General features: G+C 44.7%; 1 protein-coding gene across 2 annotated transcripts; it reads right to left on the minus strand.

The window, feature by feature from the left end:
- Positions 1-29,906: 29,906 nt before the first annotated feature.
- On the minus strand, positions 29,907-116,004 carry LILRB2 (leukocyte immunoglobulin like receptor B2). Of its 2 annotated transcripts, none has more exons than XM_040432824.1 (8): positions 115,844-116,004; positions 54,011-54,046; positions 51,456-51,731; positions 40,904-41,170; positions 38,863-39,138; positions 37,737-37,921; positions 30,813-31,008; positions 29,907-29,962 (listed from the first exon to the last, which is right to left on the minus strand). In XM_040432824.1, the coding sequence occupies exons 1-7, from the start codon at positions 115,878-115,880 to the stop codon at positions 30,886-30,888; spliced, it is 1,200 nt and encodes a 399-aa protein (XP_040288758.1). In that variant the 5' UTR covers positions 115,881-116,004; the 3' UTR covers positions 29,907-29,962; positions 30,813-30,885. The 2 variants fall into 2 exon arrangements, with proteins under 2 accessions (XP_040288758.1, XP_040288750.1); XM_040432816.1 differs by having other exon boundaries at positions 30,813-31,011.
- Positions 116,005-129,468: the final 13,464 nt, after the last annotated feature.

The raw sequence follows: 129,468 nt of genomic DNA on the forward strand, positions 1-129,468 counted from the left end.
TCCTCCTGTGCAAACACCTCTCATATGGCTATTTTGTGACTTTTTATTTACTGTATTTATTTATTTGCCTGTAATTTTTTGCACAACTTTATTGTTTTTTACATTTACAGTTGCTAACGTTTATATTCAACTCAACCCCTTTAAAACCTGCGCTGCAATTGTAATAGACATGTCTGATTTAACTCTACATATCCACAAGTATTTTAGCCTCTGTACCTTTCATACTGCAGCCATGGACGCAGTCATACACACACTCTCCACATACATGGACGCAGTCTCCACATACATGGACACAGTCATACACACACTCTCCACATACATGGACGCAGTCTCCACATACATGGACACAGTCATACACACACTCTCCACATACATGGACGCAGTCTCCACATACATGGACGCAGTCATACACACACTCTCCACATACATGGACGCAGTCATACACACACTCTCCACATACATGGACGCAGTCTCCACATACATGGACGCAGTCATACACACACTCTCCACATACATGGACGCAGTCATACACACACTCTCCACATACATGGACGCAGTCATACACACACTCTCCACATACATGGACGCAGTCATACACACACTCTCCACATATATGGACGCACTCTCCACATACATGGACGCAGTCATACACACACTCTCCACATACATGGATGCACTCTCCACATACATGGATGCAATCATACACGCACTCACCATATACATAGATGCGCTCATATACACTGGACGCACTCATACATGCGCTCACCATATACATAGACGCACTCATACACACACTCTCCACAAACATGGACGCACACATATACAATACACATATATAGACAGCCAGCTTTCCTACTGTGCCTCTCCCCCATACTCTAATGCCTCTGCACTTGTGTTATGCAGGATAGCAGGAAAGCTAGATGACATCTCATGATATAATTCACCCAGCTTTCCTACTGTACTGCAGGTCACATGTGCACAGTCTGGGAAAGCTGAATATAACCGCAGTTCCACTGCCACTCACATCACTGGTGCAGTTGTGGCAATGCAACTGATGTTCAGCATGCTGAGCAGGAAAGGTTCAGGCTGCAGGAATCGCGGGTAGGAAAGGGGCGGGGCTATTCTAGCTCCACCCACATCGGACCGTCCTGATGCTGGTCACTGTCCATCATCAGAACTGAGGAGGGGAGAGGTGGAACAATGTCACTGATCTCAGGTCAGAGGTGCAAGTGCAGGACTCTCGACCCGGTGCAGGAGAAGTCAGCTGCTCTGACAGGGGCCCGGGGTGATGAAGTACAGTGACTGCTCCCGGGCCCCTTCTGAGCTAGGGCCCCGAAGCAGCTGCTTCCCGTGCTTCCCTGATAGCTACGCCACTGGCTGTGGCTGAAGGACCCCGGGGTTCATCTACCACCAAGCGGCCCCTGCTCCCATTCATTTCTATGGGGCAGACGGAAATAGTCGAGCCAGCTGGCGGACCCATTGAAATGAATGGAAAGCAGCTGCGCATGCGCAGTGTGCCTTCCGTTCATTTCCCCGCTTCGTTCTCCTTGTAGGTGCGGGTCCCAGAGGTGGTACCCGCATCTATCAGACAATGGGGGCATATCCTAGCGATATGCCCCCATTGTCTGAGATTGCAAAACCCCTTTAAACCTCATCTGCCACTTCTCTGCCCAAGATTCCAATCTAGCCATCTGTAGCAGTATACTGTCCTCTTCCGTGTTAGGCTACTTTCACACTAGCGTTCCGAGCAGATCCGTCTGGGGTCTGCCCAGACGGATCCACTCATATAATGCAGACTTGGGATCCGTTCAGAACGGATCCGTCTGCATTATATTGTAGAAAAATTTCGAAGTGTGAAAGTAGCTTCAGACGGATCCGTCCAGACTTTACATTGAAAGTCAATGGGGGATGGATCCGTTTGAAGATTGAGCCATATTGTGTCATCTTCGAACGGATCCGTCCTCATTGACTTACATTGTAAGTCTGGACGGATCCGCTTGCCTCCGCATGGCCAGGCGGACACCCGAACGCTGCAAGCAGCGTTCAGGTGTCCGCTTGCTAAGCGGAGCGGAGGCTGAACACTGCCAGACTGATGCATTCTGAGCGGATCCGCGTCCACTCAGAATGCATTAGGGCAGTACGGATGCGTTCGGGGCCGCTTGTGAGCCCCTTCAAACGGAGCTCACAAGCAGACACCCAAACGCTAGTGTGAAAGTAGACTAAGGCTACTTTCCCACTTGCGTTAGGAGCGGATCCGTCTGGTGTCTGTACAGACGGATCCGCTCCTATAATGCAAACGCTTGCATCCGTTCAGAACGGATCTGTCTGCATAACTGTTTTTTTCAGATCTGATTTTTCACTTTGTGAAAACTTAGATCCGACAGTATATTCTAACACAGAGGCGTTCCCAGGGTGATGGGGACGCTTCAAGTTAGAATATACTAAAAGAACTGTGTACATGACTGCCCCCTGCAGCCTGGCAGGTGCTGCCAGGCAGCAGGGGGCAGACCCCCCTCTCCCTCCCTCCCCTGTAATTAACTCATTGGTGGCCAGTGCGCGCCCCCCTCCCTCCCCTGTATTTAACTCATTGGTGGCAAGTGCGGCCGCCCCCCCCTCCCTCCCTCCCCTATATTTAACTCATTGGTGGCCAGTGCGGCCGGCCCCCACCTCCCCCCTGTTTTTAACTCATTGGTGGCCAGTGCGGCCTCCCCCCCTCCCCCCCTGTTTTAACTCATTGGTGGCCAGTGCGGCCGGCCCCCCCTTGCCCCCCCCTGTTTTTAACTCATTGGTGGCCAGTGCGGCCGGCCCCCCCTCCACCCCCTGTTTTTAACTCATTGGTGGCCAGTGCGGCCGGCCCTCCCTCCCCCCCTAATTAAAATGACCGACCAGGGTAGGACCAAATGGTAAGTCCTGACAGGTCCAGATTACTTCACAGGTACCCCTGCTGCTTCGGGAATCGTTAGAAGCCCTAGGCTGCTCCTTCCCGCTTGTTTTATGTTCCGGATTGTTCTCATCCGGAGGTGTCTCATTTCCAGGAGCGCATGAGATTAAAGACCCTCCTCCTGTGACATTGCCAGAAGACACGGAGACGACGCATACCTCCCCTTCTGAGCCTTTTTGCCTAGAGCCTTATATATAGCTTCCTCATAGACATCATAGTGATCGTGATTTCTTCAGGCTATGATGCAGGGAAGGGAATACAGGATAAAGCCACCCTTTCATTTGCGGGCATTCCATTACATAATGGTGGGATTACGGAGTAAAGACACCCCCATGTGATGTGGCGAGCTAGCGGCATGACGTAGGTGCGTGCCGCGCTCCTCCTCCTGCCGCCCTCTCTCTCTCTCTCTCCTGCCTCGAGCCGCGATGTGCGCTCTGGAGAACGCCGAGTTTAGCCCTGCCATGTGGAGCTGAGCCTAGCCACCAGCTGCTCTGGAGGAGTGTCTGTCTCGGTGCGGGTTTTCTCTCTGTGACCGGCGCAGATCTGGCCTGTGGTGCAGGCACCCCTGCTGAGACACCGGAGCGGGGTTTTTGCTGCTTTTGCTGCTTTTTCTGCTGGGCCAGAAACGACATGGACACTCACCTCTAGTCCGCGATAGGAGAAGTGGATCCCTCCGTTTGATACCGGCAGATCCAGGGCTCTTCCTCTCTTCATTCTCCGGAGGCACCGGTAGAGGGCGCATGGATACGGTATGATGTATGATGACGTGATACCTTGATGACCTGCTGTGGTGCCTGTATTCTGGATGAATTTGTGCCGAAGCTGTGGAGCCTGCTGTGGAGGTTGGGGGCTGTAGTTAGTCCAGAACTCCGGATTCTGGCTCCACCAGCAGAAAATTAATATGTGGAGGTTGGTGGCTGATGATAATGAGCCTTGAGGCACTGTTCCGTTCTCTGTGGACCCCCAAACTCTGCGACTGCTAGATGCCCTGATATATAGCTTTCCCCGGACTTACCCCCTGCAAAGCACTCGGTGCTAGGGGGGCTGCTATTTAGGACTGCGGACACTGTATTGCTGTGTGAAAAAACTATTATTTGGGGGGTGCCCCCTATGGATGTGTCCTCTTGGCCCTTCTTTGCCAATAAGTTCCCTGCATATGACTGCGGCCGTGCCCGGCTTCGCCTCTGCGATATAATCATTGGCAAGCTGGATCCTCCTTATATTGGAGGGGGGTATATGTATGTAGCGGGTTGCGGCCTCCAGCTGGAGAACTATCAGGTCCTAGGGGGGGTCGCCTGTCTGGAGCCCTGATAAGCTAGTGGGAGCCCTGATATTTGTATTGATGAATTCTTGATTTGCAGGACGGTGTCTCTATCAAAGCGTCTGGATTTCTCAGGACGGAGAAGTTTCTGTTATACATGTTTTCTTTCTGAACAAACTCCTGTCTCAATAAGCTATTTATTGTAATGGAGGGGGGAACATATGTATATGTATGAAGTTGACTAGTTGATATTCGGGTGGCACCCATTATTTATGCACCCTCCCTTTTTGTACTTTTTTTTTTGTTTTTGTTTTTCTTATCTCATATGTATTCTCCTGATTGTTGGGTTCTCTATGTTTAAAAGCAGGGACTAGGGGAGGAGAGAGAAAGGGGAAGGAAAGAGTGAGAATAAGGGCCTTATACTTTAGGGGGTCATTGGCGCATATAGACTAGCAGGGAAATTGCTATTGGACAACGGTCTACTAGCGTCTAATACTAGCAGTGTAGACGAATTTCTATAAAAATGCCACCAAAGTATCGCAAGTCGGGTGGTGTCGCCTCGCCAAAAAGTGGTTCGGGGGGGAGCCCACAGACCAGATTAGAGAAATTTTTGAAGTCTCCACCTCCAAAAACTAGAGGAGGGGTACAGAGAGTTGCCACACAGGTCGAGTCAGCTTCAGATAATACGGACCGTTTAGAACATAGCTCATTAAAGATAAGTCTGCCCCAGAGTGAGGGTCTTGAGACTATAACCAAAAAGCTCGAAGATATATTGGGAGTAGTAAATCTAACCAGCAACTCAGTGGCAGAGTTGACTTCCTCCATGGCAGTAGTACAGGGAGATGTAACGATAATACGAGACGAAATGACAAAGCTGAGATCAAAAGTGAAGGAACTGGAGACGGTAGTCAACTCTGTCCCTCTAGAGAATGCGGCATTAAAAAAGAGACTAGAAGAAGTAGATGAAAATCATGTTTGGTTAAAAAAGAAAGTGGTAGAGATGGAGGATCGGTCCCGTAGATATAATCTGCGCCTGGTGGGGTTCCCGGAGGGGGTAGAACAGGATAACCCTGTAAATTTCATCCAAAAATGGTTCCTTGAAAATTTTGGGCCAGGCTATGAATCATCTACCCTCTGTGTGGAAAGGGCCCACAGAATACCATTTAAAAAACCCCCTCCGGGGGCCCCACCTAGGGCTATTTTGGCAAAGTTCCTCTGTTCAAAGGATCGGGATTGGGTTCTCAGACGTAAAAGAGAAGTGGCAGATATCTACTCTGACGGTAACCCTATATTAATATTCCCGGACTTCTCACGAGAGACCCAACTCAGAAGGAGATCTTTTGTGGATGTGAAAAAGAGATTAATTGCAGCCAAGATCAGTTATTCTATGTTATATCCGGCCAAGCTAAGGGTGGTTTATAGGGACTCCGTTAGGTTTTTCTTCGCACAGGCAGAGGCTGTGCAATGGCTGGACTCGATAGGTTTATGAAATAAGATGGAAAGGCGTCGAGGATGGGATTGATGAGGGGGGAGGGTGGGGGGGAGGTTTGGAGGAAGGAAAGAGGTTGATGGGGATTGCGGAATGCACTATCAACCAAGTAGGAGGGCTTTTTTGGGGTGGGAGTAAGGGAGGGATTGGCTGCCGTCGTTTGCTTCGTAGTTGTGCGTGCCTCTCTGTTAAAGATGGGGGAGTCGGAATTACCTCTATTCATAGGATATGCCGTGTAATATTTTGTTCTGGAATGTGAGGGGCCTGGGAGACAGAGTGAAGAGGACGGTTGTGTTTGATCTTGTGGTCCGTCATCTTCCTGCGATTGTGGTATTATTGGAGACCCACGCAACTTTAGATAGGATCTATACACTGAAAAGGAAATGGGCTTCTTTTGAGTACCACGCTTGCTACTCCTCTTATGCAAGAGGCGTCAGTGTATATATCCATCGGGGGATGCAGTTTCAACCATTAGATAGTTTGATCGATAAAGAAGGGAGATATGTATTCCTTTACGGGTATTGGAAAGGGCAGGAGGTGATATTGGCCTTTATTTATATCCCCCCACCATTTAAATCAATGGTCCTTTCACAGTTAGCTAAATATATATCCACAAAAAATCAATGTGCGTTATTATTGGCAGGTGACTTCAATGCAGTCCCTGACCCGGAGCTGGATCGGTTCTCTTCGCTTTCTGGACGCGGGCGTACTGGGTCCCCTCTAACTGCTGTGTGCCAGGAGCTGGCGCTGGTTGATATCTGGCGCCTCCTCTATGGCAACAAAAAAACCTTTTCATGTTTTAGTCAGGCACACAGGTCAATGTCCCGTATTGATCTGGCTTTTGCAAGCCGGGATTTGTGCAGCCGCGTCCTGAGAATGAAATATGAACCCCATGGAATTTCAGATCATTCCCCAGTACTGATCGCGTTCGTTGAGGCTCCAACTGTAGGAAGGATCTTCAAACTGAATTCTCACTGGTTTGAGGTGATAGGGGAGCAATCCCGCTTAGACCAGGATATACAGGAATTTTGGGACATTAATGTAGGCTCAACTTATATTCATTTTGTGTGGGACGCTCTGAAGGCCCATATAAGAGGCTTATATTTTAATAAAATTAATAGGTTTAGAAAAGAATCGCGTCGCAGGGAAGAAGATCTGACAGACTTAATAAGGAGACTACGCGCTGCATTAATTGAATCCCATAAGGAGCAATACATTAGTCAGTTAAAGGAGGCTAATTCACAGCTTAAGACACTTTTGTATAATAAAGCCCAACATAAGCTCCTATTTCAAGGCCATAATCGCTTTTGTGAATCCGGTAAAACGGGCAGGTTTTTGGCTCGCTTGGTGGCCAACCAGAGAGAGGTTACTAGTATAATAGAAATTAGGAATTCTCAGGGGGTTGGGTTAAGATCCGCAGAGGAGATTAGGGAAGAATTTGTTAAATATTATTCCACCCTCTATAAATCTGAGTCTATGTTTAGCCGTATTGACATGGACCAATATCTTCAACAATTGGAGCTCCCCAAGCTATCTTTACAAGATAGAGAGAAGTTGGATTCCCCCATTTCTCTGGAGGAACTTCAAGCGACTCTTCCATCCTTAAAATATAATTCATCTCCAGGCCCAGATGGATTGCCGTTTGAATTGTATAGGTACCATGCCAAATCACTTCTGCCGATCCTACTTCTAGTTTTGAATGAATCCTGTGCATGTGGCTCTCTACCTCCATCATTTAGAGAGGCAGTTATTACCGTGGTTTTAAAAAAGGAGAAGGATCCATGTGATATGGGGTCATATAGACCTATATCGATCTTAAATACAGACTATAAGATCTTTGCAAAAATTTTGGCTAATCGCCTGAAGAGGGTTATAGCCTCTCTGGTACATTCCAATCAGACGGGGTTTATCCCGGGCCGCCAAATCCAGATGAGTCTTTATAGGGTCTACCTGAATTTGTCTCTTGGGGGTAATATAGACCACTCCATCCTGTCTCTGGACGCCGCAAAAGCGTTTGACAGGATGGAGTGGCCCTTTCTGTGGGCCACTATGTCCCACTTTGGCCTCGGGAATATATTTTTGGAAATGACCCAAATGCTATACGAACAGCCGGTCGCACGCATCAATATCAATGGTGTGAGTTCTCCACCAGTTATGATGCGGAGGGGGATGAGGCAGGGTTGCCCCCTGTCTCCGCTCCTCTTCGCCCTTTTTATCGAACCATTGGCTTGTCGGATTCGATCAGATAATTGTATAGAAGGCTTTGGGGTGGAGGGAGTGAATGACAAAATAAGCCTATATGCTGATGATGTGATTCTGTTCTTGGACCAGGGTTGGAAAATTCTCCCATATGTGATGGAGGTAATAGAGCACTATGGTAAATTATCAGGCTATATGATCAACTGGTCAAAGTCATCGCTTCTCCCACTGAACCGGAAAGCTGTAGATGAGGGGAAGCGAGTACGGGTATTGACCCCCAATGACACCTTGGATTATTTGGGGGTTAAAATAGGGCTCCCTATAAATAGATTTTACGAGCTTAATTTGGCCCCGGTTCTGAATAAAGTTAAGGCTAAAATAAGCGCTTGGCGGAAATTGATACTGGCACAGACAGATCGAATAGCATTGATTAAAATGATTATATTACCTATAGTTTTATTCCCGATGTGTGTTTCCCCCATTTGGATCGATGACATTTTCTTTCATAGACTGGAGTCCCTGATTAACGATTTAATTTGGGGAAGGAAGAGGGTGCGGATAAAGCAGAGATACTTATGGTTGTCAGAGGCAGATGGTGGGCTGTCACTTCCTTTTTTTCAAGGTTATTTTTTATGTTCACAGATTCAGCGTTGTTGTTATTGGAAAGGGAATTTACTGTCACCCTATTTGATTAAAGTAATAGATAAACCAATAGAGAATATCTTTTCATGTTTGGAGACGGGATACATGGCAACAAGGAAGTCCTTACTGATCCCTTACTCACTACAGAGGGTGTGGAACAAGCTGAAGGAGATTCTCAAAGTCTCGGATCCGTTTGTCTTCACCCCCCTGTGGGAGAATGGGGGCCTAGAGGAATTCTTTAAAATTACTGACTTTGGTTACTGGGCACGTAAGGGTATTAATAGGGTCTCTCACCTTTTTTATTTGGGCCATTTTAAGTCATTTTCAGAATTTGGTTCTATAGATAGTTCACCACTAGACTTATTTATGTATACACGATTAAAACACATATTTGAAGCCGCTAGGAATAGGGGCCGTATTCATCCACGAGAGAATATATTTTTTGACTACTGTGACGCCCAGAAGTACGAGAAAGTGAAGCTATCTAGATTATATGCTAAACTCCGAACAGCATTGGCAACTGTAACACCTTTTAAAAGCCCAAGTAAGTGGGAGCAAGAGCTAAATTGTTCTCCACTGCAATGGTCCACTATTTATAGGAATGTGAGAAAGGCGACCGTTTCTAGTGCTCATAGATTAATCCAATTCAAGATCCTTCATCGACTGTACTATACCCCTAAAATTCAAGGAAAATTTCCCCAAAATAGGGGCCGGGAGTGTTGCTGCCCTAAATGTGGTTATGTTAATGCGGACTATGTCCATCTGATTTGGAGCTGCAGCAAAATAAAAAAAAATATTGGGATGAGGTTTTCTGTACCTTACAAAAGGAGTCTTTAACGAACCATAATCCGGGGATTATGACAGTGATTTTGGGATATGACTCACCTGAAATTGAAGTCTCACGCCAGGTTAGACAGCTCTGGATGAGGGGATTGATGGTGGCTAGGGCTATATTGGTTAAGTATTGGGGCTCTGTCTCCCCACCCTCGATTAGGGAATGGGTTTCATCCCTTCAACAAATTAGAATTTTTGAGGATATTGAAAGAAAGCGGAGAGGTACACGCATAACTACGTAGCGATATGTATGACATTCAAATTTTAATACGGCATGGTCGACAGCCAATGGGGAGGGTGGGGTGGGATATATATTCAGATTTTCTATTATCTTAGATGCGAACTTAAGTTGACGTACATAATTCGTTCATAATGATGTTTTGTAATTGATACATTATTTTATGCTATTGTGTTTAATACTGATTTGTGTACTAATATCTTGATTTAAGATAAAAAAAATAAAAAAAAGACACCCCCATGCTTTCTTTGATGTTTAAAGGATCCAGAACATACAAAGTCAGTCAGTAAAGGTTTTGCTTTGTGCAGTTATAGGTTACCTGGTTATACCAAGATAAGGAAACTGTGTGTTGGACAGCTTATGCTAGCAGGCAGGAACCTCGAGGAAACCGTTATATGTTTTGTCTTTGTATGTCATTATATGTAATTCATGCAGCACTTTGTATTAATTGGGTACCCAGAGCTATTCCTCACTGCCTAATATACGCCGAGGACGGCTTCACTTAAAGTAAGCGGGTATGTAACATCCCAGAGTATGTCACTAAAACTCTGTCACCCAGCTTCATGATGTTAAAGTGTAGATGTGTTGTCATCTTGTGTAATCTGGCCTTGCATTTATATTGTATGCCATTTCTATGTCTGTATTGAATGTATTTGCTGTATTTCCAAATGTACACCAGCAGGTGGCAGCAATATGTAGACAGAATAAAGCCAGTTAGTACACCTAGACTGGAATATACCATTCCAGGCTAGCTTCCCCCTATCTGAGGAGGAGTGGAATGTTCCCACATCCTACTTCAAAGGGAGGACAGAAAGTTCTAGGCAGTGTACCAGCCACCCCCTGTTGGGGAAGGCTGTGTGAATAGGAGCTCCCAGAAAACAGGGATCCCAACCAAGGATTCAGGCCTTTGCTGAGGCCCAAAGCAACCTTCCCAGCCTGAGTTCCTTACCTCAGCTGGATGACAAAAAAAGCAGCCAACTTCAGAACTACTAGATCTCCAGGAAGAAACCACCATTCCCTGCGAGCAGTCCTGTAAGTACAGATTCCAAATACAAGGAGAAGATAAGTACCTCCATAGCTAGTCAGGCCCAAACAAAGAAGAAGATAGACAGAGCAGAAGACAGATACCTGCCAGATTCTTAAAGGTGTATGTACTAGATGCAGATTCCTGCCACATATTGCCAATACCTGCTGGGACCCTAGACTATTGCTGTAACATTGTATGGATCTAGAGCTGCATAAGATAACCTCAAGTAAAGACAAGTTGGACCCTATTCTCTGTGTGGAATTCCATCATTCCTCCATTACTCCTATTTACAACACTCAATTTGTTGCATGTGAGCCAGGATACAGGAGTCCGGCCGTACTAAGGTAGGAGACACCGTTGACACAATACAGAGACAATATCCCCCTCTGGCATTCCTAACCTGGTACGTGTGCTCATACCATCTTAAAGGGCCCTTCTACAGTACCTGCGCAAGCTGCAACTGGCGTCACGAACTCTTATACACCTAAATCTGACCCACTGCATAGCAGCCCCAATGACCCAGTGTCCTGCTCATTGCAACCCCCCATCATTGGTGGCAGCGAAGAGTTCCGATCGGAGTCCCAGTTTAATCGCTGGGACTCCGATCGGTAACCATGGCAACCAGGACGCTACTGCATTCCTGGCTGCCATGGTTACTTAGCAATTTTAGAGGCATTATACTTACCTGCGATGTCTGTGACCTGCCGGGCGCTCCTCCTACTGGTAAGTGAAAGGTCTGTGCTATAAGCAATGCGCCGCACAGACCTTTGACTTACCAGTAGGAGGAGCGCCCGGCCGGTCACAGACATCGCAGGTAAGTATAATGCTTCTAAAATTGCTAAGTAACCATGGCAGCCAGGACTGCAGTAGCGTCTTGGCTGCCATGGTAACCGATCGGAGCCCCAGCGATTAAACTGGGACTCCGATCGGAACTCTCCACTGCCACCAATGATGGGGGGTCCGTCATTTTAATTAGGGGGGGAGGGGAAAGGGGGGCCGGCCGCACTGGCCACCAATGAGTTAAAAACAGGGGGGAGGGAGGGGGGTCCGGCCGCACTGGCCACCAATGAGTTAAATATAGGGGAGGGAGGGGGGGCCGTCTGCACTGGCCACCAATGAGTTAAAAACAGGGGGGAGGGGGGGGCCGGCCGCACTGGCCACCAATGAGTTAAATATAGGGGAGGAAGGGGGGGGGGCAGTCAATGGGGAGGGCAGTCATGTACACAGTTATTTTAGTATATTCTAACTTGAAGCGTCCCCACCACCATGGGAACACCTCTGTGTTAGAATATACTGTCGGATCTGAGTTTCACGATCTAACTCAAATCCGATGGTATATTCTAACATAGAGGCGTTCCCATGGTGATGGGGACGCTTCAAGTTAAAATATATCATCGGATTGGAGAAAACTCCGATCTGATGGTATATTAATAGGGACTCCTGACTTTACATTAAAAGTCAATGGGGGACGGATCCGTTTGCAATTGCACCATATTGTGTCAACGTCAAACGGATCCGTCCCCATTGACTTGCATTGTAAGTCTGGACGGATCCGTTTGGCTCCGTCCGGCCAGGCGGACACGAAAACGCTGCAATCTGCGTTCGGGTGTCCGTCTGCTGAGCGGAACGGAGGCCAAACGGTGCCAAACTGATGCATTCTGAGCGGATCCGCATCCACTCAGAATGCATTGGGGCTGTACGGATCCGTTCGGGGCCGCTTGTGAGAGCCTTCAAACGGAACTCACAAGCGGAACCCCGAACGCAAGTGTGAAAGTAGGCTTAATTACACAGTTTAGTGTCATCTGCAAAAATGGACTCAAAAGGACTCCTGTATAATGGAAACCAGGATGGATCCGTTATGCTCCCATAGACTTCTATTATGAAGGAATTATGTTATTTTCCAATATAACCATGTTATAACGGAAAATAATAAAGTGAAGTTTGGGTTCCTATTGACTTCGAGTTTGGGTCAAGTTCGGGTGCCGAACCAAAACTTTGACCTGAAGTTCGGCTGAACCCGGCGAACCCGAACTTCCACGGGCTTGCTCGGCACTATTTATGACGCCTTTACTCCAGAATTCTGGCTTCAAAAAGTCACAAAATAGGGCTTTTGCGACTTTTTTGATATATAGGTGGGAAAGTGGGTGTGGTCAGCTATGTTAAAGAGTTTCATTACAGATTTATCATTGAGACTTTTTTTTAAAAAGTCACAAAAAAATTGCTATCTCACTCCAGTAGGGGGATTGAGTAGGAAAACTGGAGTAGCTTTTCTGGACAAAAGTGTTAAGCCTCATTTATACGTCAGTGTTTTAGTCAGTGATTTCCATCCGTGATGATGAGCCAAAACCAGGATTGGAGCCTCCACAGACATAAGTTATTATGGAGCTGCACCTGTTCTGTGTTTAGAGTCTCACCTGGTTTTGGCTCAAAATCACTGATGGAAATCACTCACCAAAACACTGTGGGCCAGATTTATCATTAGCTCAAGTCAGAATAATGGAGTGAAAAAGTCGCAAATTTTTGCGCAATCACTAAAACTGCGCAAAAATTTGCGACTTTTTTCTGCTCTGCACTATGCTCGCCAGTTTTCTGAAAGTGGGCGTATCTCTAGACAGATTTACTATTACGACTTTTTTAAAGGTCGCAAAAAAGTCGCAAAAAAATGCTCTAGTGAGGACCATACTTATCTTATGAGACTTTTTAATAGAACATGCGACTTTTTCATTAAGATGTGCGACTTTTGTAAAGCTGCTTACTGACGGATAAACTTCTACCGTCAAACCACATTTATTACAGTCTTAAAGGGCCGATCATAAATCTGACTTAGCTAAAACTGACTTTAGCCATATGTGAAAGTGGAGTGAGCTGTCAGAGTCATGATAAATCTGGCCCTGTGTGAATAAGTCATTAGGTTTAAGGATAAGACAAATTTACCAAACAACATTAGACATTTGATAAATGTGGCAAAACTGACTTTAAATATTCCCCTTATGATAAATTCCTCCCATTCTTTCTTTTGGCCTTCTTGCCAACAACTCACTAGCCAGGGGAAAGTGGAGCTAGCCCACCACCTGGCAACTGTTACTAAGGAATGCCAGTTAACTATTTCCTATCCATATACAGCCTTTTGGAGTTCAACTGGTGAAATGGAATTAGTAATGTCTAAGAAGGACTATGACATACAGTACCTCGTAGTGGGAATAACTGTGACATGGCTGGATGATAGCTATGACTGTGAGGTTAATTTACAGGATTATAGTCTGTTAAGAAATGATCATAAAAAAACAATAAGGGGGAAGGGGGAGGGGGGTCCTGCCTAAATCCCACACTCCAGGAGGATGTAAGTGAGGGTAGTGAACATGTGGAGTCACTATGGGTAAAAATACATGATGAGAAAACCAATAATAAAATACTGATAGGGTTTTGTTATAAGCCAACTAATATTAGAGTCCACAGAAAATCCACTACTAAGGGAAATAGCAAAATGTAGAATGCCACCCCCTTCAATTAATGACTGTTAACGGGGCGTATAGTAATTGCAGCTGGTGGTGCTTTCTGTCACTAAGGTTTTTTTTCACACATAGGTTTTTCTGTAGTTTTATTTATTGGTCACACTTAGAGCATGCTGTGTTTGAAAAAAAAATATGCAACTGACCCAAATATGAACCAAAAGTAAAGAAATGTGCCTTGAATATGCCATGTTTCTAGTGCATTCTATCTTTCCTTACTGATTAGCTGATCGTGATCCCTTGTTCATCTAATGGGGTCCACTATTTACTTCATGTCCATTTACTAGCAGGGACATTGATTGCTCTTTATCTTAGACCATTAGTCTCCTTCTGGGCACCATACTTCTCCTGATGAGTCCCCAAATACGGGTTGAAACATGGCGTGTTGGGAGTGGTGTGATGGACTAGTTTAGGGACTTGGCCGTTACAGTGTCCGGTTACTGACGGGGTCGCCCCTATTGGGGTGGGTGCTCTATATTTGCTAGGCAGGGATGAGATAGGCCCCTTCCCTGGTTCATCTGCTAGGGTGTCATAGGGTTAGTAATTCCATATTCATCTGCCTTAGGGTCCATTCACACGTCCGTATGAATGGTCCAAATCTGCATAATGCGGAACGGGTGCGGACCCATTCATTTTCAATGAAGCCGGAACGGATGCGCACAGCACACTATTTCCGGATCCGCTATTCAGTTCCCGAAAAAAATGGAACATGTCCTATTCTTGTCCGCAACTGTGGACAAGAAAAGGTATTTTCTATTTTAGTGCCAGCGATGTGCGGTGTGCGAAATGTGGAACGCAAATTGCCAGTGTCCGTGTTTCTCAGATCCACAATTTGCGGACCGCAAAACACCTACCGACATGTGAATGGACTTTTATAGTATCACCCGCCACAGTCTGCTGCCAAGGACCCTGTCTACAATTCCTACAGGAGCTACTATACCAGATCTGGGTTCTCCAGTCTCCACCGCACACAAGTAATACTGAGACGATAGGACTGGTAAGACCTATCCGTGTTATTGTATTCTGGTTTGTGAGTCCAAGCGACCTTTTTGTTTGTTCTGTGGAGGGTACTAGGTAACAGTACTCTTCCCCCTCCCCTCCTCCTTTTCTTTATTGTTGTTATGGGTCTATTTGCACGTTTGCACCAGCAATTTTAATCTGACCATATTAAAAGTTACTCTATAAGGGTAATAGGTCCCACCCGTCGTAGCTACTTGGATACTTATTTTTTTCTGGTGTAGGGGTAACACACCATCATGCACTTTGAAGCTGTTCCTTTTTGATTCATCTCTATTGTGGATCCCTTTGTATTTTGGGCGGGAATAAATAGTTAGTGTTTGCAATCGCTGAGCAGATAACCTGGGATGGCAACGCTATGCTGATTGGTGTTGACATCACTTGAGCAGAATTTGGACAAGGGTGGCAACAAGGGAATGATTTGTCTCTGAGTTTGACCAATAAGATTCTGAGGTCTGGGGAAGTTTTCTCCCCCGGCAACAGAATCTTATTGGCTATGAGTAGAGCAATGTGGGGTATAAATGTGCAGGATCTGTCTTACCTCATCATCCGAATTTAAGATTCTTCATCACCCTCCCCTACTTTTTATTCTCCTTGCCAAGGTCTTTTATGTTAACCTGGTGGGAATCGCCTTTATATAAGCTCAAGCTTATGTTTATTGTGATTATTATTATCGCTTTCATCATCATATTACGCTAAGTATACATTTTTGGGTTTATTGGTTATAAGTTATGAAGTTATTGGTTGTTAAATTTTAACAGTACAGGTTAACAAATAAAGGCAGTGGCCAATTTATTTCCACCAAAATTTTTGACTTGTCGGGTTCTGGAATCGGCGCTACTCTGAAAACAGTTATCCAGACCTCTGCCAGTCAGATATTGATGGCCTGTTAATATTACAATCCACATGGACAATCCCTTTAAAGTGGTTAATGTCACTTTTTCAGTATGTTAGGTTTTTTATGTCTACATAGATCCAACATTCAGTACTGATTATTTATCTCAGTCTTTTGCTTCCTCTAGGGGACACTCACTGCATGAGGATTTATAAAGATCCCATTAAAGTCAATTAGAGCTCATGTGTGAACCTTCACCCCCCCACCCCCACCCCCAGCCCTTAGTGGCTGCTGATGGCAGATAATATATTGGTATTCAGAAAACAAGGATATTCAGGTAACAAGAAATTATCCCTATCCGCTGGAAAGGTGAAAACTGTAAAATTAGTGGGAGTCTGACCTCAAGGAGGAGCCATGCCCCCCATTTGAATTAGGCAATTGTAGTTTACTGTATTATTGTTGACTGTGATTAGATCTAAACACTAACGGATATTTATTTAGTCATATATAAGTACAGCTATTGCCCACGATAATAAACAAAGTCATTTTGATCAGTTTAGGTGCCTGGTACATGTCATTAGTCCATACAACAAGTTTCTCACAGCTGCCAATTTTGATATCTTCTGAACGTGGACATTTTGGTATAGGGATTATTTTATTGTATTTTTATTAGACATGCAGCCAGCCAGTAGCGCAGGGGCAACACGTGAGGTGGACGGTGGACCGATGAGAGGCCAAGTAATAACACACAGTTCATCAGTTTACTCACGGTTAGCAGAAAGCCTCCCTGTTGAGGTGGACAGCACGAAATCCTCTGGGGCACGCTCTGTGGTAGGGAAGCATCAGCCAAGATGGTGGTTGAGGTGCCCTTGATGTTAGGGGTGCTTAGGGTGCTTGTTGCGGCTGAGTCCCTTGATGGTTTTTGTCGTGACGCCAGTACCGTTAATGGTGGTACAACCAATGGTGGTAATAATTAGGTAGACAGTGGTAAGATGCAACTCACAACTTTTACTGTTGATAACTTTGGTTGCAGCAGTACAAGATACACTCTCTGGTTGGTATTAGAGTTAATTCTGCAAGTCCACTGTTTCCAGGCTTTCTTAGGCTTGATTTGAGCTGTGGTTGGGGAGTACCTTATTCCTGTTGATGTGCTCAGTCCTATACCTTGTCCTTTCCCTCCAAGCTGAATATTGGGACAGGTAGCTACCCTGTTTCCCAGAAGTATGGTGTGGCTGCCGGAAGCTATAAGTCCTCCACCATGTGCAAAGGTGTCTGTAACCCTCAATAAGTTATCACCGATGAATCGTTAGGAAGCTTGTTTCTATTCCAGGGAGGCAAACTCTCTCCTACTGGTCAGGGATGCAAGTGTATAGTCCGGCCACAGAAGGAAAACGCTCTTCTGCGCCTCACACCTTGGTACTACCTCATAGCGAAGTTGTCTCCACTCTGCATTCTCTCCCACTAATCTAATCTGATCTGATCTACTCAGATCTGCTCTAGACTCTGATCCATTCTCAACCCTGAACTCCACTGACTAACTAGGCCTGACCTAGGTATATATAAGACCTAAGTTTTATCCCCATCTAGTGGTGGGATGTATAAATTACACCTAATCTGCCTGGTAACAGGGATTTTGCAGGTAAATTAGTACAAAGTCATATAATACAGCATAATACAGTTTTTAGAGCAAAAAGTGTTTTTAAGCAGTGCCCACACACGTGTAGTGGGACGCTGCATACACCTTTTTCTTTTTATGGTTTTATATGTTTTTATTTATGTATTAAATATATTGGGGGAGATTTGTAATGCCAGTCTTGATATAGTTTAATATGGTGTGAGATGTGCCAAAATTACGGTGCACCTCCACAGACCAGCGCGACAAAGGGGGAAATTTATCAAACTGGTGTAAAGTTGAACTGGCTTAGTTGCCCATAGAAACCAATCAGATTTCACATTTCATTTCACCTTTGGAAAATGAAAGGTGGAATCTGATTGGCTGCTATGGGCAGCTAAGCCAGTTCTACTTTATACCAATTTGATAAATGTCCCCCAAAATCTATAGTCTACATCAGCTAGGAGCTGGCATAGGATTCAGACATTACCTAAACAAGAAAACTACTGCAAATAATGGTAAATGTTTTAGTCAGTTTAGGTGTGGGGTGGGTGTGGGGGTGGGGGTGAAGGTTCACACATGAGCTCTAATTGACTTTAATGGGATCTTTATAAATCCTCATGCAGTGAGTGTCCCCTAGAGGAAGCAGAATATTATCATTCACTGTGTAAAGACTGAGATAAATAATCAGTTCAAAAAGCTGCAAACTTTTGCTCAAAAGCGTGCACAAGCATTTGCCACCTTTTGACATCACAATTCGGACACATGGGTCTTGATAAATCTTGTCCATTGCGCTTATATACGGTAATTCAACATTTATTGCATTACACTGTTAATGCTGCACCCCGAAAAGAAGAAATAATCGTTGTAGCAATTTTTCAGAAATGCAGTCAGAGAAACCACAGGTCTTGTGATGTCCATTTCCTTCTGCTTAAGAAAGGCGGAAGACCTTTGGTCTGATGTTACCAGCAGATGTCCTTTTATCCTAGTTATAGTTAATGTTAGAACATCCCCAATGAAAGATGAAAGCAAGATTTGCTGTAGTCATTATAACATATTCAAATATTGAGCCAGCTATTTATGGTTTTGTTCACCTTGGTTCACAGCCTCCATATTTACGGGATCCATGGCAGATATTAGGGATCCATATTGATCCATTTCTTTTAGATCCATAAAGTACCAAGAAAAAGAGATCTAATCACAAATAGCCTTTTATACCTAGACCTGTAACCATTACAAGAGGACATCCTCTGCAGTTTCATCATCCACATGGATGGGTTTCTTTACTGTAAGAGCAGAGAGATTATGGAGCTCTTTGTCATAGGAGACTGTGATGGTTGACGTATTGTACAGGTTCAAGAAGGGTCTTCTTTAATGTAATAGTATCACAAATTATGGGTACTAGATTTCTGGAGATCGAAAGTGGCTCTAGGGATGTATTCTGGTTATCATTTTTGGAGGTGGGAAGGCTTTTTTTGCCAAATATTGAGCAACTAGCATGTCTCACGGGGGTTTTGTCATCCTCTGGATCTACACAGTAAAATTATAGGTTGGACTTGATGGACCTTTTCTTTTTTCAGTCTTATCACCTATGTATCTGTCATGACTAGGTCAGGGTTTGCTTAAGTATCAAATATTTCACAACACAGAATATAGTGTATGTGGAATATACAAATCGTACAAATCTATATGGTTATACTTTGGATGTAATAATAAATTACCTTAATTCCAAAAGAATAACCTGAGTGCCGCAATTTCATACTACTGATTACTGACTACAAGGTCCTTGCTGGCACCAGTTTTATATAGTGTGCGGTGCTTCATTCTTTATACTATGGTTATACTTTTGGCACTTACGGTAAATGTCGATGTACACCAATCTGTGTAATGTGTATGAGACATAATAATGAGAAGATGCATTGCAATTTTTGTTGACTCACTGTATTAAGAAAAAAATGTAATACAGATCACAATGGCTGCCATACATCCCTGCATCCTTGTCATCACCAGAAGGATTAACAAACTTCATTTGTTGCTATATGGCAGAGATCAGCAACCTTCGGCACTCCAGGTGTGGTGAAACTACGACTCCCAGCATGAACACTTGCTTGGCTGTTCTTACAACTAGCATAGAAGTGAATGGAGCATGCTGGGAGCGCCGAAGGGTGCTGAGTCCTGCTACATGGGATAAAGATGATATGGTTTTAACTTCTGAGTGCTGGACAATCGATTTTTATTTGTTTTGTTTTTTTTACATTTTTTAATACTTTCCACATTTAAAAAAAACTTCATAGGATTATAATCTTTTACAATAATGAAGGAATCCTATATCCTACATAAAAGGTCCCGAAATGAAAGGCACAAGACAGGTGATTGTGCTGCCAGGACTTCAATGATCAGTTGATTTTGAAAGGCCTTCTGCTCATGACTGTCTCCATTTTGCAGTCTGCAAATCGCGGATCCTCAAAATGCGGATGTGGTTCGTGTGAATCCTGCAATTTTCGGGTAAGAATACGACAGGTTCTGAAATTTCGACCCGACCACATGGATGCAGACAGAACATGGATGACATTTGTGTGTTATAAAAATGAATGGGTCCGTGTGGAGCAGCAAAAAATGCGAAGACGGACCAAAAATACGGTTGAGTGCATGACGCCTAATCTTAATTCCCATACAGGAGAAATGTGGTATTCCACAGAGAGTATATAAAAATTGGCCACAAATTAGCTGGGACCTCTTTCCATTCACTGACAAAAAGTAGAGATCAGAGTGGCGTAACTAGAAATGACTGGGCCCCACAGCAAATTTTTGAACCGGCCCCACAGCAAATATTCCCCCCCCCCCAGCAACTACTTTTCAACCCCCTCCTTCTGTGCAACCCCCATTCCTGAGGCTAGTGTCAAGATCACTCTCTCAGACGAGGCCCGGCAGCCATTCCGTCCGTTTCCTACAGTGTCTCTGTATATAATGTCATTTTATAATACTGTTGAGTGGGCCCTGACAATCAAATCTTTTAGTCCTCCTCCTGGGCGGGCCCCTTCTGAGTTCGGACCCCAAAGCAGCCGCTTCCCCTGCTTCCACTATAGCTGCAGTCACTTCCCCTGCTTCCACTATGGCTGCAGTCGCTTCCACTATAGCTGCAGTCGGTTTCCCTGCTTCCACTATAGCTGCAGTCGCTTCCCCTGCTTCCACTATAGCTGCAGTCGCTTTCCCTGCTTCCACTATAGCTACAGTCGCTTTCCCTGCTTCCACTATAGCTGCAGTCGCTTCCCCTGCTTCCACTATAGCTGCAGTCGCTTCCTCTGCTTCCACTATAGCTGCAGTCGCTTCCCCTGTTTCCACTATAGCTGCAGTTTCATCTCCTGCTTCCACTATAGCTGCAGTCGCTTCCCCTGCTTCCACTATAGCTGCAGTCGCTTCCACTATAGCTGCAGTCGCTTCCCCTGCTTCCACTATAGCTGCAGTCGCTTCCCCTGCTTCCTCTATAGCTGCAGTCGCTTCCACTATAGCTGCAGTCGCTTCCCCTGCTTCCACTATAGCTGCAGTCGCTTCCCCTGCTTCCACTATAGCTGCAGTCGCTTCCCCTGCTTCCACTATAGCTGCAGTCGCATCTCCTGCTTCCACTATAGCTGCAGTCGCTTCCCCTGCTTCCACTATAGCTGCAGTCGCTTTCCCTGCTTCCACTATAGCTGCAGTCGCTTTCCCTGCTTCCACTATAGCTGCAGTCGCTTCCCCTGCTTCCACTATAGCAGCAGTCGCTTCCCCTGTTTCCACTATAGCTGCAGTCGCTTTCCCTGCTTCCACTATAGCTGCAGTCGCTTTCCCTGCTTCCACTATAGCTGCAGTCGCTTCCCCTGCTTCCACTATAGCTGCAGTCGCTTCCCCTGCTTCCACTATAGCTGCAGTCGCTTCCCCTGCTTCCACTATAGCTGCAGTCGCTTTCCCTGCTTCCACTATAGCTGCAGTCACTTCCCCTGCTTCCACTATAGCTCTGCAGTCGCATCCCCTGCTTCCACTATAGCTGCAGTCACTTCCCCTGCTTCCACTATAGCTGCGCCCTTGATCTGAACATTGCGATTATATTCATAATATAGCTGCATAATATAGCTGCAGTCACTTCCCCTGCTTCCACTATAGCTGCAGTCGCTTCCCCTGCTTCCACTATAGCTGCAGTCGCTTCCCCTGCTTCCACTATAGCTGCAGTCGCTTCCCCTGCTTCCACTATAGCTGCATATTCATAATATAGCTGCATAATATAGCTGCAGTCACTTCCCCTGCTTCCACTATAGCTCTGCAGTCGCATCCCCTGCTTCCACTATAGCTGCAGTCGCTTCCCCTGCTTCCACTATAGCTGCAGTCGCTTCCCCTGCTTCCACTATAGCTGCAGTCGCTTCCCCTGCTTCCACTATAGCTGCAGTCGCTTCCCCTGCTTCCACTATAGCTGCAGTCGCTTTCCCTGCTTCCACTATAGCTGCAGTCACTTCCCCTGCTTCCACTATAGCTCTGCAGTCGCATCCCCTGCTTCCACTATAGCTGCAGTCGCTTCCCCTGCTTCCACTATAGCTGCAGTCGCTTCCCCTGCTTCCACTATAGCTGCGCCCTTGATCTGAACATTGCGATTATATTCATAACTTGAATCTCCTGGACCCCGGTGAAAAATCTATAACACCCTCCCCCACACCTACCATGTGCAATTTATAATACTGGTGTTATCTTAGGAAGCCTTCACACACGGCAGAACATTTCTACGTGAGGATCAAGATCCAGATTTCTTTGTGAATTTTGTGCGGATTACATCCTGCATTGAAATTAATGGAGACGTTCTAGTTGTGAAAAGTTGAAAAGCAAAGTTTATTTCATATGTGGCACATTTTCCAGTAATATATGAATCAGCTTTATATAAAGTGTATGGGTGTGGTGCATACTGTATTCACACATACGTTTTTGGTGTTGCAGTCACAGAAATCACCAACTGTACCCTGACACATCTAGACAGCTGTCCTTGACACATGGTGATCTCACTCTTCCTCTTTCTGAGAAAAGGATGCTGTCCGGCACCTCTGACCGGCAGAGACACTTGACTTCTTCCTTATCATTTAGGCTACTTTCACACTCGTGTTTGGTGCGGATCCATCATGGATCTGCACAGACGGATCCGTTCAGATAATACAACCGTCTGCATCCGTTCAGAACGGATCCGTATTGTATTGCTGCCAGGACTTCAATGATCAGTTGATTTTGAAAGGCCTTCTGCTCATGACTGTCTCCATTTTGCAGTCTGCAAATCGCGGATCCTCAAAATGCGGATGTGGTTCGTGTGAATCCTGCAATTTTCGGGTAAGAATACGACAGGTTCTGAAATTTCGACCCGGCCACATGGATGCAGACAGAACATGGATGACATTTGTGTGTTATAAAAATGAATGGGTCCGTGTGGAGCAGCAAAAAATGCGAAGACGGACCAAAAATACGGTTGAGTGCATGACGCCTAATCTTAATTCCCATACAGGAGAAATGTGGTATTCCACAGAGAGTATATAAAAAATGGCCACAAATTAGCTGGGACCTCTTTCCATTCACTGACAAAAAGTAGAGATCAGAGTGGCGTAACTAGAAATGACTGGGCCCCACAGCAAATTTTTGAACCGGCCCCACAGCAAATATTCCCCCCCCCCCCCAGCAACTACTTTTCAACCCCCTCCTTCTGTGCAACCCCCATTCCTGAGGCTAGTGTCAAGATCACTCTCTCAGACGAGGCCCGGCAGCCATTCCGTCCGTTTCCTACAGTGTCTCTGTATATAATGTCATTTTATAATACTGTTGAGTGGGCCCTGACAATCAAATCTTTTAGTCCTCCTCCTGGGCGGGCCCCTTCTGAGTTCGGACCCCAAAGCAGCCGCTTCCCCTGCTTCCACTATAGCTGCAGTCACTTCCCCTGCTTCCACTATGGCTGCAGTCGCTTCCACTATAGCTTTAGTCGGTTTCCCTGCTTCCACTATAGCTGCAGTCGCTTCCCCTGCTTCCACTATAGCTGCAGTCGCTTTCCCTGCTTCCACTATAGCTACAGTCGCTTTCCCTGCTTCCACTATAGCTGCAGTCGCTTCCCCTGCTTCCACTATGGCTGCAGTCGCTTCCACTATAGCTGCAGTCGCTTCCCCTGCTTCCATTATAGCTGCAGTCGCTTCCCCTGCTTCCACTATAGCTGCAGTCGCTTACCCTGCTTCCACTATAGCTGCAGTCGCTTTCCCTGCTTCCACTATAGCTGCAGTCGCTTCCCCTGCTTCCACTATAGCTGCAGTTTCATCTCCTGCTTCCACTATAGCTGCAGTCGCTTCCCCTGCTTCCACTATAGCTGCAGTCGCTTCCCCTGCTTCCACTATAGCTGCAGTCGCTTTCACTATAGCTTCAGTCGCTTCCCCTGCTTCCACTATAGCTGCAGTCACTTCCCCTGCTTCCACTATGGCTGCAGTCGCTTCCACTATAGCTTTAGTCGGTTTCCCTGCTTCCACTATAGCTGCAGTCGCTTCCCCTGCTTCCACTATAGCTGCAGTCGCTTCCCCTGCTTCCACTATAGCTGCAGTCGCTTCCCCTGCTTCCACTATAGCTGCAGTCGCTTTCCCTGCTTCCACTATAGCTGCAGTCGCTTTCCCTGCTTCCACTATAGCTGCAGTCGCTTCCCCTGCTTCCACTATAGCAGCAGTCGCTTCCCCTGTTTCCACTATAGCTGCAGTCGCTTTCCCTGCTTCCACTATAGCTGCAGTCACTTCCCCTGCTTCCACTATAGCTGCAGTCGCTTTCCCTGCTTCTAGGGTGACCACGTGTCCCGGTTTGCCCGGGATCGTCCCGTAATTTACGTTTTTGTCCCGTGTCCCGGGAGCCTTCAAACCGGGACAATAGAGAGTCCCGGAATCAACTGCCTGCCAGTCAGTGGCGTCGCCAGGAGGGGCCACGGCCCCCCCTACATCATGCTGTGCCCCCCCATGTGCCCCCCCAACTAAAATGCCCCCCCAAGTGAGCCGCCGCCGCCGGGCACAGGGAGATGAGCGCTTCCATTGCGCTCATCTCCTTAGTAATCTGCCTGTGCCAGCGGAGGTGCAGGGGAGGGAGAGGCGTGTCCCTTCCCCTTCCTCTGATAGGCTGCAGGCACTAGGCCGGCAGCCTATCAGAGGCCGGCGAAGGCGGGGCGATGACGTCATCGCACCGCCCGAGCCTTACAGCGCGGGACACAGGAAGAGTCTGCATCGCATCGCTGACACTGAGGTAAGTATAAGTGTTTTTTTTTGTTGTTTTTTTTTTTTACAATAGTGTTACTGGCATTGGGGGGGCTTATTACAATGGGGGGGCTTATTACAATGGGGGGGCTTATTACAATGGGGGGCTTAATACTGGCACATGATGGGGGGGCTTAATACTGGCACATGATGATGGGGGGGCTTAATACTGGCACATGATGATGGGGGGGCTTAATACTGGCACATGATGATGGGGGGACTTAATACTGGCACATGATGGGGGGCTTAATACTGGCAAGTGATGGGGGGGCTTAATACTGGCACGTAATGGGGGGCTTATTACAAGCACGTAATGGGGGGCTTATTGCTGGCACGTAATGGGGGGGCTTATTACTGACACGTAATGGGGGGCTTATTACTGGCACGTAATGGGGGGCTTATTACTGGCACGTAATGGGGGGGCTTATTACTGGCACGTAATGGGGGGGCCTATTACTGGCACGTGATGGGGGGCTTATTACTGGCACGTGATGGGGGGCTTATTACTGGCACGTGATGGGGGGCTTATTACTGGCACGTGATGGGGGGCTTATTACTGGCACGTGATGGGGGGCTTATTACTGGCACGTGATGGGGGGCTTATTACTGGCACGTGATGGGGCTCTTGTTACTGGCACGTGATGGGGCTCTTGTTACTGGCACGTGATGGGGGGCTTATTACTGGCACGTGATGGGGGGCTTATTACTGGCACGTGATGGGGGGCTTATTACTGGCACGTGATGGGGGGCTTATTACTGGCACGTGATGGGGCTCTTGTTACTGGCACATTGGGGGGCTCTTGTTACTGGCAGTGGCACGTTATTGAGGGCACTTATTACTGGCACATTATTGGTGGGCACTATAGGGGCATCTACTGAGGCCACAAAGAAGGGGTGTTTTATATGGGGGGCTCTGTACAGTAGCATTTTATACTGGGACACATTATGGTGGGTACTATGGAGAAGGGGAGACAGGAGTACTATGGAGTCATCTACGGGGGGCACTAAGAAGGGGTATTTTATACTTGCAAATTATGGGGGACACTGAGGGCATCTACTGGGGCACGATATATGGGGCATTTTATACTGGTACATTATGGGGGGCACTAGCAGGAAGGGGGGAGAGGAGCACTATGGAGCCATTTACTGGGGCACTATATAGGGGTATTTTATACTGGCACATTATGGGGGACATTAGCTCAACTGGGGGCATTACAAGGGGGTATGTTTTGCACATTATAAAGAGAATTCTTTCTACTGGGGGGCATTATGGTGGGTTTTATTACTCCCCCATGGTATGACCCCCTAGTAGCAGCACCAGCCTCTCCCTGCTCTGCTATCCCTCTGCCCCTTCTCCAAATCCTTATTATGAAATCTTTCTCATTAGGATAAAACACAACATCAGCTCCGCCGAGCCCCCGGCCAAAGTGTTGAAGTGGCGTCCGAGATCCCCAAGGGCCAAGCCAAGTAACTGTAAGTGTTCATGTGAAATATGCTTTTTTTTATATATGTACACTCCTGTGAGAGGCGGGGAGGGAGATCTGTGGATGACACTGTTATAGGGAGGGAGATCTGTGGATGACACTGTTATAGGGAGGGAGATCTGTGGATGACACTGTTATAGGGAGGGAGATCTGTGGATGACACTGTTATGGAGGGGGAAATGGGGATGACACTGTCATGGGGTGGATCTGGGGATGACACATATAGCATAAGATGCTATATACGGTATGTGGCATCCACAGATCCCCCCCATAGCAGTGTCATCCACAGATCCCCCTCTCTATAAAAGGGGATTAAGAGATGTCTAACACATTAAAAATATGACCTGTTTTAGGTAGCCAGTGATTGTGTGCAGGGCACAATCACAAACTACTGAACAATGCACAGGCAGTTATGTTTAAAGCAATCTCAAGCATAACTTCGATGCAATGAACTTGCCAGCGTAAGTACAAAGTACGCCGCTGTCACTAAGTGACTTAATTTTTTTAAAAAAGTATCAAAAATCATATTTTTTGGGGAGTGGACATGGGTGCGGGGGGGCCGGGGCGGGTGTCCCTGAATGGCAGTTTGGAAATGTGGTCACCCTACCTGCTTCCACTATAGCTGCAGTCGCTTTCCCTGCTTCCACTATAGCAGCAGTCGCTTCCCCTGTTTCCACTATAGCTGCAGTCGCTTTCCCTGCTTCCACTATAGCTGCAGTCGCTTCCCCTGCTTCCACTATAGCAGCAGTCGCTTCCCCTGTTTCCACTATAGCTGCAGTCGCTTTCCCTGCTTCCACTATAGCTGCAGTCACTTCCCCTGCTTCCACTATAGCTGCAGTCGCTTTCCCTGCTTCCACTATAGCAGCAGTCGCTTCCCCTGTTTCCACTATAGCTGCAGTCGCTTTCCCTGCTTCCACTATAGCTGCAGTCGCTTTCCCTGCTTCCACTATAGCTGCAGTCGCTTCCCCTGCTTCCACTATAGCTGCAGTCGCTTCCCCTGCTTCCACTATAGCTGCAGTCGCTTCCCCTGCTTCCACTATAGCTGCAGTCGCTTCCCCTGCTTCCACTATAGCTGCAGTCGCTTTCCCTGCTTCCACTATAGCTGCAGTCACTTTCCCTGCTTCCACTATAGCTGCAGTCGCTTTCCCTGCTTCCACTATAGCTGCAGTCGCTTCCCCTGCTTCCACTATAGCTGCAGTCGCTTCCCCTGCTTCCACTATAGCTGCAGTCGCTTCCCCTGCTTCCACTATAGCTGCAGTCGCTTTCCCTGCTTCCACTATAGCTGCAGTCACTTTCCCTGCTTCCACTATAGCTCTGCAGTCGCATCCCCTGCTTCCACTATAGCTGCAGTCGCTTCCCCTGCTTCCACTATAGCTGCGCCCTTGATCTGAACATTGCGATTATATTCATAATATAGCTGCATAATATAGCTGCAGTCACTTCCCCTGCTTCCACTATAGCTCTGCAGTCGCATCAACTGCTTCCACTATAGCTGCAGTCGCTTCCCCTGCTTCCACTATAGCTGCAGTCGCTTCCCCTGCTTCCACTATAGCTGCAGTCGCTTCCCCTGCTTCCACTATAGCTCTGCAGTCGCTTCCCCTGCTTCCACTATAGCTCTGCAGTCGCATCCCCTGCTTCCACTATAGCTGCAGTCGCTTCCCCTGCTTCCACTATAGCTGCAGTCGCTTCCCCTGCTTCCACTATAGCTGCAGTCGCTTCCCCTGCTTCCACTATAGCTGCAGTCGCATCCCCTGCTTCCACTATAGCTGCAGTCGCTTCCCCTGCTTCCACTATAGCTGCAGTCACTTCCCCTGCTTCCACTATAGCTGCAGTCGCTTCCCCTGCTTCCACTATAGCTGCAGTCGCTTCCCCTGCTTCCACTATAGCTGCGCCCTTGATCTGAACATTGCGATTATAGTCATAACTTGAATCTCCTGGACCCCGGTGAAAAATCTATAACACCCTCCCCCACACCTACCATGTGCAATTTATAATACTGGTGTTATCTTAGGAAGCCTTCACACACGGCAGAACATTTCTACGTGAGGATCAAGATCCAGATTTCTTTGTGAATTTTGTGCGGATTACATCCTGCATTGAAATGAATGGAGACGTTCTAGTTGTGAAAAGTTGAAAAGCAAAGTTTATTTCATATGTGGCACATTTTCCAGTAATGTATGAATCAGCTTTATATAAAGTGTATGGGTGTGGTGCATACTGTATTCACACATACGTTTTTGGTGTTGCAGTCACAGAAATCACCAACTGTACCCTGACACATCTAGACAGCTGTCCTTGACACATGGTGATCTCACTCTTCCTCTTTCTGAGAAAAGGATGCTGTCCGGCACCTCTGACCGGCAGAGACACTTGACTTCTTCCTTATCATTTAGGCTACTTTCACACTCGTGTTTGGTGCGGATCCATCATGGATCTGCACAGACGGATCCGTTCAGATAATACAACCGTCTGCATCCGTTCAGAACGGATCCGTTTGTATTATCTTTAACATAGCCAAGACGGATCCGTCTTGAACACCATTGAAAGTCAATGGAGGACGGATCCGTTTTCTATTGTGCCAGATTGTGTCAGTGAAAACAGATCCGTCCCCATTGACTTACATTGTGTTCCAGGACGGATCCGTGCGGCTCAGTTTCGTCAGACGGACATCAAAATGCTGCAAGCAGTGTTTTGGTGTCTGCCTCCAAAGCGGAATGGAGACAGAACGGAAGCAAACTGATGCATTCTGAGCGGATCCTTTTCCATTCAGAATGCATTAGGGCAAAACTGATCCGTTTTGGACAACGTGTGAGAGCCCTGAACAAATCTCACAAACTGAAACCAACACGCCAGTGTGAAGGTAGCCCTAGCTATAATAGCCTGCCTACATTCAAGGCTCTGCTTGTGGCATTCATAGTGCGCCCTGCGCTAATAAATGGCAGGAAAAGTACAAGGCATATTGGTACATCAAAGACTTTTTCCAGGGTGCGGATGTCCACAGAGAGGGCTCTGAGTGCCACCTCTGGCACCCGTGCCATAGGTTCGCCACCACTGTCCTATACTCTAGCCAAGTCATGGAAATATATGTATAGTATGATATTTTGTAACGGTAAGAATACATTTCTTCTGGTTAGTACAGTATACTTTCTATTAGTACAGGAAATTATTTTCATCAATGGTCTGTAAATTCTGATAATCTGGAGTTGGGTTGGAAAGATAGTGATCTGGGCACCTAGGTATTAAAGGTCACGGTCCTCTTACCAAATGCTATAACCAGGTTTAGGTTAAAGAATTGTATTTGAGGAGCACTTACCACAAGCCCTCAACCACTGCCCTAATGCCCAGCGGTCAGTTTTCTCTACAAATGCATTAGAGGGGTTCTCCAGGACTACACAAAATGGCTACTTTCTCCCAAAAACAGCACCACACCTGTCCACAGAACGTGTGTGGTATTGCAGCTCAGATCCTTTGAAGTCAATGGGGTTGATGCTCTACTACCGAACACAACCTATGGACAGGTGTGGTGCTGTTTTTGGAAGAAAGCAGCCATCTTTTCGTAGTCCGGGAGAACCTCTTTAAGGTAGGATATTTGATAATCCAGCCCTAAGGCCTCTTTCACTCCGGATGCATTGCGGCAAACCCGCGCAAGTAGGTACCCAATTGCAGTCAGTTTTGACTGCGATTGCGTTCCGTTGTTCAGTTTTTATTGCGCGAGTGCAATGTGTTTTGCACGCGTGTGATAAAAAACTGAATGTGGTACCCAAACCCGAACTTCTTCACAGAAGTTCAGGTTTCGGTTCAAGGTTGTGTAGATTGTATTATTTTCCCTTATAACATGGTTATAAGGGAAAATAATAGCATTCTGAATACAGAATGCATAGTACAATAGGGCTGGAGGGGTTAAAAAAATATATATAATAATTTAACTCACCTTAATCCACTTGTTCGCGCAGCCGGTGTAACGTTACATTACCCTACTTTGTGAGATTTCCCTACCTCCTAACTTCCGGTCGCACCGGAAATGACGTGAGGAGGCGTGCCGGAGTTTTGACGATCTGCGCATGCGCAAAAGGACAGTTTAGGGAAAATCTCACAGCGGAGTTCAGCTGGACACCGGGACACTGCCCATGTTATAAGGGAAAATAATAAAGATCGGGTCCCCATCATGATCGTCTCCTAGCAACCGTGCGTGAAAATCACACCGCATCCGCACTTGCTTGTGGATGCTTGCGATTTTCACGCAGCCCCATTCACTTTTATGGGGCCTGCGTTGCGTGTAAAACGCACAATATAGAACATGCTGCGATTTTCACGTAACGCAAAAGTGATGTGTGAAAATCACCGCTCATGTGCACAGCCCCATAGAAATGAATGGGTCCGGATTCAGTGCGGGTGCAATGCCTTCACCTCACGCATTGCCCCCGCGCGGAAATCTCGCCCGTGTGAAAGAGGCCTAATCCGTTCCTGTTCTTGCTTAGTAAATACATTTACAATCACATAGAATAATTATTGTGTATCATCTCCTTCTACATGGATGTTTGCTGCTCCTCTTGCTCGTTCACTTTCTCTTTCACATCAGATACTGTTGTGGTTGGTGGAGTCGGGACCAAGCTTTTCTCCACTGAATCATTATTCTTCTCCTCCATAAGCTGCATAGAAAAAACAGAAAGCAAGAGTTAGAATGAGAATTGGACCAGGGAGTTCCTCTTTCATATGCCCATCTTTCACAATATTCCCAGGTTATGTAACTACCGTATGTCATATTATATAAATACATTGGGTGGAATTTCTGGTCAAACTTGCTTGAGTCTGCAGTGACATACCCTGTGCCAAATTTAGCAAATGTTTTACATTGTTATATTTGGCACATCTTTGAATCTAACACTTTTGTCTAGAAATGCTACGGCAGTTTTTTTACTTCTCTACTGGAGACATTTTGTGACTGGAACTTTTTTTTTAAAAAAGTCATAGTTAGGGTCCATTCAGACATCCGCATTTCCAGTCTGCGGCCCCGAACTTCCGGTCCGCGGCTCCGGAAAAAAATAGAACATGTTCTATTCTTGTCGGCAGCTGCGGACAATAGGCATTTCTATTGGGGTGCCGGCCCGATGTTTTGTGGATCTGCAATTTGCGGATCCGCAAAACACTGCGGACGTGTGAATGAACTCTAAAGGTAACGGCCATATGCCATTTGTGCCGTGGCTGGGCTGCGGCCGAGTACCATGTGACTTTACAGGCCACACCTGGATCTCATTAACTGATTGATAATTGAAACCAACCTGTTTAGTAATTATATTTCGGTCAAGCTAAAAAAAACTGGATTTAGTGGTTTCTTAGTTAAGTCTGGTTCAGGTTCCCTGCTGTGGTTTTGGAAGCCAAAACCAGGAGTGAATTCAAAAAAGAAAAGTTGTATCTGTCCTTTATACTTTCTCTCTTTTATGATCCACTCCTGATTTTGGTTAACCGTGTGGCTGTGCCCTAAAAGTTTCTTTAACTCATACCTGTTACCTTGTTATGTGACAGCACCTCCTATGAACCCCTGTATGTGTATAGAAATGTAGGGCTTTGCTGCCACCTAGTGACAAAACTGAATAGCTCTTTTGTATTATGTGAGGAGATTATGCAGTCAAATGACTCGATCAGCAGGTTACTAGATTAGTAGAGGGTTGTATAGCTCCTCATGATGGGGGAACTTAAGCTGTAAATGTTGGGGGTTTAGCACTATGGAACAAAAAAGATATGTGCTAGTGTATGATCCGCCAAGGAACCTGAGCTACAGGAACTGATAGAAAGGTGGCACTGTGGCAGATGAAGTGTGGCACAGTGGCAGGCTCTGTGGCTCCTGTAAATTCTGCTGATAGAGCTACAGGAGAATAGCAGAGGCCCTGAGGCAACAGCTTAGAGAAACACTATGGGGCAGCCAAGTAAAGAGAGCATGCGGCTGTACAAAACAATCTGGAGCTGCCATGTAATGCTGATGAGACTGAGCGACCACATGGTCAGGTTTCCTGATGCACCTTTAGTAGAAAATCAGGAGGGAATTAAGAAAAGGAGGAGAAGTCGTCTCTGTCCTTTATACTTTTATTCCTTTTATGATCCACTCCTGAATTTGGCTTCCAAAACTGCATTGGGAAACCTGCCCGTGTGGCCGTACCCTTACTGTATGTCCGTGTATAGAGCATCGATCCTATCACTGACCTCAGGCCTAATTACCTTCCTCCCAGGGGCGCAGCTATAGGGGAAGCAAGGGAAGCGCTACTTTGAGGCCCAGACCCACAAGGGGCCCCCTCAAGAGGAAGAGTAAAAGATTTTATTGCCCCCCAACAGTATTATACAATGACATTATATACAATGACACTGTAGGAAACAGTCAGAGCGGCTGCCAGGCCTTGTCTGAGAGAGTGATCTTGACTAGCCACAGGAGTGGGGGTTGCACGCGAGCTGGGGGTTGTGAAGAATTTGCTGAGGGAAGGCCCATTCAAAAACTTGCTGTGGGGCCCAGTCAGTTGTAGTTAGGCCACTGCTTCCACCCGTACTACGGACTAGGACTCCCCTGCTACATAGGTGGAACTGTTATGCGGATGGTTTAGTTATTAGGAAATGCAATTTTCCTAACTGCTAATTTATTGTAAGGGGGGGTTACTCCTCATGGTGCCATAGGCTTTGGTGCGCCAAAATTGTGCTGCCTAAATCTGGTCCCAGACTCCATGAAGGGTGAGGATGACAGCAGTCTGATAATGGAGATTGCTATCTTGAGGTTGTCTTGTCCTTGGCAGATGATCAAATTGTGCACAAAGAACCCCGAATTTCAAAGGTATTCCACTAATGATGAAACTTGAACTATGATTGTTGCTGAGGACACACCAGCATTGTAAATGTTAAGTTTATGCATGCTATTATAACAGCCCACATATATTACAAGCCATGTTAATATGCTATGTGTTATGTCATGTAATGTAATGTGAATTTAATTTGTGAGACACCTGTAGTGTACGGGAGCTGTAATGCCCGTCACTACAGAAGGGTCACTTGTTGTGCTGTCGTTTCCCCTTATTTATGGGGAGGTTGGTATGAGTCATCTTCATAATGTAATGCTATGTACTTCCCTGTTACTGTGAAATTTGCATGTGCAGGCCTGCTAGGGGTGTCATTCCAGCTCTAAGTCACTAGAGGGAGCTAGGGAGCCCTAGGTTATATAAGGCCCAGTCAGGGAAGGGAAAGTTAGTTTAGACCGTGTCTGAGAAAAGGCCAGGCCATGGGCCTGTGAGAGCAGAGCAGGCCTGGAGCCTGCAGACTAGGAAAGGGTATTGCAGTCCCTGTAACCGGGTTCCAGATCCAAGGAGAAGGTTCCCCTCCTGAGTCCATATTTGCAGAAGCAGGAACACCACGGTTAACCAGCCTGAGGACACTGAGAGCAGAGTCAAGTCTAGGAAAGCAAGAGGTACTAAAGACAGCAGAGGAGGTACTTGATATTTATAGACCCAAGGATATACGCCAGAGCTAGGGCATCGGGCCTTGGAGAATAGTTTCCATGTTGCAGGATCAGTCAGGAATAGAGTGCAAGCCGCCTGTACTGCAAGTCCTGTGTTTAACCCTCTGAAATCACCTTGCTACATATGGCCTGCAATAAATCTACCAAAACTGTCTTCAAAGGAACTGCGTTTCCAACTATGTCCGTGTATGACAACCACTGGAGAACAAGTAAAGCATAAGTTCTGTTTTATTATTACGTGGTTCCTCAATTATTCCTGCTATCAGCAAACGGTGTGCCACCGTCCAATTGGCACTGGCGTCATGAACCTTAAAGGGACCTTGCCCCCCAGGCAAATAAAACACCTGCAACATCCAGGGCACCTCACCCAACATCAGGCCTGGTCCCTAAGTACAGAGTGTGCCCCAGAGGACTTTTGTGCCAGCCTCTCCTTCACTGCTGTATGCCTGCCCAGGGTTTTCATACATAACTGTGAGTAACCCTCGCTTGCCATTGACCGTGACCTCACATTCGCAATACCCTGCAGGTCTGGCGTACCTCACACCAGCAAAGAAACCAGATATTATGTGCATGGCTTAGGAACGCTGTGTGAGTATTAAAGCATGGCAGGAGGTAGCCTGTGATAGCGTACCAACACTTTATGGGTCATATACCTTGGGTGTTGATGGGCATCGTGGTTGGAAGGCCTCGTTTGGGTGGTGAACTGCCCTGCGTGGTCTGTGTTATGGACTGTATATGGAAACCACATTGCTGGAAGTGGAAAGATTTAAAGGGTATATGTCATCGGATTTGTATCTATGAAACTAGCTGACCTGTTAAATGTGCGCTTGGCAGCTTAAGGCATCTGTGTTGATCCCATGTTCATATGTGTCTGCATTACTGAGAAAAATTATGTTTTCATATATGTGAAGGAGCATCTTGGAGCAATGGAGCTGTTATCATTACACCCAGAGGCTCTGCAATTGCTGCATCCTCTGCACTTTGATTGACAGGGCCAGGCAGTATAAACATTATCATGTCTGGCCCTGTCAAAGTGCAGAGGGCGCGGCAGTTGCAGTGAAGTCGGAGACTCTAGGTATAACGGAAATTCCCCCATTGCTCCTAGAGGATCATTTCCATGCATTGAAACATCATTTTTCTCAGGAACGTGGACACATATGAATATGGGACCAACACAGATGCACATGTAACACTGCTGACAGATGCCTTTTAACTGTATTGAACATGGCAAAAGGTGTGACTGAGCCTGGGCATAAGGGTAAAGGTAGCCTCCTAGCACATTTGCAGCGATCCCCTGAGCGGTTGGAGCAGAGGAATATGAATGGTAGTGGCCTTGATGATGATGTGTCATGTTGTGTACTCCCGCTCCTTGGGGTTGGTGCAGTAAAGGAGGAACACCCTATATTCCCTTGGACCAGTCCCTGTAGCAGTGGACTGCCTGCCTGATGGTAGTTCGGGGTTGACCATGGTATTAATGTTCATGTGGGTGAAGGCAGAGAAATGCAATGGCCATCGCGTGGTTCTGAGAGAGTCAACAATCGGAGTAGTAGATCTAACAGTTATCTGTACACGTTGCCAATTCCTCCCAGATATCCAGGCATGAGCTAGGCAGTTAATTGCAGCAATCTGGCAACTAAAATGTTATATTGATAAGCACAAGATAATGCACCTGGGGCGTAAAAACCCAAGAGCAGAATATAAAATCTGTGATACAGTCCTAACCTCAGTATCTGAGGAAAGGGATTTAGGGGTCATTATGTCAGAAGACTTAAAGGTAGGCAGACAATGTCATAGAGCAGCAGGAAATGCTAGCAGAATGCTTGGGTGTATGGGGAGAGGCATTACTAGTAGAAAGAGGGAGGTGCTCATGCCGCTCTACAGAGCACTAGTGAGACCTCACTTGGAGTATTGTGCTCAGTACTGGGGACCATATCTCCAGAAGGATATTGATACTTTGGAGAGAGTTCAGAGAAGAGCTACTAAACTGCTACATGGATTGCAGGATAGAACTTACCAGGAAAGATTAAAGGACCTTAACATGTATAGCTTGGAAGAAAGACGAGACAGAGGGGATATGATAGAAACTTTTAAATACATAAAGGGAATCAACAAGGTAAAAGAGGAGAGAATATTTAAAAGAAGAAAAACTGCTACAAGAAGACATAGTTTTAAATTAGAGGGGCAAAGGTTTAAAAGTAATATAAGGAAGTATTACTTTACTGAGAGAGTAGTGGATGCATGGAATAGCCTTCCTGCAGAAGTGGTAGCTGCAAATACAGTGAAGGAGTTTAAAGGGAACCTGTCACCGGGATTTTGTGTAAAGAGCTGAAGACATGGGTTGCTTGATCGCCGCTAGCACATCCACAATACCCAGTCCCCATAGCTCTGTGTGCTTTTATTGTGTAAAGAAACGATTTGATACATATGCAAATTAACCTGAGATGAGTCCTGTATGTGAGATGAGTCAGGGACAGGACTCTCTGGTTAATTTGCATATGTATCAAATGTTTTTTTTTACACAATAAAAGCACACAGAGCTATGGGGACTGGGTATTGCAGATGTGCTAGCGGCCATCTAGCAGCACATGTCCTCAGCTCTATACACAAAATCCCGGTGACAGGTTCCCCATAAGCATGCATGGGATAGGCATAAGTTCATCCTTCATATAAGATAGGGCCAGGGGCTATCCATAGTATTCAGTATATTGGGCAGACTAGATGGGCCAAATGGTTCTTATCTGCTGACACATTCTATGTTTCTATGTTTCTATAACCCTCTGGTTACTCATTCTCTTGCTAAAATCTCTGTTACTTGGATCTCTGACTAACAAATACAATCTGGCAATAGTGGAAGTAGTTTCCACTAGTCTGGGGTGGCATAGGGTGTTTTAGGTTGTTATCCCTCTGCAACAGCAGTGTCTGTATCGCTTTAAGCTGGGTTACTTTGCTGTCTCTCTCTCTCGCTGTAGCCATGCAAATCCTCCTCCTTTAGTTCTTGCTTGCGTGTATCTCCTGGAGCTCGTGGAGGTGACTGAGGCTCCAGGGCATGGAGCTGAAGTATATGGGAGGGGAGCACAAGGAAACCGCACCTTACCTCCTCCCTCTCTACAGTTACTCTGACTGGAATCCTCTGGAACCAGGGGGTGGAGCCAGCCCATACCCTGAGCTCCAGAGAGGGCTGGGCCAGGATTGTTAACACTGGCGTGCAGTAAATAGTATTAACATTAGAAACATTAAATAATAAAATAAATTTTACAGATACTCCTCAGTTCTGGGGTATTGCACATGCATCTATTGATCCATCCATCCATCCATCCATCATCATCATTTCACATTTCTCATCTCATATTTGTCATGCAATTAATCTGTCTGTTAGTGTTGAGTGAGTCGAAGTATCTGAAGTGGGCTTCAATCCGAATTTCAGGAAAAATGAAATTGACCACAAAGCGGAATTTCCTCGCACTTCGTGGTAACCGATAATGTCACCGTGCGCGTCCAGCGTGATCATGTGGTGAGGTCATCACGCTCACCGCAGATCCTTTGGCGGGTTTTCTTCAATCAAGATGAGAGGGGGCAGCCTGTCTGCGTTCAAGTGGTTGAGGTGAGCATAATTGATTTTAAACCCCGGATTAACCCCTGAGCACCTGAATGTGAGTCTCAGATGCCACGATCAGCTTTGAACGTGGCATTTGAGGGGTTAAATAATGGGGGGGGCGGAGTGATCGCCATTCCCCGTCGTTGAGCACAATGGAAAGCAATTCGTGACAAAGTAATTCGTAATGAATCTAATTTCTTGTCGAAGTTCAGCAAAGCTGACAAATCGACTTTTTTAAAACTTCGCTCATCTCTGTCAATCAAAGATAAAAATATTTACATGCATAATACCTGTGTATATTCAGAGTCAACCGCCAGTTTCTTCCGGGAGGCTGATAGTTCAGAAGGACGTGATTTACATTTGTCAGAAGTTTTGAAATGTTTCGCAAAAATAACAGTTAAGAGAATGAGGATTATTGCTGACAGAAGGAGCCGAAAAATATTTTTTATTGTATAGTCTTGAGTTCCTGAAGGCTCTAGAAATAGAAAATAAGAAAACAATCATCATCATTAATCAATTTAAAGTGGTTCAACTCTGAACTCGGACATAACCTCTTCTTCCCTCATTCAGAATGAACGAGTAGAGCAACGGAGCATTTTTTGCTCCGATTCTCCCCCCTTTGCCCTGCGCTGCATTGCGCAGGGCAAGGGCTTTTTCTTCACTACCAGTGACGTACTGGGCTTTCTCCCAGTATGCTAAGCAGAGGCTTCCGCCTAGCAGCGATCCCGGTGATGTCACCAGCACTAATAGGCAGTCTTTAGCACTGCCACAGCCTAGGACAGCGCTATATACCACCTAATAGTGCTGGTGATGTCACCAGGATCATTGCTAGGCCGAAGCCTCCGCCTAGCAGTGTGACAATGTAAACAAAACAAAACTGTGCGATGCAGCACAGGGCAAGGGAAAGCATCGGAGCACCTGGACACCCCCTTTAACAAAGTGAAACAATTTAGACCTTAAAAATGTCTATACCCTGGTGATTTAGTTTTATAAAAAATTCTACAACTATACAGGCATGTGTGAGAAAAGAAGACAAGAAACCATAGGTGTCCCGCTTTGATAGGGAGACACTATTTAATAAGAGTGGCGTTTCATATGTAAATCTTAGTCAAAAGTTTGTTGGAGTAAGATGCACAGAATTTATGAAGAGGCGTATCACTTTTAATATGTTCTGCACCCCTTTGGCCTGTCCTTGTGCAGTACCCTAGAGCAGGGGTATCTGCAAATAGTTTGTTATTTAATTTTCTGTAATGTTATGTCATGTATTGTTGTGCCATGTATTATACACATCCTAGTTGTGTATGGATGGCCCAGCCATAGCTATTAATCCTGGCATAGTCTTACAGGAAGCTGCATAGGACCCAGGATCCACCCCCAGCTCAGTCAGTCAGTTCTAGAAAGAGTTATTAAACCTACCTTTCCATATGACGGCTGCATCACTGAAGAAGGAATCTGCAAAGTCACTTCCCATCCGAATGCGATACATACAGTAATATCTCGGGTCAGACTGATTGGGGTACGGGACTATAAAATCGACTTGATTTTTATTGACAACTTTTATTTCATGTATGACATCTTTGCTTTCATTGAATAGCTGAAACCACATCTTTTTCTCTTTCTCTGGTGCCATGCAGCTGATCTTCAGCTCTACTTTTTGATTCTCCTCCAAAGTGATGGAAGGTTTGGGAAGAGCTGTGAAATATAACACATGGAGAACAGAAATGACATCATCAGATTGGAGGGTAAATATCCTAAACGATCATGCAAAAAGATGTGCAAATTGCAAACTCCTTTTACACCCTGTATGATAGTCCAAAGGTGCCCTCATAAGCTCTCCCAGCACCCCTTTCTGTCTCCGTGTCACAGAGCTTGCTCTGGTGATATACAGTCTGGGAAGTGTAGTCTTGACACCAGGCCCTTTACAGTCCTCTAGTCATCCTACAGCATCCTAAGAGCTCTGCTAAGCTGTTCGAGGTAAGTCTGTCAACAGGCATGTTGACTGTTCCCAATAACACTTAGCAGAATTGTGACTGCAGCTCTGGAGGCTGCAACTCAAGGTCAGTACAAGATAAGCCAATACGGAATGTAATAAACTAAAGCAATGCAATGGCATGTTACCTATAACATATAACACCATATAATAATATAAAACATCAAACATCTTGAGTGTTAGGTGTAATTAATAGAGCACACAAAGATGTGTATCGGAGGGGTGGGGGGGGGGGTTGATATTTCATACACTCTCTTCTGGCATATATTTCAGCTAGAATTTACACCAGTAATATTAAATGTGTTGGGTTGCAGGAGGCATGGAGTGTCCACAGGTCCGTATACGGATTTATAGCAACTCTTTGTTCAGTCCCATGTGGCACCACAGACAAATAAAAATAAAAAAAAGATCCATCAGAGCAGGCTTATATGGCTTTGGTATAGTAAAAGGACATCTGTCAACAGGTTTGTACCTGGCTGACCTGTTGCATGTGCTCTTGGAAGCTGAAGACATCTGTGTTGGTCCCATGTTCATATGTGCCCGCATTACTGAAAAAAATGAAGCTTTAATAAATGCAAATGAGCCTCTAGGAGCAATACAGGTGTTATCATTACACCAAGAGGCTCTTCTCTCTCTGCTTCTGCTCTGCCCTCTGCACTTTGATTGACAGGGCCAGGCAGTGTAAACATCATCACAACTGGCCCTGATTAGAGGGTGTGGCAGCTCCAGTGAGAGCAGAGACTCTAGGGGTAATGGCAAAGCCCCCATTGCTCCTAAAGTCTAATTTGCATATATTTAAACATCTCATTTTTCTCAGTAATGCAGGCACATATGAACATGGGATCAACACAGATACCTTCAGCTGCCAAGAGCACATGTAACAGGTCAGCCAGTTTCATAGGTACAAATCCACTGACAGATGCCCTTTAAAGAAATTATATACTGCTAGTCGACTGTTGTCAGAAGTGTCTCCCACCTGGCTCAATATTAGGCCCCATGCATACACCTGTATTTTTTGGACAACATCCAATCCACATTTTTTGCGGATCCATTCTTTTCAATGGGGCTTCAAAAGGTGTGGACAGCAAGCTGTGTGCTATCCGCATCTATTTGTGTGTCTCTCTATTTGTGTAAAGGAGAAGACCTGTCAATCTTACTGGCTGGAGCGGAGACACACTTTACCCAAACTGGCACATAACTCTGTCTACAACCCAATGCTAAGTTTTCCCTAACTTGTGGGAACACTAGAGTGTGACCTATCAAAAGTCATGGGGGGTCATTTACTAACTGATATACGCCAGTTTTCCCCGCTCACGACAGGTCTAATAAAGGGGGCATGACGTGGGCAGGGAAGGGGCCGGTCTTAATAAATGACCCCCCTCCCCCCCCAATAGTCCCTACAGCGTGGGCAGCCAGATCTTACAGACAGGTTCCCTTTAAGAGTTAGAAGTTAAAATAAATTCTTACCTTTAACATCAATCATCAGTGGAGAGCTGAAATCTGACAGGATCCCTAGCCTCCTGTACCTACAAGAATACTGTCCAGCATGCTCTTTACTTGCACCACGTATAACATAGGTGAATGGATTGTTATCACTTTCTTCTATTGGAGCATCACCCTTTAAAAGGGTAAAAATGATGTCTGGATATGGAGAAGAGCATATTATATTCATATTCTGTCCCGGCTGGACAATGCTCTTCGGCTCAGCAGTGATTGTTGGTGGGGGGTATCTGTCTGTATAAAGTCATGGAAACATTATAAGACATTATAGAATATATTATAGGATACATTGCTTTTTCTCATTTTTAATGTAAAAAGCTTAAAGGAGTTGTCTGACATTTAACTACAAAATGAATCACTTGGCAGAAAGTTTTCACCTTTTGAATGGCCTGCTCTTCCAGCTTTACAGCTCCTGACCCCGCCTTTTTGAGCCCCCCTCCGACTGGAATTCATGAAGTAATGTGACCCCTGCATCTAATCCCTGGCCTCAGCAGTCACATATCCTCTACAGTGATGTGCTGCTCTTGCACATGTAACCACTGAGGCAAGCAGAAATTTGCTGCTGTGGTCATGTGCTATGATCACTTCAGATCCAATGGGAACAATGGGGGTCGGGCCTTCCAACAGGAGAGGCTTTTTTGTTTTTGGTGGCCACACTCTTAAGGGATGACTGGCCATAGAACCTACCGAGAAATTTCCCGGTTGGTTGATACTGTCATATATCTTCTATATGAAAAAGAATCTTCATATAAAAGAGAGGATAAAAATAAATATAAAAATATATTATCCTTCAGGCGGACATAAAAAAACGCCTCTAAGTTCTTTTTATCAAGTATCTTAATTTGATTTGTGCAAGCAGTGAAACAAAGGAACAATTGTATATGCAAAAATATATAATCGTTTATTATAAAAACAAAGAATATAAAAACAATACAACTGCAAAACAAATGATGAAGTTACAACTAGAGTTGAGCGAACACCTGGATGTTCGGGTTCGAGAAGTTCGGCCGAACTTCCCGGAAATGTTCGGGTTCGGGATCCGAATCCGACCCGAACTTCGTCCCGAACCCGAACCCCATTGAAGTCAATGGGGACCCGAACTTTTGGGCACTAAAAAGGCTGTAAAACAGCCCAGGAAAGAGCTAGAGGGCTGCAAAAGGCAGCAAACAAATGTGGATAGGGAAATGAATTAAAATAAAAATGAAAAAAAATAAAAATTAACCAATATCAATTGGACAGAGATCCCATAGCAGAGAATCTGGCTTCACGTCAGCAGAGAATCAGTCTCTTCATGCCATAGCAAAGAATCTGGCTTCATGTCAGCAGAGAATCAGTCTCTTCATGCCATAGCAGAGAATCTGGCTTCATGTCAGCGCAGAATCTGTCTTCATGTCATAGCAGAGAATCAGGCTTCACGTCACCCACCACTGGAACAGGCCACTGTCACATATTTAGGCCCCGGCACCCAGACAGAGGAGAGAGGTCCCGTAACAGAGAATCTGGCCTTATGTCAGCACAGAATCTGTCTTCATGTCATAGCAGAGAATCAGGCTTCACGTCACCCACCACTGGAACAGGCCACTGTCACATATTTAGGCCCCGGCACCCAGACAGAGGAGAGAGGTCCCGTAACAGAGAATCTGGCCTTATGTCAGCGCAGAATCAGTCTTCATGTCATAGCAGAGAATCAGGCTTCACGTCACCCACCACTGGAACAGGCCACTGTCACATATTTAGGCCCCGGCACCCAGACAGAGGAGAGAGGTCCCGTAACAGAGAATCTGGCCTTATGTCAGCGCAGAATCTGTCTTCACATGTCATAGCAGAGAATCAGGCTTCACGTCACCCACCACTGGAACAGGCCACTGTCACATATTTAGGCCCAGGCAACCAGGCAGAGGAGAGAGGTCCCGTAACAGAGAATCTGGCCTTATGTCAGCACAGAATCTGTCTTCATGTGATAGCAGAGAATCAGGCTTCACGTCACCCACCACTGGAACAGGCCACTATCACACATTTAGGCCCCGGCACCCAGGCAGAGGAGAGGTTCATTCAACTTTGGGTTGCCCCGCAATATAATGGTAAAATAAAAATAGTATTGAATGAGGAAGTGCCCTGGAGTAGAATAATATATTGTTAAGGGGAGGTAGTTAATATCTAATCTGCACAAGGGATGGACAGGTCCTGTGGGATCCATGCCTGGTTCATTTTTATGAACGTCAGCTTGTCCACATTGGCTGTAGACAGGCGGCTGCGTTTGTCTGTAATGACGCCCCCTGCCGTGCTGAATACACGTTCAGACAAAACGCTGGCCGCCGGGCAGGCCAGCACCTCCAAGGCATAAAAGGCTAGCTCTGGCCACGTGGACAATTTGGAGACCCAGAAGTTGAATGGGGCCGAACCATCAGTCAGTACGTGGAGGGGTGTGCACAGGTACTGTTCCACCATGTTAGTGAAATGTTGCCTCCTGCTAACACGTTCCGTATCAGGTGGTGGTGCACTTAGCTGTGGCGTGGTGACAAAACTTTTCCACATCTCTGCCATGCTAACCCTGCCCTCAGAGGAGCTGGCCGTGACACAGCTGCGTTGGCGACCTCTTGCTCCTCCTCTGCCTTCGCCTTGGGCTTCCACTGGTTCCCCTGTGACATTTGGGAATGCTCTCAGTAGCGCGTCTACCAACGTGCGCTTGTACTCGCGCATCTTCCTATCACGCTCCAGTGTAGGAAGTAAGGTGGGCACATTGTCTTTGTACCGGGGATCCAGCAGGGTGGCAACCCAGTAGTCCGCACACGTTAAAATGTGGGCAACTCTGCTGTCGTTGCGCAGGCACTGCAGCATGTAGTCGCTCATGTGTGCCAGGCTGCCCAGAGGTAAGGACAAGCTGTCCTCTGTGGGAGGCGTATCGTCATCGTCCTGTGTTTCCCCCCAGCCACGCACCAATGATGGGCCCGAGCTGCTTTGGGTGCCACCCCGCTGTAAACATGCTTCATCCTCATCCTCCTCCACCTCCTCCTCATCCTCGTCCTCCTCGTCCTCCAGTAGTGGGCCCGGTCTGGCCACATTTGTACCTGGCCTCTGGTGTTGCAAAAAACCTCCCTCTAAGTCACTTCGAAGAGACTGGCCTGAAAGTGCTAAAAATGACCCCTCTTCCTCCTCTTCCTCCTGAGCCACCTCCTCTTCCATCATCGCCCTAAGTGTTTTCTCAAGGAGACATAGAAGTGGTATTGTAACGCTTATAACGGCGTCATCGCCACTGGCCATGTTGGTGGAGTACTCGAAACAGCGCAACAGGGCACATAGGTCTCGCATGGAGGCCCAGTCATTGGTGGTGAAGTGGGTCTGATCCGCAGTGCGACTGACCCGTGCGTGCTGCAGCTGAAACTCCACTATGGCCTGCTGCTGCTCGCACAGTCTGTCCAGCATATGCAAGGTGGAGTTCCACCTGGTGGGCACGTCGCATATGAGGCGGTGAGCGGGAAGGCCGAAGTTACGCTGTAGCGCAGACAGGCGAGCAGCGGCAGGGTGTGAACGCCGAAAGCGCGAACAGATGGCCCGCACTTTATGCAGCAGCTCTGACATGTCGGGGTAGTTGCGAATGAACTTCTGCACCACCAAATTCAGCACATGCGCCAGGCAAGGGATGTGCGTCAAACCGGCTAGTCCCAGAGCTGCAACGAGATTTCGCCCATTATCGCACACCACCAGGCCGGGCTTGAGGCTCACCGGCAGCAACCACTCGTTGGTCTGTTGTTCTATACCCCGCCACATCTCCTGTGCGGTGTGGGGCCTGTCCCCCAAACATATGAGTTTCAGAACGGCCTGCTGACGTTTACCCCTGGCTGTGCTGAAGTTGGTGGTGAAGGTGTGTGGCTGACTGGATGAGCAGGTGGAAGAAGAGGAGGAGGAAGCTGAGTAGGAGGAGGAGGAGACAGGAGGCAAAGAATGTTGCCCTTCGATCCTTGGCGGCGGAAGGACGTGCGCCAAACAGCTCTCCGCCTGGGGCCCAGCCGCCACTACATTTACCCAGTGTGCAGTTAGGGAGATATAGCGTCCCTGTCCGTGCTTACTGGTCCACGTATCTGTGGTTAGGTGGACCTTGCCACAGATGGCGTTGCGCAGTGCACACTTGATTTTATCCGACACTTGGTTGTGCAGGGAAGGCACGGCTCTCTTGGAGAAGTAGTGCCGGCTGGGAACAACATACTGTGGGACAGCAAGCGACATGAGCTGTTTGAAGCTGTGTGTGTCCACCAGCCTGAATGACAGCATTTCATAGGCCAGTAGTTTAGAAATGCTGGCATTCAGGGCCAGGGATCGAGGGTGGCTAGGTGGGAATTTATGCTTTCTCTAAAATGTTTGTGAGATGGAGAGCTGAACGCTGCCGTGTGACATGGTTGAGATGCTTGGTGACGCAGGTGGTGGTGTTGGTGGTACATCCCATGTTTGCTGGGCGGCAGGTGCCAACGTTCCTCCAGAGGCGGAGGAAGAGGCCGAGGCGGCGGCAGCAGCAGCAGAAGAGGCCGAGGCGGCGGCAGCAGCAGAAGAGGTAGCAGGGGGAGCCTGAGTGAGTTCCTTGTTTTTAAGGTGTTTACTCCACTGCAGTTCATGCTTTGCATGCAGGTGCCTGGTCATGCAGGTTGTGCTAAGGTTCAGAACGTTAATGCCTCGCTTCAGGCTCTGATGGCACAGCATGCAAACCACTCGGGTCTTGTCGTCAGCACATTGTTTGAAGAAGTGCCATGCCAGGGAACTCCTTGAAGCTGCCTTTGGGGTGCTCGGTCCCAGATGGCAGCGGTCAGTAGCAGGCGGAGTCTCTTGGCGGCGGGTGTTCTGATTTTGCCCACTGCTCCCTCTTTTGCTACGCTGTTGGCTCGGTCTCACCACTGCCTCTTCCTCCGAACTCTGAAAGTCAGTGGCACGACCTTCATTCCATGTGGGGTCTAGGACCTCATCGTCCCCTGCATCGTCTTCCACCCAGTCTTGACCCCTGACCTCCTGTTCAGTCTGCACACTGCAGAAAGACGCAGCAGTTGGCACCTGTGTTTCGTCATCATCAGAGACGTGCTGAGGTGGTATTCCCATGTCCTCATCATCAGGAAAAATAAGTGGTTGTGCGTTAGTGCATTCTATCTCTTCCACCCCTGGGGAAGGGCTAGGTGGATGCCCTTGGGAAACCCTGGCAGCAGAGTCTTCAAACAGCATAAGAGACTGCTGCATAACTTGAGGCTCAGACAGTTTCCCTGATATGCATGGGGGTGATGTGACAGACCGATAGGCTTGGTTTTCATGCGCGATCTGTGCGCTTTCTGCAGAAGACTGGGTGGGAGATAATGTGAACGTGCTGGATCCACTGTCGGCCACCCAATTGACTAATGCCTGTACCTGCTCAGGCCTTACCATCCTTAGAACGGCATTGGGCCCCACCAAATATCGCTGTAAATTCTGCTGGCTACTGGGACCTGAGGTAGTTGGTTCACTAGGACGTGTGGCTGTGGCAGAACGGCCACGTCCTCTCCCAGCACCAGAGGGTCCACTAACACCACCACGACCATGTCCACGTCCGCGTCCCTTATTAGATGTTTTCCTCATTGTTCCTGTTCACCACAATTTTGAGAATGGCAAATTTGGGAATAGTTTTTCAACCCAGAACAAAAAGTGTGCTTTTACGGTCACTACAAATAACTTGACCAGCTAAAACAGTACAGATTTGGTTGAATAGAAATGTCAGGTCTGTTTTTTTTTTGCGCTGTGTGACAGGTATAGGTTTAATCACAGAATTAGACTTGTATCTGCACGGTAGCGTGTGTGTTAAGTTTTTCTGAATGACACTATCAGCACCTTCAATGTAAGATATCCTTTTTGGGATAGATTTCAAGTAGGCCTCATATAGCAGAAACTAGTTATTTTGAGAATAGCAAATTTGGGAATAGTTTTTCTACCCAGAACAAAAAGTGTGCTTTTACGGTCACTACAAATAACTTGACCAGCTAAAACAGTACAAATTTGGTTGAATAGAAATGTCAGGTTTATTTTTTAGGCGCTGGGTGACAGGCTCAACTTGCCCCTGATGTAGTATATGGCCAAAAAATAACCACACTATTGATGGTTAAATGCACTTCGGTGACACAGGCTCAGCCTGCACCAGATGTACAGTAGTATATGGCCAAAAAATAACCAGACTGTTGATGGTTAAATGCACTTCGGTGACACAGGCTCAGCCTGCAGCTGATGTAGTATATGGCCAAAAAATAACCAGACTGTTAATGGTTAAATGCACTTCGGTGACACAGGCTCAGCCTGCAGCTGATGTAGTATATGGCCAAAAAATAACCAGACTGTTGATGGTTAAATGCACTTCGGTGACACAGGCTCAGCCTGCAGCTGATGTAGTATATGGCCAAAAAATAACCAGACTGTTGATGGTTAAATGCACTTCGGTGACACAGGCTCAGCCTGCAGCTGATGTAGGATATAGCACAAAATAACCACACTATTGATGGTTAAATACACTTGGTGATAGCTTGTGCTGGCGCACCACAAGCCACAAAATGGCCACCGATCACCCCAGAAAAAAGTGATCTAAAAACGCTCTGGGCAGCCTCAAAAAAGTGAGCAAGTCGATATTAGCACTTCAATGATCCACAGCTGCAGATCGATCACAGAATGAAGTCGGGTTCGCTCATCCCTAGTTACAACGTAACATCCAAAATGTACCACACGGTGGTGTTAACACACCCCTATCTGATCAGCACAGTATGATTTATTGATTTATGACAACCAGTGTCATACTTTTAACAAACGGACTCATATACCAAGAGAAACTTAGGATCCTCTGTTATCAAACAGGCTATAACAATAAAACACAGATTTACAGGAAAATAACTGTTATCCCTTGACTCTGTTTTCCTATGACCAATCAAAAATATATGATATTAATATGATAAAATATTCAGCTCGGCATTTAGACTAAGGAAAATAACTTTCTACGGATTTAGTCCTCTTTTTAAATAATGTCAGATCTTCCTTTAACAATATGCATCTTTGCTAAGAGAATAATCAGCATTATGGAGGCACCTAACACTATATATTCCCACAATATGGGAACTCTTGGCTATATACCGAGAGAAATATCTTATTAATATCATGAGTAGTAAACAAAATATACGTTACCGGGTCAAAGGTAGACAGAGTTCAGATGGGACCAGTTCTGAAGAACTTTCCTAGTAATCCAAAAAGAATAATCCAAGTTTCTTCTGGTAAAGTTTTTCTTTTTGATTGAATGAATGGATGGATCAATGGATATATGGATCTTTTCCTCTAGCTCTCTTTTTTCATGCTACTCCGCACACGAGTAATTATTCCCTCCCTTATCTAAGAATCATCCCCTTTAGATTAGGGATTCCCAATCAGGTAAGGTGTGTGTATTCGCATGCTAATAACATCATGACGTTATATCAACTCCTAATATGGTATAGAACAAATAATGAAATAATATAATGTTGTCCATCTGCCTCCAGATGGCACTGCGGTACTGTAGATGAACATCCCAACTTTTAAGCATTAAAATTAAATATCTAATAATATGTTCACAGGACCTCGTTGACCTTTCTTACTAAATCATTGAGGAAGGTCTTTTCCTGACACTTTAATTACCTATATCCTGGACTTGTTGGAGTTGACTGTCTTCTCCTATCTTTTTGAAATATAGGTTGACTTGATGAAAATTTTATATAGCGGCTTTGATGCTTGGCATCGGAACTTGTACATTTCACTTATCTACATTTATGAATAACTATTATTTTGAAATGGCATTTACTTTTCCCAGAAACCCAATTAACATAAACTTACTTGTTTCTGTACCTTCTACAATACCTTCTAAATGGTAAATACATGGTATGACATATATATAAATCGATACATTGTTACACATAGATAACACATTATATGAATTATTGATTAACATATGTTGTAAACTAAATATACCATGCAGAGATATATATATATAATATAATTATGAATATATAAATTGAACCTCATACAGCAGGTGTGCCTCAAGGATATGAACCCTTATCAAGTAACCTTGTTCCCACCAGACAGACATGTCTTAGGGAGTTGACTTACTCCTTAACAGATGGTCTCATATCTTTAGCAATAACTTTTAATACAATGTCCGTTTACGTTCACAATTATATATTTTTTATATAAACTGAACTTGCCATGAACTCATCTTGGCTTCCTCAGCCATATAACATAACTTTTGTTCAGGCTGATCTTATTCTTAAAGGCAATGAGATGAGCATTCATTTTGATTATAATGTCATTAGATAATATTGTATACGTATGAAAATGCACAACAATACCCAGGGGACCACCCAAAACCTCCTCATGGCTGCCAGCAGGGTACATAATGGCGGACTACCGCAGGACAATGATACAATTGAATACTGTGGCATTGTGATATTTGGTTCTGCTGAGGAGGAATTTTGTTCTGGATTATGCTATTGCTGGCTCTGCCTATTTCTATTTCCCTGCCTACTTGTGTTGCCCTGCTTTCTGTCAACTTGGATCCAATCACGACATGTGGCCACTTTTATTTTATTTTTTCCAGGGCCACTTCTCAATCCACCCCTTCACACTTTCCTCCCAGTGTTTAATTTTGCAGTTATGTCAGAAAACCCCTATAACTTAATGGGCACGTTTCTAATATCAGTCTAAGTAGGTAACTGTGATGGCAGGGGTATAGATAAAGGGGGTGCCAAGGTGGCAGTCATGCCTGACCCTGACCTTGAGTTATTTCCAAGTCACTCCCAAGTATGGCTAGGGTCCTCTCTCATGTTTTTCCTGACCATAGCAAACACATATCCTGGAATCAGTGAGAAGTCCTTGATTCCTGGCATTGTTCTGGAATGCATATCTGAAATCTTTTCTGCTTGACCAGTCTTCTCCATTGCAGATATCTGATTCTACCCTCCTATGCAGCTTATTACTGTGCTGGCACTACTACTTGGCCTACAATTAATCAGCAGAAAGTTAGGGAATAGCTACAAGGTGGCGTCACTATGTAGGCATGTATGAGGTGGCAGAAGCCTCCCAAGAGACAGTCTGCCAAGAGAGTACCTGCTGAGGAGCTGACAGATGGGACAGGATGAGAAGGAGATTTCCTCCTGCTTCTTTCTTAGAGAAAGAAGGCAGCTGTGAGAAGGCTTAGTGCTGCTGGGCCAAAAAGGAGCTCATACTCTGGCTTGTGCTTCAGCCCCTAGGAATCGCCATATTTGAAGGGATGGGTAAAGTGGAGAGACTCCCTGCTAGTGTTCAGAAGATAACATGGAACAAAGTGCAGCAGGAGACACTTCATGGCCAGGAGAGACCTGGGGTGGGAAGACCCACAGCAACTGTCTGGGTGCTGCCTTGTACATAGTTATTAACTGTGTATATAGTATTATGGACTGTACACACAGTGTAGGGGAGAGCACTACAGAGGGGCCACATTAATAAGCAGGGTAGAACACTACAGAGGGGCCACATTAATAAGAAGTGGAGAGCACTACAGAGGGGCCACATTAATAAGGAGGGGAGAGCACTACAGAGGGGCCACATTAATAAGGAGGGGAGAGCACTACAGAGGGGCTACATTAATAAGGAGTGGAGAGCACTACAGAGGGGCCACATTAATAAGGAGGGGAGAGCACTACAGAGGGGCCACATTAATAAAGAGGGGAGAACACTACAGAGGGGCCACATTAATAAGGAGGGAAAAGCACTACAGTGGAGCCATATTTATAAGGAGGTGAAAGCACTACAGTGGGGCCGCATTTATAAGGAGCGGTGAGCACTATAGTGGGGCCACATTTATAAGGAGGGGAGAACAATACAGTGGAGTCATATTTAAAGGTACTACAGATACTAGGTCATATTAGCGGAACCGTTGATGCCTGCTGGTCTGTAGTGTAAGAACAGTGACGCACTGGCTGATCTGTAACTATAACAGACATGGCATAATAGGCCTGTAGTTAATGGGTGACGATAGAGAGATCCAACTAAGACGCAGTAAATGGGAGCCATGTGGCACTAGAACGTGCATTAGCACACCGGGCTCCAAACAAGCCAAGATGTCTGGAAGTCTAGGAAGGCAGCAGGCAAGGCTTTATTTCCCCTGAGACAGGTCCAGGGTGGAAGGACTGTGCCCTCATATTAAGTGATTTTAAGTGCAAGGTTTGGACTAAAAGTGGCCCCATGTTATAGGTGGGTCCAAATTGACAGAAGGTGGGGAAACACAAGTAGGCAGGGTTAGCAATATCATAGCACAAAATACAGTCCCACCAGAACCATATACCACAGTGCAGCACAATATGTTGCCCCAAAAGCTATCCCTCTGCAGTGATCTCCAATAGCTGCCATATTCTCCTCCTCCGGTATTCTCTGATTACGATATGGATCAGGGGGCTTAGAAGGTGAGATGTGGGCCACAGCAGGCCCTGCTCAAGGCATCTGATTAAACTAAAATATAGAATTTCCTTACCGCTTACATATAGGTGTACAGGCTTGCTGTGCTTGGAGAATTCTGAATTCCTGCTGTATTGGCAGGTGTAGAGTCCGCTGTCTTTGGCATTTAAGTTTGTCATTGTAAACACTGGAGTGACTTGTTCATTCATTACATCCTTATTTACATCTTTTCTCAAATAGAATTTTTGTGCATTTAATGAATTTGTGCAATTTAAATAGGCCGTGCTACCAATCATATTGACGTCATTTGGATCTTCTGTATCAATTTCTAATATGGGCTGAAGCAGTTCTCCTAGGTCAAAAAGCAACAAAACCACATTAAGTACAGAACATGTTGGTGATCAGAAATATCATAAGCATACTATAATGGAAAATGGTTGATATTTATTTAGAAAAAATAAAGTTGCCTAAAAATTGTAATATAGCTGTAAATTTAAACTAAGATGAATGAAAGTGAAAATTCTAAATTCTAGCTGCCATTAATCGCCACCACGAGGAGAAAAAGAGCTTAATGAATACAGATTTATTATTGTATGAAATGTTATAAAACTCAATCTTCTACAAGCTCCTAGACTAGACTGTTTGAAGGGAAATTGGATTTGGAGCTCTGTAAATGCTATGGTATCCATTATAATGGCCTACCATTTATGGAACCAGTGGCCTAACCATCTGTTAGGGTAGTGGGCATTACCATATCAGATACTGAAGATGCCACATAATCATATCATTATGACTACCTCTGTTTTGGATCCAAGTAGTTTTGTAACCCCTTAGTGACCAGCCTGTTTGGGGCCTCAGTGACCAAGCATTTTTTCATTTTTTCATTGTCTCATTTCCAAAAGCTGTAACTTTTTTCTTTTTCTTTCAATGTAGTCATAAGAGGCCTTGTAGTTTTTGATGGCACCATTTTGGTAGTACACCTAACTTGATTTATTAGCTCTTTCTGGAGGAGGGATGGGAAAAAAGTAACACTACCGCCACTGAGTTTTTAACTTTATTCTCTGGGTCAGTGTGATTACAGCAATACCAAATACATATAGTTTTGTTTGTTTTATTATGTTTTACTACTTTCTCACAATAAAAAAACTTTTTTTTCTTTAAATGTTTTTGCATTGCTGAACCCAAGACCTTTCTATGGATGACCTGTAGTTTTCATTGGTACCAATTTGGGGTACATAACACACTTTGATCACTTTTTATTCTGTTTTTTCAGGTGGCAAAAAAACAGCAATTCAGTTTTTTTCTTACAGCACTCACCGTGCGGGATAACTTTGTTCTTTATAATTGTGCAGTGTGGGTCATTACAGATGCGGCAATACCAAAATATATGGAAGGGATTTCATTTTTGCAATTTTTATTTATTTATTTAATAAAACAATTTTTTAACCATTTACTAGTTCCACAAAGGGAGATTAATGGGCGATCTGATCGATTCTATAGTACACTGTACTGTCTAGTGACAGGCACCATCAGCCTATGCCAGAGAGCAGCATCCTGATAGGCATACACTTCAGGCAGTCCTGACGCCATCATTAGGCTCCTGGCTGCCATGCTAAAACATTGGCACCCAGCAATCTCATTTGCGAGGGTGCTGATGCCTGACACAGGGAGCTCCCTCTCTCTAAATTACTTAGAGGCCTAGGTCCCCTAATAAAACATTTACTGGGGTAAGTGGATGTGAGTAGCCTAACATGTTAAAGGGGTTTTCCAGGAGTTCAATATAAATGGCCTATCCCCAGGATATCTGATCGATGAGGGTCCAACTCCCAGCACCCCCACTGGTCTGCTGTATAAAGAAGCTGTGGCCTTTTCTTAGGCCAGTAATGTCATGTTCATCAGTCACATGGCCTATGTGCAGCTCAGTCCCATTCAAGTGAAAGGGCCTCGGCTGCAATACTAAGCACACACACTATGCAATGTACAGCACAGTGCTTGATATGCTGTGAAGAGGCCACAGTCTCCTCAAACAGCTGATCAGTAGGGGTGCCTGGAGTTGGACCTAATAGAACAGGTTCTGTAGACATCTATGTGGAATCAGCTGACGATGGTGTAAAAGGAGTGCGCTTCTTCTTGACGCTAAGATCGACCTGTAAGGCTGAGTTTATACTTGAGTTATTTGGTCAGTTTTGGCCCCGTAACTGCCCAAATAAGTGAAGTGTGCAGTGATTCTAAGAGCAATGCCTGTCATCTACATGTCATACTGACTAACAGTATTGTTTAACTACCATAGCAGACTCCCTATGTATAAATTCAGATCGAATCGAATTGTTTCGAAAAATTTGGCGAACACGCCTAATCAAATTTTTTAATAATTCGCTTATCTCTAGTATAAATTAATTAATCTGTCACTGCATGATGACTTTATTAATCAAGGGGTGTCTGTTAGTGAACTGAGAGTGATCTGTGTTCCTAAACAACCACTATGATACCAGTCATGATACACTTGTGGTCGGTCAATACAGTTGGTCTATAGGCCCTCTCTGAGCTTGGCGTATGAACACAGCACAAATGACCAAAAAGGCAGTCCACTCACATCATATATAGTTTACTTTTTTTTTTTATGCTACTTACCAAGTACACCACTCCTTGTTCTCACAAAAATATAACCTAAAACATAAGAAATTGATCTTTATATTGGTTTGTAATACATAAAAAACTCATACTTGAATGTATGATAACATATAAAACCTACGTGAAAAATGACAATTCAGATGGATGAATGAAAAGAAAGAAATCTTTCATTTTCATTTAGGACAGAAAAAAGAGATAAATCCAACAAAACCAGCCATAGATAGGACTATGGGGAGAAGCTGTATAATTGCAATTCGGTATCATGGCTATGGTTGCATTAAAAATGAAATGTTAAATGAAGAAGTAATATTTTCTAGTGATTGCAAACTATGCATTCTCATAAAAATATACCAACTAGACAACTTTTCTGTTTGTTCAGCTTTTCAATATTTTTAGCTTGTTTGAACCCCACCCCAGGAAAATAAGTAATAATTCAATTTGAAATCTTTTTTCATTGGTATTTTATATAGTATGTGTATAGATTTTTGTGTATGTGCATTATGTACATATTTCCTATGCCGACTGTCAATAGTATTTCTCCTAGCTCTTCAACTCATGTATTACTTGTTCACAATTGGGCTCCTGCAAAGTTAATTCCAGACTAGTACAGCGGCACCCTTAAATATTGCAACAATTAGGAAGGCATTTTATGACCAAAGTTGCATTTTTACACCGACAGTGGGTCAGTAGAGAAGCAGTGGACATATGCACTACGTTGGTACGTTTTGCAGACCAAATGCCAAGAGAAGTCTATAGGTCATTGAAAACCACGGACAGAATGCACATGTCATCAGTGTTCATTCCATTTTTCATGGACTGTTGTTAGGAAACGCTAGGAAAAACCCCTCTTCAGACTAGCGGTGCATGTAGAAAAATGGATGATACAGGGAGGACAAAAAAGGAGCACATGGATCAAATATGGAACCTTCACAGATATTTTCACGGATGAAATACTAACTGTTCTTTAACTGATGTTAAACAGACACAGATGTGTGAATAAGGCCTAACACTGTCAGAACTAATAGATGAATGGAGTCTGTAGGACATGCCCGTATTATTAGGTTTACGCCTAGTTGTCAATTTATATATTTCCAGGAGAACTAACAAGAGAGTGGCACCATACTTATTCAGAAAACATGCTCCAGAATTTATGGGTAATGCAAGTATAAAGGGGGCAAGATGCAGCTGCGCGTGATGAGAATTGTGTGGCCATGTGAGCTGCAGAAACTGATTGTTTATTCAGTGTTCATTGTTAATGGCCATGCAGTTTTTCAGGTTGCCATTTACAAACAATACAATCTCTAATCAGTTAATTGAATCGCATAATTGGCTCGCATTACTGCACCTAAGGGTCCATTCACACGTTCGTTTTTTCTTTCCTGATCTGTTCCGTTTTATGCGGAACAGATCTGGACCAGATCTGTACCCATTCATTTTCAATGGGTCCTGGAAAAAATCGGACAGCACAATGTGTGCTGTCTGTTTCCGTTGTTCCGTTCCGCATGTCCGAAAAAATATAAAACTTGTCCTATTCTTTTCCCGCAAAAATCGGATCCTGGTACAATACAAAGTCAATGGATCCGCAAAAAACGGAAGACATTCGTATGTCATTACGTATGTCATCCGTTTTATGCGGATTCCGTTCCTGGAAATTAAATTTTTCTTTTATAAACTTTTAGTCACTTTTTTTTTTTTTTTTTCGAAGAAATCCAAACAACTTTATTTGCTTATTGAAATTTATACATGGATCCGCAAAAAACGGATGACATACGGAAACATTTTCAGGAACAACGGATCCGCCAAAAACTGACCGAAAATCGGGATATAGAAAAATACTGACGTGTGAATGTAGCCTTAGTTTGAACCTACCCTCCTCAATCCTGCATCACTCTCATGAATTGATCACATCTGCCCTGGCATTTCCATTTTGCTGTTCTGTTATAGTCATAGAAAAATGAAAATAACATAAGTATCAGATCAGTCACCTAATGTCAGCTAGGATGTAATGGGGTCTGCCGGGTTTCCATAATAGTGTCCATCATTTTCACGCAAAAAAATAATAATTATAATATTGCAACATTCTAGCTTCATTGATACAATCTGTAATAGAGGCTCCTAACTCTGTCTTCAAAACAGATGTAATCATATCTGTATTGGTATAAACTTTATATTTCTGAATAGACATTTTGAGACAATTGAAGCAAATTCATCATGCTGTCTGTGAATGACACTTGCCCTATGTCTAAGTGGCATGTGTGCGCCCATGGGCGTACTGGTCCCTTAAAGTGGCCCTGAAAAAAAAAAAAAAGTGTCCCCATACTGTAAGCTGGTCCAAATTGACAGAAGGCAGGGACAACAGAAGTAAGGGGAGACCAGCAATACTGTAGTGCAGAGCAAAATACCACCCCAGAAGAATCAAATACCGCAGTGCGTTCTGCAGCCCACGACACAGTAGGGAAACTGTATCATAATCCTTAGGACGGCAATACAGTTGAGTTCAGGAGTGTCTGATGCACCTACATTAATTAATGCTGAGAGCATCAGATCTTTATGTACCTGGCTGGCGGCCATGAGGAGGGCTTGGGTGGCCCCCTGGGCATTGGACCACTGGGAAATTTCCCTGTAGGGTCTGTGGCCAGTCCAACCCTGTGTGCGCCATATGTTTTGAGAGTGAGAAGTGTGTTTGTGTCCGAAGAGCGAGCAGCTTTTTTGCAGTATGTTCTAATGTATGTGGCTTTTGTGCATCATGTCTATGTATGTTTATATGGATCTTTGACTACCTCTGCTGTTATTGAAGGAACTGGGGACAAGACACTTTTTTTGTACAAGAGCACCTAAAATTATATGACTACTAACGTCCCCCGAAAAAAAAAAAAGTACATTTGTAAAATGATGGCAACATAAAGTGGACATATGTGAGGTCATTTTTTTCAAACTGGTGTAAAGTAGAACTTGGTTAGTTACCCATAGCAACCAATCAGATCCCACGTTTCGTTTTTGACAGCTCCTTTGGAAAATAAAAAGTGGAATCTGATTGGTTGCCATGGGCAGCTAAGCCAGTTCTACTTGACACCAGTTTGAGAAATGTCCCCCATGGTACATAAGGTATAATTATCTGTTCAAATTTTGAACATTGCATTTCTTTTTCTTTATTTTTAGATTTCTAAATAAATAAAAGCTAAATTTATTGACTAAAATTCAAAGATATTACCATGTCACCTGACATTTTTTTTAAACAGTTTTTATTAGGTTTTCAGTTTTAGAAACATAAACATACAAAAAGAGAAAGAGAAGCAGACAGGAAGAGCATTTTGTCGTCACTCCTGTCTGCCTTTGGCAAGTTCAAAACATATTTTGTCATTTGTGATTTTCCAGACTCGTACAGGCAAATTATCTGATTAGCGTCATACTTCCGATACTAGCGAGACTATTACAGTAGAATATAACAATAGCTATCTCAGCCAGGTCCATAGTAGTGATGATCGAGCACCAAAGTATTCGGGTGTTCGGGCCAAACACATTGCTATATTCGTGTGCTCAGCCGAGCACCCGAGTATAATGGAAGTCAATGGGAGACAACCAGGCACCCCCTGCTCTGAAGAGGGGAGGGTGCCTGGTCCATTGGAAAAGGTCATAAAGTGACAGAAACACCACCAAAATGGATCAAGAACACCATGGGGACGATGTCTGGATGCATCTTGGACTCCCAGGTCGCTGCTGGGAACCATGTTGTACACCACTTTTACAGACTGACAAAAATACGCACAAAACCCCCCCAAAAAATCTATTTTACAGGAATAATTGTTAAGAAACATTCTTTCCTGTATATTCAATTTTATATAAAGTGCAAGTGCTGCAATAAAATTACAAGCAAGAGGCACTCCGAAACAGCCTGTATATCATATAAAGGAGGGCCTCATTCACATTGTGGTACAATTGTTCAGGTAGTGAGACTCCTACACTCATAAAGCCTATGCATTAAGTGAAAGGGCTGCCAAAAATTACAAGGAAACGGCACTCCAAAACACCCTTTGTTACACATAAAGGAGGGCATCATACACACCCTTGAAAAATTATGATTGATGGCCTACTGGTGACCCTTAAAAACATTTCGAGCAATGGCCTGCTGATCTGACCATCTAAAACCTTAGGGGTGAGGGCCTGCTGAGGCATTGGTGACTCTAAATAACCTCTGGGCGATGACACGTCCCTGTGACGGCGACGATCCATTTGGATGTCTGCCCTATCAACTTTCGATGTTCTTTTCTGCGCCTACCATGGTGATCACGGGTAATGGGGAATCAGGGTTCGATGCCGGACAGGGAGCTTGAGAAAGGGATACCACATCCAAGGGAGGTCAATGGCTGAAATCTGATTGGGTGGAGAGGGTGGTGTGACGAGGGTACCCCAAGTAGAGTCCCCTTTTTAAATACACACACACTCACAGGCCTAGAGGCCCCCTTTATTCTGCTTTAAAAGAGAAATATTCCCTTTCTTAGAGCTGTTTCCTAGTAATTGAAAATGACACTTCCCCTTCATAAAGATAAGGATGGGAGCTTCAAAAATACCCCTGCCAAGGCTCATCGTAAAATACTGGATCCTGGGATAACATTAGCCAGACATTCTGACTACAGTCCCAGCAGGGGACCAGAGAGAGATGGAAAAGTGACCTATTGAACCTTTGAGGGACTCAAACATAGTCATTTTGCATATCTCTGGTCGTAGGCATATTATGCCCTGGCTAAGGCTGGATTCAACCTCTGTGGATTAATGCATTCACGGATATAGCAAACAGTATGTTCTTGTGCCCTTGGAAGGCTGAAAAGCCAGCTTTAAGCCGTCCTGGAGAACCATAAGCCCCAGCAGAGTCAAGTTTGGTCTTGTTAGACTTGTAAAATCATAAGGGTCATTAATACCTGAATGTCATAGCTGTATTTGGTGGTTCACCAGAACTGTGGGCTCAGCCAGAATAAGGACATTGCCTTAACACCTGGATTTGTATCGCATTCTAAATGTCAGTGCTCAGGGTCCACTGATATTATACCAATCAGATGGCACAACGGCTTCAAGGACTGAAACAGAGGAACTTAAGTATATCTTTCATCCATTATCTCTTTTATTTTAACTGTCGTGAATTACTATTACCTTGAATTATTATTATCTAGAATAGTCATTTTTCATTAAATGTATATATACACAGTTTTTCCTTTCACCGTTTATTAAAAGATTAAAAAATCTTATTTGCTAAGTCTTCCGTGTTCTAAGAAAAGGAATTAATGAATCCTGTCTCTGAAGAGAATAACGTTACCATTTTGTGTGAGAAAGGTAATTTTGATTGTTGCTTGGCTGAACGATTGCGATCGGTCAGCAAGCGGTAGCTGGTTCATTCCCTGCTCTGCGTGAGGGTGAGTGACCGGTAGTCGGTTCGTGTGGCGTTAAAACACGTGGTGGCAGTATACCGAATTGTATCTAAAAAGGGTTAACCGGAAGTTAACCATCCCTTGTCACATGTGGTAGCCGTCTGCGTACAGGTACGTTCGTGACAGGTGGGTCAAGTTATTAAAGCAGAAACATCCAAGGAAGGCAGCAGGAGCACGGCAATTACCCACTCCCGACTCGGGGAGGTAGTGACAATAAATAATAATACAGGACTCTTAAGATGCCCTGTTATTGGAATGAGTAATAAAAAATTACAGGGAATGTCACTGCGGTATTTTGTATGAGGAAACGGCTTTGCTGACTCTAGATAACTTCTGCCTGATTGCACGTCCCCGTGACGTCCATGATCCATTTGGATATCTTCCCTATCAACTTTCGATGTTCTTTTATGCGCCTAACATGGTGACCACTGGTAACAGGGAATCATTGTTCGATTTCGGAGAGGGAGCCTGATAAACGGCTATGGCTACTACTTCAAAGCAAGGCAGCATGAGTTGCGGGCCTGCATGTGAGCTGACCCTGTAAAAGATTCGAGTTGCGGGCCTGCAGGTGAGCTGAACCAGTAAAAGATTTTAGGTGCGGGCCTGCTGGTGAGCTGAGGTGAAACTGAAAAACCCAACTTGAATTTGATGGCTGCATTAATCTGCAGGTGACGGTGATACAGCTCCACAGATTGTTTCCATCTGCATCTTTCTAAGTAATGTGTAGCCTTAATCTTTTTTATCCAGACTCAGTCATTGTGCCACTATGTGGCGTCCTCATGCTGCCATCTCCACACCATGTCACCTTGCCACTAATTTTTATCACCATGCTGCTGCTGCTGATGCTGCTTAAAAGGCCTTAATCTGATCACCAGGCCCACAATTTAATTAACGTTTTGTAATCGATAAACCCAACTTGCTTTTGTGGGCTGCATCAGTGACGTAGCTAGAAGTGACTGGGTCCCACAGCAAATTTTTGAATGGGGCTCCATCCCACAGTAATTTTTTAGCAACCGCTTCCTTTCATGCCGCCCCCATTCCTTTGGCTAGTAAAGATCGCTCTCTCAGACCAGGGCCGGCAGCTGTTCCATTCCTTTTTTTACACTGTCTATACTGTCACTGTATCTAATTTTATTGTGTAATACTGTTGAGGGGGCCCTGACCAAATCCTTTAGTCCTCCTCCTCCTGGATGGTCCCCTTTTGGGTCAGGGCCCCAAATCTGCAGCTTCCCCTGCTTCCCCTATAGCTACGGCCCAGGTCTGCATTAATCTGCAGGTGACCGTGATACAGCTCCACAGATTGTTTCCATCTGCATCTTTCTAAACAATCTGTGGCCTTAGTCTTTTATCCAGACTCATTTAGTCATTGTGCCACTATGTGGCCTCCTCATGCTGCCATCTCCACACCATGTCACCTTGCCACTTATTTTTATCACCATGCTGCTGCTGATGCAGCTTAAAAGGGCTTAAAGTGATCACCGGGCCCACAATCTAATTAAGGTTTTACGCACAAAACCAAAGTAAAAAATCGATTTTATAGGAAAAATTGATTGAAAACAATGAAGAGGCATTCCGATATAACCTGTATATCAAATAAAGGAAGGCCTCATTCACATTGAGTTGTGGGCCTGCTGGTGAGCTGACCCTATAAAAGATTTTAGGTTTGGGCCTGCAGGTGAGCTGACCCTGTAAAACATTATATTCTAGGGCCTGCTGCTGAGCCGACCCTCTAAAACATTAGGGGCGAGGGCCTGCTGGTGAGCTTACACTGTAAAACATTATATGCGATGGCCTGCTGCTGATCTGACCCTCTAAAACATTAGGGGCAAGGGCCTGCTGCTGAACTGACCATCTAAAACATTAGGGGCGAGGGTCTGCTGGTGGACTGACCCTCTAAAACATTATGGACGAGGGCCTGCTGCTAAGCTGATGCTCTAAAACATTAGGGGCGAGGGTTTGCTGCTGAGATGACCCTCTAAAACATTAGGGATGGGGGCCTGCTGGTAAGCTGACCCTATAAAAAAATGTGAGTTGAGGGCCTGCAGTTGAGCTGACCCTATTAAAAAAATTTGAGTGGAGGGAATATAGACAATCTGGATGAGGAGGAGGAGGAGGAGAAGAAAACAAGATTCAACCATACACTCTTTTTTATGTGGTGGAAAAGGTGCATGGGAATACACTACAGTAGATTGAGTACATTATAAATGATAGATTGAAATTGCCTTTATGTTCATCATCAGCTCAGCTCTCCTCTGGTGGAGTTGAGAAGTCAGGGGCAATCCAGGCCTTGTTCATTTTTATCTGAGTCAACCTGTCAGCATTCCCAGTGGACAAGCGAATACGCTTATCTGTTATAATGCCACCAGCAGCACTAAATAAACGCTCAGACAAAACGCTGGCGGCAGGGCAGGCTTGCACCTCCAAGGCGTATAGCGCAATTTCGTGCCACGTGTCCAGCTTGGACACCCAGTAGTTGTAAGGCACTGAGGGATCATTTAGGACGCTGACATGTATTCCTTCACCATCTTCCAAAACTTTTCCCTCCTTGTACCACTAGGCCGCGCTTCAGGGTGAGGTTGCTGGCGGGGTGTCAGGAAAGTGTAACATGCCTTGGAGAGTGTTGCCCTGCCTTTGTTGGAACTGCTGTGTGTCCTCCCCCATTTCCTCATCTGCGACATTCAGAGCGTCGTCCTTACTTGTGAGCAGCGATTATTTGAGTAGACACAGCAGTGGGATGGTTACGCTGATAATAGCATTATTGCCACTAACCTGTGTGGATTCATCAAAGTTTTTTAAAACCTCACAGAGGTCTGACATCAATGGCCACTCCTCGCTTGTGAATAGTGGCAGTTGACTCGAAAGGTGACGACCATGTTGCAGCTGGTATTCCACAGCTGGCCTCTGCTGCTCACAAAGCCTGGCCAACATGTGGAACGTAGAGTTCCAGCGCATGCTCACGTCGCACAACAGTCGGTAAGCTGGAAGCTACAAGCGCTGCTGCAGCGTTGACAGACCGGCTCAAGCTGTGGACCACTTGTGGAAATGGGCACACACGCAGCACGCCTTCACTAGTATCTCTGACAAATTGGGGTAGGTTTTGATAAACTGCTGAACCACTAAGTTTAAGACATGGTCTAGGCATGGGATGTGTGTCAGGTTGCCGAGCTCCAAAGCAGCCACCAAGTTACGGCCATTGTCAGACATAACCATGCCTGGTTGTAGGTTGAGTGGCGAAAGCCACACCTCGGTTTGGTCCCTTATAACCTGCCACAGCTCTGCGGCGGTGTGCTGTTTGTCCCCTAAATAGATCAACTTCAGCACGGCCTGTCCCACAGCAGTGCTACACTGCTTCCAGCTAGCGACTGATGGCTGACTGCTGCTGGAGGTGGAAGTGGAGGAGGAGGTGGCGGAGGAGAAGTGGGGGTTGGAGCCAGTAATATAGCTGCTGGCGCAATCCTGGGCGTGGGTAGCACCTGTGCCATCCAAGGGTTACGACTCACTCCCGGCCTTCACAACATTCACCCAGTGTGCGATCAGGGAAATGTAGCGTCCCTGGCCACCAGTACTTGTCCATGTGTCCATGGTTAAGTGGACCTTCCCAGTAACTACGTTGGTCAGGGCACAGGTGATGTTCTGGGACACATGCTGGTGTAAGGCGGGCACAGCACACCGTGAAAAATAGTGGCGGCTGGGGACTGCGTACTGAGGTATATAAGGCCGCGGCAGGCCTCAGTGTCCACAAGCCTAAATGGCAACATTTCAAGGGCCAGTAATTTGCGCATTTAGTGCTACTGCCTGTGGGTGAGTATTTGCCCTTGCGTTCAAATGACTGTGTTATGGACATTTGGACGCTGCGCTGGGACAGGGAAGTGGATGTTGTTGCTGATGGGTCATGCAAAGTTCCAGGTGCAGGGCAAGGGGCACCCAGGCCTGAGCCTTCAACAGGGGATTGGCCAGCAGTGCGTAACACAGGGGAAGAGGAGGCAGTGGTGTGACCCGCAGACCCATATTGTGGACCCAGGCGTAGAAACAGTTTTTGGATGCAGGACAGTAAATGTCACAGAAACACACAGAATATGGACACTAGATTAGGCCCAGATTTTTGGAATTTGCAATACAAACTCAGTTTTCAGATGCAGGACAGTATATGTCACAGAAACAAAAAGAATATGGACACTATATTAGGCCCAGATTATTGGAATTTGCCCTAATGAAAAAGATTTTGGATGCAGGCCAGTATTTATCACAGAAACACACAGAATATGGACACTAGATTAGGGCCAGATTTTTGGAATTTACCCTAAAGAAACCGTTTTTGGATGCAGAACAGTATTTGTCCCAGAAACACACAGAATATGGACACTAGATTAGGCCCAGATTATTGGAATTTGCCCTAAAGAAACAGTTTTTGGATGCAGGACAGTATATGTCACAGAAACACACAGAATATGGACACTAGATTGGGCCCAGATTATTGGAATTTGCCCTAAAGAAAAAGTTTTCGGATGGAGTACTGTATATGTCACAGAAAGCCACACACTATGGACACTAGATTAGGCCCAGATTATTGAAATTTACGCTAAAGAAACAGTTTTCGGATGGAATACTGTATATGTCACGGATGTGTATTACACGCACACACTACAGAGACGGTAGATGAGGACTGGCCCCTGATTATTTAAATTTACGCTAAAGAAACATTTTTCGGATGGCGTACTGTATATGTCACTGAACACCACAGAATATGGACACTATTTTAGGCCCAGATTATTGGAATCTGCGGTACAGACACTGTTTTCTGATGTAGTTTATATTTATATTTTTCACTATATCTGGGCCTGACAACCACACAATGTATTGAAGCGCAGATCACACAATTCACGGATTACACCTTTGACAGCAAAAATGTGGATACCGTATTTTTTGCCCCATAAGACGCACTTTTTACCCCTCAAAAGTGGGTGGAAAATGCGTCTTATGGGGCGAATGCTTCCATTTTACATCGCAGTCTGCTATGCTGCAGCATCGCGGACTGCGATGTATGAGCCGGGAGAGAGGAGGGGCTGGAGTCCGGAACTAAGGGCGGGGTCCGGTGCAGTCACTGTACTCTTACACCGGGCCCCGCCGCTCACCGCAGTATTTATAAACATTAATCCTTATCCTGTTATTAAGTATAAAAGTATAACTAACGCTGCGCTCTCCCCTGTTCCCCTGTATTCCCTGTATCCGTACAGCACTTACGAACAAGCTTCCATAGCAGGCAGAGCGGACTGCAGCAGTAATGTCACTCACTGACGTAGAGCGCCTGCTGCTCCCACTTTATGAATGAAGCAGGCGGAGCAGGCGCGCAACGTCAGTGAGTGACGTTACTGCTGCCGTCCGCTCTGCTTGCTATGGAAGCTTGTTCGTAAGTGCTGTACTGATACAGGGGAACAGGGGAGAGCGCAGCTTTAGTTAAACTTATTAACAGGTAAGGATTAATGTTTATAAATACTGCGGTGAGCAGAGGGCCGGTGTATTGGGGGACACTGTTATGAGGGGGATCTGTGGATGACATATAGCAGTGTCATCCACAGATCCCCCACTCCATAACAATTCCATTCACAGATCCCCCACCCCATAGCAGTACCATCCACAGATGCCCCATAACAGTACCATCCACAAATGCCCCATAACAGTACCATCCACAGATCCCCCATAAACAGTGCCATCCACAGATCCCCATAAACAGTGCCATCCACAGATCCCCATAACAGTGCCATCCACAGATCCCCCATAACAGTGCCATCCACAGACCCCCATAACAGTGCCATCCACAGGTCCCCCATAACAGTGCCATCCACAGATCCCCCACATGACAGTGCGTCCTCCACAGATCCCCCATAATAGTCTCATGCACAGACCACCATTAATTCAAAACCCACCAAAAGCACACCTTTTGGTTAAAAATATTTTTTTTCTTATTTTCCGCCTCAAAAACCCAGGTGCGTCTTAAAGTTCGGTGCGTCTTATAGGGCGAAAAATACGGTAGATTATGGGAGAAAAATAGTTTTCTGTATTTTAATTTTTTCCCTATATCTAGGCCTGACAACCACACAATGTATTGAAGCGCAGATCACACAATTCACGGATTGCACCGTTGACAGCAAAAATGTGGATATATTATTGGAATTCTTTTTTTTTTTCTGTATTAGAATTCTTTCACTATATCTGACCCTGACAACCACACAATGTATTGAAGTGCAGATCACACAATTCACAGATTGCACAGTTGACAGCAAAAATGTGTGTTTTCTGTATTAGAATTCTTTCACTATATCTGATCCTGACAACCACACAATGTATTGAAGCGCAGATCACACAATTCACGGATTACACCGTTGACAGCAAAAATGTGGATAGATTATGGGAGAAAAATTGTTTTCTGTATTTAAATTTTTTCCCTATATCTAGTCCTGACAACCACACAAAATCTCCTCCTTGGAGTCAAATAGGATCTATGGCATATTTGTAGGACCATCTCCACATAGCGCGCCGCGGGCAGGTGCTTGTCGGAGAGCTCCAATGCCCTAAGTATCACAGAGGGGGTGGCCTGTGGCACCTCAGATTTCCACCTAGTCATAGGGACTGTAGATGTAATATAATCAAAAGGTACATGTAGGAATTTGTAATTGGCCGATATTTGTTTATTCCCCTCACTTGGACTCATATACCATTTCTTCAGATATGGACTCCACTCATTATCCAGCATAAAAGAAATTACCTTAGTAATGTCGCTCTACTGTATTTGTGTATTCCCTTTGTTGTTTTATGGATTGGTTTAACTGATCGAGTTTGTGTATTTATGTTTGTCTATATTAGTGATATCTTCTGTTTGCCAGGGAGTAAAGATTGGATGTGAAGACTCATTCTGAAAGGAAGGGTTCAATACCAACGTTAATTGTACTGAGAGTGATGAGTGCAATTTGTGCAGACCCCTTGACCTGCACCACGTTCGCCATGTTGTCATGAAGAGTGGGTTATCCTTCACTGTTTGGGGCAAATTCCCATGCGGGGTATGCAATAGGTTTGGCAGTGCTATGTGCAGAGTGAAGGATTGGTCTATCGTCACCGAGGTATATCTCGATGAGGAGTGTAGCCAATCCCGCACCACTCTCATCAGGGCCGCAATGTTGTACAATTTAATGTTAGGGAAGTTTAAGCCCCCGTTTAACTTGGGCTGCTGCAGTATATGCCAAGCCATTCTAGGGCGTCTGTCTCCCGTTCCAGATACATTTTCTATATCGGTAGTTTATTCGTTTTTCGTTTTTAGGTCTAAGGTAGATAGGCAACATTTGGACCATGTATAGTAACTTGGGAAACTCAGTCATTTTAAGGAGATTCGTCCTCCCCACATAGGATAGTGAGAAGTATTTCCAGCTCATGAAGGTGGATTCTAGTGAAGAAAGGTAGGGTCCTGCATTGCATTTATATAGTTATGATGGTTTTTTAGGGATTGAGACTCCCAAGTATGTTATGGCCCCATCCTGCCATGAAAATGGAAAAGCCCTAGTCCATGCCGGTGTCTTGGGGCCGCTCAAAAGTAATGCCTCCATTTTATCCAAATTAATGGGGTATCCTGATAGGGAGCCAACATCCTGGAGTTCAGCTAGCAGCTTCCCGAGGGAGACCCTGGGATCAGAAATCATCAACAAGACATCGTCCGCAAACGCTGCTGCTCTTATTTCACTGTTACCTATAGTCACCCCACGTAAACTTTGTGTGGCATGAAGACGGTACAAGAGCGGGTCCAAGGACAGATTAAATAGAATCGGGGATAGGGGGCATCCCTGCCTCGTGTCTCTGAAGAGATCTAAGACCCTTGAGTTTTTCCCGTTAATGGTTATCATCGTTGTTACATCAGTATACATGTTAACTATGAACTGTCTAAACCATTTGCCAAAACCACGGGTATCTAAAGTTGTGAGTAGGAAGGGCCAGGACACCTTGTCGAATGCCTTCTCGGAATCTAGGCTGAGGAGAAGCACCTGGGGCTGCCTGGGATTCTTGGCTGCAACCGTAGCCACCACTACTCGGCGTACATTATTAACCGCGTGTCTCCCCTGTGTAAAACCCATTTGAGTGGGGTGAATCAGGGCTGGAAGGAAGGTTTGCATTCTATTGGCAATGATTTTAGCTAGGAATTTATAGTCCTGGTTCATTAAGGTTACTGGTCTATAGGATTGTGGCAGATCATGTTTTTTATTTGGTTTGGGAAGCACAATCACCCTGGACTCCGTGAACTGGTGCACTTCTGTGTCCCCTCTATAAATTTGGGTGTACAGAGATGTCAGGGTGGGAATGATCTCTGATGATAGCATTTTATAATATTCTGCCGTTAGACCATCTAGTCCTGGCGTTTTGCAGTTATGTGATCCGTAAATAGCTTGGTTCACCTCCTCCTCTGTGATGTCTGCGTCTAAATATGCTCTCTGTTCCTCGGACAGGAAGGGCATGTGCAAGGAGTCCAGGAAAGACTGCATTCCCTCCTGGTTTGTGGGAGAGGCCCTGTAGAGGTCTTCATAGTATTTAAAGAAGATCTTGAGTATTTAATCGGTAGTAGTGTGCATTTGGTCTGTTTCCGAGCATTTAATGCAGGTTATTGGTTTATTGCTCGGGTTGAGCGTACCCGAACTGTAAAGTTCGGGTTCGTACCGAACTTCAGGATTTTTGGACCCCGGACCCGAACATTTCAGTAAAAGTTTGGGTTCGGTGTTCGTCGCTTTCTTGGCGCTTTTTGAAAGGCTGCAGAGCAGCCAATCAACAAGCGGTTAACTCTCTGACCTTAGAAGCCATCACAGCCATGCCTACTAATAGCATGGCTGTGATTGGCCAGAGCAGCATGTGACCCAGGCTCTATATAAGCTTGAGTCACATAGCGCTGCACGTCACTCTGCTGTTACAAGTGTAGGGAGAGGATGCTGCTGGACTTGTGATTTCAGGGAGAGAATAGGAGAGAATCTAACTCAGCGATCTACATAGAAATAGTTGTGTGGGTGCAGGGCACAATCGTTTTACCCTGCCCTGCCCAAAAAAAATAATAAAATTTATAATTCTGTTAGTTAGGTGTGCAGCGGCGGCAGCAATTTTATGCAAGCTCAGTGCACCAGCACTGCATCTGAGCTTTTGGGACATTGCAAATCACAATTTATTTGGCAATCTAACACATCTGGATTAGTCAGTGTGCAATTTAAGGTAGAAATACACCCATCATTTTCTGGGAGTTTAAAAACACACTTTTTGCCAACAAACAGTATTTTCCTGATCTGCAAGTGTTAAATTCAAGTTTAATATATACAACTTTCATATTCTGTTACCAAAAAAAGACTTTTTTGGCAATCTACAACATCTGTATTAGTCAGTGTGCAATTTAAGCTAGAAATACACCAATCATTTTCTGGGGGTTTAAAAACACACCTTTTTGTCAAAAAACAGTATTTTCCTGATCTGCAAGTGTTAAATTCAAGTTTAATATATACAGCTTTCATATTCTATTACCAAAAAAACACTTTTTTGGCAATCTACAACATCTGGATTAGTCAGTGTGCAATTTAAGCTAGAAATACACCCATCATTTTCTGTGGTTTCAAAAAAACACTTTTTGGACAAAAAACTCTATTTCAGGCCTTGCAGCATCAGCACGTGTGAAATTACAGGCTTATATACTGCTGTCAAATTCAGTTGTTAAACAAACACTCGTTTGGGCACAAAAAATTTACTTGGCAGCCTTTGATGCAGATGTCATTGTGAGATACACCCTTAATACATTTGGGTTACATTCAGAGATTTTAAATACCGCCATTTGGTGCACCAATATTGAATTCAGGCCTACACTGGTTCAGGCCCTGTGAGATACCCCCTTTACATACAGGGGTTTGATTCAGGCATTTGAAATACAGCCATTTTGGGCAAAGAAATCTTTAATTCAGGCCTACACTGGTTCAGGCCGTGTGAGATACACCCTCTACATACAGGGGTTTGATTCAGGCATTTGAAATACAGCCATTTTGGGCAAAGAAATCTTTAATTCAGGCCTACACTGGTAAAGGCCGTGTGAGATACACCCTCTACATACAGGGGTTTGATTTAGGCATTTGAAATACAGGCATTTGTAATACAGGCATTTGTAATACAGGCATTTGAAATACAGCCATTTTGGGCAAAGAAATCTTTAATTCAGACCTACACTGGTTCAGGCCATGTGTGATAGACCCTCTACATACAGGGAGTACAGAATTATTAGGCAAATGAGTATTTTGACCACATCATCCTCTTTATGCATGTTGTCTTACTCCAAGTTGTATAGGCTCGAAAGCCTACTACCAATTAAGCATATTAGGTGATGTGCATCTCTGTAATGAGAAGGGGTGTGGTCTAATGACATCAACACCCTATATCAGGTGTGCATAATTATTAGGCAACTTTCCTTTGGCAAAATGGGTCAAAAGAAGGACTTGACAGGCTCAGAAAAGTCAAAAATAGTGAGATATCTTGCAGAGGGATGCAGCACTCTTAAAATTGCAAAGCTTCTGAAGCGTGATCATCGAACAATCAAGCGTTTCATTCAAAATAGTCAACAGGGTCGCAAGAAGCGTGTGGAAAAACCAAGGCGCAAAATAACTGTCCATGAACTGAGAAAAGTCAAGCGTGCAGCTGCCAAGATGCCACTTGCCACCAGTTTGGCCATATTTCAGAGCTGCAACATCACTGGAGTGCCCAAAAGCACAAGGTGTGCAATACTCAGAGACATGGCCAAGGTAAGAAAGGCTGAAAGACGACCACCACTGAACAAGACACACAAGCTGAAACGTCAAGACTGGGCCAAGAAATATCTCAAGACTGATTTTTCTAAGGTTTTTTGGACTGATGAAATGAGAGTGAGTCTTGATGGGCCAGATGGATGGGCCCGTGGCTGGATTAGTAAAGGGCAGAGAGCTCCAGTCCGACTCAGACGCCAGCAAGGTGGAGGTGGAGTACTGGTTTGGGCTGGTATCATTAAAGATGAGCTTGTGGGGCCTTTTCGGGTTGAGGATGGAGTCAAGCTCAACTCCCAGTCCTACTGCCAGTTTCTGGAAGACACCTTCTTCAAGCAGTGGTACAGGAAGAAGTCTGCATCCTTCAAGAAAAACATGATTTTCATGCAGGACAATGCTCCATCACACGCGTCCAAGTACTCCACAGCGTGGCTGGCAAGAAAGGGTATAAAAGAAGAAAATCTAATGACATGGCCTCCTTGTTCACCTGATCTGAACCCCATTGAGAACCTGTGGTCCATCATTAAATGTGAGATTTACAAGGAGGGAAAACAGTACACCTCTCTGAACAGTGTCTGGGAGGCTGTGGTTGCTGCTGCACGCAATGTTGATGGTGAACAGATCAAAACACTGACAGAATCCATGGATGGCAAGCTTTTGAGTGTCCTTGCAAAGAAAGGTGGCTATATTGGTCACTGATTTATTTTTGTTTTGTTTTTGAATGTCAGAAATGTATATTTGTGAATGTTGAGATGTTATATTGGTTTCACTGGTAAAAATAAATAATTGAAATGGGTATATATTTGTTTTTTGTTAAGTTGCCTAAAAATTATGCACAGTAATAGTCACCTGCACACACAGATATCCCTCTAAAATAGCTAAAACTAAAAACAAACTAAAAACTACTTCCAAAAATATTCAGCTTTGATATTAATGAGTTTTTTGGGTTCATTGAGAACATGGTTGTTGTTCAATAATAAAATTAATCCTCAAAAATACAACTTGCCTAATAATTCTGCACTCCCTGTACAGGGGTTTGATTAAGGCATTTGAAATACCGCCATTTGGTGCACCAATATTGAATTCAGGCCTACACTGGTTCAGACCGTGTGAGGTACACACTCTACATACAGTGGTTTGATTCAGGCATTTGAAATACAGCCATTTGAAATACAGCCATTTTGGGCAAAGAAATCTTTAATTCAGGCCTACACTGATTCAGGCCGTGTGAGATACACCCTTTACATACAGGGGTTTGATTCAGGCATTGGAAATGCAGCCATTTTGGGCAAAGAAATCTTTAATTCAGGCTTACACTGATTCAGGCCGTGTGAGATACACCCTCTACATACAAGGGTTTAATTCAGCCATTTGAAATACAGCCATTTGAAATACAGCCATTTTGGGCAAAGAAATCTTTAATTCAGGCCTACAGTGGTTCAGGCCGTGTGAGATACACCCTCTACATACAGGGGTTTAATTCAGCCATTTGAAATACAGCCATTTGAAATACAGCCATTTTGGGCAAAGAAATCTTTAATTCAGGCCTACACTGGTTCAGGCCATGTGAGATACACCCTCTACATACAGGGGTTTGATTCAGGCATTTAAAATACAGCCATTTTGGGTAAAAAAATCTTTAATTGAGGCCTAGTCTGGTTCAGGCCATGTGCGATACACCCTTTGCATACTGTCGTTCTATTCTATTATTAATTAAACACCCATTTAGGGCAAAATCCTAAATTCGAAAAATATGAGGAGAACGTCAAATAAGGGACGTGGCCCAGGTCGTAGTGCTGCTGGTGGAGCTCCTGTTGCAGGGAGAGGACGTGGTGCAAGCTACACGCACAAGTGAAACCCCTTCCTCAGGTGCGAGTAGGCGACAAAACCTGCAGCGGTATTTGGACGGGCCTAATGCTGCTCTGCGAATGGTAAAGCCTGAACAAATACAGGCGATAGTAGATTGGGTTGCTAACAGTGGATCCAGTTCCTTCACATTGTCTCCCACCCAGTCTCCTGCTAAAAGTCCACAGTTGGCACCTGCAGCAGATGTCCATCAGTCTTTCACCTCACCCCCTTGCAAATCAGCCAAGCAGTCTGAGCCCCAAGTCATGCAGCAGTCTCTTCTGCTTTTTGATTACTCTGTTAGCAGGGTTTCCCAGGGCCATCCACCTAGCCCTGACCCAGAAGTGGAAGAGATTGAGTGAACCGATGCCCAACCACTTATGTTTCAAGATGAGTACATGGGAGGACCATCGCAGCACGTCTCGGATGATGACGAAACACAGGTGCCAACTGCTGGGGCTTTTGAAAGTGTGCAGACCGACAAGGAAGGCAGGGGTGAAGACTGGGTGGAAGATGATGTGGAGGACGATGAAGTCCTCGACCCCACATGGAATCAAGGTCATGCGAGTGACCTATGTAGTTCGGAGGAAGAGGAAGTGGTCGCACAAAGCCACCAGCACAGCAGAAGAGGGAGAAGGGTGCAAAAGCGGAGCGGCCGTCCTCTACACAGTACGCCTACTACTGCCCACCGCAGCAAGGGACCGAGCACACCAAAGCCAGCTCCAAGGAGTTCCCTGGCGTGGCAGTTCTTCAAAAAATATGCTGACGACAAGACACGAGTGGTTTGCATGCTGTGCAATCAGAGCCTGAAGCGAGGCATAAATGTTCTAAACCTGAGCACAACATGCATGACCAGGCATTTAAGTGTAATGCACAAGCTGCAGTGGAGTAGACACCTCAAAAACCAAGAAAGGTCTCTGGCTCCTCCTGCTTCCTCTTCTGCTGCAGTCTCAGCCTCTTCATCCACCTCTGGAGTGACAGTGCCACCTGCCACCCCGCAAACAGAGGATCTGCCAGCAACACCAACACCTGGGTCACCAAGCATCTCCACAATGTCCCACGGAAGCGTTCAGCTCTCCATCTCCCAAACGCTGGAGAGGAAGAGGAAGTACCCCCCTACCCACCCACGATCCCTAGCGCTGAATGCCAGCATTTCTAAATTACTGACCTTTAAAATGCTGTCATTCCGTCTGGTGGAGACGGATAGTTTTAAAGGCCTTATGGCGGTGGCTGTCCCACAGTATGCCATCCCTTCCCTGCACAACCAAGTAGGGGACAAAATCAAGTGTGCACTGTGCAACGCCATCTGTGGCACGGTCAGGGCCGTTATATCTCCATAACAGCACACTGGGTAAATGCAGTGGCAGCTGGGCTTGAGGTAGATAGCAGTTTGCCGCATGTCCTTCCACCACCGAGGATTGCAGGGCGCTTCAGTTTGCCTCCTGTTGCTTCCTCCTCCTACTCTGCTTCCTCATCCTCTACCAGCTCCTCATCTGGTCAGCGTAACACCTTCACGACCAACTTCAGCACAGCCAGGGATAAACGACAGCAGGCAGTTTTAAAACTTATCTGTTTGGGGGACAAACGCCACACCATGCAGGAGCTGTGGATGGGCCTTGAACAACAGACCGTTGAGTGGTTTGTGCCAGTCAGCCTCAAGCCCGCCCTGGTGGTGTGCGATAATGGGCAAAATCTCGTAGCAGTTCTGGGACTAGCCGGTTTGACGCACATCCCTTGCCTGGCACATGTGCTGAATTTGGTGGTGCAGAGATTCCTTAAAAATTACCCCGATAAGTCAGAGCTGTTGACTCATATAGGACGTGCCCACAAGGTGTAACTCCACCTTGCACATGCTGGCCAGACTGTGCGAGCAGCAGCAGGTGATAGTGGAGTTTCAGCTGCCGCACGCACGGGTGAGTCGCTCGGCGGAACAGCACCACTTCACCACTAATGACTGGGCCTCCATGCGAGACCTGTGTTCCTTGTTGCGCTGTTTCGAGTACTCCACCAACATGGCCAGTGCCGATAACGCCGTTCTCAGCATTACTATCCCACTTCTATGCCTCCTTGAAAAAACGCTCCTGGCGATGATGGAAGAGGATGTGGCACAGGAGGAGATGGAGGAAGAGGGATCATTTCAGCACGCCACGACAACCAGCACCACCAGCTGATATGGAATGTCTTAGCAGGAGGCAGCATTTCACCAACATGGTGGAGCAGTATGTGTGCACACGCCTACACGTACTGAATGACGGGTCTGCCCCCTTCAACTTCTGGGTCTCCAAATTAGGCACATGGCCTGAGCTTGCCCTTTACGCCTTGGAGGTGCTGGCCTGCCCTGCAGCCAGTGTATTATCTGAACGTGTGTTTAGCACGGCAGGGGGCATCATCACAGACAAGCGCAGCCGCCTGTCCACAGCCAATGTGGACAAGCTCACGTTCATTAAAATGAACCAGGCATGGATCCCTCAGGACTTGTCCGTACCTTGTGCAGAATAGACATGTATACCAGCACTAACCAGCCATTGTTATACTGCAGCGCAATTGCTCATTCTTGTATTTTGGATATTTCACACTCTTTTAGTGTACCCTAATTTTAATTAAAACCAAAAACCTGTGTTGGCTACCTCGTCCTCCTCCACCGCCGCTTCCACTTACACCGCTACGTCCACTGCCTCTTCAAACGCCTACTCCATATGGAACTCCACCTCATAAATCAATTTTTTTTTTTTATTACGGATTTTCTTTTATATAATTTCACTACTTTGTCAGTTACATTTTCTGGTGAAACTCAGCAATTTTGGGGTGTATAGTACCACTGCTATACCTAGTTGACAGGTTAAACAAAAACAAAATAATTGTCAGTTATATATTCTGGTGAAATTCATCAATTTTTGGGTGTGATGTACCACTCCTATACCTAGTAGACCGAAAAAAAAAATAAAAAATTGTCAGTTACATTTTCTGGTGAAATTCACCATCTTTTGGGTGTGAATTTACACTGCTATACCTAGTAGACAGGTTAAAAAAAATAAAAAAAATAGTCAGTTACCCTTTAGGTTTTCCACAATAATTAATGGAAAATAGAGATACAATTTCAAAATGTCACTTTTTTGGCAGATTTTCCATTTTAATATTTTTTTTCAGTTACAAAGCAAGGGTTAACAGCCAAACCAAACTCAATATTTATGGCCCTGATTCTGTAGTTTACAGAAACACCCCATATGTGGTCGTAAACCTCTGTACAGGCACACGGCAGGGCGCAGAAGGAAAGGAATGCCATACGGTTTTTGGAAGGCATGTTTTGCTGGACTGTTTTTTTTGACACCATGTCCCATTTAAAGCCCCCCTGATGCACCCCTAGAGTAGAAACTCCAAAAAAGTGGCCCCATTTTAGAAACTACGGGATAGGGTGGCAGTATTGTTGGTGCTAGTTTAGGGTACATATGATTTTTGGTTGCTCTATATTACAATTTTTTGTGAGGCAAGATAAGAAATAGCTGTTTTGGCACCGTTTTTATTGTTTGTTATTTACAACATTCATCTGACAGGTTAGATCATGTGATATTTTTATAGACCAGGTTGTCACGGATGCGGCGATACCTAATATGTATACTTTTTTTTATTTATGTAAGTTTTACACAATGATTTCATTTTTGAAGCAAAAAAAATCATGTTTTAGTGTTTCCATAGTCTGAGAGCCATAATTTTTTCAGTTTTTGGGCGATTACCTTGGGTAGGGTATGATTTTTGCGGGATGAGATGACGGTTTTATTGGCTCTATTTTGGGGTGCGTGTGACTTTTTGATCGCTTGCTATTACACTTTTTGTGATGTAAGGTGACAAAAAATTGTTTATTTAGCACAGTTTTTTTTTTTTTTTTTTTTTTTTACGGTGTTAATCTGAAAGGTTAGGTCATGTGATATTTTTATAGAGCCGGTCGATATGAACGCGGCGATACCTAATATGTATACATTTTTTTTATTTATGTAAGTTTTACACAATGATATCGCCTAAAACTATGAATGGGTGCTACTAAGCCTAATGACTCAATTCAAATTGTTAGAATCAGGACGTCCATCAGCTGATGTGCGGGTCTTTTGAAACCAGACGCGTTTCGGGGTCTTTTCCTAGCCCCTTCCTCAGTGGAAGGTGAGGAAGGGGCTAGGAAAAGACCCCGAAACGCGTCTGGTTTCAAAAGACCCACACATCAGCTGATGGACGTCCTGATTCTAACAATTTGAATCGACCCTTTTACCCTGATAAACTTTTCTGGCACATAGCGAATATTTTGACCCTTGAACTGATAGAGTTATAATCAAAACTTCTTCATCAAAGAATCTCTACACGGAGGGCTACATTGCGCACACTGCTCCTGCTGAACTGCTACTAACAGGTACCGCCGAATCTGACTCCATCAGCCACGCGGGACGCCACCGTGTGCTATAGTCAGACGGCATTTTGCAAGAGTGTGTGTTTCTTTCGTTTTGCCATACAGGGAATACTGACTGAACATAATATAACCGATAAAATAATCGAAAGCAAATATCGAATTTCAGTCTGGACATTTATTCGAATATTTATCTTCACAATCATATTTATTCGAAAATTTATCTTCACATTGTCGAATATTTAAATATCGAATTGTCATCGATTTTCTTCTTTTTTCTAATCAGGACATACTCATTTATCCAAGTTGCATATAGTATTCTTTTGCATGCCACCGCAATCCAATTATTTATGCTCTTAATCTGAATAATTTTAACATTATCATTTTTTAACGTGTATCTTTTATTGTGTATTTTGTTATATTGTAATATTGTTTGTTTTATCTTCTAAATCTATATATTGGTGTAATAAATATAATAATTTTTGAATAGTCTTTGTGTGGTCCATTGGGAGAGTGCTCAGCCTCTCTATATACAGTTTTACACAATGATTTCATTTTTGAAGCAAAAAAAATCATGTTTTAGTGTTTCCATAGTCTGAGAGCCATAATTTTTTCAGTTTTTGGGCAATTACCTTGGGTAGGGTATGATTTTTGCGGGATGAGATGACGGTTTTATTGGCTCTATTTTGGGGTGCGTGTGACTTTTTGATCGCTTGCTATTACACTTTTTGTGATGTGACAAAAAATGGTTTATTTAGCACATTTTTTTTTTTTACGGTGTTCATCTGAGAGGTTAGGTCATGTGATATTTATATAGAGCCGGTCGATACGAACGTGGCGATACAAAATATGTATACTTTTTTTTTTTATGTAAGTTTTACACAATAACAGCTTTTTTCAAACAAAAAAAAAGATATTTTAGTGTCTCCATATTCTGAGCCATAGTTTTTTTATTTTTTGGGCGATTGTCTAAGGTAGGGGCAAATTTTTGGCGGAATAAGGTGATGGTTAGATTGGTACTATTTTGGTGGGCAATCGCCTTTTTTGATCGCTTGCTGTTGTACTTTTTGTGATGTAAGGTGACAAAAAAATGGTTTATTTAGTACAGTTTTTTTTTTTTTTTTACTGTGTTCATCTGAGGGGTTAGGTCATGTGATATGTTTATAGAGCCGGTCGATAGGGACGCGGCGATACCTAATATGTATACTTTATTTTAATTTTTTTCCCCCTATTTTTTACCAATTTTTTTTTACTTTATTTGGGGAAAATGACGTTTTTGTTTATTTTTACTTGAAACTTTTTTTGGGGGGGAAAACTTTATTTTTTAAAACTTTTTTTTTCACTTTATTTTTTGTCCCACTTTGGGACTTGAACTTTTGGGGGTATATTCCTTTACAATGCATTCCAATACTTCTGTATTGCAATGCATTGGCTGTATGAGTAATACTGTGTGTATTACTCATACATCTTCCGTGGCCTGTGAGATCCAGGGGGCTGGATCTCACAGGCTCTTAACCGGAAGGCAGCGCAGATGCCTCAGGAAGGCATCGCGCTGCCTTCCATGCCATCGGGTCCCCCCCACAGCCCCATGGGGACCTGATGGCACCGCCGCCGCACCAGGTAAAAGCGCAATTGACCTGTCTGAATTGACCTGTGGTTTGCAGCGATCGCCGACACGGGGGGTTCACGGGACCCCCCCGCGCATTTAGCCGAGGTGCCTGCTCAATGACAGCCAGGCGGCGGTGATCGGAACAACACATGACGTACCTGGCACGTCATGTGTCCTTAAGGACTCGGGAAACATGCCGTACCAGTACGTCATGTGTCCCTAAGGGGTTCAACTTTGAAAAGTTTTCACACTTTTACAATTTAATAATTTCCTCTATATTTCAGCTCTATAATTTTAAATTTGAAAAAATGAATCCTCCCTTGGATGTGGTCTCTCTTTCTCACGCTCCCTCTCTGGCCTGGAACCCTGATTCCCCGCCACCCGTGATCACCATGGTAGGCGCATAAAAGAATATCAAAAGTTGATAGAGCAGATATCAAATTGGATCGTGAACATATAAGTGAGGGACATGAACATGTGGAGTCACTGTGGGTAGAGATACATGGAGCTAAAAACAACAATAAATTAGGAGTTTACTATAAACCACCTAATATACCAGAGTCCACAGAAAATCTACTACTAAACGAGCTAGACGAGGCGGCAAATCATAATGAGGTGGTTATTATGGGGGACTTCAACTACCTAGATATAGACTGGGAAACTGAAACTTGTATATCTCATAAGGGAAACAGGTTCTTGGCAATAACCAAAGACAATTACCAACTGGTTCAGGACCCGACTAGAGGGACAGCCATACTGGACTTAGTATTAACCAATAGGCCTGACAGAACAACAGACGTGCAGGTTGGTGGACACCTGGGAAATAGTGACCATAAAGTAATAACCTTCCAATTATCATTCAAAAGAGCGTTTCTACAGGGAGGAACAAAAATACCAAACTTCAAAAAAGCTAAATTTAGCCAACTAAGAGAGGCCATAGGCCTAACTAACTGGGACAAAGTCCTCAAAAATAAAAATTCTGCCACAAAATGGGATATCTTTAAAAACATCCTAAAATCTCATTGTGAGAGGTACATACTGTATGGGAATAAAAGGTTAAGGAACAAAAAGAAACCAATGTGGATAAATAGAACTGTAAAGAAAGCAATAAATGAAAAAAAAAGCATATAAATCACTAAAACAGGAGGGTAGCATGGAAGCACTGAAAAACTATAAGGAAAAAAATAGAACATGTAAAAAACGAATAAAAGCGGCCAAACTAGAGACCGAGAGATTAATTGCCAAAGAGAGTAAATCTAACCCTAAAATGTTCTTCAATTATATAAATGTTAAAAAGTATAAATCTGAAGGTGTCGGCCCTTTAAAGAGTAATGAGGGGGGAGTCGCAGAGAGTGACGAGGAGAAAGCAAAGCTGTTAAATATTTTTTTCTCCAATGTATTCACTGAGGAAAATAAACTGTCAGATGACATGCAGAATGTAAAAATAAATTCCCCATTAAAAGTGCCCTGTCTGACCCAGGAAGAAGTACATCAGCGACTTAAAAAGATTAAAATAGACAAATCGCCAGGACCGGATGGCATACACCCTCGTATCCTAAGGGAATTAAGTAATGTCATAGCCAGACCCTTATTTCTGATATTTGCGGACTCTATACTGACAGGGAATGTCCCACAGGATTGGCGCATGGCAAATGTGGTGCCAATATTCAAAAAGGGTCCAAAAACAGAGCCTGGAAACTAAAGGCCGGTAAGTTTAACATCTGTTGTGGGTAAACTGTTTGAAGGTTTTCTGAGAGATGCTATCTTAGAGCATCTCAACGGAAATAAGCAAATAACGCCATATCAGCATGGCTTTGTGAGGGATCGGTCATGCCAAACTAATTAAAAAAATAAAAATTCCTTCCCGACTCCAATCAGGCAATCAGAATAACTCCCTGGATCAACGACCCCTCTCTAGTAGCTATAGCCTGTAATATTATTACGCTCCAGAAATACATCCAGGCCCCTCTTGAATTCCTTTATTGTACTCACCATCACCACCACCTCAGGCAGAGAGTTCCATAGTCTCACTGCTCTTACCGTAAAGAATCCTTTTCTATGTTTGTGTACAAACCTTCTTTCCTCCAGACGCAGAGGATGTCCCCTCGTCACAGTCACAGTCCTGGGGATAAATAGATGATGGGATAGATCTCTGTACTGACCCCTGATATATTTATACATATTAATTAGATCTCCCCTCAGTCATCTTTTTTCTAAAGTGAATAACTCAAATTTTGATAATCTTTCAGGGTACTGTAGTTACCCCATTCCAGTTATTACTTTAGTTGCCCTCCTCTGGACCTTCTCCAGCTCTGCTATGTCTGCCTTGTTTACAGGAGCCGAGAACTGTACACAGTACTCCATGTGTGGTCTGCTGACTAGCGATTTGTAAAGTGGTAGGACTATGTTCTTATCACGGGCATCTATGCCCCTTCTGATGCAACCCATTATCTTATTGGCCTTGGCAGCAGCAGCCTGATACTGGTTTTTGCAGCTTAGTTTGCTGTTTATTAAAATTCCTAGATCCTTTTCCATGTCAGTGTTACCGAGTGTTTTACCATTTAGTATGTACGGGTGACTTGCATTATTCCTTCCCATGTGCATAACTTTACATTTGTCAGTGTTAAACCTCATCTGCCAATTATCTGCCCAAGCCTCCAATCTATCCAGATCCCTCTGTAGTAGTATACTGTCCTCTTCAGTGTAAATTACTTTACACAGTTTAGTGTCATCTGCGAAAATTGATACTTTACTATGCAAGCCTTCTACAAGATCATTAATAAATATATTGAACAGAATAGGGCCCAATACTGACCCCTGAGGTGCCCCACTAGTGACAGTGACCCAATCTGAGTGTGTACCGTTAATAACCACCCTCTGTTTTCTATCATTGAGCCAGTTACTTACCCTCATACAGACGTTTTCTCCCAGTCCGAGCATTCTCATTTTATATACTAACCTTTTATGTAGTACATTCTCAAATGTACGACATCCATTGGTTCGCCGCTCAGTTTTGTTTTTTTTGCCTTCCTCTGGATGAACTTGCAGGATAACAGGCCGAACTGGATGGACAAATGTCTTTTTTCGGCCTTATGTACTATGTTACTATGTTAAATCACGTGGACGTGCGACATGGTGGGGCAGTAAGTGTGCACACGCCTACACGAACTGACTGACAGGGGTCAGCCCCTGCAACTTCTGGGTCACCAAATTGGGCACATGACCTGAGCTTGCCCTTTACCCCTAGGAGGTGCTGGCCTGCCCTGCAGCCAGTGTATTGTCTGAACGTGTGTTTACCATGACTGGAGGGGGTTATCACAGGTTATATTTCCACCTACACCGCCACATCCACCGCCTCCTCAACTTCCTACTCCATATGGACCTGGTCCTCCTAGATAAAGATTATTATTTTTTATTTTTACGTATTTTTATGTTATTTTAAGTTATTTCCCTATCCACATTTGTTTGCAGAGCACTTGTCATGCTCTTAACCACATTTTGATGACATTTGCAGCCATCTAGCCCTTTCCATGACATTTTTACAGCCATTTTAGTGCTCAAAAGTTCGAGTCCCCATTGACTTCAAGTTCGGGTCAAGTTCAGGTCCCGAACTCGAACTTTTTTCTCAAGTTCGGCCAAACCCGTCGAACCCGAACATCCAGGTGTCTGCTCAACTCTATTTGTTGCTTTTAAAGGGTTTGGTATGGGAAGTAAGTAGTGTTCCTGCTCTATTTCCCCAGAGCAAATACTTATTCTGCATGCATCGGGTACATCCAGTGTGCCTGGCCTTGAACAAACGTATCTAATAAGGACTTTGCATCTAAGAAAGGTCTGCATGTAGTATGTCAAATCGCTCCCTCGTTTTTTCTTTTTATGTGCTACATAAGTTATTATATGACCGCGCATGACTGCCTTAGAGGTCGCCCACAAGAGTAGGGTATCATGTAGATGGACGTCATTGTCGTCCAGGTAGTTATTCCAATGGACCTTAAGATATGTCCTAAAGTCCTCCGACTCAGAAAGGTATTTGAGGAACCTCCGCAGGCGAGATCTTGTTTGTGGTTGTACTGCCTGAATCGTGACTGTAACAGAGACGTGATCCGAAATTATTAACCTATCCAGTATGCTGGTAGAGGTCAGGATTAAGTCAATACGCGAAAAGGAATCATGTGTTTTAGAATAGCAACTATATTCTTGGGTGTTGTTATATATTGTTTTCCATATGTCACATAGATGCAGTCTGTCCATTAGCTGCAATACCGCACGAGAAGCCGGCGAGCTTTGTGATCTATTATGGGATCTGTCTAGCTGCGGATCCAGTGTAGCATTAAAATCTCCTGCCAGTATGGTCTTGCGTGTCGCACGATTGGTAAGTATGTCTGAGATTTTGGTAAAAAAAACTGGGTCTGGGGAGTTAGGGTCATATATATTTAGTAAGGTGTATGGTACATGTTCTATTAGGACATCTTAAAGGAGGTAGCGTCCTGCCGGATCCACTAAGGAGTCCTGTATCTCGTATTTTAAACCTTGTCTGAACAGTATCGCCACTCCCCTAGATTTAGAAGTGTACAAGGTCGTCAAGCACTCCGAAAGCCAAAAGGCTTTTAAGGCAGGCCCGGGAGGACGCTTTCCAATGTCTTTCTTGGAGAAACATGATGTCTGGCTTAAATCCTTTGAGGTGAGTCACTATCTTCCTTCTCTTTGTTGGAGTATTTATTCCTGCAACATTCCAAGTGAGTAGTTTGAGATGTGATGAGGTGTTATAGGTGGGCATAGTGTTATCAGGTGTGGTACTCATCTGGCCAAGGGAGTACACGGTAGTCATCAGACAGGGCAATCACACAGAAGTCCTCTCCCACCCGTCCCAGCGAGCGAGTAAGAGTGGTCCCACACAATGGAGGAGGGGGACCCAGATCCCGAGTATCAGACACAGAGCTAAGACCAAGCGGCTGCCTTAGGGCGCTAAGACGGGGAGCAAATGAAACTTTTTTTTTTAAATATCCCGTATTTTTTACCCCATAAGACGCTGTTTTTTCCCCCCCTTTGGGGGGAAAATGCCCCTGCGTCCTATGGGGCGAATACTAATGAAGCGCTTCCAGATTGGAAGCACTTCATTAGTACCGGAGTATCGGGAAGCGGTGAAGAATCTGTACTCACTGCTTCCTGGTCCTACGCTCGGCTGTCTGCTGTGCAGGGCTGTGCACCACGTGACCTCACTGTGCGCATCCTTCACAGCTGACAGCCGAGTACCAGGAAGAAGAGACAGAGCACTGGTGGTGAGGAGCGGTGGCGTCCAGGTGCAGGAGAGGTAAGTTATTTTTTATTTATTTTTTGCGCTGATGGTTGACATGGGGGGGCATGATGGCTGACATGGGGGAGCATGATGGCTGACATGGGGGCATGATGGCTTACATGGGGGCATGATGGCTGAGATGGGGGCATGACGGCTGACATGGGGGCATGACGGCTGACATGGGGGCATGACGGCTGACATGGGGGCATGACGGCTGACATGGGAGCATGATGGCTGACAATGGGGGCTGATGGCTGACATGGGGGGCTGATGGATGGGGGCTGGTGGCTGACATGGGAGCATGATGGCTGACATGGGGGTCTGATCTGAGGCATTGGGGGTCTAATCTGAGGTTTGATTAACATTGGGGACATTGGGGGTCTGATTGGGGCTGTGAGCTGAGGTCTGATTAACATTGGGAGTCTGATTGGTGGTCTGACCTGAGGTGTAATGGAATATTTTTTTCTTATTATCCTCATCTAAAACCTAGGTGCGTCTTATGGGTCGGTGTTTCTTATATTCCGAAAAATACGGTCCTCAAACCAGTGATTGTCTGAAGCAGAGAGAAGATACCAGGACCACACAGAGGAGAAGCCAGCTGCTGCAGATGGGACCGGGGCCAGGTGAGCTGTGAGGAAGGGGGGGGGGCAAAAATTTAGCTTTGCTTGTGTTGGCAAAATTCCTTGCACCAGCCCTTCCGAGCACCACAGTTATCAACCAGAAACCTAAAACTTAACTTGTAATAAACAAGGTTAAACATCAGTAGATGTCAAATGACATCCCTCAATGAGACATTCAAGTGCAGTTCAAGGAGTAAAAGGCAAGAAAGCAACTTGAGGTTGGGAGTTCGCTCCCCTAAATTCTAACTCGAGTTCATCCCGCATCCTGCTGGCCGAAGAATCTTCTAGCGTCCTCTGGGTTATCAAAGAGGTGGCTACGGCCTTCATGTTGCATTTTCTCCTTTGTGGCCCAGTGAACATATTTGGCAATAGCAGGTCTGGGGCGGCCCCCCCTCTATCCCTGGGTGGTCCTATTCAGTGTGCCCTCTCTATTATCATAGGATCTGCTGGCAATTCGAGATTTAGGGCCTGTGGGATTTTGATCGCCAGGAAAGCCGTCAGGGCCTCCCCAGTCACTGACTTCGGGATTCCTACAAATAGGAGGTTGTTTCTCCCATCTCTGTTTTCCAGATCTTCCAGTTTTTCTCTGAGCATTGTCTTCATGGCTTCCCGTTGCCGTATTGAGGCCAGTACCATCTCCATGCTTGCTTCCCCTGCGACCATTTTATTTTCTAGGTCTGTGATTTTTTGCATGTTGGCAGTGATCAAAGCCATCGCAGAATAAATGGAGGCATGAAAAAATGTCGAACCTTTTGTTAAAAAGTGGTAGCAGCAAGCAGGACACCTCCTGTGCCAATGCCGTGGCTTGTGTATTATCTGGAGGCGACTGAGGGGGCAGGCTATGTGGAGGCGAGAGATTTGGAGGCGTAATATCGTCCATAACATTTCAGGTGGCGAGAGCGGTGATTCCGGAACTGTCTCGTCTGCCTGGGTCATTGAGGATGTATGTTTGTTCCTCATCGCGGCTTTGTTGAGAGATTTAGGTGGTTGAGATTTAGATGCCGTTTGGGCCGGTTGCGTTTTGCGCTGCTGTCTTTGCGATTAGGGTCCCATAAGGAATTTGTCCATTCCTGTGCCCAGATCCGAAAGCGTTAAAGCAATTGGTCAAGGGGGCCGTAAGAGAGTCAGTTGGCTACATTGGGAAGCCGAACCATACCCCTTCTAGGGCGTCTACAGCATATGTTTGCAGGATGGGTTCAGCAAGATATGTTTTTGCAGTCCTGTTTAACAAGATAACTGTCGCAGATTGGCGTCTCACACAGAATGGCTGCTATTTCTTTGCCACTAAGTGGTATTGTGTGTTCCAGTTAGAGTGGTGGGTCTGCAGATAAATCGTCCCCTTTATCTTTAATTGTGGGAATGCTCGTGGCCAATATGGCCGCTGTGGCGGGAGTTTATGTCCCGATATTATCTGCGGCGGCAGGTCTCTGAATAGCCGCTCTCCCAGCTAATAGGGATCGGATCCCGAGGGGGGTCGGGTGTCGAACCCCTCCATTTGGCACTGCGCCGGCCACCTCACCTCCAGAACTGCAGCTCTGAATCCTCCCTCCTCGATGCAGTGGCTGTGTGTGCGGGCGCGGCCGGTCGGGACTCACCAGGTACTCGGCGTTGCTTTGGTAGGGGTCCTCTGGGTGCAGGGGAGCCAGCTGTTTCCCCTGACCTACTTGGTGTACCCGGCGGACGAAGTTGAAGAGGCCTGGCGTCAGGGAGGAAATGCCGGTTGCAGCCTTGCGGCCAGTGGCATGCCTAGGGGAGAGTGGTCCGCCCCGAGTGTCAGGCTATCAGCTATACAGGGGGGTACTGCCTGAGCAGCAGCGCCCGGCCCAATGTCTCTGCAAGGAAGGAGAGCTGTGATTCTCTTAGGAGAAAGGACCTTTGATGACATCATCACCATGTGACTAGTAACATATCAATATTACTGGTCACATGGCTATGAGGTAATCAAAGGTCCATTTCTCTCTCAGGAGTGTTGCTGCGGGAGAAGTTTGCCATAATTGTGGAGCTTTTTTTGTGAAGATTACATCAGGAAAAGGTGACACGGGCTGTTATGCCAATATACTGTAAGCTACGGTATAGTGTGGGGTTCTATACTGCTCTATTGTATACTGTGGGGTGCTGTATGTATATTGTGGAGTGCTATACTGCTCTACTGTATACTGTGGGGTGCTGGGTGCTGTATACTGTGGGGTGCTGTATACTGTATACTGTAGGGTGCTGTATACTGTGGGGTGCTGTATACTGTGGGGTACTGTATACTGTATACTGTGGGGTACTGTATAGTGTGGGGTGCTATATACTGTAGGATGCTGTATACTGTGGGGTGCTATACTGCTCTACTGTATACTGTGGGGTGCTATACTGTATGCTATAGGATGCTATACTGCATACTGTGAGGTGTTATACTATGTATTGCATACTGTGGGGTACTATATACTGTGGGGTGTTGTATACTGTGGGGTGCTGTATACTGTGGTGTACTATACTATATATTGCATACTGTGGGGTACTGTATACTATAGGGTGCTTTACTGCATACTGTGGGGTACTGTATACTATAGGGTGCTATACTGCATACTGTGGGGTGCTATACTATATATTACATACTGTGGGGTGCTGTATACTATAGGGTGCTACACTGCATACTGTGGGGTGCTGTATACTATAGGGTGCTATACTGCATACTGTGGGGTGCTGTATACTGTGTATTGCATACTATGGGGTACTGTATACTGGGCGGTGTTATATACTGTATACTGTGGGGTATTACACTGTATACTGCAGAGTGTTGTACGCTGTACACTATGAGGGGCTGGGGGTGTTATACAATAGACGTCAATTCAACAAATCTGACCTAGATAAATAAAGGGTATTAGGTTCTCCTAAATAAAAACTGCCCCCCCCCTACGGCTGATAACCCCCAATTTACATTTATCCTATAATCTGTAATAATAATTCCACTCTAAAAGTCCTCTGACCAGTAAACACTGGCAGGCTGTCGTATCTGTGTTCACTCTTGCACCAGGGATGTGGTTCTGTGCACTGTCACCACTCGTCCCTCTATTGCTTCCTTTTCATTGATTAAGCGCATTGATTATATGGTTTAGGGTCAGCACTGACAATAGCCATCCTCTAAAATCGCTTCATACGTTGCCCCCAAAATGTTTGCCAGATCCCTGGCATCCTCAGGGGTAATGGACAACGACACTATATACGTGGCATAGTGATATACTTAATCCGCCCCTGGTGCGCGCTCTGATAAGCCAGGGAACGCGCTCATGCCTATCTCACTTGTATGCTCGCTGCCAGCCGCCGTGCACCTTCCAGGTGGGAAAACCTCCCATTTTCCTTGTAGCCGCCTTCTCCAGTGCTCCTGAGCAAGAAAATGGCTGTGCTGTGCAGCCTGTGTCTTCTAGTGAAGTGACCACCTCACCAGTGTTGTGTGTGTCACAGTGTGTATCTGCAGATACTTTGCCGCCGAGCTGAGCCTGCAAAAAGCACTGTGGTGTGTGGCAGTTAGGAGTGGTGCAGACAGTCACAGTGGCACTGTGGCAGAACAGTGTGCAGGCAAGAGGCAGCAGACTAGACAGACTAGAGAGGTATTTTTTCAGTTAATGGCCTTGCTGCCTTGAATTTTCAATGGGGGGATTGGTGTTGAGGAGTCACAAGGCTGCTGCCAGCCAGTGCCAGGGCCGAAATTTACAAGGGGCCCAAATATGTATGGGAAAGGACCAGGCTTATTAACCTGTAGGATACCAGTGCCGTACCTGTACGGCGCTGCAGGACGTGAATTGAGTCCCAGCGCTGTACAGGTATGGTGGGCTGATCGGGCATGTGCAGGAGCGGTGCCCGTCCAATCAGCGGCACGGGTCTGGCTGTCACTGTCAGCTGAGCCCCTGCTATCAGGGCAGTGTGCACCTGCATCAGTGAAAACTCCAGCCCGCTCTATAAAAATTTAACATGATACGTCCCGTCAGGTAAACCTGTAAAAAAAAAAAAAAGTTTTTTCTTCACCTTCCTTTACAAAATGTATAATACCAAGCTTATATTGTATTTTCATAGTGACAAATTCCCTTTAAATTTTCATTTACCAGCAATTTTCTGTTTACTAGCAATAATTTTTTTTATTTCAAATAAAATAAATATTTCAGTATATTTAAAGGTAAAAATAAAGTTTCTTATGGTTTCGGCAGGGGGAAGCGGGGTGCCAAAGAAAGTACTCACCCCCGGGTGCCAAATACCCTAGGCGGACTCCGAGGCAATATAGTCTGTCGCCCTCCGAGCTGTGCTGTCACAGGAGGCTTGTCCCCACTTTGGTACTGCGTCTGGTGCTCTGTGGGACACCGATGGACGCAGATTCTTTGGCTGGTAAGGAGAGTGCTGTTAAAATGCGGCCATGCTTGATATCCCGCCCCCGGAAGTCCCCCCACCTGACATTTTCAATTAGGGCTGTCCATATAAGCCTTGCAGAATTATTGTGCTCAGATAGTACTATTGTTTTTCCTGTTTTAGTATCTGTAAAAATACTGATAGTGAAGCAATGGAAGAGCACTACCGCGCCTTACATTTCTGAACTTTTACAATTTGTCAATAATACATTATGGAACATATAATTGCCTCTGTTCAGAGTTACTACCTATTATGGGCCTTAAAATAAACAAAACGGAACACTTCTAAATATTTTAATGCCACCTTATAATGCCGCCTTTATCTCCTTTTTTGGCTCAATAGTCAATTAGGATGAATGTAATTTACTAACAGGTTTGATATTTTTTGGAAGGTCTACTGTTAAAAATGTATAAAATTTATATACAAAAAAGGGGCTGTGTCCTTATAAGAGCACTGAGCTTTCAAAAAGCTTTTGATATGTTATAGCAACATATCAATAATTTTGATTTGTGAGGGTCTGAGTGCTGAGACCCCCATGATCCCTTAAATTAGGAGATGCTGAGACCCCCACCAATCAAAACCTTTGATATATCGCTGTGACATATCAAAAGTTTTGTGAAAGTTCAGTGACCCTTTAATGTCAAAACTGGCTGCGTCCATCACTATCTGTTACTTAATAGCCACAACTTGTACAGTTGAAACCAGAAGTTTAGATATACTATATAAAAAGACACTTATGCATGTTTTTCTCAATATCGGACATAAAATCAGAATAAACCTTTCCTGTTTTTGGTCAATTATGATTACCATAATTATTATTATTTGCCAAATGCCAGAATAATGAGAGAGAAAATGTTTTGTCATTTTTATTACTTTCTGCAAAGTCAATTTTTTACATACATTTCATTAATATTTGTTACCATTGCCCTTAAACTGTATGACTTGGGTCAAACATTTTGGATATTCTTCCACAAGCTCACAATAGTTGGTTGGAATTTGGGCCCATTCCTCCTGACAAAACTGGTGTAACCGAGCCATGTTTGTTGGTCGCCATACTCGCACCTGCCTTTTCAGCTTTGCCCATACATTTTCGAAAGGATTGAGATCAGGGCTTTGTGATGGCTACTCCAAAACATTGACTTGTTATCCTTAAGCCACTTTGTAACCAGTTTGGCAGTATGCTTCGGGTCATTGTGTATTTGGAAGACCCATTTCCGCCCAAGTTTTAACTACCTAGCTGTTGTCTTGAGATGTTGCTTCAGTATTTCCACATAATCTTCTTTCTTCATGATGCCATCTATTTTGTGAAGTGCACCAGTCCCTCCTGCAGAAAAACAACCCCACAACATGATGCTGCCACCCCCGTGTTTCACAGTTGGGATGGTGTTCTTAGGCTTCCAAGCTTCTCCCTTTTTCATCCAAATGTAACGATGGTCATTATGGCCAAAAAGTTCCATTTTAGTTTCGTCAGACCACAGAACATGTCTCCAAAAATGTAGGTCTTTGTTCCTGTGAGCATTTGCAAACATTAATCTGGCTTTTTTTATGTTTCTTTTGGAGTAAGGCTTCTTTCTTCCTGGCAGAGTAGCCTTTCAGCTGATGTTGATACAGTACTTGTTTCACTGTGGATATTGACACAATCTTACCAGCTTCCGCCATCATCTTTACAAGGTCTTTTGCTTTTGTTCTTGGGTTGATATGCACATGTCGGAGCAAAGAACGTTCATCTCTGTGACACAGAACCCATCTCCTTCCTGAGCGGTATGATGGCTGGACATTCCCACCTTGGTTGTACTTGCGTACAATTGTGAACGAGGCACCTTCAGGTATCTTGAAATTGCACCCAAGGTTAAGACACAATTTTCTTCCTGATATCTTGGCTGATTTCTTTAGACTTTCCCATGATGCTACACAAAGAAGCAGTGTGTTTCAGGTGTGCATTTAAATACATCCACAGGTGTGTCTCTAATTAAGGCCTCTTTCACACGGCCGTTTTTTTTTTTTCCGTTTTCCGTATACGGAACCATTGATTTCAATGGTTCCGCAAAAAAAAACGGAATGTACTCCGTATGCATTCCGTTTCCGTATTTCCGTTTTTTCCGTTCCGTTTTAACATAGAACATGTCCTATATTTGGCCGCAAATCACGTTCCGTGGCTCCATTAAAGTCTATGGGTCCGCAAAAAAACGGAATGCATACGGAAGTGCATCCGTATGTCTTCCGTATCCGTTCCGTTTTTTGCGGATCCATCTATTGAAAATGTTATGCCCAGCCCAATTTTTCCTATGAAATTACTGTATACTGTATTTGCCATACGGAAAAACGGAACGGAAAAACGGAACGGAAACGGAAACACAACGGAAACAAAAAACGGAACAATGGATCCGTTTAAAACGGACCGCAAAACACTGAAAAAGACATACTGTCGTGTGAAAGAGGCCTAACTCAGATGTTGCCAAAAAAACTAACAGGATCTTCCAAACACATGACATCATCATATGGGCCTTCCAGAATTGTTTAAAGGCATAGTAATCTTAGTGTATGTAAACTTTTGACATTGCAGAAAGTAATAAAAATGCCTTAAAACCTTCTCTCTCTCTCTCATTATTTTGGCATTTGGCAAATAATAATAATTTTGGTAATCCTAATTGACCAAAAACAGGAAAGGTTTATTCTGATATGTATTCTTTTTATATAGTGTATGTAAACTTCTGGTTTCAACTGTATATGTGAATAGAAAGAAGGCCATGGAGGGGCACTAGGTTAATTAGGTTGAGTTCACATCACCATTTAGCTTTCTGTTCTTCTGATCCAAAAAATATTTTGTTATTTTGAGCATTAGTTATGCACAGTTACCATCAGTTTGCACTAAAAATAACTGATCCTTCTTTTTTTTTTAGCATAAGGGTACTTTCACACTAGCGTTTTTGTTTTCCGGTATTGAGTTCCGTCACAGGGGCTCAATATCGGAAAAAAACTGATCAGTTTTATCCTAATGCATTCTGAATGGAGAGCATTCCGTTCAGGATGCATCAGTTCAGTCCCTCTTATGTTTTTTTGCCAGAGAAAATACCGCAGCATGCTGCAGTTTTCTCTCTGGCCAAAAATCCTGAACACTTGCCAGAATGCCAGATTTCCATTGAAAAACGGATCCGGTATTGTGGTCTGCGCATGCGCAGACCTTTAAAAATGAGAAAAATATAAATACCAGATTCGTTTTTCCGGATGACAACCGAAAAGACGGATCCGGTATTGCAATGCATTTGTGAGACCGATCCGCATCCTGATCATCTCACTAATGCTTGCGTCCGGATTACTGGATCCGGCAGGCAGTTCCGGCAACGGAACTGCCTGCCGGAATCCTTTGGCCGCAAGTGTGAAAGTACCCTAAGTTATGATCAGTTTGAGTTTGTGTCACATCCGTTAGAGTTCAGTTATTTTTGATCTGAGAAAAAGTACTGCATGCAGGACTTTTTCTTCTGTCAAAAATAGCTGATCACTGATGGAAGTGACACAAATTGATCATAAGGGTACTTTCACACTAGCGTTTTTATTTTCCGGTTTTCAGTTCTGTCACAGGGCTCAATACCGGAAAAAAACTGATCAGTTTTATGCTAATGCATTCTGAATGGAAAGCATTCTGTTCAGTATGCATCAGGATCCATCAGTTCAGTCCCTCTTACGTTTTTTGGCCGGAGAAAATACCGCAGCATGCTGCAGTTTTCTCTCTGGCAAAAAATCCGGAACCGTTGCCGGAATGCTGGATCCGGCATTATTTTCCATTGAAATGCATTAATGCCGGATCCAGCCCCAAGTGTTCCAGAAAAACGTATCCAGTTTTGAAGTCTGCGCATGGGCAGACCTTTAAATCTGTGAAATTTTTCACAGAACTGCCTGCCAGAAACCTCGGCCGCAAGTGTGAAAGTACCTTAACTGATGCTCAAAATAACGGATCCATTTTATTTTCTTAACTTTTCTGTTCTTCTATTGGATCAGAAGAACAGAAAGCTAAATGGTCATGTGAACTCAGCCTTTTTTTGAGCTTTGGATATTTTTAATTTGGAATATTGATCGTATGTTTGCATTTTTGCTATCATGCCCTGGAGAGGATGTAAACCGTGGAAAGACAAAAAGCAAGTGACTTATATAATCAGAAAACTGAAAAGGAACTGAAAACAGGGAGTGGGAAGTTTATTAATTGTGAAATCAAACAATGTCAGCATGAATATTTCATGGGTATATGTAGTGAAGTAATATACAAGATAACACTCTTTAAAATAAAACAACCGTTTCCCACTAAATGGCTTGTGTAAAGAATTTACATGACTATATATAACTAATATCTGGCAACACTGCATCTCATGACTTATGAAACTATGGCATCACTGTCTTCAGTAAGGAACTTATAGTTCTATAGTAGTTGTTTTTTCTACAGAAATCTCAAAAACAACCTTCTAAAATTTCTATGGGGGCATCATTTACTAAATACTATATACCTTAAAGGTACAGCCACACAAACAGGTTTCTGCATACACATTTGGAATCCAAAACCAGGAGTAGGGTTGAGCGAACCCAAACTGTAAAGTTCAGGTATGTATCCAACTTTAGGATTTTTGGAACCCGGGTCCAAACCCGAACTTTTCTGTAAAAGTTCGGGTTCGAGTTCGGTGTTCGTCGATTTAATGAAGCCTTTTGAAAGGCTGCAGGGCAGTCAATCAACAAGCGTTTAACTAGTGTGCCCTTAGAAGCCATCACAGCCATGCCTACTAATGGCATGGCTGTGATTGGCCAGTGCAGCATGTGACCCAGCCTCTATATAAGCTGGAGTCACATAGCGCCGCACGTCACTCTGCTCTTACTAGTGTAGGGAGAGGATGCTGCTGCTGTGAGGGAGAGATTAGGAAAGAAATAATCTATCTGATATCACATCACAACTTGTTATTAACTCTGCGATCTACTGCGATTTTGTTTTGTGGGTGCAGTGCAACATTTTTGTACCCTGCCCTAAGCCCAGTGACACAGAAAAATACGTTTTATCCGTCTGTTAGTTAGGTGGGCGTCGGCAGCCATTTTGTGCAAGTTCAGTGCACCAGCACAGCATATGTGCCAGGGACAATAATTTAACCTTGTTCTTTTAGTTCAGTGGGCAACATATACCCATTTTTTAAGTGCACCTGCACTGCATATGTGTCAGGGGAAGGGAAAGTAATATAGGGAATCCGTCTGTGAGTTCAGGGACCCAGGGGGTGACATATTCCCATTTTTTTCTGTAAAGTACAATCCAAGTAAATCCATCTGTTAGATTCTGTGGGGACAAATAATTTATTTATTTTTTGCTGAAAACTACATTTGCACCCTGCACTGCATTAGTGATAGTGAAATAAAATCAGTTAAATCCATCTGTTTAATTGTGGTTGAAAAAAATCATATTTTTTTCCCATAAAGTACCTTTGCGGCCTTTGCTGCATTTGTGACAGTCCAATAAAAGCGTTAAATACTGCTGTTATATTCTGGTTTAAAAAAAAACACCCATTTTGTGCAAGACACTACATTTGCGGCCTTTGCTGCATTTGTGACAGTCCAATACAAGCGTTAAATACTGCTGTTATATTCTGTTTTTAAAAAAACACCCATTTTGTGCATGACACTAGATTTGCAGCCTTTGCTGCATTTGTAACAGTCCAATACAAGCTTTAAATACCACTGTTATATTCTGGAATTAAAAAAACACCCATTTTGTTCAAGATACTAAATTTGCGGCCTTTGCTGCATTTGTGACAGTCCAATACACGCTTTAAATACTGCAGCTATATTTTGGTTTTTAAAAAACAGCCATTTTGTGCAAGACACTACATTTGGGGCCTTAGGTGCATTTGTGACAGTCCAATACAAGTGTTAAATACTGGCTGTTATATTCTGGTTTTAAAAAAACACCCATTTTGTGCAAGACCCTACATTTGCGGCCTTTGCTGCATTTCTGACAGTCCAATACAACCAGTCAATACTGCTGTTACATTGTTGGTTGACAGATTAACATTTTTTGCAACCGGGAAGTAATTGCATAAAATACTATTATGTGACCTCAAGAAATTTTCCCTCTTTATGACACTAGCACCGCCTTACTGTAAGTGAACTTAATTGTTGACTATTGGCGGTTAAATTGTCGCCTGACATAAACCATCTGTTAGTTTGGTTGGTGAACGCTAAGAATGAGGAGAGCGTCAAATAAGGGACGTGGCCTTGGTCGTGGTGCTGCTGGTGGAGCTCCTGTTGCAGGGAGAGGATATGGTTGATCTGTGCCAGCTACACGCACAAGTGAAACACCTTCCTCGGGTGCGAGTAGGCGACAGAACCTCCAGCGTTATTTGGTGGGCCGAATGCAGCTCTACGAATGGTGAGGCCAGAACAAGTACAGGCGATAGAAGATTGGGTGGCTGACCGTGCCTCCAGTTCCTTCACATTGTCTCCCACCCAGTCTCCTGCTGAAAGATCAGAGTTGGCACCTGCAACCCATGGCCATCAGTCTATCACCTCACCCCCTTGCAAATCAGCCAAGCAGTCTGAGCCCCAAGTCATGCAGCAGTCTCTTCTGCTTTTTGATGACTCTGCTAGCAGGGTTTCCCAGGGCCATCCACATAGCCCTGCCCCAGAAGTGGAAGAGATTGAGTGCACCGATACCCAACCACTTATGTTTCAGGATGAGTACATGGGAGTACCACCGCAGCACGTCTCGGATGATGACGAAACACAGGTGCCAACTGCTGTGGCTTTCTGCAGTGTGCAGACCGACAAGGAGGGCAGGGGTCAAGACTGGGTGGAAGATGATGTGGAGGACGATGAGGTCCTCGACCCCACATGGAATCAAGGTCATGCGAGTGGCCTGTCTAGTTCAGAGGAAGAGGCGGTGGTCGCACAGAACCACCAGCACAGCAAAAGGGGGAGCAGGGTGCAAAAGCGTCTGTTACATTCTTGGGTGACATTTTACAATTTTTGCCGTGAATAAACCCCTGCTCTGCATAGGTGACAGGGACCGAAATTTTTAAAAATCGTCTGTTCCATTGGTGGGTGACATTAACCTATTTTTGCAGATGAAAAACCCCTGCTTTGCATAGGTGACAGGGACTTAAATTTCTAAAATTCGTCTTTAATTGATGCGCGCCCCCTCCTTTCATTCGATTCTTCCGCTTTAATAACTTGTCCCACATTTCCGCTTGATCACATTTCAGCCATTGACCTCCCTTGGATGTGGTATCCCTTTCTCACGCTACCTCTCCGGCGTGGAACCATGATTCCCCGCTACCCGTGATCACCATGGTAGGCGCAGAAAAGGAACATCGGAAAGTTGATAGAGAAGATATCCAATTGGGATCGTGGACATCACGGGGACGTGCGAGCATGGTGGAGCAGTAATGTGTGCACGCGCCTACACGTACTGAATGACGGGTCTGCCCCCTTCAACTTCTGGGTCTCCAAATTGGGCACATGGCCTGAGCTTGCCCTTTACGCCTTGGAGGTGGTGGCCTGCCCTGCAGCCAGTGTATTGTCTGAATGTTTGTTTAGCACGGAAGGAGGGGGTTATCAAAGAGAAGCGCAGTCGCCTGTCCACAGCCAATGTGGACAAGCTCACGTTCATTAAAATGAACCAGGCAGGGATCCCAACAGGACTTGTCCGTACCTTGTGCAGAATAGACATGTATACCGGCCTCACTCCAGCCATTGTTGTACTCCAGCGCACTTTCTCTTTGTTTTATTTTTTATATTTCCCAATGGTTTTGGGGTCTACCCAAATTTGAACAAAAAAAATAAAATATAAAACAAAAACAAAAACAGTGTTGGCTACCTCCACCACCGCCGCTTCCACCTACACCGCCACATCCTCCGCCTCCTCAACCTCATACTCCATATGGACCTCCTCCTCCTAGATCAAGATTATTATATATTTTTTACATATTTTATGTTATTTTAAGTCATTTCCCTATCCACATTTGTTTGCAGAGCACTTGCCATGCTCTTAACCACATTTTGCTGCCATTTGCTGCCCTCTAGAGCCCTTTCCATGACTATTTTAGAGTCATTTTAGTGCTTCAAAGTTCGGGCCCCGCACCATTGACTTCAATGGGGTTCAGGTTCGGGGTCAAGTTCGGGTCCCGAACTTGAACTTTTTGTGAAGTTCGGCCGAACCCGTCAAACCCGAACATCCAGGTGTCCGCTCTACTCTAACCAGGAGTGAATTCAAAAAGATAAGTTGTATCTGTCCTGTATAGTTTCTCTCCTTAAACTGATCAACTTCTGATTTTGGCTTTCAAAACTGCATGCAAAAACCTGACCGTGTGGCTGTACCCTCAAGGGAACCTGTCACTTCATGCAGTCCTTATTACGAACAATGGTGATAGACACGCTGATTTAATTATTATGTTGTACCTATGATTATGATGTCATTTAGCCAAACTCACATTTTAATTGTCGCAGAGGTGCTGCCAGTGCTGTGAGTCTGGAGTCAAATGCATTCATTATATGAAGTCCCCCATAGCTCTCCAGGCACTAATAGACAGATTTCTCCCTATTACTGTGTATAGGGAGAAATCTGTCAATCAGAACATTTCCTAGGAGGACTATTTGACAAAAATTGGACACACATATGCCACAAATCCATAATAAAAAAAACTATTAGCTATTACAAAATATAAAGTGTGGACCAAGCTTGCTGACAAATTTAAACATACCAATCATTTAGATTTTTCCTCCATGGATCACTAGCATATGCAAAGATAATACATTTAGTAATATATCTGTATAAAGAAAATGCCTCTGTCTCTATCTATCTGATGCCTCATCCATTATACCTGGCTACTGAAGTAAATACAAAATATTGTCCTTTTTTAGCAGTAAAAGTAACCCATTCTTTGTGTACTGCTGCTACAATGTTATCTGTTAGTATAATAGTAGATTTGTAGGATCGACAGTATGACAGCTCTATTGTTCTCTTCATAGGCCTAGATAAAGTTGTCCACAGAAGAGCACTGCACTTATCAGTGTAAGGCTACTTTCACACTCGCGTTTGGTGTGGATCCGTCATGGATCTGCACAGACGGATCCGTTCAGATAATACATCTGCATGCATCCGTTCAGAACGGATCCATTTGTATTATCTTTAACATAGCCAAAACGGATCTGTCTTGAACACCATTGAAAGTCAATGAGGGACAGATCCGTTTTCTATTGTGCCATATTGTGTCAGTGAAAATGGATCCGTCCCCATTGACTTACATGGTGTGCCAGGACGGATCAGTTTGGATCAGTTTCATCAGACGGACACCAAAACGCTGCAAGCAGCGTTTTGGTGTCCGCTTCCAAAGCGGAATGGGGGCGGAACGGAGGCAAACTGATGTATTCTGTGCAGATCATTATCCATTCAGAATGCATTAGGGCAAAACTTATCCGTTTTGGACCGCTTGTGAGATCCCTGAACGGATCTCACAAACGGAAACCAAAACGCCAGTGTGAAAGGTAGCCTATGTGTGATTCTGCACTTCCCTCTCTGGTTACAGTGAATATCTGACTGAGAAAGTCAACCAAGGCTGTCTGCCATACGAAAGTCCAAACAAAGGGGGGAATTAAAGAGAAAGAGAAAGTAGACCTATTTGAAGCGACTTCAAAAATGTATATTTCATCTATTTCATTTAATGTTTGTGTGTGTCATTAAAGATATCGGACAGTATTCACTATAACAGTGACATCTACAGTACCACCCCGCCCCTTTAACGTGACTTCCTACAGCGTCCTGCCCCCTTAACAGTAACATCCACAGCGCCCTTCCCTTTAACAGTGACCTCCACAGCGGACGCCCCTTTATTAGTGACCTCCACAGTACCAGTTTCGTTAACAGTGATTTCCACAATAACTCTCCCCTTTAAGAGTGACCTCCAACAGAGCTTCATTCCCTTAAAAATGTGACCTCCACAACACCCTGCCCCCTTAACAGTCATCTCTACATCACCCCGCCCCTTAACACTGACCTCCATAGCAGATCGTTCCCTTAACTGTGACCTCCACCGTTCCCTGCCCCCTTAACAGAGACCCCCCACAGCGCCCTCCCTTTTGACAGTGACCTCCACAGCATCTCGCCCCCTTAACAGTGACCTCCACAGCATCCCGCCCCCTTAGCAGTGACCTCCACAGCAGCTCGCCCCTTTAACAGTGACCTCCTCAGCGGTCGCCCCTTTATTAGTGACCTCCACAGTACCCCATCTCCTTAACAGTGATTTCCACAACACCTTGTCCCCTTAACAGTGGCCTCTACAGGAATCTGCCCCTTAACACTGACCTCCATTGCGGACCATCCCCTTAAAGTGTAACTGTCATTCTTTTTTTTTTTTTTTTTGTAATGTATAGGGGCAGTGCTAGTGACCATTTTTGTAATATACTTTAATTACTGAAATTGCACATTTCTATTAGAAAAGTAGCTGTAAAGTGGCCCATTTTAACCACATTATTTAATTTTAATTTTTTTCTTCCTCCACCTAAAAGATTTCTGTTTGTTTTTCAATTGAGTTGTACAGTTTATAGGTCACATTAAAGGTGAAAAAGGTCTGAAATGATTTATCTTTGTCTCAATTTTTTACATCACAGAAACCTGACATTTTAACAGGGGTGTGTAGACTTTTTACATCCACTGTATATATATATATATATATATATATATATATATACCCCCAAGTGGTCCCTCAAGTTACAATATCAATTGGTTCCAGGACAAGCATTGTATGTTAAAACCATTGTAACTTGAGTAATTGGTTCCAAAGCCCTAAAATGTCATCCAAGATAACAGAAAATGAAGATTTAAGATAAATAAGCAGATAACTAAGACACATAAAACAAGTCCTTACATACAACAGTCAGGAATAGCTTCTAACTAGCAACTAATACAGCTATTTTACCAGAGAAGAGGCCTTGATTGATTGGATCTGAGTCTGAGACATTGTATGTCAAGTCTAGTTTCAACTTACGATGGGTCTGAAAAAAACATTGTACAGTCCTGATCAAAAGTTTAAGACCACTTGAAAAATGTCCAAAAAATCTTATTTTACATTGTTGGATCTTAAAAAGGTTCCAAGTAGAGCTTCAACATGCAACAAGAAGAAATGAGAGTGAGACAAAACTTTTTGAGCATTCAATTAATTGAAAATATCGGTTAAACTGAAACAGGCTGTTTTTCAGCTGATCAAAAGTTTAGGACCACACCTCCAAAAAAAACTAACCCCCCCCCCCAAAAAAAAAACCTGAAATCCAACTTGCAAACATGAACTCAGTAATGAGTAGCTCCGCTGTTATTGTTTATCACTTCAAAAATTTGTTTCGACATGCTTGATGCAAGCGTTTCCATGAAGTGAGTGGGAACATTTCTCCAAGTGGTGAAGACGGCCGCACGAAGGCCATCTACTGTCTGGAACTGTTGTCCATTTTTGTAAACTTCCCTTGCCATCCATCCCCAAAGGTTCTCAATTGATTTAGATCAGGGGAACATGCAGGATGGGCCAAAGAGTGATGTTTATTCTCCTGGAAGAAGTCCCTTTCCTGCGGGCATTGTGTACTGTAGCGTTGTCCTGGTGAAAAACCCAGTCGTTTACCACACAGACGAGGGCCCTCAGTCATGAGGAATGCTCTCGCAGCATCTGGACATAGCCAGCGGCCGTTTGACGCCCCTGTACTTCCTGAAGCTCCATTGTTCCACTGAAGGAAAAAGCACCCCAGACCATTATGGCGCCCTCTCCACTGTGGCGCATAGAAAACATCTCAGGTGGATCTGCTTGTCATGCCAGTAAATCTAAATCGCACATCCTCATTACTATGCTTTTGATATAACAACTGTTCTAAATTTCAGCATCATAAAACATGGCTATACAGCACTATTATCAATCATTTGCTATGCACTATTAGGAGGCATTAGTATACAGTTTGATCAAAGAGCATAGGCCCACTTACCACGACAAGGTTGCCTCTTTTAAGTGCGGACCTACTCTAACTTTGGCGCGGCGCAGTGCGGCGACCATTGCGCCCCCCACACCGCTCCAGCAGGCAATGGGAACCCAGTAGCCACACAGCACCCAGCTGTGCAGCAAAGCCACCCTAGGCCCTGGGGTCCCACTACTCCACCAGCACAGCACAAAAGCAGCGATGGCCACCGTCCAGCACCGCATGTGAACTGGTGGGCAAAGAGCTCACCTGTTCACAGCCTCTCAGGAACACCAACTGAAATTTGTAGAATTTTAAACCTATGCAGACTTCTGCTAATTAAAAGCACCTGAGCCGAATGGGGAGAGTGCTGATCCAGAGGGGGGGGGGGGGAAGAAAAGTCTATACAATGTATAAAATATGTGAGAGAGAATCTAAATCGCACATCCTCATTACTATGCTTTTGATATAACAACTGTTCTAAATTTCAGCATGATAAAACATGGCTATACAGCACTATTATCAATCATTTGCTATGCACTATTAGGAGGCATTAGTATACAGTTTGATCAAAGAGCATAGGCCCACTTACCACGACAAGGTTGCCTCTTTTAAGTGGGGACCTACTCTAACTTTGGCGCGGCGCAGTGCGGCGACCATTGCGCCCCCACACCGCTCCAGCAGGCAACAGTTGTTATATCAAAAGCATAGTAATGAGGATGTGCGATTTAGATTCTCTCTCACATATTGTATAGTAAACAAGAATGGATTTCATGAGAGGAAACCACTGCTGTCCAAAAAAAACATTGCTGCACGTTTACAGTTTGCACAAGAGCACCTGGATGTTCCACAGCAGTACTGGCAAAATATTCTGTGGACAGATGAAACCAAAGTTGAGTTGTTTGGAAGAAGCACACAACACAATGTGTGGAGAAAAAGAGGCACAGCACACCAACATCAAAACCTCATCCCAACTGTGAAGTATGGTGGTGGGGGCATCATGGTTTGGGGCTGCTTTGCTACATCAGGGCCTGGATGGATTGCTATTATCGAAGGAAAAATGATTCCCAAGTTTTTCAAGACATTTGCAGGTGAACTTAAGGCCATCTTTCCACCAGCTGAAGCTCAACAGAGATGGGTGTGTTGCAACAGATAAACGACCCAAAGCATATGAAGTAAATCAACAACAGAATGGCTTAAACAGAAGAAAATCGCCGTTCTGGAGGTGGCCCAGTCAGAGTCCTGACCTCAACCCGATTGAGATGCTGTGGCATGACCTCAAGAAAGCGATTCACACCAGACATCCCAAGAATATTGCTGAACTGAAAAAGTTCTGTAAAGAGGAATGGTCAAGAATTACTCCTGACCGTTGTGCATGTCTGATCTGCAACTACAGGAAACGTTTGGTTGAAGTTATTGCTGCCAAAGGAGGTTCAACCAGTTATTAAACCCAAGGGTTCACATACTTTTTCCACCTGCACTGTGAATGTTTATATGGTGTGTTCAATAAAAACATGATAACATTTAAGAATTTGTGTGTTATTAGTTTAAGCAGACTGTGATTGTCTATTGTTGTGACTTAGATGAAGATCAGATCACATTTTATGACCAATTAGTGCAGAAATCCATATCATTCCAAAGGGTTCACATACTTTTTCTTGCAACTATATATATATATATATATATATATACATATAACCAAAAAACGGAACAGCACCTCCAGAGACAAATCGCAGGTGCAACCTACCCGGCAATAATATAGCAAACAAATAAAGTAGCAGCACACCACTGAATGCACTAAGACTGAGTGAACAGGTGAATGTGTGAACAGGGTCAAATACATGACGCCAATACTTACTGATAAGCAGTGAAGAAGCTCTTAGCGCATATTATTGATCAAAAATATGTCGGGCCCACCTACCAGACGACAAGGTAGCTTCTTATCAGGTGCGACCTACTCTAACACGGAGGGTCCAGCTCCATTGTTACTCTGATTAAAAACACCAAGGGGTGGGGGATGGGCGGGGAGTGCTAAGTTCCAAAGAGGATGCCTAGTCCTCTATAATATACTTGTGGTCAAGGCTCCGGGGGGAGTGTTGGGAAGAGGGTGTGCACTGGACACGGTAGGACCTAACTTGGCTAGTGGTGTGCCTTTAGCCACGTGACGCGGGTAGCCAAAAAAGGGGGGCTAACCCAGGGAGTCTGAGCTGAGTGAAGCTGGAAAAGAGGGAGGGCCGGGTGGGGCACAGCGCGATGCCGACACCAGAGGGAGGGCGTGTGCCGGCTAAATACCCTATGCCCCTCCCACAAATGCAGGCTGGGAATCCAGCCTGCTATACTTGTGGTCAAGGCTCCGGGGGGAGTGTTGGGAAGAGGGTGTGCACTGGACACGGTAGGACCTAACTTGGCTAGTGGTGTGCCTTTAGCCACGTGACGCGGGTAGCCAAAAAAGGGGGCAAAACATGAATTTTAGGCAGTTTATTGTTTGGAGATTTACAAAACCAGACTGGAAAAAGCTTTGGCAATCTCGACCCGTGGATGAGGGATGCAACGGGAAAAACAGGAAGATTGCCATCGTCCCATCTTCCGTATGACGTGAGCGGGGACGCCATGTTTGGAGGCTGCCGATGCGGCCCCGATTCGGAAGGAGTGTCCGGAAATGGAAGCAGCGTGGAACCCCAGACCCGAAGCTATGGAACGAATGTGCCTGATGAACTGCGCGGATGTCAGTGACAGCACGGGAAAAGGCAGTAGGGGGCTATCGGGAGTTCTGTCATGGAGAGTGGAGAGCAGCTGATTGAACACGGACACTGGGCACCAAGGATTGAACGACTGAAAGTATTCGATCTGTACCGGTGGACCGACTTGGGAGGTTTTGGAGGAAGGAAGAGAGAAGGTGAAGTGGTCTAAACTATGGTGGAGCTGACTGATGACTGGCCCTGGATTCCGGGCTGAGGTGCAGCAGAATTCCCCCGGCCTGAGAAACCCATAGAAGCTGAGGTAGAGAGCGGCTTTGAGGATCAAACTTCTAAAAGGGCCAAAGGGATTACCATCTAGGGCGGCAGAAATTTTTTGGAATAATTCCCCTGTGACTGGTTGTCTGGTGGGCAGGGCAGGGGAAGAGAGCTTCTGAATGCCCCTCAAAACCGCCTTGACCGCCTGGGAGGAAAAGAAGGAGGTATGACTAGGATGACTGATCATGTGGTGGTGCTGGATGCCCGCTAAATAAAGTCTGATGGTGTTGTGGGACAGATGGAGCTCCTTGTGGCAGTACGCCAGGAAGCCAGGACAAAGGAGACCTCTGTCCCCTGTCCCCCCTGGGGTGAAGGTGGGCAAACCGCCTGAAGGTGTTCCACCCTGTTAATTAGTTCTGGGCAGAATTAGCCGAGAGAGACTCGTGGATGAGACCGTGGGCTGCGGAAACGTACTCCTCTAGTCCATGATCAGGGCTTCGAACCCCGGAGGGTTGATCCCGACTCTCCGAGCTCCCGGCATGACCTGGAAAAACAAATCAAAGTTTAAACGGGACAGAGCATCAGCTGCGGTATTTTTCCTGCCCTCTATGTGCCTGCAAATGATGCGGAAGTTGCTTTGCAGGGACAGCCAGGTGAGCCTGCGAACCAAGCGCATGACCTTGGGGGAGCTGGACCTACCCCTGGCGAGGATGTCAACAACCGCCTGGTTGTCAGTCATGAAGCACACTGGCCTGTTACTCCACGATTGACCCCAGACAAGAGCGGCTGCGACGATTGGGTAGACCTCGAGCAGGGGGGAAGACCTGGCAGCCTCCTGGTCTGAGGAGACCTGCGCGGGCCAAGGACCCGCAAACCATTGATCCCCGCAGATGGCCCCGAAACCGAGGGAAGCAGCAGCATCGGAGAATACCAAGGGAGAGGCCTCGTTCCACTGAGGAACGAAGAGGGAGATGCCATTCCAGCTGGACAAGAACAAAGACCACATGGCCAGATCCGCCAGCGCGTCGCGCCCGAGGTGGATGAGGGCATGCTGATCTGAGGCTGCTGGGAGGAGTCTGAGTAGGCCGGCGGTGAAAGACCTGCCCTGGGGCATGATCCTGGCGGCAAAGTTGAAAGACCCCAATAAAGACTGGAGTTCCAACTTTGACACCGTGCGGGTGCCCACGAGCCTGGCCACGGAGTCCTTTAACCTGTTCAATTTGTCCAGGGGGAGGCTGGCCTCCATTCTGGTAGTGTCCAGGGTGATGCCCAGAAAGGTGATTACCCTGGAGGGGCCCTCGACCTTAGCTGAAGCCACCGGAACATTGAGGCGGCTGAACAGGCTGAGGAGGCTGTCCAACCTGTCCGGGGCGTGTTCGGCCTGCTCGATGAGCAAGAAGTCATCCAGGTAATGGATGACCCTCGGACAGTGGGCATGATTGACCAAGAGCCAATGCAGTGCTTGGGCGAACTGGTCAAAGAGCCAGGGACTGCTCTTTGACCCGAACGTCAAGCGGGTGGCAAAGTAATATTTCGCCCTCCATTTGAGGCCGTAGAACTTCCACAGGTGAGGCAGGATGGGCAGCAACTTGAAGACATCAGCAATGTCCGCTTTTGACAACCAAGCCCCTGCCCCGACCTGTAAGATGAGCTCCACGGCCTCGTCCAGGGATGAGTACTGCATCGAGAACTCGTCCGACGGGACCAGGGAATTTAGGCTGGGGGTGCTGGATGCATGAGGAGCAGACAAGTCATAAATTAATCTTTTTTTATTGGAAGACTTTTTGGACACCAGACCTATGGGGCTGACCCGGTACAGAGGGAAAGGGGATTCCGCAAAAGGACCGATCATGAAGCCCTTCTGCAGCTCCGCCTCCAGCAGAGCGTCCACCGCCCCGGGATCCTCCAGAGAAGAGAGGAGGTTGGGGCACTCATGAGTGACCTGCGGAAGGGTGACTAGCCCGGTGTGGAAACCCTCCGAGAAACCCTGTGTGAGGAACTGGACAAAACTGGGGTCATGATGTTGTTGGAGGAGGGAGAGTAACAGGTCAACGTTGACCCCGCCTAGTCATGAGCGCTTTGCCGTGCGTTGGGAACAGGAGGACTGAGGATGGGCCCTGAAACAGATGGCGCAGATGTGCAAAGCCTTGCATTTATCATAACTGCAAAAACCCAGGTTGAAGTTGTTACAGAGCTGATTTTTCCCTAAGAAGGTGATGGGACGGCCGAGTTTGTCCGTGGCGGGGTTGGGTTTCTGCACCCCTAGGCTGGACGTTGGCCTGGCAGGAGATGGGTTGGTGACATGGGGGCACCAATCAGAAGAATGGAGGACTGATTGGCAACCGGCACAGGCTGGGGATTTTTGCCCGGCGAAGTGCCTGCAAAAGATCTCCATGTCCAACACTGCCCAGTTGGTGACATGCTGGTGCTGGAGGAAAGCCGGTGCAGCTTTGGCAGAGAAAGACCGGTGGTACTCATAGAAGGCGGTACCGCCATATCTGTAACCCAGCTCGGTGACCTTGTACATGTAAGTGTCCAATTCTACCCTGCGGTGGGGATGAATGGAGCACACTATGTCCCGGTACAGGCTGAAGGTCAGCATAAACTCGGGGATGGACAGCTTCTTGTTGAGGCGGACGTCTTTGGACCTCAGCACCACCGACACATCACCGCAGGCGATTGTCCGGTTTTCGACCGTATCATGGGTGGAGATTAGGATGGCGGCCAAATTGATATCCTTCCCCGCCAGGATATCCCGCCTGATGTTCTCTGAGACAAAGAACGCTGGGGCGATGTCGGGAGAGGCCAGACCTGTACCTTGGACGTTGGCCTGGGAAGTAGAAGGCACGGCTTCGGCCTCTGGCGGAGGAGGAGGCGTAGCAATCTTGCTCTCGACGGCCTGGAGCCTGGAGTCGATGTGTGACATCGAAGACGCCATGTTGTTGATGGTCGCATGGAGTTGGGTCAGGGAGAGCTGAATGGTCGACATGGAGACCAGATCTTCGGAGGCTCCGGGTGGTTCGGGAGCCCTGGGAGATTCAGGGAAGAGCAGATGATATAGTTCTGCCTTTCGTGCGGATACCGAATGGCGGATCCCTTTCTTCTTCAGTTCAGCGAGCATCCTGGGAATGGTCCAATGCCTGTAAGACGCGCGGCTGGCTGCCTCCGAGACCGCTGACTCAGGGATGGACAGTGAGTCCTCAATATCCGAGACGTGAGACATGTTGACTGAAGAAGACAGGACCCTGTGGAAGGATCTGACGTGAATTGACAACCCCTCGTGCAACCCCAAAAACATTTATTTTTTTTTTATTTATTTTTTCACTTACCTGGAGCCTCAGAAAGTTTAGGATGGAAAATTTGTTTGGAAAACCTGGGAGCAATCGAACAAAAACTCGGGAAAGTCCGCGAAGAGGGTGAACTTCACACCCTGCGAATCTGGGATTGGTAAGTGAGGAAGAAATTTTATCTGGTACCTGCGGGGAGAGGTACCCCAACATATGCTGACAAGACGGAACTTACGTGATGATGAACAGGAAGAAAACGAACCCTGAAGGTGGCAGGCCGAAAACGTAAGAAATCCTGAACGATATCAGGCGATGGAAGGACAAAAACCTGAAAGAAAACCCGAAACCGAGTGGCCTGAGCGTATCAGGTAGTGACGAAACATGACCTGGCGTGAACCAGTGAACAAACGCCGGGCCCTGAACAAGACCGAGAGCCGAGACGCGTCTGGAAACGAGGCCCCAACTGGCTGCCAGCGTGGAATTTACCAGTGTGGCAGGCAGTGAGGAGACATGACCCGTGCGCGATGGCAATGGCGAGCAACAGGCCCCGAGCGTGACAGATAATGAAGCCTGAACTGACCGTGATAGGGACACCTATGAGGTAGGAAAAAGATGCAACAGGACAGTAGGAGAGGAATGCGACGTGAAGTGAGATGCAGACCAAGAAAAAGATTTGAAAAAAGATGAACGACCCACAAGCAGGTCTGACAAGACGGGACACGAAACCAAACGTAACAGGAGGGAGGACATGGTGAAGACTGAACAGCAAGAGGACATGACGAGGACCTGAACGTATCAGGCAGAAAAACATGAAGAAGAAAAACCCGAACGTATCAGGCAGACGGACACGAAGACGGAACCTGAACGTATCAGGCCGAAGGCACAAAGAACATCCTGAACGTGTCAGGCAGGAGGACATGAAGACGGAACCCGAACGTATCAGGCCGAAGGCACCAAGAACATCCTGAACGTATCCGGCAGGAGGACAGGAAGCAACTCCTGAACGTATCAGGTAGAAGGACATGAAGGAAATCTTGAACGGATCAGGTGAAAGGACATGACAACAACCAACCTCCCAGACGTATCAGGCAACCGGACCTGAAAAGGAACCTGAACGTATCAGGTGATTGGACATGAAGCGAGCCTGAACGTATCAGGCGACAGAACCCGAAAGGGAACCTGAGCGTATCAGGCGACAGGGTATGGAGAGAACCATATTAGTGCAAAACAGAAAAAGAAAACCACCTGGACGTACCTGGAAGGAGAAAACATGACGGGCCAGGTGAATAGAAAACAGAACATATCAGAGCGGACAGTAACTTATTGTTTTTTTTTTTTCTTTGGGGACGCTGAAAACACAGGGGGGCTGCCAGTTGCTTAAAGTAACATCCTTCAGACAAACGGCTGTCATTCCTGGAACCAGTGACGGGCCCGCTCTGCCCCACAGACTGTGTGGGATGCGACACCAACCACCTTACTGTGCTTGAGAGGGACGCCTGCCAGCATGCTGAGTTTGTCCAAAACATGCGCGGTCGAGCAAGGCAGGCCATGGTTGGCGAAATGAAAGCCGGGGAGTTTTAGGCAAGGTGAACGGGCGTCTCAGGATTTAAACAAGGGGCCAAAAAAAGGGGGCCGACTATGGTGCTGTGCCCACCCTGGGGGAGAAACCATCCACAGGGGACGCGCCGCCTCCCCGACTGCCGCTCCCCCAGGCGCTGATATTGGGATGCAATCAACCTGAGGGGGGAGGAGGAGACGCACGGCGCCCCCCCGCGAGGCGACGGCTAGGAGAAGCGGTGCGCTGCTGCCAACATGGGAAATATGTTCAAGTGTTTGGCTCCCTGCCCCACTAGAATCCTATCCTCTGGCATCCGTGTGATGCAGGGAAGAGTGACATCACCATGCTGCCCAGGTTAGGCCACCAGTGAACAGCATTGCCAGAGGACAGCATGGAAATGGGGCTGGCGAGTATTATGCTAGCATTGAGGCAGTGGCCACAGTTTGAAGAAAGGGGCAACACATAGCACAATTGAGGGGCAGCGATCATACCAACATGGTACTATAATGAGGCATCATATCTGGCAGTAACATTTACTGCCAGAACAGGAACAAGCTTTTAGTGGAGCACTGTGGAAGCGCCGGACTTGACAGTAAGGCAGCCGGGGTCGTTGAACACATGCCCCATGCCGGACGAGCGGAGGGAGTGCAGCAAGCGGGGGTAAGGCCTGAGGGGGCCGCGCCGCTGGCGGCGGCTGCCCGTGATAGCGGACGGGTGGGGTAGCGATTTAGACCGGTCGCGCTTACCGAGATCGCCGTAGGAGAGAAAGTGCCGCCGCTGTTCCTGGACGCTGGGAAGGCCAGAACCGGAAGTCGCACGAGGATGACGTCACGCAAGACGAGAAGCCGCACAGCGCAATGCCGACACCAGAGGGAGGGCGTGTGCCGGCTAAATACCCTATGCCCCTCCCACAAATGCAGGCTGGGAATCCAGCCTGCTATACATATAACCAAAAAACGGAACAGCACCTCCAGAGACAAATCGCAGGTGCAAGCTACCCGGCAATAATACAGCAAACAAATAAAGTAGCAGCACACCACTAAATGCACTAAGACTGAGTGAATGTGTGAACAGGGTCAAATACATGACGCCAATACTTACTGATAAGCAGTGGAGAAGCTCTTAGCGCATATTATTGATCAAAAATATGTCGGGCCCACCTACCAGACGACAAGGTAGCTTCTTATCAGGTGGGACCTACTCTAACACGGAGGGTCCAGCTCCATTGTCACTCTGATTAAAAACACCAAGGGGTGGGGGATGGGGTCATGTATTTGACCCTGTTCACACATTCACCTGTTCACTCAGTCTTAGTGCATTTAGTGGTGTCCTGCTACTTTATTTGTTTGATATATATATATATATATATATATATATATATATATACATACAGTACAGACCAAAAGTTTGGACACACCTTCTCATTCAAAGAGTTTTCTTTATTTTCATGACTATGAAAATTGTAGATTCACACTGAAGGCATCAAAACTATGAATTAACACATGTGGAATTATATACATAACAAACAAGTGTGAAACAACTGAAAATATGTCATATTCTAGGTTCTTCAAAGTAGCACCTTTTGCTTTGATTACTGCTTTGCACGCTCTTGGCATTCTCTTGATGAGCTTCAAGAGGTAGTCCCCTGAAATGGTTTTCACTTCACAGGTGTGCCCTGTCAGGTTTAATAAGTGGGATTTCTTGCCTTATAAATGGGGTTGGGACCATCAGTTGCGTTGAGGAGAAGTCAGGTGGATACACAGCTGATAGTCCTACTGAATAGACGGTTAGAATTTGTATTATGGCAAGAAAAAAGCAGCTAAGTAAAGAAAAATGAGTGGCCATCATTACTTTAAGAAATGAAGGTCAGTCAGTCAGCCGAAAAATTGGGAAAACTTTGAAAGTAAGGGCTATTTGACCTGGAAGGAGAGTGATGGGGAGCTGCACCAGATGACCTGGCCTCCACAGTCACCGGACCTGAACCCAATCGAGATGGTTTGGGGTGAGCTGGACCGCAGAGTGAAGGCAAAAGGGCCAACAAGTGCTCAGCATCTCTGGGAACTCCTTCAAGACTGTTGGAAGACCATTTAAGGGGACAACCTCTTGAAGCTCATCAAGAGAATGCCAAGAGTGTGCAAAGCAGTAATCAAAGCAAAAGGTGGCTACTTTGAAGAACCTAAAATATGACATATTTTCAGTTGTTTCACACTTGTTTGTTATGTATATAATTCCACATGTGTTAATTCATAGTTTTGATGCCTTCATAGTCATGAAAATAAAGAAAACTCTATGAATGAAAAACCTTTGAATGAGAAGGTGTGTCCAAACTTTTGGTCTGTACTGTGTATATATATATATACAGTGGGATGCGAAAGTTTGGGCAACCTTGTTAATCGGAAATGATTTTCCTGTATAAATCGTTGGTTGTTACAATAAAAAATGTCAGTTAAATATATCATATAGGAGACACACACAGTGCTATTTGAGAAGTGAAATTAAGTGTATTGGATTTACAGAAAGTGTGCTATAATTGTTTAAACAAAATTAGGCAGGTGCATAAATTTGGGCACCACAAAAAAGAAATGAAATCAATATTTAGTAGATCCTCCTTTTGCAGAATTTCAGTCTCTAAACGCTTCCTTAGGTTCCAATGAGAGTCTGGATTCTGGTTGAAGGTATTTTGGACCATTCCTCTTTACAAAACATCTTTAGTTCATTCAGCTTTGATGGCTTCCGAGCATGGACAGCTCTCTTTAAGTCGCCCCACAGATTTTCAATTATCTTCAGGTCTGGGGACTGAGATGGCCATTCCAGAACGTTGTACTTGTTCCTCTGCATAAATACCTTAGTGGATTTTGAGCAGTGTTTAGGGTCGTTGTCTTGTTGAAAGATCCAGCCCCGGCGCAGCTTCAGCTTTGTCACTGATTCCTGGACATTGGTCTCCAGAATCTGCCAATACTGAGTGGAATCCATGCGTCCCTCAACTTTGACAAGATTCCCAGTCCCTGCACTGGCCACACAGCCCCACAGCATGATGGAACCACCAGCATATTTTACTGTAGGTAGCAGGTGTTTTTCTTGGAATGCTGTGTTCTTTTTCCTCCATGCATAACGCCCCTTGTTATGGCCAAATAACTCAATTTTAGTTTCATCAGTCCACCGCACCTTATTCCAAAATGAAGCTGGCTTGTCCAAATGTGCTTTAGCCCACCTCAAGCGGCACTTTTTGTGCTGTGGGCGGAGAAAAGGCTTCCTCTGCATCACTCTCGCATACAGCATTTCCTTGTGTAAAGTGTGCCGAATGGTTGAACGATGCACAGTGACTCCATCTGCAGCAAGATGATGTTGTAGGTCTTTGGTGCTGGTCTGTGGGTTGACTCTTACTGTTCTCACCATTCGTCGCTTCTGTCTATCCGAGATTTTTCTTGGTCTGCCACTTCTAGCCTTAACTTGAACTGAGCCTGTGGTCTTCCATTTCCTCAACTGTGGAAACAGACAGCTGAAATCTCGGAGACAGCTTTCTGTATCCTTCCCCTAAACCATGATGGTGAACAATCTTTGGCTTCAGGTCATTTGAGAGTTGTTTTGAGACCCCCATGTTGCTACTCTTCGGAGAAAATTAAAAGAGGAGGGAAACTTACAATTGACCCCCTTAAATACTCTTTCTAATAATTGGATTCACCTGTGTATGTAGGTCAGCGGTCACTGAGCTTACCAAGCCAATTTGAGTTCCAATATTTAGTTCTAAAGGTTTTGGAATCAATAAAATGACAACAGTGCCCAAATTTATGCACCTGCCTAATTTTGTTTAAACAATTATATCAAACTTTCTGTAAATCCAATAAACTTCATTTCACTTCTCAAATATCACTCTGTGTGTCTCCTATATGATATATTTAACTGACATTTTTTATCATAACAACCAACGATTTATCCAGGAAAATCATGACGATTAACAAGGTTGCCCAAACTTTCGCATCCCACTGTATATATATATATATATATATATACATACACTGCTTAATTATATTGAACCATACAAAAAAATGGATTTCTGTGAAAATGGGGAAACAAAATGAAAGTATTTGCTTGCAGGTAGCTGCTTTTAAGGTGCACCTACACTTTTAATAGCAGGAACAGCCACAGGTCTTGTCTCATCTTTCCCTGTCTGTCAGCTGCCTTATTTCTCATTATTGTACACAACACACACACTTCTTTGGAATCCTAGCCTTTCCCTTCACTGTCCCTGGCAATAAGCTTGATTGATTGATTTCTGACTGTCTCTGATTAATTTTTCACTCTCCCTGACTCCCTAAGATCATTTTCCTGGCAGACACTGTCACATACAACACCCTCTCTCAAAGCCCAGCAAAGAATGGCGTTCTGCTTGTTCCTGCCGACATGGGCACTCAAATGGCTCTATGCGCCATTTTAGTGTTTTCGCCTGAAATGAACCCGGAAAGATTCAGGTTCATCTGCCGTCCAAAAAATACCAAAGTTCGCCCATATATATATTAGAGATGAGTGAATTATTATCCATATATTCTCCAATTGCCCTAAAGTTTGGTATACAATGCTCTTTGGTCTCCTAGGGCTTTTTTTTCTGGAAATACTCTGAGACATGAGCGAGAGAGAGAGAGAGAGAGAGCCTAATATGCTACTCTGGTTTTCTGGGCAATATATATACCGTATGTGTTGTCTACATAATTTTTTTTTCTCATTATGGAGAGCGCCTAGTATGTGTAGTAGGTCTGTGGAGTACTGTAAGTGAGGCAGTGCTCCTCTGGGTTTCTGAGAAAGGTATTCAAATTAGCATTCCTTCAAAAAGGAAAAACAGCTAGGCCTATTTCATGCCAGCAGATGCAAATTTTCATATATTTTCCCCAGAAACCCAGAGGAGCATTGACTGGCTTAAAACATGCATTCACTCTACATAAAGAGAAATAGTACCCCAACCAAATCCTCTAAGGCAGCTATACAAAATGTCTTTGCTCAGCTCTGTTAAAGGGTACTTACCTAGAAAGAGATAGGTTTCCTTTCTTTTTGGCTTGCATTTCTCTTTTCTAGAGAAGCGTTATGTATTTTTTTATACAAGCATGACAATGACTAAAAAGTTTTATGATGCAAATACACTAACTGAACAATTTGAGGCTACTAACAGGGGAACATCTTATTATGAAAAAGCACTGATTGAACAGTTCAGTCACTGCTTTTTCATAATAAATTTTTCCCTGGTGATATCCTCAAACTGTTCATGACAATTTTTTTTTATCAACAGCCATGCATGTATCCCCACATAATTTCTGGAAAAGAGACATGAAAACTGATCACCTTTCCAAAAAGAAAGGAAAGCTGAGTGTTTCATATAAGGATCACAGATCTTTCTACAGTAGGTAAGTACCCTTTAATAGAGCTGAGCAAAGAAATTTGCTTGGCTGCCTGAGAGGCCTTGGTTGGGGTACTATTTTGCCTTATGGAAATCAAGGATTACACATGAGGAGTATTGAAGGCCAGTCAATGCTCCTCTGCGTTTCTCAGAAAAGTATAAGAAAATTAGCACATCTTACATCTGCTGGCATAATCTTACATCTGCTGGCTTAGCTGTATTTTTCCTCCTCACTCTCTCATCACATTTTCGGGGAATTAAAGTAAAATAATACAGTCTAAAAAGTTCTATGGTACCCGTGCTGCCGTAGTAAGTAGAGGAAGAATGCTGCACTAATTAAAACTCCAAAGAGTACCTCGCTGCTTGGTCTAGAGAGGGTTAATTGCCTCACCCCTCAATTTAATTCAAGAAAGAAAAAGATAAACAACTAGACCCGCGCTGATTGTTTATGATATAAAGATAATAGGAATAACGCCCACTTAAATATGTGAACCCTTAAACTATATATTCAGCAGTAATACACTTATTAGAGATACTATCTATTAATTATCTTTATTTTTAATTTTTATAGTGTATTTTATCAATTGTTAAGGGCTATTGTCTTCCCTGCTGCTGCTTGATATTACTGAAGGGGTTACACCAATTTAGGTCGGTGATCCGAGAGAAGCACACTACTTGCCTGTTTTGTTGCGAGCAGTGTTTCTCTAAACAGGAGCGGTGGTGCTGTTTAGCTATAAGTTTAGCAGGTCTTCAGCCTCCACTGCCAGCACGCGTGGTCCCAGCCGGTGACACGTGGGCGGGAGGTAAGCCGCGCTAGTAATCCACTGGAGTGAATTTGGGCTCCTCCGACGCATTTTGGAACAGAAAGGAACTCGGCAGTTTTGAAACGCGTCGGGAGAGTTTTGGTCCAAGTAGGCATCCATATCTGGTGTGACGTCACACAGAAGATTCACTCCATTGAATTACCAGCACGGCTTCCCTCGCGAGCACGTGTCACCGGCCGTGACCGCGCACGCTGGCAGTGGAGGCAGAAGACCTGCTAAACTTACAGCTGAACAGTGAAACAGCGCCACCGCTCCTGTTTAGAGAAACACTGCTTGCAACAAAACAGGCAAGTAGTGTGCTTCTCTCGGATCACCGACCTAAATTGGTGTGACCCCTTCATTACTATCAAGCAGCAGGGAAGACAATAGACCTTAACAATTCATAAAATACACTATAAAAATTTAAAATAAAGCTAATTCATACATAGTATCTCTAATAGTGTATAACTGCTGAATATTTAGTTTAAGGGTTCACATATTTAAGTGGGAGTTATCCGTATTATCTTTATATTATTATATAGCACTGAACAATCAGCGCGGGTCTAGTTGTTTATCTTTTTCTTTCTTAAAGTAAAATAATGTCTGTCCTCAGAATTCAATACAAACAAATGTATATATAACTATGAAAGAAGAACCCTTCATATGTCATTCTCAACTACAAAACTTAAATAACATACGTCTACTGAATGAGAACTATAAATGAAACGTTCTATTAAACTCTGGTTCCAATTGGTAAATTTCCTGTTTAACAGGGGGCCATGTAGTCGCTGCAACCAATGACTGTCCACAGTGGTGGTATGTCCCGTATGCGTCATGTCATTGGGTCACATGACATGTGGGGAACATGTCACAGCTGCAGACCATCATTGGCTGCAGAAGCCACTTGTCCTTCCCCCAACAAACAGGAAGTTTACCAGTGGGGACCAGAGCATGATAGCTTTCAACATGATAATGACCCTAAGTGCACAGCGAAGACAACACAAGAGTATAAACCTTGTGGCATCATACCCAAGAAGACTGGAAGCTGTAGCTGCTGTTGCTTCAACTTCAACTAAGTAATGAGTGAAGGGTCTAAATTCTTATGTCAATCCAATATTTCAGTTTTTCATTTTCAATAAATTAGCAAAGATTTCAAACATTCTGTTTTTACAGGATATTGAGTGCAGAATAATGGTGAAAACTTCACTATTTTTAGAACAAAGCCGCAACATAACAAAATTTGAAAAACTTCAAGTGCCCAAAATTTTTCCGAATACATTGTAAATATGTTTCCCTCCACAGGCCCGGTGACATGGAGGGATTTGACCAAAAGGGCCCCGAAGGTGGATAACCTCTTTAAGTCCTCACGGCGAACTATATCAAATACAAAGAGGTAACATGATGCTGCCTGGCCAAATTGCAAGACCTGTAACAGACCCCCTTCCATGTGTAAGGTCTAATACTGGTGTGTTATTATGTGTTAGATGGGCTGCTATGTGTGCACCTCCTAAAGCTACATCCCTGATCATATACTCACAGACAATGAAGAAGATGTTGTAAGTGGCTGGGCCCATGTTGCTTCCACTGGTTTGTTTTGCAGCTAGAAAATTTGTTTGAAGAGAGAACTACTAAATCTTAAAGAATTGCATCAGCTTGGATTTTCTATTTTTCTCAAGAACTCCTCCTTGCCCATATTCGTCATATCCAGCATTTAGAACTTCTGAGAGTGAAATGAAACTTCAAAGCCCTTACTGCAGGGTTCTTGTGAAGTATAGTAAAACAGTTAAAGATTCATTTTAGGGCTCTAACCTATTGTTTTAATCAAGAGTATAACAAGTGACCATGGGGCCCTAAAGCAAAACTCAGAATTGGACCCCATTCGCCATGACTCCCGTCTCTAGCACATTAGTTCACAACATGAACGCTTGATGATTGGCTTGGTTTCCATTCTAACCTCATGTCTTATTCCACTTTCTGTAGTCTCCTTGAGATCTGTATTCAGTTTTCCAGAATAAAATTTAGTTGTGAGACTCTTCAGAATAATGGGGAAACCTTATTGATTGATGCAGGAAGCATTGGGTCACGGGGAGAAAAACATTACATATACCTCTGGCAACAAATGATTTACCATAGAATGCAAATGCTTGGCTGTTGTGTATACCACATGGTAGATCACTGTGTACTGGAAATACTATACAAGGCACAGGGAGCCAGGGAGTGGAACTGTATTAGAACTAGAGAATAAATGGGGTTGTTCACCTTCTGCTTATATTTCAGAAATGTTATAGACTGATGTGTAATGGAATAGGACTAAGGGCCTAACATAGCCCCTAAGTGGCCATGGGTAATGCAAACTACGGTACTGATAGTCTAAGGATATAGGTCATGAACAAGTAAGTCCCGGAAAAGCATGTTAACGTCTCTCTTCTCTTTGATACAATTAAAGGGGATTTCTGGCATTTTCTTACTGGTCTATCCTTAGGATAGGTCATCAGTATCTGATCAGCTGAGAAGGTAGCAGCAGTGTTGTAAATGCCATGTCCCTTCTCACAGCTTAGCCTAGCCCGAGTGATGCTACATTCATGTATCACGTGGCCTTGGAGCAGCTTAGTCCCATTTAAGTAAATGGGGCTGAGTGCAATACCAAGCACATCCGCTATACAATGTATAGCACTGTGCTTGGTAAGCCACTAGGGTGTTGCTGCCTTCTCCTCCTGGAGTAGTCGTGGTGTAGTTGGCTGCTGACCCACGGGGGTCAGAGACACCGGTGGAAAGCACTAACGACACAGGCAAAAAAGTAGTCTGAACACGGTCCAGTAGTCAGGGTAGTATTCCAAATAGTGGTTCCAAGGTCAGGCCAAGCGGAGTACAAGCGTAATCCAGGTCACAGTTCCAAAGTCAGGGCAGGCAGCAAGGAGCAGAGTCAGAAGACAAACAAGGTTCGATACACGGATATCCAGACAAGATCACCTTCACTAGTTACTAGCAAGGAATAATCTCAAAGTTCAGGTAAGGAGGTGGAACCGCAGCCCAGCTAAATAGAGAGACTGATCAACAACTTAACCAGCACCTGGACAGGGGCAGGGGGAAAGTTCACAGAGCTCTAATCCCAATACACACAGGAAGAGTAGAGCGACGTTCATGCCTGCCAGGGGCAGCAAGACCACGACGGGCATGGACCACTAGTGTGATATTGGGGGAATTTGACTAGGGAAAGCTTTGAGAAATTGATGGGCTAGTCACACTGTATTTAATACAGCTGCTGCTGGCAGCTACTTGTACATTACAAACCCCACAACAAATGTATATGAACAAGCAGACAGCCTTTAAAAAAAAAAAAAAAAATCTAGTTTCTACAGTTCCTTGATATATTGCCATCACACCAATAGCATTCTGCTGCAAACACTGAGCAATTGCACTTTTTTTGCATTACATCTGTTATTAAATAGTGTTGAGCACGAATATTCGAAAAGCAAAATTTTTTCTCGAATATCGGCACTTCGAGAATTCACAAATATAGTGCTATATATTCGTAATGACGAATATTCCTTATTTTTTTTAGCACAGTACATATCAGGTTATCATCCCTCCCTTCTTTTAGCTTGTGGGCCAATGAGAAGGCTTTGTCACAGCTTAGCAACATCCCTAGCAACGAATAGAAAAGTTGCCTACCCCACGCCGGTATTTGGCGCGCATTGCGCGAATAATACATTGCCGATTTTCACAATCAAGAATATAATCTCGAATTCACGAATATATGACGAATATTCTACAAAATATTAGCAAAATATTGCGAATTCGAATATTGCCCCTGCCGCTCATCACTATTATTAAATGCGTTGCATTATAACAAAAGCATTTTATGGCAAAAACACAATTTTTGGTGTTATTGAACGCATAGTTCAAAGACATTTTACATTACATTGTTGTATCCATGTTATTGAACGCAATACTTCTAGAGATAAGCGAATTTTTTAAAAATTCGATTCGGCCGGTTCGCTGTATTTCTGGGAAAAATCCGGTTCGATACGAATTTATTCGCGTTAAAAAACGTCTATTTCCTGGCTGCAGAGAGCCTTTATACAGGGAGTGCAGAATTACTAGGCAAGTTGTATTTTTGAGGATTAATTTTATTATTGAACAACAACCATGTTCTCAATGAACCCAAAAAACTCATTAATATCAAAGCTGAATATTTTTGGAAGTAGTTTTTAGTTTGTTTTTAGTTTTAGCTATTTTAGGGGGATATCTGTGTGTGCAGGTGACTATTACTGTGCATAATTATTAGGCAACTTAACAAAAAACTAATATATACCCATTTCAATTATTTATTTTTACCAGTGAAACCAATATAACATCTCAACATTCACAAATATACATTTCTGACATTCAAAAACAAAACAAAAACAAATCAGTGACCAATATAGCCACCTTTCTTTGCAAGGACACTCAAAAGCCTGCCATCCATGGATTCTGTCAGTGTTTTGATCTGTTCACCATCAACATTGCGTGCAGCAGCAACCACAGCCTCCCAGACACTGTTCAGAGAGGTGTACTGTTTTCCCTCCTTGTAAATCTCACATTTGATGATGGACCACAGGTTCTCAATGGGGTTCAGATCAGGTGAACAAGGAGACCATGTCATTAGATTTTCTTTTTTTATACCCTTTCTTGCCAGCCACGCTGTGGAGTACTTGGACGCGTGTGATGGAGCATTGTCCTGCATGAAAATCATGTTTTTCTTGAAGGATGCAGACTTCTTCCTGTACCACTGCTTGAAGAAGGTGTCTTCCAGAAACTGGCAGTAGGACTGGGAGTTGAGCTTGACTCCATCCTCAACCCAAAAAGGCCCCACAAGCTCATCTTTGATGATACCAGCCCAAACCAGTACTCCACCTCCACCTTGCTGGCGTCTGAGTCGGACTGGAGCTCTCTGCCCTTTACCAATCCAGCCACGGGCCCATCCATCTGGCCCATCAAGACTCACTCTCATTTTATCAGTCCATAAAACCTTAGAAAAATCAGTCTTGAGATATTTCTTGGCCCAGTCTTGACGTTTCAGCTTGTGTGTCTTGTTCAGTGGTGGTCGTCTTTCAGCCTTTCTTACCTTGGCCATGTCTCTGAGTATTGCACACCTTGTGCTTTTGGGCACTCCAGTGATGTTGCAGCTCTGAAATATGGCCAAACTGGTGGCAAGTGGCATCTTGGCAGCTGCACGCTTAACTTTTCTCAGTTCATGGGCAGTTATTTTGCGCCTTGGTTTTTCCACACGCTTCTTGCGACCCTGTTGACTATTTTGAATCAAACGCTTGATTGTTCGATGATCACGCTTCAGAAGCTTTGCAATTTTAAAAGTGCTGCATCCCTCTGCAAGATATCTCACTATTTTTTACTTTTCTGAGCCTGTCAAGTCCTTCTTTTGACCCATTTTGCCAAAGGAAAGGAAGTTGCCTAATAATTATGCACACCTAATATAGGGTGTTGATGTCATTAGACCACACCCCTTCTCATTACAGAGATGCACATCACCTAATATGCTTAATTGGTAGTAGGCTTTTGAGCCTATACAGCTTGGAGTAAGACAACATGCATAAAGAGGATGATGTGGTCAAAATACTCATTTGCCTAATAATTCTGCACGCAGTGTAGTGGTGTAGAACACTGTGTCTTGCAGTAACACACATAGGGAGTCTGCTTTGGTAGTGAAATAATACTGTGAGTCAGTATGACATTCAGATGACAGGCGTCGCTCTTAGAATCACTTCTCTTATTTGGGGAAAACTCAAATAACTCAAGTATGAACTCAGCCTTACAGGTCGATGTTAGCGCCAAGAAGAAGCGCACTCCTTTTACACCGTCGCCAGCTGATTCCACATACAGTAGATGTCTACAGAACCTGTTCTATTAAACGCTTATAGTGGAGTGGAGAGGGTGTCAGCAGTAAGTTTGTGTTGACATCACTGATTATGTTGCCCTTCCTCTGATCCATCAGAACAATAACCCCCAAAAAACAGAACCTGTCTGTGGAGCATCCGCCTTCACTCGGTCAGCATTTGGTCAGTAATCCATCAGTATTGCTAATGCCCAAAAAAACCGGAGTGGATCCAAATCAGAGATGACACGTGAATGGAATATTTGGATGTCTTCTGTGTTTTGTACCCACTCCTGCTTTTGGCTACCAAATCACAAGCCAATTCTGATGGGGCCATACAGACCTTACAGCTGCTACAGAGACAGGATCCGTTGTGCGTTTCATTTTTCCTTCCTTCTGACAGATCAGAGGAAGCATCAAATAAATGATGATGTCAGCCAGGCCGAATGGCAAAATAGTGGCCTAGTCATGAAGTGGGGAGGGTGGGAACAGCATGAGAAGGCCAAAGAGTGGCACAATGACAGTGTGGAGGTGGCAGAAAAAAGAAAAAATTGTTGCAGCACAACGAAAAAATAAATATCGTTCCTTACTGTGGTGGTGCTCGCCGTGTCAGAAGCCAGTCCTAGACTTCCCCAACTTCAGATGTATTGATAAAAGAAACCGCAGCACTCTCCAGTCTTGAATCTTTCAAAAATTTATTCACCAACACTTTGCGACGTTTCGATCTGTGTGATCTTTCTCAAGCAACTGCTTGAGAAAGATCACACAGATCGAAACGTCGCAAAGTGTTGGTGAATAAATTTTTGAAAGATTCAAGACTGGAGAGTGCTGCAGTTTCTTTTATCAATACATCTGAAGTGTGGAGGTGGCAGCAGCAGCATCAGGATTCAACAGAGTGGCACAATGACAGTGTGGAGGTGGCGGCAGCATCAGGGGGCCACAGAGTGGCACGGTGACATAGTGTGGAGGTGGCAGCAGCATGAGGAGAAAACAGAGTGGCAAGGTGACATAGTGTGGAGGTGGCAGCAGCATGGGGAGACCACAGAGTGGCCCAATGACGAAGGGTAGAGGTGGCAGTAGCACAAGGAGACCACAGAGTGGCCCAATGACAGAGTCTGGAGATGCTGGCAGCATCAAGAAGCCACAGAGTGGCCCAATGACAGAGTGTGGAGGTGGCATCAACATCAGGAGGCCACAGAGTGGCACAATGACAGTGTGGAGGTAGCAGCAGTATGAGGAGGCCACAGAGTGGCAAGGTGACATAGTGTGGAGGTGGCAGGAGCATGAAGAGACCACAGAGTGGCCCAATGACAGAGTCTGCAGGTGGCGGCAGCATCAAGAGGCCACAGAGTGGCACAATGACAGTGTGGAGGTGACAGCAGCATCAGAAGACCACTGAGTGCCAAGGTGACATAGTGTGGAAGTGGAAGCAGCATGAGGAGACCACAGAGTGGCCCAATGACAGAGTGTGGAGGTAGCAGCAGCATTAGGAGGCCACAGATATGTTCTTCAATTATATAAATGGTAAAAAGTATAAATCTGAAGGTGTCGGCTCTTTACAGAGTAATGAGGGGGGAGTTGCAGAGAGCGATGAGGAGAAAACAAATCTATTAAATATTTTTTTCTCCACTGTATTCACCGAGGAAAATGAACTGTCAGATGAAATGCAGAATGTAAAAGTAAATTCCCCATTAAAAGTGCCCTGTCTAACCTAGGAAGAAGTACAGTGGCATCTTAAAAAGATTAAAATAGACAAATCGCCGGAACCAGATGGCATACAGCCCCATATCCTAAGATAATTAAATAATGTCATAGCACTTATTTTTGATATTTAAGGACTCTATATTGACAAGGAGTGTGTCACAGGATTGGCCCATAGCAAATGTGGTGCCAATATTCAAAAAGGGTCCAAAAGCAGAGCCCGGAAACTATAGGCTAGTAAGTTTAACATCTATTGTGGGTAAACTGGTTGAAGGCTTAATAAGAGATGCTATCTTTAAGTACCTCAATGAAAATAAGCAAATAATGCCGTATCAGCATGTCAAACTAAATTGACATGAGGGATGTCAAACTAATTTCATCATTTCTATGAGGAGGTAAGTTCTAGACTTGACCGCGGTGAATCAATGGATGTTGTATATCTTGACTTCTCCAAAGCATTTGATACTGTACCACATAAAATGTTAGTATATGCTTGGACTGGGAGAAATTGTGTGTATGTGGGTAAGTAACTGGCTCAGTAATAGAAAACAGAGGGTGGTTATTAACGGTACACACTCAGATTGGATCACTGTCACTAGTGGGGTACCTCAGGGGTCAGTATTGGGCCCTATTCTCTTCAATTTATTTATTAATGATCTTGTAAAAGGCTTGCACAGTAAAATATAAATTTTTGCAGATGACACTAAACTGTGTAAAGTAATTAACACGGAAGAGGGCAGGATAATGCTACAGATGGATCTGGATAAATTGGAGGCTTGGGCAGATAAGTGGCATATGAGGTTTAGCACTGACAAATGTAAGGTTTTGTACATGGGAAGGAATAATGCAAGTCACCCGTATATACTAAATGGTAAAACACTGGGTAACACTGACATGCAAAAGGACCTAGGAATTTTAGTGAACAGCAAACTAAGGCTACTTTCACACTAGCGTTCGGAGCGGATCCGTGACGGATCCGCTCCGATAATGCAGATGTTCGCATCCGTTCAGAACGGATCCGTCTGCATTAAAACTTAGAAAATTTTCTAAGTGTGAAAGTAGCCTGAGCGGATCCGTTCAGACTTTACATTGAAAGTCAATGGGGAACGGATCCGCTTGAAGATTGAGCCACATTGTGTCATCTTCAAGCGGATCCGTCCCCATTGACTTACATTGTAAGTGTGGACGGATCCGCTCGCCTCCGCACGGCCAGGCGGACACCCGAACGCTGCAAGCAGCGTTCAGCTGTCCGCCTGGCCGTGCGGAGGCGAGCGGAGCGGAGGCTGAACGCCGCCAGACTGATGCAGTCTGAGCGGATCCGCATCCATTCAGACTGCATCAGGGCTGGACGGAAGCGTTCTGCTCCGCTCGTGAGCCCCTTCAAACGGAGCTCACGAGCGGACAGCAGAACGCTAGTGTGAAAGTAGCCTAAGCTGTAGAAACCAGTGTCAGGCAGCTGCTGCCAAGGCCAATAAGATAATGGGTTGCCTCAAAGGGGGCACAGATGCACGTGATGAGAACATAGTCCTGCCACTTTACAAATCACTAGTCAGACCACATATGGAGTACTGTGTACAGTTCTGGTCTCCTGTGAACAAGGCAGACATAGCACAGCTAGAGAGGGTTCAGAAGAGGGCAACTAAAGTAATAACTGGAATGGGGGGACTACAGTACCCTGACAGATTATCAAAATTAGGCTTATTCACTTTAGAAAAAAGACAACTGAGAGGTGATCAAATAACAATGTATAAATATATCAGGGGTCAGTACAGTACGGAGATCTCTCCCATCATCTATTTATCCCCAGGACTGTGACAAGGGGACATCCTCTGTGTCTGAAGGAAAGAAGGTTTGTACACAGACATAGAAGAGGATTCTTTACAGTAGAGCAGTGAAACTATGGAACTCTCTGCCTGAGGAGGTGGTGATGGTGAGTTCACTGAAAGAGTTCAAGAGGGGCCTGGATGTATTTCTGGAGTGTAATAATATTACAGGGTATAGCTACTAGAGAGGGGTCGTTGATCCAGGGAGATATTCTGATTGCCTGATTGGAGTCAGGAAGGATTTTTTTTTCACCTAAAGTGGGGAAAATTGGCTTCTACCTTACAGGGTTATTTTTGCCTTCCTCTGGATCAACTTGCAGAATAACAGGCTGAACTGGATGGACAGATGTCTTTTTTTCAGCCTTATAAACTATGTTACTATGTAATACATTATACAGTGGATATAAAAAGTCTACACACCCCTGTTAAAATGTCAGGTTTCTGTGATGTAAAAAAATGAGACAAAGATAAATCATTTCAGAACTTTTTCCACCTTTAATGTGACCTATAAACTGTACCACTCAATTGAAAAACAAACTGAAATCTTTTAGGTGGAGGGAAGAAAATAAATAAGTAAAAAATTAATGTGGCTGTGTTCATAATTAAGCAATCACATTCAAAATCATGTTAAATAGGAGTCAGCATACACCTGCCATCATTTAAAGTACCTCTGATTATCCCCAAATATACTTCAGCTGCTCTAGTTGGTCTTTCCTGAAATTTTCTTAGTCACATCCCACAGCAAAAGCCATGGGCCACTGAGGGATCTCATTGTTAAAAGGTATCAGTTAGGAGAAGGGTACAAAAGAATTTCCAAGGCATTAGATATACCATGGAACACAGTGAAGACAGTCATCATCAAGTGGAGAAAATATGGCACAACAGTGACATTACCAAGAACTGGACGTTCCTCCAAAATTGATGAAAAGACGAGAAGAAAACTGGTCTGGGAGGCTACCAAGAGGCCTACAGCAACATTAAAGGAGCTGCAGGAATATCTGGCAAGTACTGGCTGTGTGGTACATGTGACAACAATCTGCCGTATTCTTTATATGTCTGGGCTATGGGGTAGAGTGGCAAGACGAAAGTCTTTTCTTACGAAAGAAAAACATCCAAGCCAGGCTACATGTTGCAGAAACACATCTGAAGTCTCCCAAAAGCATATGGGAAAAGGTGTTATGGTCTGATGAAACCAAGGTTGAACTTTTTGGCCATAATTCTAAAAGATATGTTTGGCGCAAAAACAACACTGCACATCACCAAAAGAACACCATACCCACAGTGAAGCATGGTGGTGGCAGCATCATGCTTTAGGGCTGTTTTTCTTCAGTTGGAACTGGGGCCTTCGTTAAGTTAGAGGGAATTATGAACAGTTCCAAATACCAGTCAATATTTCTACAAAACCTTCAGGCTTCTGCTAGAAAGCTGAACATGAAGAGGAACTTCATCTTTCAGCATGACAACGACCCAAAGCATACCTCCAAATCAACAAAGGAATGGCTTCACCAGAAGAAGATTAAAGTTTTGGAATGGCCCAGCCAGAGCCTAGACCTGAATCTGATTGAAAATCTGTGAGGTGATCTGAATAGGGCTGTGCACAGGAGATGCCCTCGCAATCTGACAGATATGGAGTGTTTTTGCAAAGAAGAGTGGGCAAATCTTGTCAAGTCAAAATGTGCCATGCTGATAGACTCATACCCAAAAAGACTGAGTGCTGTAATAAAATCAAAAGGTCCTTCAACAAAGTATTAGTTTAAGGGTGTGCACACTTATACAACCATATTATTTTATTTTTATATTTTTTTCTTCCCTCTACCTAACAGATTTCCGTTTGTTTTTCAATTGAGTGGTACAGTTTATAGGTCACATTAAAGGTGGAAAAAGTTCTGAAATGATTTATCTTTGTCTAATTTTTTTACATCACAGAAACCTGACATTTTAACAGGGGTGTGTAGGGGTGTTTTATATCACACCTGTATGTACCCTTGAATGGTACCACTGAAAAATACAACTCGTCTGGCAAAAATAAGTCCTCACACAGCTATATCAATGGGAAAAAAGTTATGACCTTTAAAGGCAACACCAAAAAAAAGAAAAGAAAAAAATGCTTGGTCAGGATCCAAAAGATGTGCGATATTAAGGGGTTAATGTATAGACATTACATACTGTATTTCACTCTATATATACAAAATAAACACAGTGAACAGTGTGTATTCTACTTCACCACAAGGTGGCAAGCTATACTTATTTTCAGTGGAGGAACATGCTAAGTCTATACATTTGTAGTCCATTGTGACTTTTATGTGACATGGCATAGATTAATGGTCTACAACATCCAGAGGAAAAAAAGCTGTCTGTTTGAGAGCTGCACTTAAAGAAGCAGACAAACAACGCAAGTTTGGTGTTGCACAGGTTAGTAATTAGGGTGTGGCTATCTAATTAGGAGAAGTTAAATAGCCAGTCTTGAGGGCAGCTCAGTCCTTTGAATCCAGAGGGAAAAAAGCAGTCTGGTTTGAGAGCTGCACTTATACAAGCAGACATACAACGAGAGTTTGTGAGCGTTCGCGTGTTTGAGTTCGAGTGTGTGTATCAAGTGTGTGACTTTAGATTATGTGACTTCAGATTCAGTGACTTTAGGAGGGGACTACAGTAAATAAAATTCTTATCACTGCACTTTATTGTACTTTTTCTCTTTTCTTGCGTAATCCCCATTTAATATGTGTTCCATTATTGACAGCGCAGTCCAGTGCACATCTTGTCTAATGTATGCAGTCCTGGAACAGCCGTTTGAGGGTGCATATCTTTGTTCAAAATGTGAGCAAATTGTCCATTTGGAATCGCACGTCGTGTATCTAACCGGGCGAGTTTTAACACTGAGAAGCATTGACAATTTGGAAAAGAGTTTGCTGCTCACTGAGCAAGCACTCTATGGGGTAGATGTGGGGAGGTTGGTACAAGGAGGCTCAGGAAAGTGAGGTAGCTAGCTGGATAACAGTTAGAAAGCGGGGTAGAGGGAAGAGTGCCAGCAAGTTTGCAAGTTTGGCAGATGAGGGGGATGTCAGTTCAGGGAGAGCACTGCTGCAGCCGGACCCTTCCTCTGCCAGTCAGGGGAATGTCAGCTCCAGTAAGCAGGGGACCAAGAGAGCAAGGTAGGCCAGACAGGTACTGGTAGTGGGAGACTCAATCATTAGGGGTACAGATAGGGCGATCTGTCACAAAGATCGGGATTGTCGAACGGTGTGTTGTCTTCCTGGCGCTCAAGTTCGACACATCACGGATCGGGTTGACAGATTACTGGGAGGGGCTAAAGAAGATCCAGCAGTCATGGTCCATATTAGAACTAATGACAAAGTTAGAGGTAGGTGTAGCGTTCTTAAAAATTATTTTAGGGATTTAGGTCACAAGCTTAAGGCAAGGACCTCAAAAGTAGTGTTTTCCGAAATACTCCCTGTACCACGAGACACACAAGAAAGGCAGTGGGAGATTAGGGAGGTTAACAACTGGCTCAAGAACTGGTGTAGGAAGGAGGGGTTTGGGTTCCTGGAGAACTGGGCCGACTTCTCTGTCAGCTACAGGCTCTATCGTAGGGATGGGCTGCACCTCAATGGGGAAGGGGCAGCTGTGTTGGGGGAGAAGATGGCTAGAAGGTTGGAGGAGTGTTTAAACTAGGATACTAATTTAAATGGTACGGATCGCTTCTATACACTTGTATAGGAGCAATCCGTACCATTAAAATGAATGGGACGGCTTGGGTGTAATTACACCTGCTCACCACTGCAGATGCAACAGCGAGCAGGTAAACAATGAAGGGGAGGCACGCCTTCTCTTGAAACAGCTGATCGGCGGGGGTGCCGGGTGTCGTACCCCAGCCGATCTGATATTGATGACCTATCCTGAGATTAGGTTATCAATAAATATAACTTGGACAACCCCTTTAAGGACTCTATACTGACAGGGAGTGTTCCACAGGATTGGCGCATAGCAAATATTTAAAAAGGGTCCAAAAACAGAGCCCGGAAACTATAGGCCGGTAAGTTTAACATCTGTCATGGCTAAGCTGTTTGAAGGTTTTCTAAGAGATGCTATCTTAAAGTACTTAAAATGAGCAAAGAACGCCATATCAGCATGGCTTCATTAGGGATCGGTCATGTCAAACTAATTTAATCAGTTTCTATGAGGAGATAAGTTCTACACTTGACAGCGGTGAATCAATGGATGTAGTATATCTGGACTTCTCCAAAGCATTTGACACTGTACCACATGAAAGGTTAGTATATAAAATGAGAATGCTTGGACTGGGAGAAAATGTCTGTAAGTGGGTAAGTAACTGGCTGAATGATAGAAAACAGAGGGTGGTTATTAATTGTACACACTCAGATTGGGTCACTCACTGTCACTAGTGGGGTACCTCAGGGGTCAGTATTGGGCCCTATTCTCTTCAATATATTTATTAATGATCTTGTAGAAGGCTTGCACAGTAAAATATACATTTTTGCAGATGACACTAAACTGTGTAAAGTAATTAACACAGAAGAGGACAATATACTACTACAGATGGATCTGGATAGATTGGATGCTTGGGCAGATAAGTGGCAGATGAGGTTTAACACTGACAAATGTAAGGTTATGCACATGGGAAGGAATAATGCAAGTCATCCGTACATACTAAATGGTAAAACACTGGGTAACACTGACATGGAAAAGGACCTAGGAATTTAAGTGAACAGCAAACTAAGCTGTAGAAACCAATATCAGGCAGCTGCTGCCAAGGCCAATAAGATAATGGGTTGCATCAAAAGGGTCATAGATGCCCGTGATGAGAACATAGTCCTACCACTTTGCAAATCGCTAGTCAGACCACACATGGAGAACTGTGTACAGATCTGGGCTCCTGTAAACAAGGCAGACATAGCAGAGCTGGAGAGGGTTCATAGGAGGGCAACTAAAGTAATAACTGGAATGGGGGGACTACAGTTCCCTGAAAGATTATCCAAATTAGGGTTATTCACTTTAGAAAAAAGACGACTGAGGGGAGATCAAATAACTATGTATAAATATATCAGGGGTCAGTACAGAGATCTATCCCATCATCTATTTATCCCCAGGACTGTGACTGTGATAAGGGGATATTCTCTGCGTCTGGAGGAAAGAAAGTTTGTACATAAACATAGAAGAGGATTCTTTACGGTAAGAGCAGTGAGACTATGGAACTCTCTGCCTGAGGAGGTGATGATGAGTTCGCTAAAAGAGTTGAAGAGGGGCCTGGATGTATTTCTGGAGTGTAATAATATTACAGCCTATAGCTAATAGAGATGGGTCATTGATCCAGGTAGTTATTATGATTGCCTGATTGGAGTTGGGAGGGAATTTTTTTTACACCTAAAACAAGGAAAATTGGCTTTTACCTCACAGTTTTTTTTTTTGCCTTCCTCTGGATCAACTTGCAGGATAACAGGCCGATCTGGATGGACAGATGTCTTTTTTCAGCCTTATAAACTATGTTACTATGTTACTAATATAGATACATAGTTTGTAAGGCTGAAAAAAGACATCTGTCCATCCAGTTTGGCTTGTTATCCTGCAAGTTGATCCAGAGGAAGGCAAAAAACAAACAAACTGTGATGTAGGAAACAATTTGCCTCATTTTAGGGGAAACCATTCCTTCCCGACTCCAATCAGGCAACAGAATATCTCCCTGGATCAACGACCCCTCTCTAATAGCTATAGCCTGTAATATTATTTCATTCAGACCCCTCTTGAACTCTT

This window comes from Bufo bufo, chromosome 1 (genome assembly GCF_905171765.1).
Source record: "Bufo bufo chromosome 1, aBufBuf1.1, whole genome shotgun sequence".
NCBI lineage: Eukaryota > Metazoa > Chordata > Amphibia > Anura > Bufonidae > Bufo > Bufo bufo.

What these genes read in the sequence shown, in the direction of transcription:
- LILRB2 (XM_040432816.1), bottom strand. Translation starts at nt 115,880, where the DNA reads ATGGGCCCAGCCACTTACAACATCTTCTTCATTGTCT. An exon ending in TGCAGCCGTCATATGGAAAG is followed by an intron (nt 37,922 to 38,862) that starts GTAGGTTTAATA and finishes TTCTATTTCTAG; the next exon opens with AGCCTTCAGGAACTCAAGAC. An exon ending in TTGACTCTGAATATACACAG is followed by an intron (nt 31,012 to 37,736) that starts GTATTATGCATG and finishes GTTTTTTCTATG; the next exon opens with CAGCTTATGGAGGAGAAGAA.